Source organism: Anguilla anguilla, chromosome 9, assembly GCF_013347855.1.
Source record: "Anguilla anguilla isolate fAngAng1 chromosome 9, fAngAng1.pri, whole genome shotgun sequence".
Lineage (NCBI taxonomy): Eukaryota > Metazoa > Chordata > Actinopteri > Anguilliformes > Anguillidae > Anguilla > Anguilla anguilla.
The window spans coordinates 27,805,742-27,949,920 of NC_049209.1; the positions used below are offsets into that span (position 1 = coordinate 27,805,742).

Here is a 144,179-nt window from a genome sequence, read left to right on the forward strand (position 1 = left end):
CAGTTATGGAAACTGAAATATGTTTGCATGATTTGAATATCAATTTGATAAGCTGTGTTATCTTTGACATAGATATGGTCGATTAAGGTGGCCTTTTCAGTCGTTGCTTGTTTAACAAGTTGGGTGTATCCATGTTGCTGCATGAAATCTTGAACAGTTTGTGTAATGAAGAGATTTTCATTGAAGTCGCCCATTATTATTTTGGTTCCCAAGAATGTGTCTAGATGATGAATCAAATGCAACAGTTTTGTTCTGAAAGTAACCAAACTGTAAGATGGTGGTCTGTAGAGGATGGCAACGTTTGCTTCCAGTGACTTTATGCTGAATGTTAAACATTCAATGTTTAGACATGGCAAATGGGTGATGTTGCAGTCTGCATCATTTTTAAAATAAAGTCCAACACCACCATGCTGCTGTTTCTTTAGTTCCATGAAGATATGTTCAGTGTCATCATATGCAAGGCACCTTGGTTTGCTGTGAAATGAAAAGGTGTCGAGATGAGTGTCTTGGGTAGAATGTTGTTGTTGTAGCCATGTTTCTGTCACACAAATGACATCAGCTGCAAAATATCTGTGATCACATCGAATGTCTTCGATATGAGCAGAAAGTCCTTGAACATTGTGCAGAAAGATTCTGTAAGTTGTATTGAAGGATTGAAGTGGTGGCTCAATGAATGCAGGCATGTTTTGTATTGAAGTGTGAATTGTGTCATTAGCATATATAGCAGTGGCTTTAAAATCATCGATGATGAGTCCTTCAAGAGATGTTACACGACTCAGTGCTACATATGCTTGTCCAGAACTAAACATTTTGTTGAGAGAGACAACAGCTTTCTCCACTGTTAAACCTTGCACTTTGTGAACAGTGCAAGCCCAAGCTAACTTCAGAGCAAACTGACGTCTCACACCACCACTGTTTGTTATTTTGTCCTCTTCAGGCTCAATTGGTGTGGCTTTTTCCAGTCCAGGTTTGGAAGATGGTTTCTTATTTCGAGCCATTTGTCCGACTTTTTCATCATCGAAGGTGACATATATCCTTGATGGGAAAGTGTCATCATCGTTGTAAGATATGTCAGAAACTGTTCCAAAGACTCCATTTGCAAGTCCATCTGAAACATCAATGTTTTTCAGTAACATGACACGTGCATGTATGCCGAGATGCAGTGTATTTACCAAACAAGTATTGTAAACTTTGAGATGGTGTGTCATTTTTCTTTTCAGGCGACCAGTTTTAGCATCCCTGTCAAAATCTTGAGCTTCAATGGAAGTGGTATGAGGGCACATTTTGTGCAACATCTGAAAATTATGAGTGTCAACTTGTTGGTTTGTTGCATAAATGTGAAGATCTTCACTGAATTCTCCTTCTCCCGTCTCACGACTTTTCAGCATGTTGATATCTTGTTGTTGCAGTGGTTGCTTTTTCTTGTGTGTTCTTAAGCGATTTAGCAACTGTGCAAAGTGTGTGTCTTTCTGTCTGACTATTTCTGTGAGTTCTGTTACAGCAAAATGATTTTGCCATAAGTTAACACCACTTGGTTGTGTATACAAGGGTTTTCCTTTGACTGGTGGCAATTGATATAGGTCTCCTACTGCAATGATGGACACTTTACCAAAAGAGGAATAGTCACCTGTTTGTTTGATCTGTCTTAACCGTCCGTGAATATACGTAAGAAGTTTATGATCAACCATTGAAATTTCATCAATTATCAGTATTTGGATCTTGTTGAGTTTGGCTCTCAAAGTATTAATTTTTTCTTCTGCAAGTGGTTGATATGGTAATGAGACATCTATTCCAATTGAAAAGCAATTGTGTATCGTAGCCGCATCAATGTTGTAAGCAGCAACACCAGTTGGAGCAGTGAGTAAGACATGCGTGTCATCTGGGTTTTCTGATAGCTGTGACAAGATACGAGATGCTTCATAATTGATTGCTTTTATCAGGTGGGACTTGCCTGTGCCAGCTCCTCCAGTGATAAATACATAAAATGGATCTGGGTTTTCGTTGTTGAGTTTTTGTAAACACCAGTGCCGAATCTTGTAAAATAATTGCAGCTGTTTTTCATTTAGTGACCGTAGGAGACACATTGCAGTGTCCTTTTGCAACCCACAGAACCTAGGTTCGATAGTGAAAGTGTTGCTTTTATCTGGTTGCAGATCAGGAAGGATTTCATCAGTTTCCTCTGTGTTTGTTACATGACTGGTTATTGCTTCCAAACACTGTAGACGTTGTAATTCTGATTCTGGGCAAATTAGCGACCATGCATCTTCTGGTGGTCCATCTCTGTTTAGATGTTCTTGAGCGTTGTCAATTTCGTCAGCTTCTTTTTCAAAGAGTTTTTGATTGGTGTCAACCAGGAATTTCACAGCCTTAAGTTCACTGTTGATGATTTGAACAAAGCCTGTGTGATAGAAGTCTTCAAATGTGTTGAAGTTTGGTGGTTTCAACTCAGAATCATTGTAATGCGGAAGGAATAACTGTAGAATACTGTGGTAATATTTCTCAGGATTTTTTGTGCGTGAGAAGCGGGCATAACGCACAACAGCAGCATCTGTGCGTGTCCTCTTCATCACAAATCCTAAGTCCTGATCCAGTTTTATGCTGTTAGGTGATGACTTGTCTGCTTTTGACAGAATTCTGTACTGTGATGCAAAGGTTGCCAAACACATTTCAGGAAATGCTTCTGTTTTTGGTCTTCCTTTGTATTTGTCTGTGATGCTGTTCATCCATATGCTGTTATTTTCAGTGTTGAGTCTTTTCTGAAGAAGATGAAGCGGAAGACTCATTTTGATGGGATGTTGACCAGTTGGAATGAACTGAACCTTTCTTGATCCCTCTTTGAGTCTCATGTTGGTTAGTCGGTATATACTCTCCTGTGCAGATACTTCTCGGTTATGAAGGTAAACACTGCCAAGTTTCCGCAAGGCAAGTTTAGCATCAATGTTATTTGAGGCCTCTTTTTGGGCTTGCTGTAGCAATAATCCCATTTCTCTCTCTTGCTTAGATATGTAAGATATTATATACACAATGCAAGAGTAGGCGTCAACAACATACTGAATGTCCATATTTGCATTCCAGCATCGGAGAAGTTGTGTGTTATACTGATTTACCCAAACATCAGATGGTTTTCTCTGTAAAACAACATTGGTTTTTTTGGTCATGCGTATATATGCAGCTTCAAACAGCTCCTGGCATATACCAATAGATGCAAAGAGGGAATCTGCAGAATCAAAAGATATGTCAGTGTTCATGACAACTTGCCGTACCCTCTCCATAATCTGTCCTGCAAGTTCCATTGAAAGCCTTGGATGATTGGTTTGTTGTTGAGGTTGTGTTTGGTTAGGCTCACTAGGCATTTCTTCTTCAGAAATTTTATTCCTTGTGATGAAAGTGTTTTTTGATGGTGGCCGCGGGAAGTTAAAGCGACAGACAGTTTTGTTTTTTCTGCAGCTCTTTGAATGCCTTTTGCTGTGCTGTTGCACAGTAGAGACAATGTCGTGCATTTCCTTATCGTCAAGAGGTGGCATTTCACATGTCACATATTGATCGATAAATGCTACAACATCAGCATCATCGGCTTTATCAACTTGCGGTGCATTTTCAACCCAGAACAGACAATGTGTATGAGGTGAACCTCGTTGTTGAAATTCCACTCTGTAGAAGTAGTCGACAATTTTTCCAATTGGTTGAGCTGGTGACATGATGACATCTTTAAGGAAACAATGAAAGCGATGATCAAACATTCTGGCAGCTGTCACGGGATTCTTTCTCAAGAGATCACATCTCTCTGACCAGTCCAGATCATCAGCATTTATATGTTTGCCTTCTAGCCGGAGGAAAATTTGTAATGTCTCTTTCCATCGCATGTCAGCTGAAGAAAAGGAACAAAACCATGTTGGGATTCCAAGCTGTCTAACCATAGCAAAAAGATCTTTCTGAACACTTTGCCAGAAAGCCGGTGTGCCTCTGATAGGTTTCATGAATTTGTATCCCTCGTCAAAATGGAGAATTCTTTGAAGTGAATCTTCGTTGATTAGCATGTCTGATGTAATTTTTCTGCCAGAGTCATATCCTTTTCTCAGTGCAATAGATACATTTGAGACCACTTGGTTAATCTCAGATAAATATTGTGCATAAAAAATGTAGTCCAGGTTTTTTGCAAATCTTCCATCTGCATTGAGTATGCGGTTATTGAAATATCTACATATGGTTAACTTTTCTCCTCTGGTATCGTTAAAAGTACCGGTTCCTTTGGGGAAAAGAACAGGGAAGCATTTTGCTTCATTGCCTTCATTGGTTAGTAATCTGACTGGGTTGTTGTCTTGTGCTGGGGCCAGAGACAAAATTCCATCGAAGTGCTGATCCATCACCTCTTGGACAATATCGACAGGTTGTAAACATGTATCGTTGAACATTCCATGTTGCTGTGTATCATGTATTGATTCATCAATGTGTTCATCATCTGGTGTTGTTTCAGTGGATGCTTCATCATTAGTGTTTTCTGTATTAATCTCAACACAGGTTTCATTGTCAAAAGACAGAGGGTTGTTGGGTTGTAGAATTTTGTTGAGTGGATTAATCCATTCGTGGTTGAAGGTAATATCTTTGTACCATGGGTTATGTTGTTTCAAGTACGAGAAAGCTTTATGAATAGCAGCAGTGTTAACATATTGATATTCATAGTGGCCTTTGTATGTTAACTTTCTCTTTAATTTGACACGGATCATCAAATCATCATGCTCTGGTCTTGGAAGTACACTTGCAATCTGAGGGAGATTAGATGGTACACACGTGACAGGTCCATGAACACCATTTTGTCCCCCTTTCGGTAAAGCAAGCATCTTCATAAAAGGAATGTTTACTGCAATCAAATGTTGTTCGAGTGAATTTAAGTTCTTCAGATGTGGTGGAATGGGATCCAAAACCAAATTATTAGCAACACTTTCCGGAGGCATTCTTCCATCAAGAAGTTTTCTGTGACATGTGTAACAAATCCACAGTGTACTATTAGGATCTGTGCAGGTGCTTTCGCATTTGTGAAGGTATGTTTCAGTAATGCATTTACTGGCCAATGAAGCTGTAGCATTCCCTTTTTTTCCATATGTGTCTTTTTTACATTGTATGACTTGATGTTTAAACAACTGTCGATGGCATACACAGCAGACATATTGGGGACCAGTGCTAACCTTGGATTTGAATTGCTGAACAATGTAGTCCATTTGTTGTCTTAGTTTCTTTGATTCAATCCTTCTGGTAATATTGCACTGTTTCAGATTTTCCTTGTGTTGTTCATCGGTAGCATATTTGTCTATGCTGTACTGTTTTGTACTTGCACGGTGTTGGTCATGAGTGGCATATTTGTGTATGCTGCACTTTTTCTTATTTGCACGATGTTGTTCATCAGTGGCATATTTCTGTGCACTGTATTGTTTCACATTTGCCTGGTGTTGGGCATCAGTGGCATATTTCTGTGCACTGTACTGTTTAACATTTGCCTGGTGTTGGGCATCAATGGCATATTTCTGTGCACTGTACTGTTTGACATTTGTTTGGTGTTGGGCATCAGTGGCATATTTGTTTATGCTGCGTTGTTTGATAGTTTTCTTGTATTTTTCATCTTCATTGTATCTTTGAATTCCTCTTTTATTTTTTGCATCTCGGAATTGTTTGTTCACTTCATATTGCTTGATTTTTCTGTCAAGCTCACGCCGACTTGAAGAACTGCTTATCTGATGTGACTGTGGACAGTCATTGGATTTCTTGCAGAGTTTAGTGCATAGGTCAGAATTGTGTTGCTTAACGCATGTAACTACTTCATAATGAGATGCGTTGCAGTGTTTTAGGTATATAGCTGTGTCAATTGTCTTTTCATTTGTTGTGGAATACTTGAACCACTTGTTGTGACTGTATGTGAAAACATCAACTCCGAAGAGATCTGCAGCTGCTTGTATTTCCACCTCAGTTGCCCAAGTGTGAACATATTTCATGCGTGATGCTTTTACATAGTTTTCAACAGAAAAATATCCATGTCGGAGAATAGGAGCGTACTGTAATGCGTTTGTTTGCATATGTTTAACCACAGCTAGTCGGATTTTTCTGTGATGACCTTCAGTTGCACTAATGGAAAATGACAACGCTCTGAAAAAGCAGTTCCCATCACCTACAATAGCCTTTGTCTCACAAGGATCACTCATTGGGACATTCCTTGGCACTGGTTCTTGTGTATGAACGTATTCAGGTGAGTTGTGGATGATGTTCATTTTTGAACAAAGTGATTTTTTTTGCTGCATAGTGAAAGGAGAGAATGTGAGACATGGGATTTCCATTTCGTTGACAAAAACAACTTCATCTGCACTTGGACTAGGCATTGTTGGGTTGCTCTCAGACATGTTGTAATGTAACTGACATTGTACTGACCTGCTCAAATGTAGCATCAGCCTTTGAAATGGCTTTTGACAGCCCTTGCATACATCTAGGGAAGTCATTGTTATGGTATCACTGGTATTATTGGCTTCGTGTAGATTGTGGGATTTAGGACCTATATTTTGAATCTGGAGAAGATCTGTTCTTCTTGTTCCTGTGACTTCTACAGGATTACCCTGCAACTGTCTCTTCCTTGTAACTTTCATCTTTATTGCAGTGGCTTCAATTGGAGTGGTCTCTTTCGCTTTCTGACATGGTAGAGGTTGTTGTTCAACATGGTTTAGGCCTACATTGACCTCAGTTTGGTTATGTTTTTCCAGTTTTTCCAGTTTTTGACGTTTGGGACCTTGCCATAGAGGTTGTTGGTCTGCGTGTTTCACAATTACTTCTTGATGCAAAGATTGGAAGTTGTAATGTAACTGACATTGTTTTGATCTGCGCAAATGTACCAGCAGCGTTTGAAATGGCTTTTGACAGCTGTTGCATACATCTGGCAAAGTTATGGCTACGGTGTCGCTGGTATTATTGCCTTCATGTAAATTGTGGGATTTTGGAGCATAATTTTGAATCTGCACATTACTGGTTGTAGCTGCAAGGTTTGTTCTTTTCTGGTTTTCTGTGGCCTGTGTACATATGGTTTTATTTGTTGTGGGAGATTCTGTTTCTGTGTTGTGTAAATCATTTCCAATGAGCTGAAACATTTGTGCTAAAGACCTAGGAGTCGTATACGTGCCAGTCTTATATGCATCCACCAAAACAATTGTTTTGTTAACATCAACATTAGAAACAGGAATGAGGCTTTCAAAATGATGGCCATTGTATGCCAACACCAATGGAACATCAGTATCTCTTGCATTTGCTGGATCTATTGCATCTGCAGATATTACATATATTGGACTATGAGCTTGAGCAGTTGTTGTTTTCCAAGGTGTGTTGAAAACAAGGATATCTTTCTTAGTAGTATGAGCACAACTAAGGATAGCCATATCACCAAAATAGTCAAGGTCATATTGGTTAGTTGTTTGCAAAGTTTGCCATGCTTCTCTCCACTGCTGTTCTGTATATATGTTTGGATAGTATGGAGATGCCTTAATTTTCTGTTCACCTACAGTATTCCAGACCTTTCTATAGTGCTCAGGCCTTTCTGGCAAATGTTCTGCAAAACATTGTCTTGCATTTATGTTATCAATAATAGATTCATACAAGCAATTACCATTGGCCTTGTTTGGATTGCCACTTCTAAGTTGGATACCATGCTGCTCTGCTATGCTAATTGCTGTCTCAAATATTGAGTGGCCTCCACCTACACCTCCTCTTATGTGGTTCTTGGCCTTTTTTATGGCGAGTACTGCGGCTGGTCTGTACCAAGTACCTTCATCTGTACCAAACTTCTGTTTCTGTACTAGTTGACTAGCCAACTCCTGTTTCAGTACTCTCTCAGTAGGCAACTCCTGCTTCTGTTCTGTCTGTGTAACAGTGGTGTGTATGTTTCCCATCTTTCTCTTCCTTACTACCTTGTCCCTAACATCTTCCTGTTCTACAACTTCTCTGACCCTGTCAACTACTACCAGAGGCCTACGACCCACATGACGTGAACCAGCACCACTTAGCTTTTTGATGTGCGGAGATTTCTTCTCAGCCACAGACTTGGGTGCTGGCTCATGGACAGGCTTGACGTTCTGGCGGTAGCCCAAAGGGTAACATAGGACGTATGTGTCAAAGATGCGTTCCATCCTACCCCCACTGAGAATTCGCTGTAAAGACAAGTTGATGTTAGGAGTTAATTACATTGAATACTTACGGCCTACTTTTTAGAAAATGTCATTGAACAGTTCTACAAAGTGTATACATCAACACAAACGTACTTGCTGTATGTCAACAAACAGTCCTTTGGCAGCATGCTGACGTATACAATGACGCCGGTCCCGAACCTGCATCCTTACATCTACAAACAAGGACAAATAACATGAGTTAAATGAAATATGGGTCTCCAACGTAACAGTAACACATTGGCATGCAAGAATTACCTGGAACAGTAGGCAGCAGGTGTGTCCATTGGTCATGGTCGACATACTTCATTTTAACAGCTGCACAAAAGAACATACAGACGTATGGGTTTAGAAAAAAAAAAAAAGAAAAAAGCAGAGACAGAACATTGTTCAAATATTGGACACCATTAACACTGGACAATTTGGACAATTTTATGTAACACCCAGAGCAGTTATTACCTGGAAAGGGCCGATAGGATGTTGCTGAGCGCTGAGATGGAGCAACACACTGTGGCTGTGATGAACTACCATGCTTCTTCTTGTTTTTGTGGAAGCATCGTTTGAGTGTAGGATGCACTCTAAGTGGCACAGGATTGACAGGGGTGTGCAGGATGCTGTATGAAGTGTTCCAAATGAAGTCCGCAAGGAGAGGCATACCTTTGTCATCACTTAGGTGTACCAAATCCTGACACCAGAGATGCCTTAAACAAAAAGTAATGACAATAATAAAGTCCCAGACAAACATGCATAAGAATGTACTATGTACTCCAAGAACAGTGATGTTGTATCCACAACTTCTTGGAACATACCTTTTGGATGGCTGGAAAACATCATTTGTTGAGAAATACCGCACTCCCATCTTTGCTGCAACTCGGTGATATTCCTGCTTTAGCAGAATCTGGTATTCCAGTGTTGCATGTACATGTCGTATGGGGAAATCCACCACAAACACCTACAAATAACAAATTGCTATTAGCATTAAAACAAAACCTACTTCATTTCTGTGACTATTACTAGTGCCTTTGTGAACACATAACATTTTATTGAAGGACAGTATTGCCTTTGTCTGAGTGTTTATGATTTCACACATACCTTGTTTGGCCAGTGTTGCAATGCAACACTGAGGAGAGTCCCAAAAGCCCTGGCAGCCTCCTCAATAGTGCGACTTGAGGTCATGTTGTTCCCTGGAGCAAGCAGGCACACTGCATCTGGAGTACGTGGAGTATCACCAAGATGGGAGATCTCCAAACGCAACGCTTTTGCATCTCCTCCAGGTGTGGCCATAAAACCAAAGGACAGCCGACCCTCTGGCATGTTCACAACTCCATCAGCAAAAGATCTGAGATGTGAATCGCCAACAACGAACACAAACTGCATAAAGAAAACACAAATCAAACATGTTACTACATAAGGGAAAACAGAAATCAAACATGTTAATAAATACGCCAATGAATGTTGTTACAACACCAAGTGATGTAACAACCTTGCATGTATCCAATTATGTTGTATGACATGCTATACAGTACATAACATAGTATTATATGCTATTAAAATAGTATTAAAATAACTTTTGTATACATCACCTCTTTCGCATTGGCGTGACAATTGTCAGGAAACACAGTCTTGTGTTGATGCCCAGTGATGTCTGACACAGGCCATCGGCGGACTTTATGACGTGAGCCACACCCTGCCATGGCTTAACAGGAAGAACCATATTAAATTGATGCCACATAAAAAAACATAGCATTACTGCTGCTACCTGTTGTTTGCACATCAAAGTCATGTGTTTGCCATGAACATGAAGGCCACTTAGTCCTTCCATTCATCTGATAATGTGCATTACAGCTTTTTTTAAAATACAGAGCAAACAACAACTTTCACCATTTAGCGCACATGACAAATCTGGCCAATCCTTGGCCATTTAGGGGGTACCCTATTTAAAGCTTTGTAACCCCAGATGTGAACTCCACAGACACTTGAAAAATGGCTTAAATAAAGGAAGACGTTTGTACCATGTACAATACTAGCTTATATTACTTTATATTCATAATTCTTAACGAAATAAAGTGCCACAAATGCAACTGTCTAGGCAAAAAAATCTAAAATGAGTTTGCTGTTGTTTAGTCTACAAAGAAATACTGGGAGATTGCATATATGCAGCAGGTTAAAGTATACCAAAAACTTGTTGATCACAAGTTCATAAAATGTTAAGGGATGTGTAGAATTACTACAGGGTTGGGTCCGTTTCCGGTTTTGCCCGTCTGGTCCGATGAACGAGCTTAAACCGGTTTGATTTCATGCAAACTGACTGAACCGGCATTTGTCATTATGAGACGTTCTGGCAAATGAAAAAGTATACTACATGAGCAACCTGTGCCGATGGTCGTTAAATACAACTTGTATTGCATTAGTAATAAGCAATATGACAACGTGATTAATGTAATATTACGTTTGTTTATAAACGGAGCCACTAATATCTGAGTGCAAAAAAAACTCTAACAGGCTGTGTGCAATTTAGTGCCGAGGCCGGCAACAAGGAGATCAAGTTTTATTATACAACGGGTTGGCTGAATACTCGATTCTGATTGGTCCAAGGGTGGGCATTATTTCTCAGTAAAGGGACAGGCTCGAATTTTAATAGAAAATCACTGCGCTACAAAATCCAGCATTCTAAATGTTTTAAACAGCAACAGTATGGCTACTCGTGGCTACAGACGCATTTTCATGCGCATGTTTGTGAACGATTGCGTTTATTAACCGCTGTTTTGAATACAATTCAATAGTTAGCTAGCTAGCTAGCTGGGATAACAAGCATGTTGTGAGACCATTCTGACCTAAAACCAGAAATTTTTTTACTATTGGCTACCTGACGCGAACCTACATAAAGCTAGCTGGCAGTCAAAACCCGTTTCAGAGGGTCTTACAAAAACAGTATGTCTACACTGCGCGACCACACCATTTTAAAAAGCAAGACAGTGCTAGGGAGATTAATTTGATTGACTTATGGTTTCATGCAGTTTTATTAAATAATGTTATGACAAAAATTACCTAAATTGGTGCTAATCGCATGGTATAAAACGAGAAGGAAGTATTTTTTCTTGGTAGAATCATTGTTTTCATAGAATTAACGACCAGAGGTTTTTGGTTAACAACGGTGGAAATAGAAACCAACCAGAGTTTTTGCATAACAACGGTAAAGCCTCTACCACTCATTCATGTGCTCTTATTATGTTCCACTCGGGAGCGGCTGAGTCACGTGCGACACCTAGTGGTAAAATTCGATATTATCGGTCCGATCAGGTATTTGGCTAGCAAAGTGCTTTGAAAATTTTTACATTTTACATTCTTCCAACCCTAATTACTACACATCTAAGATGCACTAAGCAGTGTACCCAACATCTCCAAATCTACCCAAAATGAATTATTAATTAACAACAAATTCCCAGATTTCACTACAAATCAACTTTTCTGAAGGAACTCACTGTGCATCATTTTCAAGTGGTAATTACAAGCTTTCTGTTGGTACAGAGGTCTAAAATAGCCAGGGGTCCAGAAACAAATCCAAAATCAAAATAAATCCAAATCCAAAGAAAACTGTCGGTTACGCTGACCTATAAAACGCTATTCTAAAAGGAAAATTACATCGTTAGAAAGCCTAGTGAAGAAATGAATTGTCAATCATTCAGACTACTAAAAAAGGGGACAATGCCGTAAAGAACGCGTGTGGCATTAAGCGCAGGTATTTTGTAAGGTAAGCAGACATCAGATATGCGCGTATATTTCACAAACGGATTGTCCAAGACAATTATATAGTAGACCACAAAGAATCAAACATATGCGTAAAAGCAATGGCAAGGTTGTATATGCATACGTTATTTACTCGCAGATATCGACTGTAGAATTACATGGTATGATTTCGTAAAACGTTGTCTCGTTGGTTAAATTTGCAAGACTTGTAGCTGAACAGATTTGTCCTGACAAGACAAGACAGGCCAATATACAGATTGTAACAGTTTTATATAGCCTCACATAACACATTCGTTATGTTTTTATGCGAACATTCACTTTGATGTCTTGACATCACATTCCAGAAATAACTGTAAACAACATCTATAGTACGTTTTGGTTATTTATATTGGTTCTAATACTGCGTATTTTTCTGCCTATGAAACAATGAAAACGAGAAATTTACCCCAGGTCTGGTTTGTCAACGCTGGTCTTCAATTAAAACTGTGGTCGTTTGTTAACGTGTCGATTCCAATTGCCTTAATAAACAAATGTTTTAATATAAATTGGACTACCAATGTTTACTATTTACTTTTTAATTCAACGATGAGAGATATACCTCAAACGAAGGCGCCTGCTAAGTAGCTACCCAAAAGTGAAATGGCAGCAACTGGACGCCCAAATATACTCACTCCCATTTCTCCCCTTTTGAGACGCGCTAGCAATAAAAAATGCTAATTAAAATTTAATCAATCTAATTAAAAATGCACTATTGTTAATATAATTGGGCGCTTTTAATGCAAAGTGGTCATCATTGCATGTCAATGCATGAACGCGGCAGATCTCCGCTCCACAGGACAGCTATTTACACGTCTGGCCGCTCCAGAGGACAGGCATTCACACGTCTGGGTACCACCACTCAGTGCGCGCTGCCTAACAATCAACCTATTCTAATAGTCTATGCTGCTGCATACCATCTTTTCTTCAACATCATTCCGATACTTTTATAACTTTTATTAATATAGCAGAAAACATGCACACATCATAAACATTTTGTTGTTGAATTGATTAATTCGACTCTCATCGTCATTTCCATATAATCGCAAAATGACAAGAATAAATACAATGAAAACGCGGACTTGCGTGAAATTTTTAACGGATATAATTGGACTCTCATCGTCATTTTCATATAATCGCAAAATGACAAGAATAAATACAATGAAAACGCGTGAAAAAGCAAAAGGGACGATTGCTAGAATTAACCTGTTATTTTACCCTGACAAAAAGTGTGGAATGCGATCTTTCCCTGTTTGATTTTACTGTATATCCAAAGTGAATTATACAGAACTACCACATACCTCACATAACTGTGTCACATATTTTGAGTCAATTATAAGGGGCTAAGAAACAAAATCCGGATGGAAATATTCTGCAACCGAATTAAAGCGTTTGCATGTTTTGCTACATAATATCCTGGCCGAGCGCGAATGCTTAATATTTTATAAAAATAGACTTGATGCTAAAGCAAGAAAAGAACAGAAGAGCATACATGTTATAATCCCATGTTATAATCCTCAATCTTAATTTCTCATCTGTTCCAAGAAGTCGGCAGGCTATAACCAAAAGTAGCCTACTGTGCGACATAACATAAAAGTTTGAATTGAAGTAATTATTATGAAAATAATAAATCACAGCGGCAGATTTTTACTTGACCAATGAGAAATGTTCAGCGCTGCTAGACCCACAGCCAAAGTTCCTGTGCTTTTGGAGAAGTACTACCCGCTGAGCAGGGACATTTTTGGGGGTAAAATAATTTAGACCCTGGTCCTGCGGTGGAAAAGCACTCTGAGATCCTAAAAAGGTTCCTAGTTTCTGCGGCAGAAACGGCAGCACTTTGAACCGCGTACTGAAAGGTGGATTACACAGTTGGGCGCAGTATATTTATTCGCCTCCGGGCGGCGGTGTAATGATACGTGTGGACGGGGCCTAGCAGCCAAGTGAACGTTGACCGAGTATTTTTTATGATCTGAAAGAGTACATTAGCAAACGGTGCAAAAGTAGCTGCATAAACAGTTGATTACAGTAAGTTTTAGCACATTCGTTGCAAAACACGTAGCCAAGCTAGGAAGCTATTCGCCAAACAATGAAAACGAGAAACTTACCCCAGGTCTGGTTTGTCAAGGCTGGTCTTCAATTAAAACTGTAGTCGTGCGTTAACGTGTCGATTCCAATTGCCTTACTAAACAAATGTTTTAATATAAATTTGACTACCAATTTTTATTATTTGCTTGTTAATTCAACGATGAGAGATATAATGGTTTCACAAGGAAGACTACCTCAAACGAAGGCGCTTGCTAAGTAGCTACCCAAAAGTGAAATGGCGGGCAGGAAGCCTTTGGGGTTTTATCGACGCTGAGAATGCAGGGATTTTTTTCCAGACGCCACTGACCAGCAAACAAGGAAAGGGTAGAATCTGATTGTAGAAAGAATCTTCTCATCTTGATCATCACACTGTTGTTATTATAAGTGGGCGCTTTTAATGCAAAGTGGTCATCATTGCATGTGAATGCATGAACGCGGCAGATCTCCGCTCCACAGGACAGCCATTTACACGTCTGGCCGCTTCGGAGGCCAGGCATTCACACGTCTGGGTACTACCGCCCAGTTGCGCACATTGCCTTTCACTTTACTTTTTTTATAAATAAACTTTATTTCAATTATACAAGTCATTACAAACAATTACATAAACAAGAAAATCTAAATACACTAGGCAAAGCATGTTCTATATTAAAAGTCCAGAGTTTGCCAAAGATTTGCATTGCCGTGCTTGATGTCAATTCTCCTTCGATGTTTCAGTTCTATTAAAATGTTCTTGAAAACAGATTCACTTGACACGTAGATGTGATCAATTGTCATTTTACTTTGTGTTTTCCATATGTGCTGATTCACTAGACATATTATTAACCAGTAAAAATCTTTAAGTTTATCATCAATGTTATATATTATTCCATAAAATACAGTTTCTGGTGTAATTGAAATATTAACACCAATAGATTTAATTTGTTCCCATATTTTTCAGATCTACTGCATTCAATCAACAGATGCTCCAAAGTTTCATCTGTATCACAATCAGGCATTGGGCAGGATTTCGTTGTAACAAAGCAACTCCATTTTACAATAGCTCTCACTTGCAATCTCCTCACTGATATTAGCCATGCTATATCTCTCATACTTTCAGAAATGTTTTTTTATTGAACGTAGCCTACCCAGTGATAAAAAATGCGCGTATATTTCACAAACGTATTGTCCAAAAAAATATATGACCACGCAGTCGCAAAAGGGACATATCTACGCGTAAAACCAATGATAAGATTGTATATTCATTCAATGTTTAGGAGAGATATTGACATGGTATAATTTTTTTTTTTAAAACGTTGTCTCGTATATTTCGTTATTCAGTGAGCAGCGTTGTCACTGCTGTATTGGCATATTTGAGGGCTAATGTCGGGTTTATCTTGTTGCTACGGAATATTGCATTACATTATATTACAGGCATTTGGCAGACGCTCCTATCCAGAGCGACGTACAACAAAGTGTTTAACCATAACCAGGAACAAGTGTGTCGAAACCCCTAGAGGGCAGTAGCCTACCGTTCCAAGTGCAGGGAACAACCGCATAGTTCAACTTGGACCCAGTTGGTTAAACTGATTAACGCTAACACAAACAAGAACAGCAACAACGCAGTCTATGAGAACATTCAAGCAATAGTTAAGACGAGTTAAGACTAAGTCACCTACGGAACAACTACCTAGTTACAACCCTAAGCTTACAGTCAATGTAGAGATTAAATTGAGAATACGATTTCTCTCAGCATAATGACGGATTTAAAGACTAAACGAACTCACCCGATATTGTCTTCAAATGGACCGTATTATTTATTTAGACATTGGCAGACTACAGCATAAATTGCGTCTTTTGTTTATATTCAATATTAGTAAATGCAGCGAGAAACTGCAGCTGTAGGTCTTTATGTTATGGTAGCAACGGAACGAAGCGGACTATATATGTATTAGGCTACCGTCATTATTTCATTGTACCAGCGTGTTTTCGCGCGTTTGCACAGAAACTCAGAACCTATCAATGAAATGGACTTAAAGTTTATTTATTTAAAAAAAAGTAATTTCAATTATACACGTCATTACAAACAATTACATAAACAAGAAAATCTAAATACATTAGGCAAAGCATCTTCTATATTAAAAGTCCAGAGTTTGCCAAAGATACAGACTACAGCACAAATTGCGTCTTTTGTTTGCATTCAATATTAGTAATTGCAGCGAGAAACTGCAGCTGTAGGTCTTTATGTTATTGTAGCAACGGAACGAAGCGAACTATATATGTATTAGGCTACCGTCATTGTTTCATTATACAATGAAAACTCGGACTTGCGTGAAATTTTTAACTAATATTGCAGTGGTACACCCACCGTTTGCTTTCATCTATTTTACATTCCTTCAAACTTACTGTTAGCGGCGCAGCGAAATACTTGAGTGCAATAAAATTCTGGCACTTTGCCAAAGCAAAGGGACGATTGCAAGAATTAACCTGTTATTTTACCCTGACAAAAAGTGCGGAAGGCGATTTTTCCCTGTTTGATTTTACTGTATATCCAAAGTAAATTACGCAGAACTACCACATACCTCACATAACTGTGTCAAACGTTTTGAGTCAGTTATAAGGGGCTAAGAAACAAAATCCGGATGGAAATATTCAGCAACCGAATTAAAGCGTTTGCACATTCATTATGTTTTATGCGAACATTCACTTTGATGTCTTGACATCCGAGGCGGCTGAATGCATTCACATTCCACAAATAACTGTTAGCAACATTTATAGCACTTTTTGGTCATTTGTATTTGTTCTAATACTGTAGCTTATTCTTCTGCCTAGTTGGCTTTGCAGAGGTTAGGTAAGAATAGTGTTCACTGTGTGAACTAAACTGTGTTCTTGGCTAGAAATAGCTGTACAAAATAAGTATTCTATCTTATTGAACCTGTGTTTTGTAGTTGTCCGTGACCATGAAATGCACTTTTTGCAGCATCCGCCAAATAAATGTAATGCAATGTAATATAGCAGAAAACATGCACACATCATAAAGATGTTGTTGCTGAGTTGATTGTTTCGACTATCATCGTTATTTCCATATAATCGCAAAATTACAAGAATAAATACAATGAAAACTCAGACTTGCGTGAAATTTTTAACTAATATTGCAGTGGTACACCCACCGTTTGCTTTCATCTATTTTACATTCCTTCAAACTTACTGCTAGCGGAGCAGCTAAATACTTGAGTGCAATAAAATTCTGGCACTTTGCCAAAGCAAAGGGACGATTGCAAGAATTAACCTTGTTATTTTACCCTGACAAAAAGTGCGGAAGGCGATTTTTCCCTGTTTGATTTTACTGTATATCCAAAGTAAATTACGCAGAACTACCACATACCTCACATAACTGTGTCAAACGTTTCGAGTAAGTTATAAGGGGCTAAGAAACAAAATCCGGATGGAAATATTCAGCAACCGAATTAAAGCGTTTGTTTCGCTACATAATATCCTGGCCGAGCACAAATGCTTAATATTTAATAAAAATAAACTTGATGCTAAAGCAAGAAAAGAACAGAAGAGCATACATGTTATAATCCTCAATCTTAATTTCTCATCTGTTCCAAGAAGTTGGCAGGCTATAACCAAAAGTAGCCTACTGCGCGACATAACATAAAAGTTTGAATTGAAGTAATTATTATGAAAATAATAAATCACAGCGGCAGATTTTTACTTGACCAATGAGAAATGTTCAGCGCTGCTAGACCCACAGCCAAAGTTCCTGTGCTTTTGGAAAGTACTACCCGCCGAACAGGGACATTTTTGGGGGTCAAATAATTTAGAATCTGGTCCTGCGGTGGAAAAGCACTCTGAGATCCTAAAAAGGTTCCTAGTTTCTGCGGCAGAAACGGCAGCACTTTGAACCGCGTACTGAAAGGTGGATTACACAGTTGGGCGCAGTATATTTATTCGCCTCCGGGCGGCGGTGTAATGATACATGTGGACGGGGCCTAGCAGCCAAGTGAACGTTGACCGAGTATTTTTTATGATCTGAAAGAGTACATTAGCAAACGGTGCAAAAGTAGCTGCATAAACAGTTGATTACAGTAAGTTTTAGCACATTCGTTGCAAAACACGTAGCCAAGCTAGGAAGCTATTCGCCAAACAATGAAAACGAGAAACTTACCCCAGGTCTGGTTTGTCAAGGCTGGTCTTCAATTAAAACTGTAGTCGTGCGTTAACGTGTCGATTCCAATTGCCTTACTAAACAAATGTTTTAATATAAATTTGACTACCAATTTTTATTATTTGCTTGTTAATTCAACGATGAGAGATATAATGGTTTCACAAGGAAGACTACCTCAAACGAAGGCGCTTGCTAAGTAGCTACCCAAAAGTGAAATGGCGGGCAGGAAGCCTTTGGGGTTTTATCGACGCTGAGAATGCAGGGATTTTTTTCCAGACGCCACTGACCAGCAAACAAGGAAAGGGTAGAATCTGATTGTAGAAAGAATCTTCTCATCTTGATCATCACACTGTTGTTATTATAAGTGGGCGCTTTTAATGCAAAGTGGTCATCATTGCATGTGAATGCATGAACGCGGCAGATCTCCGCTCCACAGGACAGCCATTTACACGTCTGGCCGCTTCGGAGGCCAGGCATTCACACGTCTGGGTACTACCGCCCAGTTGCGCACATTGCCTTTCACTTTACTTTTTTTTATAAATAAACTTTATTTCAATTATACAAGTCATTACAAACAATTACACAAACAAGAAAATCTAAATACATTAGGCAAAGCATCTTCTATATTAAAAGTCCAGAGTTTGCCAAAGATTTGCATTGCCGTGCTTGATGTCAATTCTCCTTCGACGTTTCAGTTCTGTTAAAATGTTCTTGCATACAGATTCACTTGACACGTAGATGTGATCAATTGTCATTTTACTTTGTGTTTTCCATATGTGCTGATTCACTAGACATATTATTAACCAGTAAAAATCTTTAAGTTTATCATCAATGTTATATATTATTCCATAAAATACAGTTTCTGGTGTAATTGAAATATTAACACCAATAGATTTAATTTGTTCCCATATTTTTCAGATCTACTGCATTCAATCAACAGATGCTCCAAAGTTTCATCTGTATCACAATCAGGCATTGGGCAGGATTTCGTTGTAACAAAGCAACTCCATTTTACAATAGCTCTCACTTGCAATCTCCTCACTGATATTAGCCATGCTATATCTCTCATACTTTCAGAAATGTTTTTTTATTGAACGTAGCCTACCCAGTGATAAAAAATGCGCGTATATTTCACAAACGTATTGTCCAAGACAATATATGACCACGCAGTCGCAAAAGGGACATATCTACGCGTAAAACCAATGATAAGATTGTATATTCATTCAATGTTTAGGAGAGATATTGACATGGTATAATTTTTTTTTAAGAAAACGTTGTCTCGTATATTTCGTTATTCAGTGAGCAGCGTTGTCACTGCTGTATTGGCATATTTGAGGGCTAATATCGGGTTTATCTTGTTGCTACAGAATATTGCATTACATTATATTACAGGCATTTGGCAGACGCTCCTATCCAGAGCGACGTACAACAAAGTGTTTAACCATAACCAGGAACAAGTGTGTCGAAAACCCTAGAGGGCAGTAGCCTACCGTTCCAAGTGCAGGGAACAACCGCATAGTTCAACTTGGACCCAGTTGGTTAAACTGATTAACGCTAACACAAACAAGAACAGCAACAACGCAGTCTATGAGAACATTCAAGCAATAGTTAAGACGAGTTAAGACTAAGTCACCTACGGAACAACTACCTAGTTACAACCCTAAGTTTACAGTCAATGTAGAGATTAAATTGAGAATACGATTTCTCTCAGCATAATGACGGATTTAAAGACTAAACGAACTCACCCGATATTGTCTTCAAATGGACCGTATTATTTATTTAGACATTGGCAGACTACAGGATAAATTGCGTCTTTTGTTTAGATTCAATATTAGTAAATGCAGCGAGAAACTGCAGCTGTAGGTCTTTTTGTTATGGTAGCAACGGAACGAAGCGGACTATATATGTATTAGGCTACCGTCATTATTTCATTGTACCAGCGTGTTTTCGCGCGTTTGCACAGAAACTCAGAACCTATCAATGAAATGGACTTTACTTTTTTTAAATAAATAAACTTTATTTCAATTATACACGTCATTACAAACAATTACATAAACAAGAAAATCTAAATACATTAGGCAAAGCATCTTCTATATTAAAAGTCCAGAGTTTGCCAAAGATACAGACTACAGCACAAATTGCGTCTTTTGTTTACATTCAATATTAGTAATTGCAGCGAGAAACTGCAGCTGTAGGTCTTTATGTTATTGTAGCAACGGAACGAAGCGGACTATATATGTGTTAGGCTACCGTCATTGTTTCATTATACCAGCGTGTTTTCGCGCGTTTGCACAGAAACTCAGAACCTATCAATGAAATGGACTTTACTTTTTTTTTTTTTATAAATAAACTTTATTTCAATTATACAAGTCATTACAAACAATTACATGAACAAGAAAATCTAAATACATTAGGCAGAGCATCTTCTATATTAAAAGTCCAGAGTTTGCCAAAGATACAGACTACAGCATAAATTGCGTCTTTTGTTTACATTCAATATTAGTAATTGCAGCGAGAAACTGCAGCTATAGGTCTTTATGTTATTGTAGCAACGGAACGAAGCGAACTATATATGTATTAGGCTACCGTCATTGTTTCATTATACCAGCGTGTTTTCGCGCGTTTGCACAGAAACTCAGGACCTATCAATGAAATGGTTTAGCTATTTCTCACCATAACGACAGATTTAAAGACTAAACGAACTCACCCGATGAACTCTAGGTGGCACTGTCAGACCGTCCCCTCACTCCTAAAAACTAGACCCTATTGTGTCGGATTACTTGCGTCGCCATGGTTGTCCCTTGCCGTAAAGAAGTTTACTCGATGTCGTAACCGTTTAGATTTGGAGCTCCAGCTTTTCCGCACCCCACCTAATGAAAAAGTTCAAATGGCGTGCAAACCATATGGCGGACATAGGTGCTCCCAATAGGAAAGTTGGAGAGCACATTCAGATGCATCAGTCGATGAAGTTTTGTGTTGATCTGACTTACGGTGTGGGAGTTATGGCCTTTTAAAGTATGTCCCTCGTGTTATAGCGCCACCATCTGGCCAACATAGGTGATTTTTAGTGCCTGAGTAGTGGGGGGCCATAGGAACCCACCTGCCAAAATTGGTTGCTCTAGGATTTATGGTTGCTGAGCCTCAGACATTTTAGCGGAGAAAACTGCCACGCCCCACCTAAAAAGTCTAAATGGCGGGCAAACAATATGGCGGACATAGATGGGGCCAATGGCAAAGTTGTAGAGCACGTTCAGATACATATGTCGATGAAGTTTTGTGTTGATCTACCTTATGGTGTGGGAGTTATGGCCTTGTACGCGTCACCCTTTGTTATAGCGCCACCATCTGGCTGACATACGTGATTTTTAGTGCCTGAGTAGTGGGAGGCCATAGGAACCCACCTGCCAAATGTGGTTCCTCTAGGACGTATGGTTGCTGAGCCTCAGACACTTTTAGCGGAGAAAAATAATAATAAGAATAATTAAAGCCGCAAGCGGCGTTGGAAGGGGTCCAAGCATTGGCACCATCGCGCCCCCTATGGAGCGATTTTAAAATGGCTGTGTCCTCATGGTCATACGCCTTCACCCAACATATGTACTGAATATTGTGATGATCGTATAAGAAATAGATTACTTATGGCTAATTTTGTGCTAAGAGACGCTGGCTGATGACTTAGTTGCGTCGCCATGGATGTGTCCTGACAGCTTCCCGTCAAGGCCTTTACTATGTCGTAACACTTAGATGGCATGTCATAACACTTAGATGGTCCGGTGTGCATGCACAGCTGCAGCGCTTCCCTGCCGCAACTAAAAAAAGCGCCACACTAGTGTTGTCACGATACCAAAATTTTGACTTTGATACCGATACCAGGTTTAGTATCACGATACTCGATACTGATTCAATACTCTATACATAACGATACTGAAATTACCTTAATAGATCAGGAACGTAATGTCCACAAGGGCTGACTTCATTTTCAAATTCATGGTTTATGAACAACCTGGTTCATTAACAACCTTTAAGTTGAAGCCTCTGCAACATATGAATATGCATAGGCCTATAGTGTTACAACACTGAACAATGGAGAAATATGTTAAATATATTTCAGAAATTGAACAGTTGTAAACTGAATAATCTTTAAAACAGGTCTTTCACATATAAATAGATTTAAAAACAGCATATTGTAATAACAATACAGCATCTATCTATAATAAAATATTTCCAAATTGGAACACCTATTGCTACTGAAGTGAACTGAGTGAAAGCTTGCGCTGTATCAGGGAAGTGAATGCACAAGCGCAGGTCACCTCACTTGGCAACCTTAGTTGCTACTGCCATCTAGCGAAGATTCTGACAAACTACACTTTTCATCCTCTAAATCAGTAATGCGGGAGACACATTTCCCTGGCTTTTACATTTGACTCAGAACTACCGAACGTCGGAAAATTCAAATACGAAACCGTTTTTTTTTTTTAAGTACCGAGAAAGTGCTGAAGTTTTGGTATACCGTGCAACACTACATCAGACACATATTCCAATCCATTGCTCAGTTTAGCAGAGAATGCACATTTCAGAGCGCCACAGAGACAGATAGAATAATAACACATAAATACACATTTCAAAAAATAAATACGACATTGAGAAAAAACGGAAGAAAGACTGAATATCAACTCGCGAATTGCGTGCTGCTCGCAAAGAAGCCTACCGTTTTATTTATTTATTTAGACATTGGCAGATGAGAAGAGTTTTAGTAAGGCTGACCTATAAAACGCTATTCCAAAAGCAACATCAGACATGTTATACATCGTTAGAAAGCTTATAATCTCACCTACTGAATAAATGAACTGTCAATCAAGCCAAATTGGACTAAGAAGAACGACAACGCCGTACGCAACAGGTGTGGTATTACGCACAGCTATTTTTGAAAAAATCCGACATTTCACAAACGGATTATCCAAGACAATATATGGCCACTCATTCGCAAAAGGGACATCTCTACGCGTAAAACCAATGGTAAGATTGTATATTTATTCAATGTTTAGTCCCAGATATTTACTGTAGAATGACGTGATCATTTTTTTTTTTTAAAGTTAGTCTCGCTTATTTCGTCATTCAGTTAGAAGCGTTTTCACTGCTGTATTGGCATATTTTAGGGCTAATGTCGGGTTTATCGTGTTGCTACGGAATATTGCATTACATTACAGGCATTTGGCAGCCGCTCTTATCCAGAGCGACGTACAACAAAATGTAAAACCATAACCAGGAACAAGTGTGTCGAAAACCCTAGAGGGCAGCAGCCTACCGTTCTAAGTGCAGGGAACAACCGTATGGTTCAACTTGGACCCTGTAGGTTAAACTGATTAACACTAATACAAACAAGATCAGCAGCAACGCAGTCTATGAAAAAATTCAAGCAATAGTTAAGACGAGTTAAGACTAAGTCATCTACGAAACAACTACCTAGTTACAACCCTAAGCTTACAGTCAATTTCGAGATTAAATTGAGAATACGATTTCTCTCATCATAATGACGGATTTAAAGACTAAACGAACTCACTCGATATTGTCTTCAAATGGACCGTATTATTTATTTAGACATTGGCAGACTACAGCATAAATTGCGTCTTTTGTTTATATTCAATATTAGTAATTGCAGTGAGAAACTGCAGCTGTAGGACGTTATGTTATGGTAGCTACGGAACGAAGCGGACTATGAGGCTACCGTCATTGTTTCATTATACCAGCGTGTTTTCGCGCGTTTGCACAGAAACTCAGAACCTATCAAGAAAATGGTTTAGCTGTTTCTCAGCATAATGACGGATTTAAAGACTAAACGAACTCACCCGATATTGTCTTCAAACGGACCGTATTATTTATCTAGCCATTTGCAGACTACAGCATAAATTGCGTCTTTTGTTTATATTCAATATTAGTAATTGCAGCGAGAAACTGCAGCTCTAGGTCGTTATGTGATGGTAGCAACGGAACGAAGCGGACTATATATGTATTAGGCTACCGTTATTATTTCATTATACCAGCGTGTTTTCGCGCGTTTGCACAGAAACTCTAAAACTACCATTAAAATGGTTTAGCTTTTTCCTCACCAAAATGACAGATTTAAAGACTTAACGAACTCACCCGATACTGTCTTCAAATGGATCCATGCCAAAGAAAAGTAATTATTCGTCCACTCAGAAAGGTTTTACTGAAAAACTTTGGGTAGCCTATCCTAGCATGCACGCTAGGTGGCAGTGTCAGACCGTGTTTTCACTGCTAAAAACTAGACCTACGGTGTCGGATTACTTGCGTCGCCATGGTTGTCGCTTGCCGTAAAGAAGTTTACTCGATGTCGTAATCGTTTGGATTTGGAGCTCCAGCTTTTCCGCACCCCACCTAATGAAAAAGTCCAAATGGTGCGCAAACCATATGGCGGACATAGGTGCTCCCAATAGGAAAGTTGGAGAGCACATTCAGATGCATCAGTCGATGAAGTTTTGTGTTGATCTGACTTACGGTGTGGGAGTTATAGCCTTTTAAAGTATGACCCTCGTGTTATAGCGCCACCATCTGGCCAACATAGGTGGTTTTTAGTGCCCGAGTAGTGGGGGGCCATAGGAACCCACCTGCCAAATTTGGTTGGTCTACAACTTATGGTTGCTGAGCCTCAGACATTTTAGCGGAGAATACTGCCACGCCCCAACTAAAAAGTCTAAATGGCGGGCAAACAATATGGCGGACATAGGTGGGGCCAATGGCAAAGTTGTAGAGCACGTTCAGATGCATCAGTCGATGAAGTTTTGTGTTGATCTAACTTATGGTGTGGGAGTTATGGCCTTGTACGCGTTACCCTTTGTTATAGCGCCACCATCTGGCTGACATACGTGATTTTTAGTGCCTGAGTAGTGGGGGGCCATAGGAATCCACCTGCCGAATTTGGTTGCTCCAAGACTTATGGTTGCTGAGCCTCAGACACTTTTAGCGGAAAAAAATAAGAATAATAATAATAATCCTAACAGATACAATAGGGTTCCACCAGCTTCGCTGCTTGGACCCCTAATAATCCTAACAGATACAATAGGGTTCCACCAGCTTCGCTGCTTGGACCCCTAATAATAATAATCCTAACAGATACAATAGGGTTCCACCAGCTTCGCTGCTTGGACCCCTAAATATGCAGAACTAGCACGACCTCTTTCTGTTGGCGCTTTGCCAACACTTCACCAGGACTGAGAGTATCAAGTAACAAGCCAATCCTCCATTTACAGGTGCGGTCTATGCGGAAGGGCGGGTTTCGTCACTAGACGTTTCAAGTCGCCCATTTAGCACTTGAGAAACTTCCAGTTTCGATCGTGGGCCTATTTGATAACATTTCGTGTCTTACAAAGTTCAAAGAAAGACTGGACTGCAGGTTGAGAACATTGTGATAAAGTTATTGGTGGAATCGACGCTCCGAAAGAAAACAAAGAGAAACCTATCACTACCGACATGTTTGCCTTCGCATTTATGCTTCTCTTTTTACAGACAACAGGTAGGAATACCTTGGTGTAGTTACTCGGAATTGTGTGTCCGAACATAAAAATTGTAGCTCAGCTAAAAGTTGGCACATTAATATTAGTGTATTTTTTGGTTAAACTTAGGAATGTTGCTTGTCAAAAAAGCTTACAGTATCTAAAATGACCTTCGGTTTAACCTTAAATTCTTTGTTTTTTTCTTCAAGACAATTCTGCCATGACGAATGCATTTAACAGCAGCTTGGTTGTTACAAAGTAGCCTATCTGTAGGAGCCCATGTGAAAATATGGGTAAATGTCTCTTTGACGGGGTTGGGAACAGGGGAAATATATTTTATCTATTTTTTAAAACGATAAAATATTATTTAAAAATATGTTAATTGATTTCACATGGATGCTAAACTGTGGGTCCGGTGTAGGCCCCTCAATATTTGAGTGCAGGCCAGAGTTAGTCGTAAGGCAATTTATTGTAGGCCTGCGTACATTTAATTACAGGGTTGATGTCGGTTGGCTGTTTAGTTAGTACTTAAATATGATTTTATCTGTATTTTATCCTGGGTTATAATTTTTTTTATAAGGGCATCAGAAGATTACTCAACTAATGTTTTTTTAGAACAACCCTCACAAAATCAGTTAAGGCCATTATTGCCATGTCTCTGTGTAGTTTACATGAGCTTACATGTGGTAAACAATAAGAAAAAAAACTCATCTGTACATATGAAAAGTATTGCCCTTTGTAAGATATAATTATACATGGAATCTGCTTTGTGTAGTATTTACAAGACTCTTGCACTTTAAGAGTGCACCATTATTGTTGGCCTACCTGAAATTAAACTGTATGAAACTAAAATGAATTTTATGCATTGTTCTTCGAAGAGTCTAGTTTTTACTAGGACAGTCACTACATGAATTCCCTCTTCTCATTGGTCGAAAAGTTTACCAGCAGCCTTCATTTTGTTGGGTTCAAAGTCCACGGGTCTTTTCCCCACATCAGTTTAACTAAGGCCTGGTCAAAATGCGGGTTCAAACTACTGTATGCTCTCTTATATTAGTTTTTTAGAAAGATTTGGCTCAGTTATGTTTTCCCCTTCTCATCAGAATTATACTTGTCCTAGTAACTCTCTACCAGTTTCCCCACCCCCGAAACTGCCACTCACTCAGCAAACAAGGAAGTCATCAGGTGTAGTTCTCAAAGCGTCTCATTTTACACACTGCAAATGTACGCATGTCTGCAGTCAGCATTTCAACATTCTGGTGCTTCCAGCTGAAGGGTATTTTTAATGGTGAAAGTGTGTCTAAATCACAGATCTTTAATCCAGACTTAGATTTCAGTTTACCTCATTTGTGGTCCTCATGGCTTGGGGAGCCAGACTTCTTTATTTAAAATCAGAGAGTGAGATTCTTTTCCACTGATACAATCTCCAACATTTGATCACTTATCTGGTGTGAATTTTGAGATGGAAATTGTTGTTGATGTTGAAATTCCCACAGTTACTCATCCTCAAGCAATTCCTTTGTGTGTCTCGTTCTGAAAATCGAGCGTGAAGTATCGGGAAGTAACTCAATGAATATACCTTATTTAAGTTTCAGTTTGCAGCTTTGCGTTGTGTTCCCAGGGTTAATGCATGGTTTTGCTATATGTGCTGTGCTTATGTAGCAGTTGAGTCATGCATCGCACGCCTGTATACCTCACCACACCCAAAGGGTTTAGGGAAATGACCATGTTTACAGGCTCCTGCCTAGTAGATCAGTGACTCTTTTAATGACATCAGCAGTGCGTAGCCTGACCACCTGTAGCCTCCCATGTGGCTCCGTTTGTGCGCCACCCCCGTGTATCAGGGGGAAAAATATCAATTCAATGATTTTCCTTTTTTCTTGTCCTTATGAATCTTGTGTAGGTCTTTGTGTTTGTGGCAAAGGGCAGAGTCAGTCCCAGAGCAGGGGCATTGTTCAGTGTGTTAACTGATCCTCTGTGCTCTTGCATCAGTGAGTTGGGCACAGGTGTCAGACTCCAGTCCTGGAGGGCCGGCAGGGTCTGTTGGTTTTAGGGGTGTCTCGGCACCAGTGGTTCATTTCATTGATTGGCTGAAGAATCCTCACAGCGTTTCCTCAGGGCCTTCATTGGCAGCTGATTGAATTGAAACCACAGAAACTACAGACCGTGCCACCCCCCTAGGACTTTTATTGGCACCTCTTGTTCTCGGGTATGTTGGCTAACTGCTAAATGCTTACTGCTGCAGTCTTGTTTCTGACTTTGGGGTTAAAGCAAAAAGTGATCAAATTAATAATCAGTAAGCTGAAAAGATATTGACTCCTGGAGTCTCTGATCTATCAGTGAGCTTCCTGAGGCTTGTGGTTCAATATGCACTGTAGGACTAACTTGGAAGTATGTACTGTGTATTTTATACCCTGATGTTCGATTAGATGTGATGTGTATGATACAGATATGCTTTTAAAGGAGACCACATGGTTAACTGCTTGAAACTGTGGTTACTGTGGTTCTTCTCCAATGACATGATTTGATTTAAAAATGAGGAGAGCGATTTTTGTTTTTCAATGTAGATTGATTTTTCAAAAATTTGGGAACAATAATAAAATTTCTTGAAATGAGTTGGAACATCAAGTTTTTGCCGAGTAAAGATCAGATCAGTCCTGATGTCATGAAGGCCAAGGCTCTGCCTCTGGAGCTTCAAAGTTTTTAGGAGGAAAAAAGCTGGAGAAGGTTCTAAAAATATTGGGGATGTTTTGAACCTTCCTAGGAACACTGTTAAGTCCACTGTAACAAAATTTTTTTTAAAGTATGACATGGTCCAGACATTACCAAGACCACCCTTTTTTCCACTAGTGCATAGCCAATCAGGGTTTCAAAAAAAGAAAACATAGCTGAGTAATGTTCTCTAGCAAGAGATGATAATTGCGCCACTAACAGCTGACCAGAATCCTTTCGTGTGGTGATAAATCATTGTACAGTTAGCACAGAAATACCTGAGCATTCCAGGCACTTCTGTTCAAGCAGAGCATGTTTATTCTTCAACAGGGAACATTGTAAATAAATGCAGCCTTTCTGGCTAATAATTTCTAAAGGGAATGTGCTAATGTAGGCTGCAAAAATGAAAGGGAACATTCCTTGACTTTCTGTTTAGAGTGTAGCCTATTTTGTATCCCATGTTAGTCTTTAAGAATGAAAATGTTGCGGTCAAAATGAGGGCTTAATTGTTGGGTTAAAATCTGAAAATGATCTAGACTAATTTAATGTTAGCTTTGCATAACCTGAGACCGAAGCACTGCTTAACACTGATAAGCTACACTTACGATTGCTATGATTCGAATGAAGATTTTGGTGTTGGGCCCTATCTGGGTGGGATTTGTTTTACTGGGGAAGGAAGAGTAATTTAACAGAGCAAGCGAGTCATTTCAGTCTCAAATTGACAGGCGGAATGCGCCCAATTTTACCGACTGCATAGACACAATTCCAGCATATTTTACCTGTAATCATGAAGAGCCTTATGAATATTGACCTCAGGTGATTGGTCCAGTAAACATTGGACTCCCAGTTGAGAATGATTTATGCCAGGAGTGGAGCAGACACTGTGTGGCATCCGTTTCTCTGAAGTGCAATTCAAGATATGTGCGCCAGCAATGTACTGGCTAACACAGGGGTGGGCAATTCTGGTCCTGGAGGTGTGTATGCAGATCTTTGTTTCCACCGACTACCCTGGGTAACTGAGCTGATTGACTGTGTGTACACCAACAATGTAACTCGTAAATTAGATCACATTAAAACGTTTCATATGGGGACACAAGAACAGTCTTCGGTCGACGTTCTTGCGCTTATCAAGAAATGTCGCTAAAGTATTAAATGGCTTAAATGTTCGGGCTGATTAAATAATTAAGGCCAGCCACCAGATGTTGGCATGAAAACCAGAAACGGATACGTTCCTTGTTGCCCATCTGTGCGCTAACCTGAATCGCTCTGTGTGCGCCATGATTGTTCATTTTCACCTCACTGCACATTACGTTTCCAGGTCAGGCAGGATGGTGGCCTTCTGAGACGTCACTTCTAAAGTGTTTTACACTATTCAGCATTGTTCGTTGAAACCGACTGAGGATGTAGAGCATTAGCTGTCCCCAGTTATACCTTACCCCTCCATGATTTAAATTTTGCCATCCCTTGCCCTGTTCCTTTCTCTGTACAGACACGGTGGCCTTCGACGTGACAACGAGTACTCCAGTCGTCAACGTGCCGGAAAACCAAGGTCAGTTTGAGCTGTCTCTGAAGGAACTATTATGGAAACAGAAACTTCAATCTGCTTTTGTCATCTTTATTAATGTCAAATAGGTCAAGTTGTAATTAATTGCAATTCATTTTTGCATTTGTATTTAATTAAAAAAAACATTTTTTCTAGGGGCTGACCTAAAATGTTCGTATACTGCTGACTTTGGAACTCCCAGACTTGAATGGAAATTCAAGAATTTGAAGGCGTCTCAAACTCTTGTTATCTTCAATGGAGCCCCCACTGGTGAGATTAGTCTTTATTTCTCTCACTCATTGCCATTTAAAATTTTCAGTATTCCAGTATTTAAGGTATGGGAAGTCAATCGCATACCTGTCAACTGTGTTTTGTTGTCATATCAATCAGGTATTGACCTCACAGCGGCATAGAATTTAATATTTTAATGACTGAAAGTTAACAAACAATAACAGTTTGAGTAATGAAGGTCTTGCCTCATACGTACAGTATGTTGCACATTCCTTGTTGGTGAAAGGCATGCATTCCTATTCACCTGTATGTTGTTGTTACCAGCCTGTTCATTGCTCTGTGTTGTCAGACTAGTTGTGATGGGTGATGGGGATTATCAATAGGCAATGAGCAAGGCTGCTGGCCCAGGGAGTGTTTGCTAGTGTGTTCCTCAAGAACACAGGCTGTATTGTCCAGAATACACTTTTTATAAGGAGGTGAGTGCTTCAATGAGTGGTGCGATTGGTCCATACTGCATACATGTGCTGGTTACATGGGCTTCGCAAAACAAGTTGACTGAACGGAATCTTTATGGTGTGAGGCAAACTTATTGGATACACCTAAACTTTGGACCTTACTTCTTATAACCATTGCAAAAAAAAGCCTAACAATAACAATTTGCGAGATCAGCATGATACTAAATGTTAACTTGTGTTCATAAACTATCTTGAGGCTGTCATGAAATATTCCATGTCCAAGATAGACATTTCATTTGGACTAGCCATGCTGAGTGAGGGGGAAAAAAACAGTAGTGGTAATGTTCTGGGTAACCTACAAAATTCAAATTGCTATACGGATACTGTGCTCCACAAATGTAATTAATTAGGTATATAATTTTATTCATTTATAAATTTAAAATGTACTAACAAGCACCCCAGGAGCAGTAGATGCTAACCGACCCCATGACCATGGCCAGTTAGCTCCAGTTTATTCTTATCTGACCATAACACATGGTTTCAGTGCCATGTAGCAGATTCCACATGCTTATTTTTGTTGATTGCTCTCAGCTGAGGCTTTTTCTGGAAACCCATCCAAAAAGCCAACTGACATGGAGTTTGACATTGTGTCTCCAAGATCTGAAAGTTTTCCGAGATCTCCAATTGTAGCCTTGAATTTTTCTTGGCTGCCCAAGCCATCTGCCTCACTGTGTATGGGGGCAAGGTGCACTTTTGTCCTCTCCCAAGTGGTTTTGGCATTTCCCCAGTGGTTTTAAACTTCTTATTGAGCTAATAGTGGAAAATTGTTTTTTTTTTTAGTTTGTACTGTAACTGTCCCTTTACTTGTGAAAGTCAACAACTTTTTATACTTCTGAGAGTTCTACGCCTGTCCTCATGGCTTATTTCCAATTTATATCCCAGTACATCAGGAGGTCATGGGAGACCACAAGACTCTTTCCTCATATGGAGATAAGCTTGTACATGTTACTGCGGATTTATGTTTTGTTGGATGTAATAAAAAAATGTATACTCGGCTGTTGTAGTTCAAAATAATATAATTTTTCAATTTTTGAACGTACAATATATGTACAATATATATGTGTGTGTTTATGTATGTGCACTGGCACAAATTATGGAAATGCTGAGCTTAAAGAAATTTTAGTACTCTTAAAACTTTTATCTGTGCCCTTTCTTCTGTTGTTGTTTCTTGTAGCAATGTACACCTGAAAAATGTATTCAGAACAGTTATCATCTTGACCAGGACTGATAATGACATTACGTGACTATCAGTAATTTGAAATAAAACCAAAAACCAAAAACATACTCGCACTGCTCAATTATGTAGGTATGAACTAATATATGCAGGAAGGTGTAATGATTATTACTTGTTTGACACAAATGCTAATTATTTCTTCACTTTTGTTTTATGTTGATGTTATATTTATTACATAATATTTTCCAAAAAATGAAATGGTTGCAAAATATTGTATGAATCGTTAAACTGTTTATAAATAACAGTGTTTCCATAATTTGTGCCAGTACTGTATGCTAAATGAATATATTTATGAACAAATGAAGCTCTATGCAGAGGATAGGCTCCTGTGTAGATGTGAACAGTATTGCAGTGAACCAGAAGGAGATGGCAAAAATATGTTATATGTTGTGTGCACTTTCACCTTAATGAACTCGATACTGTTTTTGTTCCACAGCGGGGTATACTGGCCGCGTTGAGCTGTACACGGGCGGTCTGAGGTTCAACAAAGTGACACGCGCAGACAACGGTGAATATACCTGTGAAGTCTCCTCCAGCCAGGGTTTCGGAGAAGCCGTCGTGAAGCTGGTCGTACAAGGTTAGTACTCTTACAACCTCAGGGATGGGCTGGGATTGTGCAAGGCCTGTGAATAAAGGATTCATTTCATCCAAAAATGGTTGACCAAAAAGTGCATTTGAGAGGACTATACATTTTTCAGAAAGAAGACAAAGCATTTAAAAAAAAGTTTTTTTTAAATTTTTTATAACAAAGTAGGTCAATGGGGAGCTTAATTCTCTTTCGCAGTTATGACCTGGGGAATGGCAGGGGCAGTGGTGGGGAATGTAGGGGGATTGTGCAGCCAGTCAGACGCTGGAGTGATGAGCTTTTTTTCTGGGAGACGATCATATCGAGATTCACTCCTGAGAAGCAGTCGGCTGATCCCGGGCTGATTTAGCTTATGGTATAGGACATTCCAACCCTTAGGTGAGTAGCTCAGCTGGTTTTTATCACACGCACTGGCCCTTGGGGGCTTCAGCTCAAAGCCCATAACAGCGCTACGGTTCACTCCGTGGAATGCACTTATGTTCCATGCACTCTGACGTGTTGTCTCTTGTGTATTGTTTCTGTCTGGATAAGAGCGCCTGCTAAATAACTGTGATGTAATGGCTGGCTGGGTCAGAGGGCCTGTTGTGATCCAATGGCTCTTCTGTGCAGTGCCGCCCTCCAAGCCCCTGTGCAGAATCCCCACGTCTGTCACCACCGGGAGGCAGGTGACGCTCTCCTGCTTCGACAAGGACGGCTCCCCACCCTGCACCTACAAGTGGTTCAAGAACAACACCCCCCTCCCCGAGGACCCCAGCAAGTTCCCCGCCTTCAAAAACTCCTCGTTTACCATCGACTCCAAATCCGGCGATCTGGTCAGTGCCCCCCCCACATCCCGAACAGCTTTTTAAATTAAAATTTTTTTTTTAAAGAGATGCATGTAAATCAACTCGAAAGAGTAAAAAAGGAAATTTTCTTTCTTGTTCCTTTGTCAACAAAACCTGTTCACCAAAGAGCACTATCTGTTTGGTTCTTTGTCATTTTTCTAAGTACCAAAGCAGCACTCATCTCCAGCTTTGTTTCCACTTTGTTACTCACATAAACATGTTTTTGTAAAGACAATGTTTAAATTGGTTCTTAACAAAAGATGAGAATAGCTTTATGTTGTGTCCCCCTAAAATCTGTGTGCTCATGGGACCAGTGTACTTAATTTAGCAAGTGCTTCTTTCCAGACCTAAGCTTGTCATTTATATGTATGAAATTAAGTGGGATTTTTGGGATTTAATAATGGTAATAGTAATCCAATTAGAGCTATGTTTTAAACTATGTTAATCCTAGCTAAATCTCTTCTTTGAATTCAACCCACTGGTATCTTTTTACTTATGTTTTCAGCTATATGTTGGAACTACATGAGTTTTTTTGGAAACTCGTTTTGGATTAGGTCCTCCTGTGTGTGTTTTATATTTTTACCTTCTTTATGCTTGAGTTGGGCAGTCATGATTATGTGCAAGTAGAATGTTTTGTGCCATCTTTTGTCTGGCACAAAAGACACATGTATGCGATTAGTAGTTTCTCTGGTCTGAAGAGGTGGCTTTAAATCTCCTCTCTTCCTCTTCCAGGTATTTCCGAAGATCTCAAAGTTGGATTCAGGATCGTACTTCTGCACAGCCAGTAATGGCGCTGGTGCTCCGCAGAGCTGTGCCGCAGTCCAAATGGCAGTCCGTGAGTTCTCCCAATCAATCTTTCTCATATCACAGTTAGGGTACAGTAGTGCAGACTAGCATATTAACTAGCATATTAGCACAAACTAGCGTATTAGACATGTCCCCTGCCTGAAAGGAATGTGGATAAACTGGCTTGGTTCTTTTCTTACCTGACAACAGGAAATTGAATGCTACATTGCGTGTTCTTTCTTGGGGTGTAAATCATGGTATTGTACACCCCATTTTAAATGGGAACACAACTTGTAAATTGTACCTTGTTTATTAATCTTATGAATGTTCAGAGAAGTGTAGGGTTGAGGATTGAATAAATATGTTTATTTTCTGAACCTAGCTGTTTTAGCAGATCAGTGCCCTTGTACAATGTTCGGCACTCTAAATTTTGAACACAAGTGTTACTGTGTGCTAAAACCCCAATTAGATCAACAATTAAATCTTCAAAATCTTTATATCAACATGGGCCTTCGTCGGTTGGTCACTCATTCAGTGTTAAAGAGAGAGGTGCATTACACCAGCCCTTTAACAGAATATGCAGATTATTCTGAATAAGTAAATTAAATGCAGGAATTTTAAGTTAACCATAAGTAATAAAATACATGCAAGCTATCATCCATGAATTACCTAAACTAATAACAGATTGTGAATGAACTAAAACAAGAATAATAATGGTAACAAAGAACGATACAATGAATAACAGGTTACACACAAAACAATGAGGAAATTAACTGAGCAAGATGTTAAGTTAACTAACAAGAGGCACTCTTAACCAACGTATGCGTTTTTGCGCAAGGTGTAAAAACATCTTGTGTGACTTGTGTAACCAAGACAGCAGGGAAGGCAGGAAAGGGGGAGAAACAAGAAGGGGAGGGTCTCCAAATCTCAGGGCACAAAATTCAAAATGGAAAATCACATCAGCCCAGGTGTTGAATGGGGATTCCGTTATTACGCCAAAAGCCTGAGGCTAGACTGTAATAATTCTGTGTGATCCAACAAAGCTGAGAACCTGGAATAATGGCTAGGAGCAGGTTACTTCAGGAGGCATACCAAAACCACACCCAAACCTAGATAAGAACAAAAAAATCTCAAAAAAACAGCTGGTCCAAAGATAAGGAAAAATTAAATCGCCATGAAAATCACAAAACGTAGGAAAAGCTGAAAATATAAAAAAGAAAAGACTCAAACCAAGGTGTGAGTTATCCTTATATCTTTCTAGTTCAGGGGTCTGTTCAATTGCCCTATTGATTGTAAGAATTCCTTCCTGCTTGGGGACTGGGAATACCATTAAGTGTCCAGGTTTTCATACAAACTTGCGCTTATTGTATGTGGCTTTGGATAAAAGCATCTGCCAAATAAATGTGATGTAATGTTACAAACAAGATGGTTTGCATGGTAGGGCAGGTGTTGGGCAATGAAGGGTTAAAACGCAGCTCTACATATTGTCTTTGATCTCATAGGCGATGATAGCAGGGGTTTGAGGCTCTTGGAGACCCTGAAAGGGAGGAGGAGGATTGCGTTTAGATGTGTTTCTGCCTTTTGGATCTGGTTTACTGGATTCTTTACTTTCCAGGTGCAAATTTATTACCATAGGGAGGGAAGTAAAAGACCAAAGGGAACACTAAGTAAAAAGGAATACAGATATTCCTACATTTGCGGCATAGTATCTCGTACCAAAACATGCATACTATAAATAAAATCATCAGCTGCCTGACGGGGACTATGAGAAGTGTCATAAACTGGATAGAGTATACCAATTTTAAGTGCAGTATGATTTACTGTAGAGAATATTAATATGTATTTTTTTTTCAGAAAGGACCCAGCACTGGGTGAAGTTATAAGTTTCCAGGAGTAAAATACAGACAAAAAAAAAACCTAAAAAAAAAATCTAAGCTACATCAAAATGTCAAATTATTACCGTTATGCGATTGAATTACCATTGTTTGATTAGAAGAATGACTGAATATTTGCTCTTGCCTGAACCTAAAACAAACAGAAAGCCCATGATCATATCTGTCAAATAGATCAAGTTGGACTCAATATGTAAGAAGAGTGTGTGGTGTAGCCTGTTTTTATTTATGAATAAACATCAACTCATAAACGCTTAATAAGCCATGAAGTGCCACCTTATTGAGGGAGGCAGAGCCCTCTTGAGAGAGGCAGAGCCCTACCTGCACTATGTACCTTGTGTATAGGATGGGCTGGTACTGACTGAAGTTCAGATAAAGAAGTAATGGCTGCTGTGCTCTGTGTGCAGAGGACTTGAACACGGGGGGCATTGCCGCTGGCGTCATCATAGCTCTGTTGGCACTGGGATTGCTGGCATTTGGACTGTGGTACGCTCATCGCAAAGGATACCTTCCCAGTGAGTTTAATACTTACCACTGATTTTTAATATTCAAAATTGAAAGCAGTGTGATGGTTAGAATTCAAAAATTAATTGTAAATACAAGAATAACAAGAGTGTTTTTCTAACCCAGTGCTTTTTCATTTACTCTTTACAGAAAAGTCTGAAAGGTGAGTATTTTCTTTATATTTATACCAAATGGATAACTTGCATGTTGCATGTGCTTTAAAAAAATAATAAATTGGAATTATTATCTCAAGAATTATTATAATATGTATTGCTGAATGCCAATATACAAATGAATGAGCTATACTAGTAAATGTTTTTTTTCCATGCACCGAAGGCAAACCTAGACCACTTTCATCTTAACACAGTGAACATGGGCTCATGCCAATATCTAACGTATCATGTAAATGCTAAGGACTGATCAGGTAGCTGGTGAGTCCCATATACCTGTACCTACATGTAACAGTTCTTTGAGCCAGAGGCCTGGTTGCTATAGGAAAATGAGCCTGCCTCAAGGTTCTTTTTTTCTTGCAGAATCTGCCTTAAAAAAAAAAAAAAAAAAAAAAAAAAATATACAAATTAAAATGGCTCTGAAAGAACTTGGTTGTGAAGATCGTTGTGGGCCTGAGTGGTGGAGTGGGAGGGGGAGGTACAGGGGGAGGGATTGCTTGCTTAATTTCCATGTCTCCTTCCACAGCAAACCCCGGGCACTGTACCAGCCACCATCTGACTATGTTGACGAGGAAGACGTAAGTACACCAGTGGAGCTAGGGCAGGGTTGGAGTTTGAATTTGGCAAGATGAATTTACCTCTGGTTGACTAAACTCCACACTGACACAGTAACATTAGTTTACCATTAGTTAATTGGTTGGTTAAGTGGTTGTTAAATTCCTGCCACCGCCTCCCTTTTAGCAGGAGGCTGATATACCTTTCTACTCAAAGGTGCAGAGGATTGTAGTCTTGCAGTTTATTCAGTGTCATTAAGGATGGGTGGAGGCAGATTCTGAGGTGGATGTGTTTGCATTTCAGGGGGAGTTCAGGCAGAAGTCTTCCTTCGTGGTCTGAACAGTACTGGAACAGAACTGGTGGGCAAGCACTGATAAAACGGCCGCATTGGAACTGTAGAGGAAGATCACTACCAACTCACATGTGGGCTTGGTGTTGATGCATTCTGAGGTTTTAATGTATTGGGAACATTTTTATACTGAGTTGCTGGATGAACATATCCATTTTAAATCACTCCTAATTTTCTGGGTAGGACAAAAGCTTTCTCAAATTCTAACATTGCTCGTCTGTGCAGCTGTCCCATTTGCACTAACTCTCCCCCCCCCCCCCCCCCCCCCCCCGTGCTATGCACTGTGACTCTTCGTTTGAGCCGTAGATGGATAGAAACAAAACCAAACAGGGTCATATGCTTATATGAAATACTTCAACCATACTTGCGATGTTGGGAAAATTTGAAAACATTTCTGCGGGTCCCTGAGAATTTAACTAGATGTTTTCCTAGCCAAATTGTGCGATCTCATGAAAGGCTATTTTTTTAAATAGTGAAAATTGGTGAACATGTATGTTTCTTTTAAATTGTCTGTAATCTGCGGGAGTTTGTTTAAAGGGATGATTCATTTCCATTGTATTTGAGCCAGGTAGCTGGGAGAATGTAAACGGTGCTGGGCTTCAGTTTTTGGGGTGGAGTTGGTGACACAGAAAGGGGGTCATTGGGTAACATTGGAGCTGGTGCGACTGGATCAGACTGTGTGTGTAACATAGAGCCCTTGTGCTTCTGCCTGTTTCAAAACAACTGTAAGCACCCTTTTATTCTTTATATAAGCCATAATGCACCTTTTTCCTGTGTGCAGTCCTGGATATTATTCCCTCAATCCACACACTATTTCCTTTCTGAGTTATTTTGCTTTCATATGGCCTAAACAAGGTGGAGCCATAATATTGTGTGGTTGCTTGACTGGTTTGAACCAATCACTGTGTGTTGCTGTGGAGGACCGAGCCTTTTGATTTGTTTAAAAGAGTCAGTGATTGACATCTTACCTCATAGTTCCATAGTTACTAGGCTCATTAAACCTCACTACATCTCTGTAAATCAGGACATACAACAATATGGATTTCCCTAATGCAAATTATGCTTGTTTGATACTGTGTTATTAATTGTCACTGTACAGTAAATCTAAGATGTTTCAACCAAGGTTCATGTTTGTTGTAAACATTTTTTTTTTTAAAGAATTGTCCTTTTTCTTATGCTCTCTTAATTATGTGTTGTAAATACTGTGCTGTGTGCTTATTTGCCCCTACGCATTATTTCGGCTATGAATTATTTTTAGCTTGATTATTGAGGGGCCTTTGTTTGTTTTTTATTGTTCATAATGATAACAGCACCCCCTTTAGTACAATGTAGAATTGCAGCCTCTGGTTTTAATGGTCATTAGTAATGTGTGAGGAGAGAAATTAAATGTTATTGACTATAGATTTAGACATTTTGCTAGAATTTCCCCCTTTGTGTTGTGAAGAATATTAATAAATTTGATTTTATTTAATTCTTGATTTTGGAGATTTTTTTTTATTTTAATTTTTTATTTAACCAGAATAGACTTCATTGATTAATTTTTTTTTTTTTTAAAGAGTGACCTGGCCTTGTCTAGAATCAATTCGATTACACTGAATTGGAGACAGACAACATATATCAAAATACAGCAAACTGAGTTAAAATAACAATCATTATTGCAGTACATGGCACCAAATCTATCCAGAACACAGGCATGGCAATGAGACCATCCCTAGATCATTAATCAAACATTTAAAGACACCAAGAGAGAACAGGTTAGAAAGCTTAAAATGTTTTTGTATCATATTCCAGGTAAGGGGAACAGAATACATGAATGCCCATTTACCCAACTCTGTACGGACGTTGGGGACATACAACAGGAATAAATCCCGAGAACGGAGGCAATGACCTCCAGCAATTTTTCCGAGAGATATAGGAGCATGAATATGATGGCAGTGGTCTGAAAATTGGCTAAAAAGTACCAGCAACTTAGACTACAGGTGGCTAATGCAGGCTAGCCAACCCGTGCATACACAATACAATGGTGTGTGAGTGCCTTACAATTGGTAATAAATTACAGTTCCTGTAGCGATTGTGTTTGTAGTCAAGTCTGAATGAAATGTATAGGGTGTATAGTCTTTCAGTTTGTGTACATCTATGGCTAGTCCAGTAAAATCCTTAATGCAATAAAATCTCAGGAGTCATTAAATATATTTTAAGCTCTGAGAACCCAACAAGTGTTTTTTTTTTTCAAGAATGGTTTCATCTAAGTATTTTTTGAAATTATAGTGATGCATTTTTATTACAATTTTAGCCATCCAAAAACATGGTTGGTCTCAAGTGTATAAAAATTGCTTTAGATTTTAATGTACATGAAATGAAGATTTGTAAGACTGGAGACCAGTTGGAAGGCATTAATATTTCATATTTGCTTAAAAGGGTTACATGAGCCTCTTACAGAGACATCAGTTGAATAAAACTTCAAGGGCCAGCACCAGCTGAACGGACTGTTAATGTAAATTACATTTTTTCCAATGGCAGTATACTCCATTTCTTTAATGGAATGTAAATTTAGTGCAGATGTGATTGCATTTATTCTGGAGATAGATGCCATGATCTTTGGGTGAGCTCATTCCGTTTAGGATACAGTGGATGTGTGATCTTCATTCACTTTATCACAGATGCATACAGGCAGTAAAGGACTGTTTGGGTCACCAAAGGGCCTCTAGCATATTAGTCCAACAGTGCAGGCATATCCCTTCTATTATAAAAAGGATTTGTATACAACAGGAAATTGCTCTGTTGGAATGCAGCAACCAGCGCCGGCTCGACCCAATAAGTGACATAAGCAGCTGCTTAGATCCCCGCGACCACCAGGGGGCCCCCTGATTAAAATCAGATCCTGCTTAGAGCCCCTTAAAGGATAGGGCTGGCACTGAAACAGCCGTGTTGCCCTGTGGCCATCTCTTGCCAAATGGCTGAGGTTAAGGGGGAGTGGTCTGGGATAATATTTTCCCACAAGGCAGTAGAAAAATAAGTTTGTTGTTAAACATTGTGTTAAAGTCTTACCTTGGCTCGAGTACATGCCCCATTTACCAGCACAGTGATTCCGACACAGCCGTGGGCAATTTCATGCCTTGGATGAAAATGTGATTTAGGTCATTGAAGGCCACCGAATGATTTTGCAGCACTTCTAACAGAGTGGAGATGTTTGACAGTATCATGGCCAAGTTATAATAAGGCTGCCCATTCATCTCACAGTTTAACTGGAAAATTAAATGCTTCCCTCAGCCTCAGAGAGTATCTGTGGATTATGTGAAATGGCTGCAGTGCTTTACTTAAAAGTGGGTGGGAGATGTTCAGCACTTTAAGATCTTTGAAAGAGATTAGAGCTCTCCTGTTGCTGCTCTACACAGGAGAAAATCAATTAAATTCAATGCATGGTTCTTCAGTTAAAAAAGGTTTTCTTTGAACTCACCCACCTAACCTAATAAGGAATTAACCTGAAAACAATATGACTGAAGGTGTAGTTCACTTCTTGACTAACAGGTGGCACTGTAACTTTCAGGTAGGTTGCCTGTATGGTCTGAACCTTTGTGCTAGGTAAAGTAAGGGTATGGAGAAAACCAAAATCTATGTATTAACTCTGCCCCATCCAAAAACAGAAATGCAATATGTGTTTGCACATCATATTTTTTCACACAAACATATAGCAGAAATGTTTGAGATGGCAGCTGCTGTCTGTAAAATCCAGCCATGGGTAACAAAAAACTGCCTGAAACTAAATTGTCAAAAGATGGAAGTGTTGCTAGTTTGCTTTAGGTGCAACTTGACTAAGTTGCTATTCCTAGATATTTTTGGTTTTCATCTGAAAACGTTAAAAAAAAAAAAAGATTCTGAGTCTGATTGCTTGTCAAGACATCTTATTTGTTTACTTGATATTTTGTGGCAAAATTGAGGTTAACTGAATTGACTCCCTATGAAATTTAGGGCCGAGTTGAAGGCCTTGCTCACTATCTATCAAGCATTTCACAAATTTGCTCTTGCAGGGTTTGATTTATTACCAGGTATGCCCTGTCTTAATTTAATACTGATTTTTTTGGTATCCATTCTAGTAGTCTACAAGGCAGACAATTAAATGTTTTAGCACTTCATCTCAGGAATTCTCTTCCAAGCTAGATCAAAGGAGTAGCTACCATCGACTTGTTTAAAACTGGTGCCCTGTATTCATAAAGTATAGGATTAGCTACATTGCTGGCAGGATGATAGAAAATGTAATTAATTGCACAAAACTTTACACGTGTAAACTTTACTTTATCGTAGGGACTTTGAAAGAGATTTTGACAGTTTAAACCAGGAAGCCAAAGTGCTCTTCAGAAGTATGAAGGATTCCACTGTAATAGAGGTTGTGTGGGTGTAAACCAACTGTCTAGTATGGTATACATGCACATGAAGCATCAGGATTACTTTTCAATAAAGTCACTGATTTGATCCTGAAGGGAACACATTAGAAAAGTACCAAACATTGTTTATTGGTGGTTATGCTGCCAAATTGGTACCCATTTCAGGAAAGTTGGAAGATGCAATTTGAGACTCAAAATCTTGCCCAAAGTGCGAATAGAAAGTCAATATGTCATGTAGTCCAAGCAATGGTGGTGGACTGCTAAAAAATAGAGGTCAGGAGTTGTCCTGTTTGCTGTCAGCAAAAAAATCTACAAAATAGTGATGGTACTCTGTTTGCAAAGTGCATGTGATTTCAAACAAAAAATACAAATCAGTTTTCCGTTAATATACATTCATTTATTTATGCTGGAAATGTACGTACAAGAATCCGAAGGAATGATGAAATCTTGTACTTGCGCAGCTCGTGAACCAATTTTGTGTAGCAGCAGCAGACGGTTGCCTATAGCTTTAAGCCAAAGGGGCGGTACACAGCAGCCAGCCTGCTGATAGGCCGAAGCTACGTTCAATCATGAGCCATTCATGAATTAGTCATTGCAAAGAGGAAGCAAATCAACTCATGATTATTCAGTTCATGATAAATGTGTTGCTACATTTTTCCAACTCGGTTGGAAGGGGCCCAGGAAAGAGAATTTCAAATCTGGTCAGTAATATTGAGTCAAAGTGATACCAGGAGAACGCCAAAGTAACGTCCGTCGTGTGACCCCCCTGCAATGTTGACTTTAAATGCTGTACACCAGGAAGCGTAGCTCATACAGTGCAGGAGCACAGGAACACGGAAAACTGAGCCGAGACGCACTTTATTCTCCCTTTTTTGGGAGGCGGGGAGGGGGGAGAGTGCGATTGCACTGTACTAGCTGTAGCTAACAAAATAATCGTCAGTTTCCTATGCCTGCTTCTTTCCTCTTGCTGCTTTCAATGGTAGCTATCAGATCCCTGGACTAAATCAATGGAATCCTGAAATTATGGCTGCGAAAGAGGATCTTTATACCAAAGTCACCCCACGGAGGCAGCGACAGAACCGGCCCGGCACCGTCAAACATGGATCTAATTTGGATGTGCTTCTGTCCATGGGTTTTCCAAAAACAAGGGCGTAAGTATCTGTTGGACTATTAATTTACCCTCCCTGTCCCAGATGGTTTAGCTAGTTGCCTAACTGCGCAGCTGTAAGAGTCCGTAGTGTAAAGCAGTTATGATAGTCCTATGATGACGGCACGCAGTACAACAGTACCGTTATTCTCCGTGGTTAGTGTTTCCGCTTCTCGATTGTCCATAAGTTTACGGGTTTCGTGTCTAATAATTATAATAGCCATAATAATAACAATACTAATCTTTTTTATGAAAATGAACGACGACTGAAATTATATTTTCTCTCTCTTTTCCCCCCAGTCATGTTGGGCTCTGTTCTGTAGGCTAAACGTTAGGCTACATGGGAAAAAAACGCGTCTTGATCTCTGAAATGCGATCGTTGCATCCTTTCAACATCATTGCCGGTGACAGCATTAGCCTGCCCCGGACGCTTGCTTCTCTCTACGCGCCCACTCCCTGCCCTGCGCAGATTTAGCCGAATTGCAGAGAGGTCAAATCCTGCCACGTACATAAGCTAACAGTTGAGCAACAGTTGGCACATCGTTAAATTGAAGTTTTACAAGGGTACATTGCTGTCTTGGGAGTTGAGGATGACAGTAAGGGACTGTCATATGCACAACTTGGCTACAGGTATGCATGGCAAATTTCAGAGACCCACAATAATATAGACATACGCTACACGTGGAAGACTGTAAAACTCATTTGTCATAACGTAATAGATTTAACAGATCTGGGACAAAATCTCTTTACCTGCATATGTAAATCCAATCATTAATCATCTTCAAATATATGCGATTAGACACAGGGTCTGAACAGGATCAAAAGGACGCAAAATTCTAATTAGCTAGAGAATTTGATTATTGTAATATTTAAAAGTCACATCAACATTTTCCAATGGATGCATGGTAGTTTAGATAATGAGCTCCTTGCTATCAACCATATTTCTGACTCTGCTAGCTTTTTCTTTATATCATGGGGACGCGAAGAATGTGACTCGGGACAGGACGACACTACAGATCAGCATTTGTTGTTTTGTTGAAGTTTGAATTAAGTAATTACATTGCAGATCTTAATCTCATTCTGTTGTTTTACTCAGGCCAGTTGTTAGTCCTGTATGGGAGCGAATCTGCAGATGGCCTTAGGTATATTTGTTGTTGCTGAGTGACCTCTCCAGTGTGCTTTCTTATCTAGATTTGTTGGATAGTGTTTTAGCAACTTCATGTCACCAGCTACTCCCCTATCCCCAAAATGAATAAATTATTAAAAAAAAAAAATAAAATAAAATAAAATAAAAAATAGGCCCCACACCTATAATATTATTACAATGCAAATTAAATGCAGGACACATATGCTTGAGGTTCAGCAGGTGAACATGGAATTACCAAATGCTAATAGATCAAAATAGGCACACATTTAATGAACATGTACACTTTTTTTTTTCAAATTTTATTTTACCCCAGTTTAGTATCACAAGTACAGTATATGTTTAATTGAACATGTATTGAATACATCTGTTGGCATGTAGCCTAATCAGCAGGTTGTTTATTGCAACCTACTAATGCTACTTATATTGCAAAGCTAGTAATGGTCAGGGATGGTGCAAGAACTGAATGCAATACATTTTGAATGATATCAAATGGCAATTCTTATCCCTATTTTTATTTATTTTTGGGAGGGTTTAAAAGCCTTAAGTACTGCTACAAGATCAAATATTGTCTGAATTTCCATCATCCCAAAAATGGCAATTGTGACATTATTTTCACTTTTTTTTGTTACCTTGCTGATTATTTGTAGCAAGGTCTGACCTGTTTTCTATGTTTGTTCTTAATCATTGTGCTTTATGATGTTTTATGTTCAATGGTTTTTGGACAAAACGTTTCACTCAGCAAAACTTTGTCCAAAAAATCAATTTCATCTAATATCAATTAGTGTAACTAATTGGAAAAAGGCATTTATTATCACATGGCTTTAAGCGACTCATGTGACAGGATTTTTCCTTACAAAGAAGACCTCATTTGACCCCTTTGATACAGCAGAAATATTAGCAAGTCTCACACACACAAAAAAAAAAAACAACCTTTTTGATTGATATGCTTGGGGTCAAATTGCCATACCAAATGCAGCATCTGGAAAATTATGAAATTTTCTCATTGTTCTTCAAATGTATATTCATTGTAAATAATGATCTCAAGAAAAACATGTTTTCGATGTAAAAAAAAAAAGGCAAGTTACTCACGCATGCAAAGCACTGTCTATAAGTAATTAATTAAACTTTCAAAACCTCATGGAAGAAGACATAAAGGGGCTGTATAGGTATGGGGCATGTCCCGCCAAGCCATAACTTAGCGGATCGCATCCCATCCCAATTGTACAGATTTGAATTCAAGGCCATCAGGACATTTAGGTGGCCAAATAAATGGCTGTTAAAGTTGAACTGAAGAGCGAAACTCAGGTGTTGTAACAAAAAAAATGCAAACTGATGTATAAAATTTCAATCACTTCCTATCGCAGGAAAACATTTATGTTTTTTTCATATTTGATACAGTTTATCAACTGTACAATGTATACAGTATGAAATGGAGCTATTTTAGCTAGATATTTTTACATTTTAATTCATTTTTACAGATGCCTTTATCTAGTAAAGGTGGCATGACACAGAGCACACATTAATGACAAATACTAGGTACCTTGGCTGAGTACCATGGCAAAGAAAAGCAAAGCATAGTATAATTTGTTCATTGTTTATTTAAAGATAAATGAAAGGCCAATATCATATGGTGTCAAATTAGTTTACATGGCAGCACAGTGTATTTATTGTTATTACATGACAGTTGTTAAAGAGTAAAATGTTATCAATGATTTGCGTGAATAAGAGAAAATTGGATACAGCATGCTTCAAATTTTTTTGTAACTATATGATTTAAGTCAAGAAACTAAATATGATGTTCCATAAGTTTAGATTAATTACTTTATCCATTGTTGGTTATATTTGGTAGGGGTCCAACCATAGACAGTTACTAGGGTATATGTCTTCTTATCATAATCTTTCTTTTGTCACTTTATTTTTAATGTTTTATTTTCCAATGAGTGTTTTAATTAATTTAAAGTATGGCAATTTAAGGGGCATTGTCCCAAAAAACAAAATTTAGATTAACTGATCTGTAAAAAAGGAAAACAAAACATCACAACTTTTCTTTAAAACACATTTATGCAAAATGATGCAATTGAAATGTAAATATGCTCTGATATTTGTGTTATAATTTAATTTCAGATTCCTTTGATTGTACTTCTTATCAATCAAATATGCTGTCATGACTATGCTACAATGCCTGGATACACATAGGCTATTACCACTACACTGAAGCAAAACGACAAAACAACATCAAGAAAAAATGGTTAGAATTTTATTACTGAAGATATGGTCACATCAAATAAATGAAATATAGTGTGGGGTAACCAGTCATTCTCAAATGGTCACGAGTTACATGTAAATCTGTCCTGACTCAAATAAATTTGACTGTAAACTCAGTAACAATGACTATAATAATTTTTCAGGTTTCTTGAACTTTATTTTTCCTGTGGGAATTTGTAATTGACAAACAAAAAGAAATGACAGTTATTTAATAAATGGCACAAAAAGTGCTAAGTATACAAATAATAAAATTAATTTGTATGTAAAGTACTCCGGTTTCCTCCCACAGTCCAAAGAGATGCAGGTAGGCTAATTGGAGACTCTAAATTGCCCATAGGTATGAGTGTGTGAGTGAATGGTGTGTGTGCCCTGCGATAGATTGGCGGCCTGTCCAGGGTGTATTCCTGCCTTTTGACCAATGCACACTGGGATAGGCTCCAGCACCCCTTACGCCCCTGCTCAGGGAAGCAGGTATAGATAATGGATGGATGGATGTATGTAAAGTATAATGGATTTTATCCACTACAAGGATTGATACAGATGGGTGACAAATTAAAGAAAAAACATAAATGATGGAGAAACATAACGAATGCAGGTGCTTCCATGCTGGGGTACTGCATGATACTATTAAGCAATTAACATCCTATCCTGCTCTGTGGCATGTATAAAAATGCTGAGCAGGCCCAGTTGACCTCCATTTTGGATCAAGATTGCAAAAGGAAAAGATCTAAGTGACTTCCGAAGAGGGTTCATTGTTGGGGCACGGATGGCAGGAGCTTCAGTTACAAAGACTGCTCAACTGGCTAGTGTTTCAGTAGGAACAGTGACTAAAGTGACATCTGCATTTAGATCTATGGGAAAGACATCAGTAAATAGGGTCGGAAATTGTGGTCGAAAGCACAGATTTGATGACTGTGATGCTTGTGCATTAGTTCGATATGTAAGGGAAAACAGAAGAGAAACTCCAGGTGACTAAGAATGTTAATGCAGGACGTGATCACTGTCAGCAAGAAGAGTCCGTCAACAACTGCATAGAGGGGGGGGGTAATATGGTAGGGTTGCAGTGCATAAACCCCTCATTTCAAAGACAAATGCAAATGTGAGAGTTCAGTGGTGCAAAAACCATAGTCATTGGTCTTCAGAGATGTGGGGAAAAAACTGGCCAGATGAGTCATCCTTCACCATATTCTCGAGAAGTGGGTGTATACATGTGTGGCGTACACCAAGAGAATGGTACAGGCCTGAATGCTTGACCCTTACAGTCAGGGAGGTCTGTTGGTTTTGTTTTGCTGTGGGGGACATTTTCCTGGCATGGTTTGGGTCCACTTGTGCCCTTACAGTGAAGGGTCACTGCAAATCAATACAAAGTTATTCTGAGTGATCACCTTTATCCTATGATGAAACATTTCTATTCTGATGGGAGTAGTGTCTTCCAGGATGGCAATGCCCCCATCCACAGGTTTGATGGTTTGATGAGTATGAAAATGATATGAATCATATGCTATGGCCTTCGCAGTCACCAGATGTCAACCAAATTGAACACCTATAGGAGATTTTGGACCGACGTGTTAGCCAGCACTCTCAGCCACCATTACAAAACACCAAATGAGGGAATCTCTTTCGGAAGAGTGGTTCCATCCCTCCAGTAGAGTTCCAGAGACTTGTAGAAACTATGCCAAGGCTCATTGATGCTGTTGAGGTGGCTTGTTGTGGCCCAACACCATACTAAGACAGTTTATGTTGGTTTTTCCTTTAATCTGTCTGTATGTACTTTGTTTCATTTGTATAAAATGAAAAATATTAGCATATTAAAATATTATAATTTTTGGTGTGTAAAAATTATTAATGGCATTTCTTGTGCAGTGTAACCAACATGAATATATGGAGAATACTCTTGTGAACTTCAGCCATTTCATCTACCAATTATAAATGGACATATTAACTTAATTTGCATATTTGTCTTGCGTCTGGAGGCATGTCATAATTTGAATGGCCAGTGGTGATCAGATGATGACTGTAATGTCGTTTCACCTGCTCCTCCTATTTCTGAAAATTTTTTTGTTATTGTGTGGGCCATATCTGCATAGTTGAAAACATCAAACTGATAGGACGTAATTTAGGAAACTTTTTTGAAAACATTGGACATTGGGGTGCAAAAGAGAACAAGACTTACCTGTCTGAACGCAGCGAGCTCAGAGCGACGTGTGATCGTGCGCTCCGTGCTTCTGTAGCTTTGCGTTCTTCAGTAGCACCTTCCGTGATGCATTGTGCTGATTATGATACAGCGGCACATCAGAGTAATGCTGCCATTGCAGTTACAAATGATAGAAATCCACTGAGCACAACGCTTGTATTTATAGCTTTTTTAAAAATAGATTTGTCTTGTGCTGACACCGGTCAGAATTTTGTGGAGGTGGCACAAAATTTGATCGAGGAGGCCACCTCAGGATTCCCTATGCAGGACGAACCCTGATAGTGCACTGTAACACTGCAAATTTTGTACATCAGTTAGCTAGCTGGCTAGTTACTTTGTGGCTTGCTATCGATCCATGTGGGATTATATTATACCATGCTAGTTGTGCCAGCCCTAGCCTTTGCAGGACCCCAACATTATAAATATTATATATTCTAGAATAATTAACGGGCCCTAGGTAGCTGCTTATGTCGCATATAGGTTTGGGCTGGCTCTAAGTGCTAGCTACCTATTGCTAACCTCAACAAGGCCAATACCGGAGCCATTATTTAGCTATATTAACCATTACACAATCGTAGTAGCTGCATGAATGCATGCATATGGTGTGTGCTTTTTTCTGGTAGAGATTTAATTGTCTGGCAGCGGTTCTAGGAATGTTCATTGTTACGTTACAGGAAGGTGCAACAAAAATGACCCTCTGTTTATTTATGCCCTTCTTTATTTAAAATCTGTTAGTCACAAACGAAATCACTTAAATTTGTTTAACAACCATTATTAGAAACAGACAGTTTTCTTTGAATGTACTTGTTGAATGCAGCTCAGGAGCTTCCACCTCTGAATGGAATCCATGTGCATTCTATGGCATGAACTAAATCAGCCATTGTTGCACACCACTCAGATGTAGGTGCTGCCCTAGAGAGAATGTTTCCAAACTCTCAGCATAATATGCAAGTCAAATAAATATGTAAATAAGCATACACTGCATAAAGAACTTACACTGCATGTTCTTTGATTTACATTTTATGGTTTGCATATATAGGCTATTATTTGTTCGCTCTGAGTCATGGAGGCAGATGCTTTGGACTCTGTCCCTTTGACAGTTAAAATTAATTTTTTTTAATACTATAGGCAGTGTGATGAGAACATGATAAAAAGAAAATAAATAAATAAATAAATAAATTATATCAATGAATATATCACAGTCATGCACCAAGTGCCTTCAGTGTTAGTTATGATGATGTTCAGAACATCCAAGGGTGCAGAAGCATGTATGGGCAGTTGGTGGACTTTAGAACCGAAATACGGGTTAAATGGGTTGGAATTTATCTAGATGACAGAGGGGCCTTTTTGACCACGGAAATGAGTTTTGATACACTAATTACCCAGTCGAGCTGTTCAGTTCCTTTTTATATGAGGTTAAAGGGTTACAAACTGGCTAAATAAAGAAATAAATAAACGAGGCAAGATGGATGTTTCTGGAGGGTGAAATGTGAGACAGGAAAATAGGATTTTCATCTCCTGTGCCTTTTAAATTTTCTTATGCTGTCTCTCGAGCTTGAGATACTATACAAGAAATAGGCTGGAAGAATGGCGTGACTTGTTAATGCTTTGTGTGCATTTGTGCACGTGTGTGTATGTGTGTGCCTTTCTGGGTCTCATGTGGATGTCCATTTGGTAGTCAGTTGCAGAGCAGGCCTGTGTACTGACTTAACAGTCTCTCACCACAGCATATCTGTGTGTGGTTTTGTTCCCATCCCAGCAGTCTGTGGCATATCCAGTGTGTGTGGTGTTGAAGGTTCAAGCATGTGTGGACACTCAGTAGCCTGACTGTGTTTCAACTGTTGAGTCATCTAAGGACTCTCATAAAATCCTTCACATGTTTCCATGTAAGCAAATATATATAAAAGTGCTTTTATATTATTCCTTGTAATTTATGTATGTTCATGTAAATTCCATTTTTTATGGGTTGGGGGGGGGGGGTTATCAGATTTTAATTCCTTCATTATTGGCATCTTGCAACTGAAAAGTGACCAAATCAGGCTACCACAAAACAAGCATGAGATTTAGGTTGGGTTTGGGAGATAAGAACGGACAGAGAGGACATTTTAAAAGTAATTTGTCTGCTGCTGGTTTCAATTACTGTCCCTCGCTCTAAATTCTCTATCTTTTTGAAACAGTGCTCCATGATGTTCTCCTTATTAACCCTTTACTCCACCTGAGAGTATGTGAGAGGGACAGACTAACAGAGGCTGCTTCCTCATTGGCTCTTCAGCCCTTGTAGGCTTAAAGTCAAAGGAAATAGACATGCACCAATTCACAAATGCATATTTTGTGGTCTGCATGAGTGATGGTACTGCCCAGCTTTAAAAAAAGTTCACTGCTTGGCATGCGTGTTGACACTTGGTGAAAAATCCGACCTTCTATCAGTGTCTCTCGGCGGGTGGATTTATATCCGTTGAAAGCTGAATTATGCAGGTGTCTTAAACCCATTTCAGATGATTCACAGAGATGATTGATTTAGGCTATATATACATAATAAATATGTCTCATTTCACACCATGCATTTTAATGAGTTTGTGGCCTGCCAGAGCTCTAATTAAACTACCTTGGGTCCTAAGCCAAAGCTCAACTTTAGCCTTACTGTATTGGAAACTATAATACAATAAGTCGCATTCAGCTTAATGATGGCTTATAAGGGCAGCAGTGTGCACTAGTGAACAGGGCTGACAAAGGCTTTGTAGACGAGTACAATGAATTCCGAGCTACGGCGATTGTAGTGAACGAGCGGTACAATGGATAAGGCTGCGTGGACTGGGCCCCAGGCCCCAGACGTTTCTTAAAGAGGTCGTCTTCTGACCGGTTTAGCACGGCCCTCTCCTCCATTCACTGCGGCCTGCCGGGCAGTGTCTCTCAGCTGAGATTAGGAAGGGGAGGGGGGGGGGGGTTCGGAGAAGTCGGAAGTCAAAAAGCCCTTTCACGCCAGACAGGCTGTGATGACTTGGCGGAGACAGATGGAGTTGTGAACGGATGCCCCTCCTCTCCTCTCCCTCTCTGCTTTTGATCCATCTTGACTTACTATAAAAGGAAAATGTTCTTATTACTCTAAAAATGATCTTTAAGCATTGTTGATGTGTCTTTCTCTCCAGAGGGCTGTCTTTAGCTTGCGCAGAGGTCTGAGGAACTGCTGACCTCAAGGCGGAGGAACCCTTTGTGCCGGAAATGAGCCTCAGCCTTTGGCAGCATGTGCTTTTGTGGTTAGGGCACCCTTCCCTGGATCGGGAGGGTTTTAATTCAAGTCCCGTATGGGACAAGCAGAAGCTGTACCCCGGAGCAAGGTGTTTTTTTACTGCACTTTTACAGCTGCCTGCTACTATTTGAAATACAGAACTAATAAAAAGTGAAGTTCTAACACTCACACAATCTGCTGATTACTAAGCCGTTAGGTTAGTGATCTTTTTTTTTGTCAAGACCAACATTTATCAAGTACCCTTATTCCTAGATTGAGCTCCTGCTATTTTTTGACTCCAGAAAAAAACACATACCTGTAAAAATACCTGAAGCACTCACTGGTGTCTACTACTGCAGCATTTGGTATGAGCCTTTTTGTTGAAACCCATGGTGTTAAACAGTAATTCAAGTAAAAGGTGCTTTCAGCTATTTCAACAGGATGTTAATAATACAGATCCCCCCCCTTTCCCCTGACGGCAGATTGTGAGGTTTGTAGGCAGGATCTGAGGGCAGTACAACTATGCTGTGGACATTTTTTTCATACACATAAAATTGACATGGCTGAGTACCTGTGTAGCTTTATCCTGGGAGGAAATGGCCATTGTTTCATTGGACTTTGTAGATATTTTGTTCCTGTTATGTAAGTTCCTTGTGTCAGTTCCTGTCCTTGTGGGTTGGTTTGTTTCGTAGCTTTGTTCTCATTTGTTTTCTTGTTGACTGAGTGCTCTCAACTGTCACTTGCCTACCTGTGCCTGTGTGCTAAAACACTGAATGCAGGAGTGAATGTTGGTGAGGGGGCTGAACGACATTGTCTCTTGAAGTTGGGAGGAAACATGGTGCACGTCACTGATGGCGACCAGACTTCCTTCTCCACTCGGTTAACCTCATCAGTCTCGCTGCGAGGGGGAAAAAAAACTCGCGCACAAAAACTCTTTTAATCTGCCGTATTTCCTCAACGGCTCTGGGGTACACACCCCGGAGCTCGCAGCACAGGATACCTCTCATCGCAGCGGTCGCGTGCGCTTGCGCGCTCATTTCTGTACATTTTTCGAAGGATAAACGCCCCCTTCTCCGGTCTGTAACCCTACCTTTCGGGGTTTTTTTTGACGAAGCGTGAACAATGGCCTCTTTTGGCTGCGGCCTCGTGAGACTGAGGAGTGCCCCGCACCACAGAGACCCGTTGCGTCACTCATCCGCATTCCTCCGGCAGTTCACAGCTGAGTCGATCTGCTCGACTGGTGCAGACTCGGAGTTCGCTCGCAGCTCGGTCGGCTGTGTGGCCCCGCGAGAGTTACCGAGGGCAGGGCCTTGCGCTAGCCTCAGCCTGCGCTCGACTGCGCAGAATCTGGGACCGTGTTTCTGCGCATTGTGTGTGGGCTCACGGCGAGGGATTCCGTGGCCATTTATTTTTTTGCCAGATATGATTGTTTTATATATTCACTGCATCCCCTCACAAACATATAATTATTGTATTACATTAGTTGAAAATGTTGGGGAAAGTCATTCAACTTGGGATACTTCTGCAAAGTGAGGTGAAGAAATCACTCATTATGGGGATGAAAGGGTGTACAGGAAAAAATGCAAGATCAGAGAAGATAAAAATGAGTAATTCTGGCTCAGATTCAATTCATCCTGTTATCATAAAATCTAACCCAACAAATACCTCAGGTGCAACAGAAATGTACTTTTCAGTGAGCAGGTTCCATCAGGTGCAATAAATTACGCTACACACTCAGCAACATAGAGTGATGAACACATTAACAGAAACGATGATTGCATGAAACAGTTATTCAGCAATGAACAATGTGGAATCTTTCTTACATGATTACCAAATGTTCATGGGAATATGACAACTACTAAGAAAGCAAGCAGGAGCCAAGTTTTAAGTCTTAAATGCTTCATGGCACTGTACCAAAAATGAAGATTGATAGAACCACATGGTGTCATAGAGAGGTTATTTGAAACACATTGCCGAAGTGAGTTTCGTTGAGAGTTGGTGGTACGTTCAAATATTTCATTTTTATAAGGAGAGGGGAGAGTATGAAAGAATGTGGTACTATCCATCACTGGTATAGCTTTAAAGCAGCTTTAAGTATGTGTTCATTATTAAACGCCTTCCTTTTTTGCTACGGGAGAGCACAGAGAATGGCGTTTTCACATTTCGTCTGTAGCGCAGCACCCTGTGACAGCTTGTTTCCTGGCCAGTCCCGGGACGCTGATTCAGTGCTTCTGTCACTGTTTCCAGTTAGCTGCCACTACAGGAGTGGAATGATTCGCCAAAAAAGGTCAGGGTGTGTCATTCCTCCCCGTCCCATTTGATTGGATGTGGTGAAGAGGTTTTTTATTTTTTAAATTTTATTTAAAATATTTTTTTTGTTTTAGCAAAGCACCTGTGACAGAGAGGCTCTTTAGTCTGTGAGTTGACCCTATTGGGTGCGGGGGATGGGGGGGGGGGGGGGAGCGGGGATTGGAAGGTTTGTGTACAGGGACGGGGGAGGCAAGGGGGTAAGGGGTCATGCTGACTATGGAAAGACTGAAAGGAAGACGCGTTTAAGGATTCAGTCACTGACTCAAGCGAAGTTCACTCTTTCCAGTCTCGCTCGCCTTGGCTGGCCTATCAGCCTGATGATGCAATCTGGGCCAAATGGTTGCCTAAGATTTCCATAGAAGACCAAGAGAAAAAAGGAAGTGGTTGTCGTGAGCTGTCCTGCATTTGCCTGGAAGTGGAACATTTGAGTCCTGTTAAACATGAATATCTGCTTGTTTGCCATTTTATAACCTGTGTTTAACTGAAACATAATTGCTTCTGTTCTTCCACCATGTAACACTGTATTATAGTCTACAGACTATAGAGGTTAGTTTATGTAAAAATGAATACAATATATCTGCATTTTGTTGTATATACTGCATTATGCTAATCCAGTAAAATATGCAAATGATAAAAAATCATTAGCATATTTAAAAAATGTATATTCCTTCGATTTTGTGATCAGTATCAAAACAATATTGATCTATGCTTTCTTGCAAGGGCTATCAATATATTTTCTGAGCTACATCAGTTTAGGCTGCTCAGAGGAATTTCTTTCCCTTCTGAAAGCCCGGCTTGTGCTTTGCTCTTGCTCAGTGCGGCCTGCTGAGCATCAGGTAATCTGGCTCCTCCAGGAGAGATCAGGAAGCCCAGGCCTGCGACGTCTTGGCTGAGAGAGGCGACAGCTGGCCTGAGAAAAGAGGGCACGGGACAGAGATGCAGCTTCCGGAAAAACAAAACAACAATCGCTGACGATTGCTTCGTCTCCAGTCCCCCGCCTGTCATGGCGTGCGTGTCCCATGACGCCTGCAGAGGTGGCTGGGAGGTGGGTGAAGGGGGCGATACCAGCAGGTGGGATTTTACAGCCGTACCAGGTGCTTGCAGTGTGCTCTCTGTGTACCGTCTATGCCGTGACATTCAGGGCTGCTCGTGTCAGGCTTTTTTTGGGTGGGGGTGGGGGAGGGGAGGGGGGGTTGAAACACTCCCACGGACCTCTGCGAGGGCTCGCTGTCGAACAGTTGTCTTTCGCTGATGATGATGACGTGTTCGTTTACAGATGAAATGGAAATTAGATATGTGATTATCAGTTGAAATGGGTGGGAAAAGCGTGCAAGCTTGGAAAATATAGCGGCGCCACATCTGAGTGTTGGAATAGTATAGCTGGGTTTAATGATTATGAATAACCATGTATATGAACCCAAAAACACACACCAGATTATTTGTGTTTATATGTAGTGTTTATTCATCCATTATAACATAGTTTACAGATCTCGAAAATTAACTTCAAATGCACATTGTAAAAACAGGCAAAACACATTGTCAAATGATATTCATGAAACCCCCCAAAATTTCATAAACAATGTTCTTAGGAGACCTGGTGTTATTAAGGGAAGCTAAGCTCCTCCTGGCTCCCCCTTAGATCACACCCTGCTCTGTGCTTGTTTTCCCTGGGGTGGTAGAAGTGAGGTTTTATTTTAACATTTGCTGTAAATGACCCAAACAAGTTGACTGAACATAAAATGCAAAAAAAAATGTCTAATATTTGCAGCATGCATATAATTTGCTGACATGTAAATGGCGATTAACATTTTTAGATATGCATATACTCACTTTTTAAATATTAAGATTAAAATGTGATTCTCAAAAGATTTAACGTTCAAGCTTTTTACATTTTGAAACCTGTAATTAATTGCTGCCTGGAACCCAGCCTCTCCGTATGGACCGCATACACTGTGTGGCAGTAATGGCAGTCCCGTTTGTCAGCGGACGTGTCCTGGCCTGAGAGACTGCTGCAGCTCTGCCTGCGGGGGGGTTCATGTTATCTCTGCTTTCGGTCATTGTCGCCCATTTCCTTCCTCGAAATAGGAGAGCGCATAAATATAGCCTAGCGCCGAGCGGAGATGAGGGGCCGCTGCTCGCTTGAGCCACTGTGGCCCTCGGGCCCCCCCGGGCGCGTGGCCGGGGGTTACCTGGGGATGCGCTGACTCATTTAGGTCAGCCTATGGTTATGCATTCGGACCACAGCTTAGGACTGAATTCTCCACCTACTTCTTAAGGTCTTTTTTTTTTTTTTTTAAAGAATCATGTAAAGGGCCCAGGCATTTTCCACATGTAATTTAGAAATTATTCATGAATACGAGGTGCATACAAGCACATGCAATTTTAAGAAAGTACTACTTTTTATGTGCTTAATGCATCTTTGTGAATGCATTTTCCGCATACAATTTATAAACTGCATTCATGAGTACGAGGTGCATACAAGTGCATAAAAAGTAGGCTTCTTAAAATATGCAGAGCTATTATTTATTAGCCGTTGGCTTGTGGGAGGTATGCTGGCACTCTGCCGATGCAGACCTGGACATAGTTACAGGTTTTGACGCATCTGAATCGTACATATTTTTCCAAGTGCATGCTGGCGGTGGTGATGGCAGGCTGCATCGGCCTGTCTTGAGGACAAATACCTGGACATGTGGTTTTTGGGCTTCTACCTGTTGTCATGTAAACAGTAGGACATGAAAAGTGCCTTTTATTTGGGTAGTAAAGTGACAGTAAAGGAGGGGATGAGCAGGGGGTGGGCTCTGGGTCGGTAAACGGCCAGGCTCGCCAGACTTGCCGCGCTGCCGGCTTCGTCCCTTGGTGACCGGCGCTGGCGTGCAGCTGCTGCTCCTGCCGTTACCGGAGAAGCTGAGGAGAGTTCCTCTCTGGATGGGCGTTGGCCCGATGCAGACCATCTGCCTAACCCCCCCGTGCTCTCCCGACCCCCCGCCTGGCTTGGGGCGGAGAGCGGGGTCCGGTTTTACTGCCGGTCTGCTCGTGGGGAGCCGCACGCACGCTATGCTAGACGCCTCTGCGTCCAGCACCACGGCACAGCTGTTTGGCAACTGCCCCAGAACCACGCCACACTTGTGCTCTGTTTCAGCTTATGTGGTCCTTTTACACACTCTCACACAAGGATGCACAAACTGATACACACTCTACTCACACACACACACACACTTACATGAACATCCGCAGACACACCTACATATATAAGCGCAAGCATACATTCACACACAGACACATCAGAAAAACACAGCCACTCTCTCACACACACACACACACACACACACTCTCAGTCCCATGGCAGCTGATCCCAATTCTGCTACACACCACAATCCTGAAAACACAACTAGTGAGGTCCCCACTGGGCCAGTTGGTAATGACAGCTGACGTGGGCGAGCACCAAGCGGCTTTTATTTTCCTCTCCACTGTTTATTTGAGAACTGCATCTTTGTGTGTGTGTGTGTGTGTGTGTGTGTGTGTGTGCATGTGTGTCTGCGTGCTTGTGTGTGTGTTTGCTTGTGTGTGTGTGCGCTTGCTTGTGGGTGTATGTGTGTGTGTGCGTGTGTGTGTGTATGTGTGTGTGTGTGTGTGTGTTTGCTTGTGTGTGTGCGCGTGTGTGTGCTTGCTTGTGTGTGTGTGTGTGTGTGCTTGTGTGTGTGTGGGTGTGTGCCTCCTTGATTGTAGATGAGCCATCTGTGTCCACCCAGCCCATGCCAGTGAGAGCAAAATCTCCAAAAGCAGCTACCCTGGCTATAGCTTGTGCTTTCGAACTGGATTCACCGGGACAATGTGCAGGATTTGGCACAGCTTTCCACCAGCATATTGGAGGCCTATTTAAGTGGTCAGAAAGCAGTTGGGATGAGATGGCCTTTTAATTACTGTCCTGATTTGATCTCACTCCGTTGGGCACCAAATGATGACATCACAATAGCAGAAGGCTCAATATGAGCCTGAGTAAGCATTTCATCAACTACATTCAAAAATGACTTACTCAATAAGTCATGTGCATGCTTATGTGTTTGTGTTCTTGTGTGTGTGCATGTATGTATGCTTGTGCTTTTGTGTTCAAACTCGTGAGACACGTTACGGCTGCATTTCTCCAGCCGACGCCTTTTCAGAGGCCAGGTCTGGGAAGAGGTTTGTGTCGTTTCATGTCAGAAATAGAAATTGCGTGCGTGTGGTCAAAGTAGACAAATGAGGTGTAGAAAAGCCATTTGATGATATGCAGTTATGATGGAGGAAGAGCGTGAGTGTGTGCTACATACAGTTGGTTCGGACCTCGCTGGCTTTAGAGTAGGAACTGGAGGGGTTTTATTAATGCAGCAATGAGAAGGTATCCATTACAGACATCCATTTAACTGATGCTCTCATCCATAATAATGCATTTTAAACACCTTGCTCAAGGGTATAACCTTCCGTAACCATTATGCTACTGTGCCACCCCTGATGCTGTCAGGAGGAGTTGGTGAAGCTTTAGAGTGGGGTTTCACTGTTTACACAGATGCAAGCTGGGAACATCTCAGACCAGGTAGCCAGCCTTGTTCCTGTAGATCTCCAGGGTGTGTTGGCTTCTTTTGCACCTTCAAATCAGCAACTAATCAAATGAATCCTGTGGGTCTTCATGGCCAGGTTTGGCCGACACAGCCTGCCATGGACCATCCATTGCTTGCTAAATGCACCTCCCCTCCCTTATGGAAATGGAACATTCAGAAAATATATTGAAGTAAAATATATTGTCAGTGTATTGCAACACTTCACAGTGTATGGGCAAATTATTGCATACTAAAGATATTAAAAAAAGCATTATGCTGAAATATAGGCCTATTTATAATTATATAAATATTTACAGTATTTTACCATATATTTTACTTCTGTTAGTGATGCCTCTGCAAAATGACAATGCAGGATACACTGCCTTAGCTGGAGTCACTTTGACTGAACACCGTGCAAATGTTTCATTCATCGTATTGAAAGTAAGGCGAGTTACGCGAGACGGACATTTTGTTTGAACGTACGGCGTGTGAGCACGCAAGATAAAACATGCTCAGGCTTCCCTTTTTCTCTGCAGTGAACGCTTGGCACATCATCCGGTCCAGTAATGAGACAATGAGGGTGTGACTGACTCCTCGTGTACTCTCTACTCGCATTCAGTCCCCTGTATCACACTCCGAAGCACATCAGAACATGAGAATGTGTATTGATACAAGTTTTTCATCCCAACGAGGCTCAATTAAATACTGGCTAGTGAGTAGACCACTACTGTGTCAAACGTTGACCTTTACTGCAAGACCTGGCAAGCTGTTCCACACATTGACAAAAAAAGAATCCTGATGTCTGCTCTCATCTCTCATTATACAACTCTGGGGCACGCTACAGGTCTGAATACATTTGGATAATTTGGTCAAAATTATAGTTAAGTCATGTCTGATTTTCTCTTTTAAGTGTTTAGTTGTTCTCCATTCAAACTATGTGAGAGTTAAAATAAAGTGTCACAAACTCTCACATTTAAGAGTTAAAATAATTAGCTGTGCTCAGTATTTGCGGTAGAGTTTGTTTTGGTGAAAGGTTGGTGCTCTGGTGAAAAGGTCAGCCTTTTAGATGATGGCGTCAGAAAAGACTCTTCAGTTTAATGTTATTCTCTTTTAGGTTTCTCTGGTATTACACATGCTTTCCCCTCATATCAAGGAAAAATAAATATGAGTGTAGTGTACATAGATACTAAGAAGAGATATAAAATGGTGGCATCATTGTCTGCTGTGACCCTACTGCTAGTGTAAGGGAGACAGACATAAATATGTTTATCTTTAAGATAATTTCATGGTCATTGCTCATACCATGTGTAGGAGTTGTGTGGATTGCCAAAAATCCAACAGTATCACAACTCAGTATGTTGTATCATCCTGGCCTGTACAAGCACCAGTGGATTCAAGGTCATTATTTAGATTTCACCATTCCACCAGTTTTCATCTGCTAAGTTAACTTTCGAACCAAATCTTATCCACTCGCGCTAATCGCCTGACCCTGATTCTGTCGCCCTGAAATCTGGGTAATACTGCTGGGTTGAAGGAATAAACGGTCTGGCCAGGGTGGGGTGTGATCTGTCTCAGGGGGAGACTGGAAACTCATTACATGAAATCACATTCATTTAGCAGAAGCTCTTTTCCAGAGTGACTTATCAAGTAGCCTACATAATGCCCAGAGTAGGGCTATTTTTGTTGCAGTGTGTGGGGAAAGTAGATTAATTCTGTGTTGATGTGGCCAGTGGAATACAGTGCGTGATTAAAGCCTATAGCTAAATCCCTGTGATATATTAAGTGTACTTGTGTATTTATATTTTTATGTATTTGACCCTTTGGAGCCCAGACACCCATTTGGCTGTTTTGAAAAGCATATGTTCTGAGAGGATGAGGGTGAATGATTCAGTCTTTTTTGTCAGGTTTACTGAGCAGTGGTACTGGCTGTGAATGATCACCCTCCTGAAATAAAAAGATGAAACAATATTGCACGTTTCACTGACGGATTGTTGCACTTATTTCGACGCCATTCACAGAACAGAAATATTGATCTGAATCCACCCCCAACTTCCTGTCCAGAGTGCTCTTTAGAACTTCCTCTGCTGTTTCCATGGTTACTGATCTAACAAAGATATATGCATGTGTTATGCTTGTTGAAGATGGTCATTTTGGTTTTGCAGTTCCTCCCTAATAATCTTATAGATCTGTGATGTGACATTTAAGGATGGGGTTTTAAAGGTCATCAGTTCTACACATTAATTAAAAAAAGACTATGTAGGCCTATCTTATAACATGACTAATGGAGCCTGTCAAGACCAAAAATAATGCCCAGTAAAAGATATAGTTGATGTTTGTGGGGAGATGTTGGATTTGTTTTTATGCCTCCGTGACGGCACAGCACAATTATGACGAAGTTTCACACAAATGTCTAATAAGATAACATGATGAAGTGAAGACATTTTATATCCAAACTGGCTACTGGTTGGTGGAGGCATACAACCCTGAGGCGGTATTTATAGTTTTTTTTTTTAATGTGTGAGTTAATCTGCAGATATTGTCCTACTCCACTTATCTAGAGTGCAATTTGTGCAATGAATATGTCTCCGACCTTAAAGCAAAATGAATGGGTGTGGCATCATCTAGAACCATTACCAGAAATATATTTTTTCACACCATGGGTTCAATCCAGGATTTAGCTTTTCCAAGTAGTATGTTTAACATGCATTACGTACATGTAAAACTGAATGGGGGCAATGGGTTTAACACACACTTTACACAAACTATTCTAGACTCTCATTCTTGGCTATAGTAAGGGGTATGTTTAAGATGTATTCCCTGGAAAAATCGTTGTATATTATAGTTTGTGATTTGTGGAGAGAGAGAGTGCATTTTTATTGGGGGTAGTCATCATGAATTATGTTTGCAGAGGAAGATCATGCTCTTCTAAATAATCATGTATTTTTGAAAATGTAATCTTTTTACTTTTTATATAAAGATCATATGTGTTATATGGTAGTTTTCATGTTTTCTTTTTTCATTTTTAATCATATTTCTTCTTTAGGCAGCCTGTCTGAACACAGTCAGTACTGAGAGAATCCCCTGATAGCAATAATGACCTTTCCCTTATTGACTGTAGACTGTGACATGTTAATGCTGCATAACACTACATGAAGCAGAGAACATTGCTTCGGCACTGAACTCTGAACTGTGTGCTCACTCCTACATTGTTAGTTGGATGTTGCTGATGGTGGTACTGTCATTTGGTGTTGACTGTGTTATTCGCATGACAAATTTCACTGGGTGGATTCCCAAGAGCAGCACTGGGTCCCCACTGTGTAAGTCACACGCTCAAACACGCTCTGAACACAAAACACACACATCCACTAACACTACACGCTGTATCTGCATGCAGACACACACATGCATACGCACGTGCACCCATGTTGGCATGCATTCTGTAAACCTTGTGTTCATATGGTGTCCGCTGAGAGGAAGTGGTCTGTTTCAGGAAGTGGTGTGTGACCTTTTATACAGCGCTGGGGTTTGGATGTAAGAGCCCCCATATGTGCTGAGCGAGAGCGAACGAAAAGTGAGGGGGTGGAAAGGGGAGGGAGACACACTCTCAAACGGCTCACAGAGTCTGTTTTTCAGGTTCTTACTGAAAGAACCTCTCAACTGTGTAACTTCTCAACACTTCTCAGGATTCTATTCCTCTAGTACTGGCAGAGGTTTGGTCATTTAAAAGTGTTTTATTGGAGATGTCATCAAAGATTTTTAGCCTCATGTACCATTTGTATTTTAAAAAGTAGCATTAATTGAATGCAAATGTTTTACAAAGCAGTCTGCAAATTTCTATAAAAATGCTATATGCTGTGTAGTAATGAACTATTTTGTTGTTGAATCTATTTATGTTGAATTATTTAAGTTAAAAAATGTTTTGAATTTTCTGCCGCACTTAACAGCCTGGACTTTGCCAGGATTGGAAATACTCGATACCATTTCCATAAAGGATGCTAGCACTATGAATGAAGGCAGTGGGCCACGATGTTTCAATATCGTATGCTCATCTTTAAGATGATCTTTGGGTGTGGTCTCAAACTGGTTTAAAACAAGAGCACACTCAATTTATATTTAATTAAAGAATAACTGATCTTATAACCTGATTAATGGAGAATTCCAACACAAAAAATGAACACGCAATAAGATATAGAGGTCATAAGGCAGTAGATATTGGTATTTAGAGCCAGGGTATTTGTGGATGTCTTGTTTTTTTAGGCGTATGATACCCTGCTAGTTGAAACCACTCCCCCTGAGATATGTGATGACCAATCACGAGTCGACCCATGTGACTCCTGGACTACATCCGGGCCTTATGGTGTTCATTAGTTTCAGAAACTTGATGGGCAGATCTCAGAAGGTTTGAAGACAGTTCCGCCTTATGGCCCGAAAAGGCCATTATGGCAACAGCGATAGGCCCAGCAGGGACGTGCCGGCTTAGACATCGGTCAGACTTTCAGAGGCTGCTCCATGGAAGTGTAATGTATGTTACTCATACCTCTTGCTGTTCAACCACCTCCTTTTGTCTCACTGATATTTGTTGAAATGAGGTGATATGATTGGTTAAATCATTTTGGTTCCGCCCTAGAAGGTGGAGTTTTAAGGGTCTGAACTACACTGCTTTCTCCAGGCTTTCAGCAGAAGGCCGTTGGCCTGGCACGTGGGGTACGTGCTTCGAAACACTGAGGCGGTAACCATTTTGTAACGAGGGCAACAATATTCACAACAAATGATGGTCTACCCAGCTTTCAGTGTAGTAATCCTGGCTGCTGAAATATATTTTGACTGAGGAGAGAAGCATGTTTTCGTTGTATTGGAAGCAATACAGCCTTCACCAGAGAGGAGTTGTGCACAGCTGTGGGATAAATGCTGTTGTTCTTTCTGTTGAAGGAATAGATGGACACACACAGTACTGGCAGCTGTTGTCAGTACCGTACATCTATTAGAAATGTGAACAAATGTTCCTTTACAATAGTTCTTTATGTGAGAGTCTTCAGCTGGGACAATACTGAGAGACACCAATGTGCAAGCACTCATGTAATCTCACCAGACTTCTCACCATTACCCCCTTTTCCTGAATTGAGCAGGTTGTGTGTGTGTGTGTGTGTGTGTGTTTGCTTGTTTGTGTGTTTGTGCTTGTGTGTTTGCATGCTGTTTCCATGCTATAGAACAGCTATATTCCATGCTATATCCAGACTTTTCAAATATGGCCAAATATAATAATGGGTGGCCAAAAATGTTCTCACTTAAATATAATTAGATTGGTGCTTCAATGGTGCCATATTGAAGCACCAGTCTAATTACTGTAAAGTTTAATGGATAAACTGGCTGGCCACTGGATGCCTTGGCCAAAGTGTGCTTACGGGTCAGCTACAGAATGGTGCTCATTTGAGTCTTTCAAAATTAAAGGGGAATTTCACTTTATAACACTTCTGGGGTCATTTTCACACCTACCCAGGCTTTTGTGTGCACCCCAGACAGGTTTTATGTTACTCTAACATTCATTAGAAGGACAATATCAGTCATGAGAAGCAGGGATGTGTGTTTACAATGAGTCTAACGTGGAGTTTGATGTTAAATGGGCTTCTATTGGATGGGGAGGGGGGGGGGGGGGGGGTTTGCTTACACGGGTATATCTAAATATCTAAATATCTAAATATTGAAGCAAGCAACATAAAAACTGTCTGGGGTGCACACAAAAGCTCGGGTAGGTGTGAAAATAACCCCAGAAGTTTTATAAAGTGAAATTCCCCTTTAAGGGCAATGAAGATTACTCGTTGATTTTGAGTTGCCATTGCTTGCCCAGCTTTTAAGTCCCATTCAGAAAGGTACCCTTGATTGTATAAAAGTAACCATTACATTCTAATGTAAGACATTATGTTACATTACAGTTTTGGACAACCAGGGTGGAAATGTGTACAGGTAACTGGAGCGGTATCCATTTTTGGACAGACGGGCTGAGATTGAACCAGTAGGTTCATTTGTACAGATTGGGATAAGAACCGTTTTGAGCAGCTTCTGCTGACTGGTTATGTGCAACGGCTATATTGCAGTTTCTCAGTTTAAGGAATTGGGGCCCATTTCTGCTGCAAGGATAGTATGAGCGAGGGGGAGGCAAATTGGTGGAAACTTCTCTCGCATGTAGCATTTATTCTTTGGAACTTTGTCTTTTTCCATCTGTAGAAAGCTCAATTGAGCTTGCCTCTTACTTTGGTACCTAGACAGGACAGGACAGGACTTAGGCTCTTTTTCAGTGAAAATAATTGCCCATGATTCCACAATGATACCGCAATGTCAAGTGTAATGACTAATAGGCACAGATAAGCCTATATTATAATAGCATGCGGTAGCAGAGGCGTATCCATGATCTTTGAATGCATGATGAAAGAACATTTGAACCTTTAGAGCTATTTTCCCTTAGAATTTTAATTGCCTAAGCTTCCTTGTTTCTACCACATATAGCTAGTTAGTTTTCAGTGAATCATCAAGGCACACTCACTTAACAGCAGGATGGTTTGAGGTTAAAATTGATTCCAAAAACCTGCATGCTGTTTGTGAGTTGTAGGCATGGTGGCTAAATCAACCGTTCAGACATTTACATTTTGCACAAGGCGAGATATTAAAGAGCTGACCTATGCATAAGTAAGGGCCCTGGGTTTCTTGTTGAAATATGCTACATTTTTCTTATTTCTTCATAAAGAATGATTGCATATTAGAGGCAATAATTTGGCCTAATGAATGGAGGAGACCAGCCACTGAAGGTGCACGATGAAACGATGTGCACCTACAAGTACACTGGACCATGTGACCACAGAACTGCCCAGTTTCCCTCTTTTATCATCCATGATTTGTGACAACACCGTGCATGCTCAGGATTTTTTAAATAATGAACTGACTGTTTCAAAGATGGGCATGTGAAGTTTATCATTAGGATTTTGAAAGATGCCATTCATAGTGACAATGGGGCTGTGTAGTGTAAATTGTCATTTACAATGAACAAGCTTAAAAATGCTGTTAGTTGCCAGCACGATTAATTAGTAGGTAAATTTAGACGACTTTCTTCAAGAGCAACATGGACATTGTGTCTCCTTTATTGCTAGTTCTGGCCAATCACATCATCCCTCCCCCTTACAGAACAATTGGGACTGATGATTAATTTAGGCTAGTAAGAACAAGCAGAAAATCATTCATTTTAAACTCAGCATTTATTCTCTGTAGTAACCTGCAAAAGCTATGGAAGTCTTATTTTAAGGCGAAATAATACTTGTGCAAGTTAGCTATAATTAAATGTGAAGAATACATTTTCAGTACATTTCAAATTCAAATAATATAGAGTGCATGTATTCCAAAGTCTATTTAACCATGTTTATGTCTTGGTAACTTTTGTTTGAGAAACCGTATGCATATTGGCATATTTATATAGCAGTAGTTCCCTTCAGTTTTCTGATATGATATATTATTGCATATGATACTGTAATTTTTTATTAAAAAAAAGGTTGCAACACAACTGTAAATAAATACATTTTGACATGCAACATCTTTTTCAAAATATCCTACTTTAATCTTCAGATCTTTCTTATAACACTAACTGATATTGTTTAATGTGTCTTCCTGGAACTCTGGATTCTTGCGCTGTTGCATTACTTGACACACCGAGATGACTTTTCTCCTTAAATGGGCAGTATTCAGTAATGGAAAATTATTATGTATTATATTAACTGTTACTATTCTTAACACCCAGTACTTGAAGGTCGAAAAAAACTGTTCATTGGCTGGTTCTTTCTAAGCAGTTAGTTAAGGAGTTTGCATGTGCAAGTGAGTGATTGTCCCTCACCCCACCTCTCTCACCGGCCGTACGAGCTTAAAGACAGACAGACAGACATGGGATGGCTGCTGTACCACAGAACAGGAAAACAGTTATTTTCAAATCAAACGTTCGATGAGGGAAGGCACAAACACGGCAGTCTACCAGTGGAACTGAGCACTGAAAACAGGGAATGTTTATAAAAACTGAATTAAACCTAGAAAAAATAGGCATCTTTAAACTGTGTATGTGCTTTGCTGCAAATGTGTGCATTATTTGCATTTATGTGTGTAATCTTGAGATATTTATTTGCAAGTTGTCCCTTCATTTTTGAATAGAGTATATGTTAATTATTTAATATACATATTTTTCTATGTAACATTTTTGTATATATATATATATATATATATATATACATATATATACACAGTGAGCACCATAATTCATTGGACAGTGACACATTTTTTGTTATTTATGGTTCTGTACTCTAGCAGTTTGAGTTTGAAAGGATACAATGACAATGATAGCTATTTTTTCAAAAGGACAAGCGATTTTTATTAAGTAGTTGGTTGATGGCGATAACTGCTACTTATGTTAATAAGGGCACACAAAACATGGAAAAGTTGATTCAATCACAAAAAAGCAAACACAGTTTATGTCGGAGGTGGGCAAAATTTCAATCCTCAATTCATTTTAATAGCGAGTACCCCAGGTTGTACCCAGGGTGGGCGTGTTTATTACGTGCCACGTCACGCCGTGTGTCTCTATGCTGCTTGATTGACAGACCTCGTCACCTCATTATAATATCGAATGTGCCACATTCTCAAATATAATATTGGAGCAAGAAAATAGGAAATAGAAGAAGGAAAATACTAAATAGAAATACAATGAATAAATGTATTTGACGTAATGAATAAATCAACACGAAGGATGTAAATGGGAAAATTTTAAAAGTGGTGAAATTAAATAAATATAAAAAATAAAATAATAAATCTGTGATTTGTGAGCAAAATGCTAAATAAAATAAATTAAGTACAGAAAAAAAATATATAAATAATTTAAACTATATTTATTATGTGAATGTAGATTGTACTATTTGAAAAGGTGGCACACAGGGCCCCCCATAACTTGAGGTATTTGAATTAAAAAATTAAAGATGTACATGAAATGAAATATATGCATGAGAATGAGTACATAAAACATAAAAAAATATTGAAAAAGCTAGACTTTACAGCTACAGGTGTTATGTGAGTCTTTGAATTAAAATTTCCTTTGAATTCTCTTGGCTTGCGCCCTCTCACACACTGCCGGGCTTCCAAATTTGGTCAGATCACAGACCAGTTGGTGGGGGATGGATGCTGTCAAAGATCGGTAGCCAATCGAGAGTCTCCATAATGCTTGTGAACCAATCTCCCTTTGTTCTGTGAGGTGATACGTAATTTGTTCAATTGGGGAGCAGCTTTGTTTTTAGTTAGTCTTTTTATTTGCCGCGAGATATGTTTTGACTGTGTGAGAGTACGACGCTGACCCTGAGAGTGTGTGTCTCGTGCCAAAAGCATAGGAGTTGGCAGCCCTGCACACTGTGTCTGGACTTCGGCAGCTTTGAGAACTATTTTTGAACTGCTACAGCTTTTGATGGCGTGTCAGTGGAGGTCATGCTCTGCGTTTTAATTTGAAGCAGTGGCAGAAGGTTACCTGCAGAACCAAATTTACAGTAACAGCACAGCCGCTGATTTATATTCTGTTATTCATGGATTCTTCAACAGATATTTCAGTTGCCATCTTAAACAGTTCATCCTCTTAAATATACAGGCCTTTAGGCCCGCAGCGAATCAGAATGTTCTCCATTTGTGTGTGTGTGTGTGTATGTGTGTTTGTGTGTTTGTGTGTGTGTTTGTGTGTGTGTGTGTGTGTTTGTGTTTGTGTGTGTTTTTGTGTGTGTGTGTTTGTGTGTGTGTGTGTGTTTGTGTTTGTGTGTGTTTTTGTGTGTGTGTGTTTGTGTTTGTGTGTGTGCGTGTGTGTGTTTGTGTTTGTGTGTGTGTGTGTGTGTGTGTGAGAGAGAGATATTTGTGTGTCTGTGCATGTGTGTGTGCGCATGTACGGTGGGGTGTTCTTGGAACTCAGGTGCCTGGCCTCAGTGATGCAGGGTTACTTTCAGCTTGAGGTAAAAGCCTTTAGTCAGAAACTCGCCGCCTGTTTTTAGCATGCAGTACGCAGCCTTAGAGAGAATAGGGCTTACTGTACTTTGAATCTGCAAAGTACAATCTGCCTCGAAGTTGAAAGCGCTTGCTTTTTTTTCTCAGGCGCTCTGAGTAAGCGAAGCATATGATGCGGTCAGCCTTCCTAGGGGGCTAGCCGCTTTTGTGAGAACCGGGTAACTCCTGACGGGCCGACAGGGGTTTTTCTGGTCAGTGGCTTGCGCTTCACGCTCTACGATCTAGGGCCTCTGCTCTGCCAGTGCTGGCAGGTTTGTAAACAGGAAATGTCAGGATGCTTGCGCCGGGGCTGTGGGATTTCCCCAAAGAGCTGCAGGGGGAGGGGCAGGGGTCAGAGTTTAAAGCTTGTGTCTGTGTGGTCAATGGCCTGAGGAGGGAGAGGGGGCGGGGGTGAGGTGCGGGGTTGGGGGGGGGGGGGGGGGGGGGGAGGGAGCTGCCGGTCTCCTTGCATCTGGGCTTGAACAGGGGTTGTCGATGAAGGAGTGCGGCTCTCTCTGTACACTGAAGACAAACCTAAACACAGAGGTATTTTTATATTGCTTACATGGTGAATAAAATAAATGTGCAAAATGCTGAAAATGGAAATACATTTCGGCAAAATGCCTTCCTCACAAAGCAACGCGCACACAAAGCCATTTTAGCTCTGATGCGATACTGGCTGTAGATGGGTCAGCTAGCCACATAATATAAAACTTTGTAATTCGATTCAACAATTATAACTGACACTGAAGAGAGGCCAATTTATAGGCTGCCTTTACTGTCTTTTCTCTGTAGCTTTCTGCTTTTTGCCTTTTTTAAAACCTTGTTTCTGCTTAATAGGGACATTTTTTGGTATCAGAGTTTGAGATTCCCTTTTAAACTTCAGAAAAATTAGTCAAATATCAAAAGTATGATTTTGGGTTCACCCTACAGGACATAAGGTGGATGTTATGAAGTGTCATTTGTTCTGCCCAACCCGGTATGGGTTGAAGTTCGCTATGGTTACTGCTGCCATACCCGAGGTGAAAGGGCCCTGTCCTTGTTGTGCTGTACACCCCCCGCACGGTGTCATGGCTTGGACATTAAGATGAAAAACTGCTGTAGTGCTAATGCACGGTAGTGGGTAGTTTTCTCGTGTGTGATTTATGGTGACATGCTTGGACAAACACCCCAGAGGGCAGCTGTCCCCTCTGATCGGAAAGTGGAAACAAAGCTGCAAGCTTGAGTCGCTTCACAGCTGTAGCATCTCCTCTGATGGCTAAAGCCTCAGTCATTTATCATTTATTTATACCATCTTAAGCCATTTTTAACTGTATCAGTATAATAACGCTATAACGAACTGTCCAAGCTAATGTGCGTTCGGTCACATGCGTACTCCATGGCCCTGAGAATATCTGTGTGCTAAGAGGAAGCAGTGTGCTTATTTGGGCTCGGTCTGACCTTGTCATTCCATACTCCGGCTTTCAGTGAGCGATAAAGTTTGCTTATTCATCGCTCTTATGTCACCTGATGTCCTCTCTGTAAACCTCACTGTAGCAGGTGAGGCTTGACTCACTGGAGAACTATTCTTGGTTCCGCACCACACTCACCCACAGAATGAGGAATATGGTCGACTGCCCGGCCTTGGTGTGCGCGTGTGCGAGACTGGAAAGGTGGGGAAAATAACATAGGCATGACACAGCTGTGATGTCACCTGACTGGTAGGAAACAGAGAAGGGTGTATGTTTGTCAGTTCCTGAAGGCCTCTTCATGGTACATTAAGATATAGGCAACAAAGTACAAAAAAACAACCTGTGAATTATATTATGTTGGAATTGTATTTAAAATTGTTGTATTACAACACTGTGGGGGTGCCGCTGTAGTTTTAGAGAGCTTTTCAGGGTACTTGCATGGCTACCACTGTTTTTAGTGGTACAAGTTTGTTGGTAATAGATTGTGACAGTCAAGCCAATATTCTTATCTACGTTACTTAATATTTCAAGAGAGCAGGTGGTAGAAAAGTCAGCCGAATTATCCAGGGGAACAATTGCAGTCGAGTGTCTATTTTTAGCCTTGCGCAACGGCAACTTTAATTGAAAAATTAAAATGTGAGATTGTAATAGCTCACGAGAAATTAAAAAAGCAAAAAAAATGTCCCTTTGCTGATGTTTCTAAGCCATGCGATTCAAAATTAGAAATCACACAGGAATCTATTAAACCCATTTCGGGAGGGGTGCATTTTCACATCAGTTCGGGAAATGACAGTAATATACCACTTGAGGAACCAGTGAATGGGATGGTTTTTTGATGTTTCATTTTCAGTGATGTGCACCTTAATGATGCGCATAGAGTATAAAAATTAAAGTGTGCTGGTGCTAACGGTAATACAGGTGGCTAAAAAAGCACTAGAAATATTGACACCTGTTTGAATAACCTCTTGAATAATGAGGCAGAGGTCAATGAGACATGGGTTGGTAGAGGATAGGATCCTGGGCCTGTGAGTTAAAAAAAAAAAAAAAAAAAGTGGGTGGTGAGATTTGGGCATTCAGCTACATAAAGGTTTTTACAAATGTCATGAATGAGTAAATTGTCCCATAATTCTGTCTTACACCCTTGCATACACAGACACACACAAACCCACACACATTCATACACACACACACACACACACACACACACACACACACACGTGTTTTAAACATTTAATATTTAATTGCTACTTACTGAAACACGACTTGCATTTGACGTGTATTGCCTGCCATGCCTGTTTGGCTTTAAACCTTGCAGTCACGTTCAAGACTGCAAGACTGATTTCAAGGTTATGGGTTTCATTCTGTAGTACGTTTGTGTTTTAAACCCAAGAAGGACCTGCCTTGAATACGCGTGTATTGCCTTTCCTGTTCTTGGCTTTAATGTAGAACAACCTTGTCTTAATTTAGGCTGTCTCTATCTGTGTGTGTATGAGTGTCTGTTTGTTTGCGTTCATGCAGTGTTTGTGTGCAATGAATGCATGTGTTTAACACACCTTCCACTCAACTGCATTAATGCCACCCTCGTTCATGTTCTATGAGTAATACTGCACAAGACAAGTGTTCCTTTCTCAAAACATCCGGCTACAGCAAGGAACATATTACACCAAAGGTGTGATGGTTATAGCAACAACGTCAGAATTTTTCTATTTCAGTTGTTCACACTGTTCATTGTGATATTTCAGTGCATATTTTTTCAGATGCGAGAAACGCATTGAGACTCCATATGGGCATGGGGTTTGGAGATGTCACATGTCAGTTAGTTTTTAATAGTGGGCCATTACCCTGGTCACGTCTGGCCTCTCCAGACCTAAAATTGACCACACCCGTCTTCAGCTGTGAAACCATTGTGATACCTAACCTGTAACAGGTATATCATTAAAATGATTCAGTTGAGGATTTAAACTGTTGAGGTTTTGTTACTGTGATGCCATGCTGCATAATTTGACCATGCCACTGTGTGTGTGTGTGTGTGTGTTTAAATTAAATTACATTATCATCCCCACGTGAGGATATTCCTTCTGCAGCTTGTACAGGTCGAAAGTACAGATAAGACACGGTCATTTATACCTGGAAGGTAGGCCTATCTGTGGCCCATATATGCCCTTAGCAGACACTGCCATCCAGAACAACTTATATTTTGCATACTATTCATGTATATACAGTTGGATATGTTGCTGAAGCATTGCAGGTTTTTGCACGAGGGTATAATGGCAGCGTCTCCTCTGAAAGTGTGGAGAAAATGCTTCCAAGCATTAGCTGAAGAAATTCATTCATAAAAATTTTCAGCTGATGATGTGCAGTTGCATTTATTTAGCATTTGCCTGAATTAGTCCGTGAGTAAATTTTTCTGTGTGTGTGTGTGTGTGTGTGCGCTTACATGGGTGTTTGTGATATGTGTGCTTTGCATGTCTGTGTGTGTGTGTTTGTGTGGGCGGTAGAGAAACTGCAAGACCTGTAATGAACATCCTCTGTCTCGATGAGAAAGCTCACTAGGAGTGTCTGGTTGGAAAATTCTCACTTTTTTTTTTTTGGTGTGTGGGTGGTAGCATTAAAGTAAAGCTGAGATACTGCAGTTTTTGAGCTTGTGTGTTTACAGCTTGTAACTGGAAAATAATTGAGTATGGCCTGCAAGTCAAGATGATGCAACATTCTTACTCATTCGCACAAACCTTTCCTCTTTTATGATTCAGAAATCTGGTTCCAACAAAACTTATGATGATAGACCTGTCTGGTAATAACGTGTATTTTGAAAAATACAATTGCATCACAGAAAATGAGTTAAAAATGATAAAACAAAAGATAAAAGAGGAATTTCTGATCTGGTTACTGTATGCTTGTATCTTGTAAATGTACATTTACTTATTTGCTGACTGTTTTCAGATAAACATTTCATCTAAAAAAAACACATTTCCTGTGGAAAGTACTCACAGTTAAAAATTAATAGCATTTCACAAATTTACTCAAAAGAGCTTTTATCAGGTGCTGGCAAATCTTGCCGTGCAAACAGTCAAATTTTGAAAATGTTTGTTTAGTAAATGTTCCATTTTATTGATGCTGAGGTTGCATTGATAATGCAGAGACTGAATGTAGTCTGAATGAGTTTCACGTAAGGAACCAATGAGAGGGGAGAGACAGAGTCTCTCAGAACTGTGATATCCGTGATATCTGTCCATGTAGCAGAAGGCTTGTTTCTCTCTTCTTAAGGCCCAACCGTATGAAGAATTTTCATATTTACAGTCCTGGTGTTTTCCCTAGAAAACTAGTCACCAACAGAGCACAGCTGTCTGAGATCTAAAAAAAAATTGGTCTCATTTTGACAACACAGGATGCTTTGCAATCTTCACAAGATTGTTTTCATTCCATCACCAATTATCTGTAGAGAATTAAAAATATGATATGATATGATATGTAATATGATATTTAATTCTTGTTCTTCAAATCCTTTATTTGGTTGGTCTGTCTCGGGCACACACAGACGCACGCATGTATGCACACTGACACCGTTGTCCTGTTTTCACACCTTAAGTGTGAAAATGAGGTCAGAAGCACCCTGCTAGATGTCCGGTTGTCTTTTTGTACCCATCCCATGGGTGGTGTGTGTAGGGGGGTTCCACCATTCATTATGACTTTAATAGACCAGGTGTAAAAATAGGTCGCGAACGGTGAGCTAGAGAGTGCTTCATATTGCTGCTACTTTCATATAATAGTGGAAACCTTTGTGGTTACATAATGAGACATCTCTGCATTTAATGCTGACTCTGCTGTGGCTGAACAGTGTGACCCAGAGCCATGGGCAGAGGCGTTGTCATGGGTACGGTATGACTAGACGCGTAAGAAACAAAAAACCCGTAACAGTGAATAATGTAACTTTAAAGCACACACAAAAAAAGCTATCTGGTCGCTGGAGTAGAACTAAACTGACTGAAAGTTGCAGCACAGTGAGTAAATACAATTACACAGTAACACACGTCATTGATACACATACAAAAATTATACAATAAAACACATCAGTGATACACCTGCAAAAAATTACACAATAATACACATAATTGGTACACATACACAAATTATACAATAACACATCAGTGATACAGAGTAATAACAAAGAATGTCGATAGTTAAAAACAATTACACACATACAACATGGGTAGTTTTCCAAACAGCCGCATTACCAGTGCTGGTTGGCTCGAACTGTACACTGGACCACAGTTAAACTTTCATGCCAAGGATACGCATCCTACCTACAGCTGTTAACTCATAGTTTTAAACAGTTGAGTTCTTTGAACAATTAAGAGCAGTCCTGCAGCACAGTCCTGAAACGGCTCTTGTGCGCCACATCTGAAGTACAGCGGCTATGCTAAGAGATGACTGGAGCACTATTGCAGTTCTGTCAGCTGTGTTGCATTCTGGGATTTCCTTCAGCATATTTCGGTACCCTAGCCCCTTCTGTATGGCTGATATGTTATTCTATGTGTGTGATTTTACACACCTACACAGGGACGGATAGAACCACATACGTGTTTGAGCCTAAATACTCAAATGTGACTCACAAGGGCAGTAGCGTTGTTGATTTCCTTTTCCGCCTGGTAGATAATAGTTTGATTAGATTCTCTGACTCGCCCGAGATTTCACTCACCTGGTGTCCTGGGCTTAAATAAACTTTATATAATCCCCGATTAGGTAGAAGAATGAAAACCAGCGGTACTTCTGGCCTCGAGTGCCAGATTTGAGTATCCTTGTGTTGGAGTGTTCACAGATACGAGCACTTTGTCAGCACTTAACTGAACACACGTGTGTGTGTGTGCATGCTTCCTTGGCCTCCATTGCACTGTACAATGCCATGGATTGTATTGTAGCGTTTTCACATCATACATGAGTACAGTTAATGGGTTTAGTAAATTCACATGTCAGGCGTTCTGTGAGTGCCCATTTGCTGTTCATGATGTTCTAGATGTTTTAGCGATCATCAACCATAGTGAATATCAATGCTGTTAAAATGGAGTAGGGATAATTTGTCAAGGATATAAATATCCATTGAAAGTAAAATAACATGCTTAAATCAATGGGATATATAACCTAGGTGCATCTGTGCTGGATGATCTTAGTGCTTTTAGCTGGTTGGGCTGTAAGAGGTTTGCAAATGGAATGTGAGCTATTCTAAACATAAGTTGCTAGCCCACTAGATAAAATTCAGAACATCTTGATCTTATTGCTGTGTTGCTTGATACAACATGGCTCACAAACTGTAACACAAATTAATTATTCAAGACAAGAGAAAGAAGAAATGCAAGCAAGGCCCTGCAGTTGTACCAGCAATGGGCCAGGAAGGCAGTTTTTATATTGAGTAGAGCCTGACCGGCCTGGCCGATATATCGGCCATTATTTGACTTTTTTGACGACATCAGGATCGGCAGTTATGCCACCGATGTGTCCCGATATTTTAATAAGTATAATAAACAAAAAAACAATGATTATTTATCTGTACTTGTCTGTTCGAACTTGTCTGTTTGGTTCACTTTAGCAAGCTACCTGGCTAGCAAGCCTTTATGAAGTGGCAGTGAGCACATAAGCAGCGTATGATCTACATTTCCAGAGGACATCGCTGTATTCTCAAATAAATAACCAGCCAAAAAAAAATGGTGATTGAATGCATCACACATTTGTTTTTTTAAATCTGAGATAATGATATTAGCTACTATATGATGCTGTGTCAATAGCCAACGCGTTATTGAAAGCGAGTGTGTCATCTAGTTACGCGTCATCGTAGCAAGCTAACCAGACAGTAAAAACGCCGATAAAACACTTTTAACGTGGATCATTTTAAGCCATGTTATCTAGCTTTGTCGTGATAACATGAGAGAAGGATTGCTGTTGGAGAAGTGAATCAACCAACAGTTAGCGCGGGTGACCTGCACGAAAGCGCATTGTAGTTTTTTTTCACGTATTTCATCCAGTCAATTTAATTTCATCTAACGTTACACTTGATTCACTCTTTGGCTCCGCTAGATAATGTCTTACTCTTTGAGATCATGTAGGCTAGTAGAAATAAAATAAGAAAATATAATTCATTTAACTTACTGAGAATATATAATAAGAAATAATGAGGCTGTGTCAATAGCTAATGCGTTATTGCGAGCGAGTGTGTCATCTAGTCACGCGTCAGAGCGCATTGCAGTTATTTTCACCACCAAATTCTTACGGACAGGGAAGCTCGCTAGATAGTCTTACTCTTTGAGATCACGTAGTAGGAATAAAATAAGAAAATATAATTAATGTACTGAGAATAGATATTAAGAAATAATAACAAATTAATAACAAAAACAACAACAATAATAATATTCATAAAAATACATGTTTGAAACTGGAAAACTGACTTTTTTTAAATTAATTTTTTATAGATGGCTGGAAAAGAAAGGAGTAAAAGCAAGGTGTGGAGTTATTTTGATTTCACACACTTAAAAGATGGTGTTAATATATATATTTAATTTAATATCATCTTTTACTTTTTTATCTAAAAAGTTCTTTGTGTGTTTATTTCTATTTTTATTTGTTTGCTTATAAGTTAAATGTTCTTAAATATAGAAACTTTAATAAAACATACGTTTTTCAAATTGATTTGAAAATGTTGCACTTTTTGACAAAATATCGGTCAAAACATCGGTAATCGGTGGGCTAGGACAAAATCGGGATCGGCATCGGACCCAAAAATCTGGCATCGGTCGGGCTCTAATATTGAGGTTCAGCGGTGGTCTCTGTCCATATATAGACATATGTTTTCTACTTGCACCCGGCAGAATGGAGGAGCATGGTGGTGGCCATTTTTGTTTGCTTCATGTTTATGTGTTTGCACTGAAACCTCTCTGTTTACAGCCAAACGTTTCCCACTTCTGCAGGCTGTCTTCTCATGGCTTCTGGTGTGTGTGTGTGTGTGTGTGTGTGTCTGTGTGTTTGTGTTTGTGTGTGGGTGTGCTTGCACATGTGTAAATGTTTGTGTGTATGTGTGTGTGTGAGTATTTTTGTTTGTGTGGGCATCCTTTTATGTATGCATACATGCATTTGTGCTTGTCTGTATGTAAGTGTGTGTGTGTGAGTTTGTGACAGTGTGTGTGTGTGGGAGTTGTGACTGTGTATGTCTGCATGAGTTTGTTAGTGTGTGTGTGTCGGTGAGTGTGTGTGTGTGTGTGTGTGTTTGTGTGTGTGTGTGTGTGTGATAGTTTGTGACTGTGTGTGTGTGTGTCTGTGTCTGTGCATGAGTTTGTGACTGTGTGTGTGTGTGTGTGTGTGTGCAAGCGTTTGTGACTGTGGGTGAGTGTGTGTGTGTGTGTGTGTGTCTGTCTGAGTGAGATGTGGGAGGACAGACCGCACTTTCGCACTCTCCCCAGCTGATAGGCTCAAAGTATGGTTTTCTGTAACACAGATAGCACTGCTGAAGGGGAACTCCTGTTGCAACATGTGCAGGGTTCTCACTAACACACACACACACACACACACACACACACACACACTCTTAGCAGGACATACATGTGCAACGTGAAAAAGCATTATTGCTTTTGTGCTGTGAAATATTTCTATTTTTGACTAGATATATCAACATATGGACATTTCAGGTTCTTGGGAAAGTCAGGTTCTATGTTTATTTAAGCTGCCAAGTTTGCCACCTTACACAGATATGCTTTATGTTTTTTTTTTGCTTTTAATGCATTATAAGGCTGAAAAAAACAATGAAATAACAGACTGGTACTTTGGCCACACAGTAGCATACTCCTGGATGTAAAATTGCCTTCTCAGTCAAATGTAGCTTTTCAGTGCTTGTCTGACCTGCTGTGCTTGTCTGACCATCTGACGATGGCCGTTCTTAGAACCAAGCCTTCCAAACCAAACCAGGAGAGTTTTCCCCCGCTTTTGATCCGTGCGGACAAGCTGTGTGTGTAGCCTGACAATGCGGGATCCTCAAAATCCTGCTTCAGATGTCCTCTCTTTGAGGTTGTATGCTTTCTCAAATAATCAAAGATCATCATTCTGAAACAAAGTAACCCTCGCTTCTGGGTAAAGCACATAATAGTATTCAGCCACAGCCAGTATTTAACCACAGCTACTGCATGTGAAAAGTCAGAGTCTTTGTGTGTGTGTGTGTGTGTGTGTGTGGATTACGTACGATCGTCAGAGAACCTCAAAACCTACTTTTTTTGCAGCTATCTTGCTAGCTGCAAAATATATATAAATAAAAGATCACATGAGGAATGACCTACTTCTTTGTGACTCAGAACACTTCACACAGAATTATCAGGCCTATGCTAATAAGGCTATGGGGGGTTCAGGAAGAGATTTCTCCATTCCCAGGTGGACGAGGGGAGATGTAGCTCACGGTTAGAGGACACAGGAAGTGCTCTTCTTTCTTTCCCACTCTCCCTCCATCCATCCACGCATCTGTCTGCCGTATTGACTACGGTCTCATCGATCGAAGGGAGATTATGGCTGAACAAGCCTGTGCTGCCTTAGTACCTCAGTATTCAGGCTGTGTTATGTTTGTACAGCGCATGGAGATTTAACACTGCGCTGCTGCTGCAAACTGTTGATTTATAAGCATTTATTTTTTGCGTACAAGGTAATGAATAGCTGCTTAATTGTGAATCTAATGGTATCGTTGTGTTGATTGTAATTATGTAGCTAGTTTTTATTCTGCATGAGGCCTTCTGTATGAGAAAAGTGCTAAACTTAGCCTAATTCACATCAGGCTGAATCTATTTGTGTAGTACACAGAATATTTGCCACATTACGCCTTCTTTTTCATCTTCTTCTTCTTCTTTTTTTCTTCCTCTCATTAATATTTTTATTTGTGGGATTCTTGCCCCAGGGCCTTTGTTCTTCTGCGGAAGGTCGCTGCCACGTACGCTGACCCGCACAGCTGAGCTTCCCCTCCTCGGCTGTGTGGGAAGGCCCAGAGAGCGCGTGTCACAATGGCCTTGCTGTGGGAGCCGCTGGCTGTTGGCTCAGAATGATGAACTGACTGCACGTGGCCCCGGCAGGTTAACCCTTCGCCCGCCTCCCCTCCGGGGTTCGGCGAGGTGACGCGGGGGACAGCGCTGCTCCGGGACGGGGCGCACTGAGCGTGCTCCAGGGCCCGTCGATACCAGGGCTGCCGTAGCTGGACTGGTGAATGGATTGGGTTTGGAAGGCTGGGAAATGGGCTGTATTCTTACTGTGGAAGGGGATTGGAAAAACAAGAAAACAGTGGAGGAAGTTGCTCTGAAGGCACTCGTGCGCACACACACACACACACGCACACACACACACTTACATGCAGGGCACATGTGCAGATGCACATGCACACACATGTATTTGCTCAAGAGCATGCAAGCACACTCATACTCTCACACACAAGTAGAGGCCACATACTTACATACCAAAGGGCACTCACACAATCCAACACATGCGCTCAAACACATGCGCACACACACAAACATTCGCAGGCATGCTCACTCACACACACGCACACACTCACACTCGAGCACATGAGCACATGAACCCAATTATTTCCCCTCTGGAGGAACTTCCTGTCTGAAGGTCTGCATATCAGTCCACGCTGGGGACACACCAGGCCAGACGCGTATGAAAGGCCCCTCTCACTGGAATCCGGCTCTGAGCGGGGTGAAATCCTGTAGGACGCGTGTGACTAATGAGCGGAGAGGGCCGTATGGAGCCCGGCGTGTTCGGTTCACATTCCTCGCGGTCTCAGGTGCTCCGTGGCCCTTCGTCAGTATCTAAACAAGCGTCGAGTCGTATGTCAGAGCTGTCCTGGAGGAGCACGGTGACCTCAGGCGGCTGACAGCTTGCCCTCATTGTGTACTCACCGCCTTTATTCCAGAACCATTGTATTCTGTGACTCTTCGATTAGTATCCTGCAGACATTTTTGTAAATCCGGTTTTTAAAAAAAAAAATTTTTTTTTATAATGGTTGTGCTAAATCTTTAAGATGGTAGCAGGCTTTATCGAACTACTCGCACTGATGTTGTACTACATAGGGTTTTTTTTTCTGTATCATCACATTGTTAAATAAATGAGTTTAAAAATAAAGACACACTGACCCATCAAAGAGTTCACCTGCTCTGTGCTCCAGCTCTGGGGTCCTGTCCTAAGAGGGGAGAACATTTCATGGCTGTCGTGTGTACATGCAGTTTTTGCGTGCTTGTCAAGAGCAGGTCACAAACTGGGCCTGGTCAGGGATGCCGTTCCCTGTTACTCTTCATAAGCTGTCGAGGAGCGACCCCAAGTCTTTCTCACAATTGTGTGAGGAGCACAAAAGTATTTCAGTAATTCGTGTAAATGCACATTCAGTTTGAACGGCTGGCTGATTTGTACTTGAGAAAGTTAGAAATGGAATTTTCTCATCGTATTCAGAGGCCTCATTAAGCGTAATCTTTTTCAGTCTGTGGCTAAGTACACTAAGAATGAGTATGTGCGTGCGTGTATCTGTATGGATGCGTGTCTATATACGTGCATGTGTTTGTGTGTGTGTGTGCTTGTGTGTGTGGATGTGTGTCTGTGTGCATGCATTTCTGTGTGTGTGTGTGTGTGTGTGTGTGTGTGTGTGGGCGGTGATCTGTACTCTGAAAAGGAAGTGTGTCTCAGGGTCCTGTTCGCTCAGAGCAGTAGAACCAGAGAGAAATGTATTTAAAGATTAGAACTGCGCCTGAGAGATTAAAGATGTTTTTGTGTTTTTTTTCAGTCACCCAGTCAAGCAGAGCTCACAACCAGAAAAGAGCAAGCATTAGTCACTTTGAAGCCTGGCAGGGGAAACTCTCGCATGCTTGTGGTCCTGTGCCTGGATGCATGGGTGATCGCCCAGTGATCACATCCAGTGGGGACACCAAGCTCCTGTCCTGTATCTGTCCTACCTCTGAGTTCCCATCCTGTGCAGACGGTCTGAATGTCACCCTCAGACTGCGGTCTCTGTGCCTCACCGATTGAAGCTGGGCTTTTGAGTGTCTTACGGCAGTGCAGGAAAGTGGTTAGGAAACTGTGTTTTGTAACTCTGAGGTTGCAGGTTTGATTCCCAGGTGCGGGCACTGCAGTTTTGCCTTTGAGCAATCTCTTTAACCCGAATTGCTTCAGCAAATGTCCGGCTGTTTAAATGAGTTGTATGCAAAGAATGTTAGCTGTGTCTTTCTGGATGAGAGTGCCTGTTGAAGGCCTTCAATGTGAATGTAAAATGTTAATTTTTCAAAGGGCAGTGGGGAGGGTAGCTATTTTTCGGTTGAAGGTGGCCCCGAAAGTAAAGCAGACCGGCGTCTGCGCTGCAGGGGGCTCTCCGCCGCGTGTGGGCGGGTCAGATAGAGGACCTACCTGCTCCGGGGAGACCAGCGTGCCTGCGGCCCCAGGCTGCTCTAATATGGGTTAGCTAGTAGCTCTGCCTGGCAGCAGGGCCTCTCACTCACACTGCTTAATGGGGTCATGCACACTCGCACACACACTCACGCACTGCACGAGCGCCGTCAAACGCAGCGCTCTGTAGGTCATCTCCTCCATTTTGGTTCTAGTCTCGGCTCGCATGCTTTCTTTTCGCTGGAATTTTGGGGACCGTAACGCAAATGACGAAACCAGATGGGCCGAACAGCCTGCTCTTGTCATCAAGCGTTCTTGAATCTTTAAGCTCTCAATGTCCAGTGTGTCTGCATGCATTGGCAGATTTTACGCAATTTCATTCTTCCGGAATCCTAATACTCTATTTAAGGAATATTAAGCAACTGCTGGTATTGCACACGTTATCTGTTTACAGCACTGTTTTCCCACAGAAACACTGCTCATCTGCTCATTGGTTTTCATGCGTCTTTATGCTGGTTGAGCGCAGAACCACACCGCTGCTAATATAACCTGCTGTGTGTTCATGTGAGTCCATGCAAAGCAGCTGAGGGTAATATATTAACACTTTCTGTAAATGAAAGCCCGTGAAACCAGAGCTGCAATTGTGTTTAAATCTGAAACACATGTGAGATTGCAGGTGGGGGGGGGGGGGGGGGGAGGGGTTTGTGGGGGGGGGGGGGGAGAGAAGGAGAGTGATTAAAAAAAGATAAAAGAAATAGAGAAAAATAAATTAAGCAAGAGAACTTAAAAATGGCATGACAGGGGGAGAAAGAAAGATAGATAGAGAGAGAGAGAGAGAGAGGGAGAATGACCATGGTGCACTGTGTCGCAGCTGTCCAGATCATCGTTAGCCAGAGAACCTTTGATGTTTTACTTTCCGTGCTCCACGGCCTCCTGTGGCAGCCAGGCTCTGTTGAAATGGCTGGAGCCGCTGCGTTTCTGTTCTGAAGCATGCGGGAGGTGCTTCCGAGCAGAGGCCACCAGGGTCCGTGTGGTATCGGGGAAGGGGTCACATTTCATTGCATTCTCTCAAGACACTCCGCCCAGCAATGTCTGTGTGCACTGTCCCCGGGCATTATGGGAAATGGACCGAGGGGGTGAAAGTGTGACAGGCCTTGAGGCTGCGCGCGGTCACTCAGACACGGGTGCGAGTTAACCATCACCATGAACGCAGGGCTCTAAAAAAAGATTTACTTCTGCATTGGCTTGAGAGTAACTACCGCAAATGTCACAAATTTCGCTAGTCAAACATAAACTGGAACTGTACCATTGTACCTAATATAACCTGTGTGGCCCCAGCCGATGTTCACCTGCCAAAATTCTGTTTCCGTGTATCACATGGTTCTTCAACTATTAAATCGTGTGTACTGGCCAGATAGGGTCTGTGTACTATAAGCAATGTAGAAATAAAAATGGGACTACTATCTTTTGTTTTGATGTAATATTGTGAACAATGTTTCTTTCTATTTAGATAGAGGCCAGGAATAATCCCCTTAGGGGGTTTGTGCCTCTCCCAGCACTATATACTGCTTACTATATCTTTTCTTTGTTTTAGTTTTTTTGTTCTTTTTTATTGTTCAAATAAATAGTAAGAAACTAAAGAATAGGCCTGCATGTACACAGTATGTATTTGTATTCTTGGTTAGAAGCGGAAGGTATGCTAACTCTTTGCATATGCAGACATGGGCATAGTCGCAATTTTAAGGTATCTGAATGATCAGTCCTTTCTGTTCTTCTCACTGCTGAAAGGGCAGAAGATATGTTCTTAGTGAGCTGCATTTGGCCCCTGGGCCCCCAGTTGAATAGCTCTGGCTTAGCATGTGCGATTTCAGGCTGGCTCTAGTGATGGTTCTCAGAGCCTCCTGATAGTTTTGCGACTGCAGTAGGGCAGAATTGTCGTGATGGTGACAATTGGTGACAAATGGTGACAATTCTGCCCAATTTCACGGACCTGGTGGACTGTGCAGAACCAGAACAGGTTGTGTGCCATCTGCAGAGGCAGTCTGTGAGATTACTGTTATCTCTAATATAATATGACTATGCAGTCTCTGTTCTTCCAAGCCTGTGGAAATTGCCTGTGAGTGTGGACGTTAGACAGACAGTGTATCTCAGACAGGCTGGACCCTCCTGTTGTAATGATGTCAGGTCTCCCTGAGCTTACAGGTAACACACTGTGGTCAGAGACAATTGAATGTGTGATTCAGTAACTCTGCCTGAGGTGGCTACGATCAGCTACTTACACAGACTCTAGCACAGGTTGGTGCCTGAGCATAATTCTGGCCCTGCTGCATTAGCAGTCGTGTGCTAGCCAGATTTTCAAGCCTGTGCTTCATGAAATATGTCATTATTCTTTACTGGGGTTCCTGTTTTTGTTTTCTGTTCTGTTGATTTCAGTAGTAAAGTTCGTTTTTCTTATGTAATCGTATCTAATAAAGCCCGCCCTTGTCCCCATTTCTCTCTAATGCAGATTGAAAGCATTGGTGTCCACCGGAGGGAGAAGTGTGCAGGCTGCCTGTGACTGGTGAGTTTTTTAATACAAATACACACACACACACACACACACGCAAACACACGCATGCACACACACTGACGCAAACACTCGCATGCACACACACTCACGCAAACACACGCACGCACACACACACACACGAATGTACTGCAACTCTGTTCATTATAGTTGTAGGCATATCTTTTACCAAGCCTGTGTGCATCTGCCCAAGAAGATAACTACTGCTCATAACAGAAGCTCAACAGGCACGTAAGCCAAGCCAACTGTTATTGGGTGTCTGCTGCCCCCTTCTGGACATTGAATATGTACAATGTAAGACATTCGAGGGAAAGACTGCAGTGTCACTGTGCGTGTATGCAGGGACGTCACCATCACATTGGGCCCCACCACCCCAGAAAATACTATTTTATATTTCTTTGATGGTCCCTGTCCACTTATGGCGCCTCTGTGTGCGTGCTTGTCTGTCATCTGAGATTTTATTATGGCATACATACCGCCCAGATACACATACGCAGACATAAGCACGCACAAATGTGTGTATAAACACACACACACACGCACACACACGCACACACACACAATGGTTCATATTAGTAAGTGTGCCACTTGTTTGCCAGTGTAGTTACCTACTGATGCCACCTTCTGGCAAGAGTGAGTAAGTGCAGCAGCCATGTGGGAAATCAGTCCTTCAGCAGGTGTGTCCATAACATTTTGATTAGTCCTTCCAGTACCTGGAGGAGCAGAGGTGTGCTGCGGTGTCTCTGTGAATTGTTTCCCCTCCCTGAGTGTCCCGGCTTACCTTTGTCTCCCCGTCCCAAGGCTGTTCTCCCATGTGGACGACCCCTTCCTGGACGACCCCCTGCCCAGGGAGTACGTGCTGTACCTGCGGCCCAGCGGACCCCTGCTGCACCAGCTGTCCCACTTCTGGCAGCAGTCCCGCCTCACCTGCGGCAAGAACAAGGCCCACAACATCTTCCCCCACATCACTCTCTGCCAGTTCTTCATGGTGAGCCCAGTGTGCTGTATCTCCGTGTAAAATTGTACTGTAGGGATCAGAATCAGAATGTGCTGTATCTCCGCATGTGAAACTGTAGTGTAGCTCTCTACCAGTATCTCTGGTTGTGCTGTAGGCTTGTAAGACTGTAATATATCTCCGGTTGTGCTGTAGGCTGCAAGACTGTGCTGTATCTCAGTGTGTGAGCTTGTAGTGTAGGCATGTGTTAGTGTAAGACTGTACTGTGTCACCGGTTGTGCTGTAGGCTTGTAAGACTGTGCTGTATCTCAGTGTGTGAGCCTGTAGTGCAGGCATATGTTAGTGTAAGACTGTGTTAGTATATTTCAGTATGGGAGCCTGTAGTGTAGGCATATGTTAGTGTAAGACTGTGCTGTATCTCAGTGTGTGAGCCTGTAGTGTAGGCATATGTTAGTGTAAGACTGTGCTGTGTCTCAGTGTGTGAGCCTGTAGTGTAGGCATATGTTAGTGTAAGACTGTGCTGTATCTCGGTGTGTGAGTCTGTAGTATAGGCATATGTTAGTGTAAGACTGTGCTGTATCTCGGTGTGTGAGCCTGTAGTGTAGGCATATGTTAGTGTAAGACTGTGCTGTGTCTCAGTGTGTGAGCCTGTAGTGTAGGCAAACGTTAGTGTAAGACTGTGCTGTATCTCGGTGTGTGAGCCTGTAGTGTAGGCATATGTTAGTGTAAGACTGTGCTGTGTCTCAGTGTGTGAGCCTGTAGTGTAGGCATATGTTAGTGTAAGACTGTGCTGTGTCTCCGTGTGTGAGCCTGTAGTGTAGGCATATGTTAGTGTAAGACTGTGCTGTATCTCGGTGTGTGAGCCTGTAGTGTAGGCATATGTTAGTGTAAGACTGTGCTGTGTCTCAGTGTGTGAGCCTGTAGTGTAGGCATATGTTAGTGTAAGACTGTGCTGTATCTCGGTGTGTGAGCCTGTAGTGTAAGCATATGTTAGTGTAAGACTGTGCTGTGTCTCAGTGTGTGAGCCTGTAGTGTAGGCATATGTTAGTGTAAGACTGTGCTGTATCTCGGTGTGTGAGTCTGTAGTATAGGCATATGTTAGTGTAAGACTGTGCTGTATCTCGGTGTGTGAGCCTGTAGTGTAGGCATATGTTAGTGTAAGACTGTGCTGTGTCTCAGTGTGTGAGCCTGTAGTGTAGGCATATGTTAGTGTAAGACTGTGCTGTGTCTCAGTGTGTGAGCCTGTAGTGTAGGCATATGTTAGTGTAAGACTGTGCTGTATCTCAGTGTGTGAGCCTGTAGTGTAGGCATATGTTAGTGTAAGACTGTGCTGTGTCTCAGTGTGTGAGCCTGTAGTGTAGGCATATGTTAGTGTAAGACTGTGCTGTATCTCGGTGTGTGAGCCTGTAGTATAGGCAAACGTTAGTGTAAGACTGTGCTGTATCTCTGGCTGTGCTGCCCCTCACACCGCACGCCCGTGCCGTCTCTCCCCCAGTGTGCGGACGGTAAAGTCGAGGCTCTGTGTGAGGCACTGCAGGCCACGGTGGGGCAGTGGAGAGGCCGATTCCCCAGCCCCCTGCCCCTGGAGCTCTACACCTCCTCTAACTTCATTGGCCTGTTCGTGGAGGAGCAGGTGGCCGAGGTGCTCAAGACCTTCGCTGCGGACTTCTCCACGGAGGCCGCTGCTAAAGCAGGTGGGGAAACAGGGGTGCAGCGGGGGATGCTGGGAACTCTGCACACGGTGACACTCCCAGGCAGAACTGAGCTACTGTCAGCGCTCACCTTCTCTACCTATACAATGATATAACAGCTCTTAGAGAGTAAAATTTTCAAAAAGTTTATGTGAGTCGATTGGGGACCATATGTACTCTGTCATAGTACAATGTTCTCTGTCAGAGTTGATATAACATTGAACATTTTACTCTCTAGTAATCATGAGAAAATGACTTTAGAGTGACTTTTAGAGTTTTTCTGTCCTTTTTGAGGAAACTCTCTTACTCTAGTAAGTTACTACTTAAATCCCTGTGTATGGCCCACACAGTAACGCGTGTTGTAAAAAGCTTGCATGCATTGCTATGTACTGTTACATGGCAAAAAAGCAACTGAATATTTTCTGTGACTACTGGTCTATTAGATATGACTCAGCACTTTACTGCAGTATAACAGCAGTCACGTTCAATTAAAAGTCCCGTGTATTTTGAGAAACATACTGCAAAAATATGCTGTGTCCTAGAAATTCTGCTTTTTTTTCCAGTGTCCAAGAACACTACTGTATGTAGTTTCCCCATAAACATCAAATGCAAATTCAACTGAATTACTGTATATTTTACTAGCTCATGAAGTGACACTAAAACTTTGAGTTTGTTTAAAAGCAGCGGTATTAGAAATAATAATAATAATAATAATAAGACAAGGTCTTATTATTGGCTGGACCGAACACACTTCAACCGGCCGACCAATGGTGTAACTTCATAACTCGGCCGACCAATGGTGTAACTTCATCACTCACTCAGTCACTCAGTCACAGACATTCGCGTTTTTAGGGCTGGCCTCGCTGTTGCGGTCCAGCCAATAATTGTGGAGCCCCTTTCAGGCCACAGGTTCTGTCATGTACTATGACACAATAAACAAAAGAAAGGGAAAAGTACGATAAAAAGTGAATGGAAGCATTATTTAAAAATTGTAATAAAGTGAAATTCCTCAAGTAAAAACCATAAGAAACCATCGTCCTCTCTCTTCCCTTTTTCAGATGTCCATGTGGAGCCACATAAGAAACAGCTCCATGTGACCTTGGCCTACCACTTCCAACCCGATCACCTGCCGACCTTAGAGAAACTGGCCAAGAGCGTCGACGTTTCGATGGGCTGTGATTGGCTAGCTGTGCTGTTCTCCCGTGACATCCGATTTGCCAATCATGAGGTATCCCAACATTATGTCTTCTGATTTGATCTGATCTGATCTGTGCCAGCACTGCATAACAAAATCTTTCTTTGGAATGAACTTTCGTATGTGAAATGGACTTTCATATGTAACATATTCATCCCTGGTATAATTTTCCTGCAGCTTATTGACAATTTTATGTATTTCCACCATTGAGAAGAATATGAATGTTTTACCTTGTGAAATTTTCGTAACATTCATTTTGCTAAAAATGAGTTTAGTGACAGTGAAATAAAGTATTTGAAATGTTTGAGAATTTTTAGTGAAATGTTACTAACCAAAATGTCCAATATGAAAGATGGCATTTTCTTTGAATACTGGTGAAAGAGAATGTTTGTTTTCACATTGATTGTAATCTTCAGGAATACTACTTGGGTAAATATAAAGCAGAGTAATTAGCTCAGTTGTTGCCCCAGTTGTTGTGGTGTTGATTGTCTAATTCGGGACTGAATTAGACCAGGGACACCAAAGTGGAATCTTTGGCCAATTTAAATTTAAACAGGAAGAAAAGAAACCCAGCTGCACAATGGCCTTGGCAGCCATATTTGAGCAACTCTGACCCACTGACCTGACAGGTTGATAACATAAATTCCCAGAGTATCGATGCTGTGCAAAAAGGAGACTGCTCTTCAGTTGATGTGAAGGAAAAAGAGAAGCAGTGTTTTTTATGGTTTGCACATTAATGGGCTGTGGCGCTGTGGCTGACTCTTCGGCTCTGTCTGTCAGACGCTGCGGGTGATGTACCCCTACGCACCCCAGAACGAGGACGAGCTGGAGCTGGTCCCGGGGGACTTCATCTTCATGTCTCCGGTGGAGCAGAACAGCACCAGCGAGGGCTGGGTTTACGGGACCTCCCTCAGCACCGGGCTGTCCGGCCTGCTGCCTGAGAACTACATCAGCCGAGCCGACGAGTGCGACACCTGGGTCTTCCACGGGTGAGCTGGGCCACGCCGGCCTCCCTGGGCCGCTGCCCCGCCCCGCATGGAGCGGCGTGTGTGCGTGTGTGAGTGCGTGCGTGCGTGCGAGTGTGTTACACGCGTTGTGTTACACAGTTCAACAGGGTGCTCTGTCTGAGTGACTCTCCTCCATGTTTGGGACCAGTCTCCTGTGTGTGCGTGTGCCTGTGTGTATTTGTGTACTTGGTGAACACATTGTTTTGAGGGTGCTCTGTCTGAGTGATCTCCTCCGTGTTTGGGACCAGTCTCCTGTGTGTGCGTGTGCCTGTGTGTATTTGTGTACTTGGTGAACACATTGTTTTGAGGGTGCTCTGTCTGAGTGATCTCCTCCGTGTTTGGGACCAGTCTCGTGTGTGTGCGTGTGCCTGTGTGTATTTGTGTACTTGGTGAACACATTGTTTTGAGGGTGCTCTGTCTGAGTGATCTCCTCCATGTTTGGGGCCAGTCTCCTGTGTGTGCGTGTGCCTGTGTGTATTTGGTGAACACATTGTTTTGAGGGTGCTCTGTCTGAGTGATCTCCTCCGTGTTTGAGACCAGTCTCCTGTGTGTATTTGTGTACTTGGTGAACACATTGTTTTGAGGGTGCTCTGTCTGAGTGATCTCCTCCGTGTTTTGGAACAGGTCCCATTCCTTCCTCAGCTGTGCCTCCCCCTCGGGCTCCGGGGGCGCCGTGGGCGGGGTGTGTGACGGGCTGCTGGACGACCGTTTCCTAGACGACCGGAGCCCTGGGGACCCCTCCTCCATTAATGTCATGTGCCAGCCCATGCAGGTTTGTAGGTCACACAGGGTTCCCTTACTGAAATTGTATGTACGGCAATATATTGGAAATATGTGAACTTATTTTGAAAATTTAATGATACATATATTTCAGACCAGTATATTTTGAAGAAAATTATTTGTGTATTTGCCTATATTTTGTGAAGTGTTGTAATATAGTGGTAATATATTTTATTCCAGTATGTTTTGATTACAGTACATTAGTGTAAGAGAAGAGGACAAGACAGCATGGTATCTTTACACATACATTTGTGCTCATAAAGGATCTTTACTTGTGGGCTATGATCTAATTTTGTCTAGTGACCTGCTTTGCCTGATACAGCTCTGCCCACCAGAAGTGTACGTGGTTTAAATGGGCAAGGGGTTCTTGGTGGAAGGAGGCACATTCGAAGAGCCTCTATACTTGCTGAACCTTTCACAATATTGCATCAGTAGTTTTCACTGAAAAAAACTGTGTAGTCCATGTAGTCACTAATGTGAAGCACTGAGATAAAATAATGGCTAAGCAGGAATGAGGAAATGCTGGTTGGCTGTCCTTTTATGACTAACGTAACAGCTAATAATACTATTAATATTGTAAAGTAGTTATAGATCATGCATTTCTATCTATCTTGATTTTAATCTCTCAGGTACTACGGGTCAACAGCCAATCACGGCTGCCTAAGCGGACCTTGTTTGTCTGTCGCCATGGTGAGAGGATGGATGTGGTGTTTGGGAAACACTGGCTGTCCCAGTGCTTTGATGCCAAAGGTGAGGGGGAGGGGCTAGGAGGAACTACACTCAGAAATCTAGATTGAAAAGGTTTGGCCCAAACCTCCATGTTCCAGGGAATGCTTCTCTCAGCTTATTTAATCAGTGTAATGTTACGTTGCATTAACAACCAATGTCTTTGTTTATTTATCTTGGCCCTGACGTTACCTGACATTTGTGGTACAGGTACATATTGGGGTGATAAAGGAGATTAGAGGAGGAATTAGCAGGGAATTTGGCGCAAGCAGGAAGCAGAGTGTCTATATGCATTTGTGTAATATTTCCAGATGCCGGTTCTTACCAGACACCTTCTTGCTTCAGTGAATCTCCCTGTCCTGGTGCTAATCCCCATTCTCACACACGCTCTGTGTTGGGCGCTGCAGGTCGATACATGCGCACCAACCTCAACATGCCGCCCAGCCTGCCCGCGCGGAGCGGGGGTTACCGGGACTACGACAAGGACGGGCCCATCACCGTGTTCGGAGCCACGCAGGCCCGGCTCGTGGGTGAGCACAGTGCAGTCGTGGTCACCTTCAGCCAGGTCACAGTCAGTGTCACAGTCACAATTACAGTCGTTACAACAACTGCGGAGTTACAGTTACACTTACCATAAGTCACAGCCAGTCACAGTCACAGTGGAAGTCGCAGTCAACATCCAACAGTTACAGTCACAATTGCACTCGTAGTTACAATTACTCCTGTGCACTCTCTGGTGAAGAAGATAGTCAGGACTTGGTTAAAAAAAAAATAAATAAATAAAGTTCCGTTTTCTTGGTTCCTCTCCCTATGTGTGTGTGTATGTATGTATGTATGTGCGTGCATGTGTATGTGTGTGCGTGCGTGTGTATGTGTGTGTGCGTGTGCGTGTGTGTGTGTGTGTGTGTGTGTGTGTGTGTGTGTGTGTGTGTGTGTGTGTGTGTGTGTGTGTGCACATCACAGGAGAAGCCCTGCTGGAGAGCAACACAGTGATTGACTTTGTGTACAGCTCGCCCTCCCTCCGCTGTGTTCAGACGGCTCACAACATCCTGAGAGGTACAGCCTCCACCAGGGCAGCAAAGCACTCAGCTCCCAGCACTGTGCTCGCTCCTCTCCTTATTTCCTGTTTTCTCTCGCTCACTCCTGTCTCACTCTCTCACACACACCGGCCTGTTAATCCTGTCACATGCTTACACGCACACACACACAAGTGCGCACACACACACACATGCGTGCACACATTCACACAGACACACAGTATATACTGTAAATACAGCCATACGTTTAAGTATGCGTGTACATCTCTAATCCTTGCACTCTCTTATCCTCTCACCCTCTCCCTCTCTCTCTCTCCTCTTCCCCTCTCTCTCCCTCCCTTTTCTCTCTCTCTCTCCCTCTCTCTCCCCCCCCTCCTCTCTCCCTCTCTCTCAGGACTCCAGCAGGACGGGAAGATTAAAATTAAGGTGGAGCCGGGCTTATTTGAATGGACCAAGTGGGTTTCGGGCACGTCTTTGCCTGCCTGGATCCCCCCCGCTGACCTGGCAGCAGCCAACCTCAGCGTGGACACAACGTACAGGTACTGAGCACAGCCATGATGTCCTGCGCTGTCCTGACACACGCACACACACACACACACACTCACACACACTCACACACACGTACACACACATATCTACGCCCACACACATACACTTTCACACATACACACACACACATACTCACACACACGAACACACACACATACACACACATATCTACGCCCACACACATACACTTCCACACATACTCTCACACACACACACACACACACACACACAAACACACATACATGCGCATACAAACACGCACACACACTTCCACACATGCACACACACACACATACGCACTGACAAACACACACAAACACGCACACCTACTGTATACACACATACACACACACACAGACACACAGAAGCACACACAAACACGCACACACACTTCCACACATACACACACACGCACACACACACATGCACACACAAACACACACACACACTTCCACACACACACACACATGCACACACACACAGAGACTTACACACACACACACATACTGTACACACACACACAGACACACACACATACTGTACACACACACATGCACACACGCACAGACACACACACACACACAGACTTACACAAACACACAGACACACACACACACACACTGTACACACACACACGTGTGCTGTTAACAGCCTCCACATCATTACCCAGGGATGCACTGCTGGTTCACAGCGGATCAAAGAGACAGAAATAGTTATCAGTAGAGATAGGAACTGCTTATTATGTATGGGCTTCTGTCCATTTTTTTGAGCAGAAATACATTTTTCTTCACTCTCCAAGGGAAATTTCAGCATAATTTACATAATTGTCAAGCAAGTTGAGGGAGTTTCTCTATCTGCTCATGTGCTCATGTTACCATTGACCTCTTCCGTAAACTGCGTGTTTTGATTTTGTTGATGTGGAAGATACCTGGATGTGATCTTAAACTGGGAGTTGATAGGTGAAGAAATTGCTAGAAAATGTAAAGGATAGAAAATGGCAATTTTCTCGGCTAATGTACACTGGCATTGAAATTGTTGTGCTTTCAAAGCACAAAACTCATGCTTAATCATTATATGTATAGTAAGAGATATTTTCTTTATATTTTACAGACAACACTAACCTAGATGTTGTAGCCTCTATCGTCTAATAAGTCTCTGACTGAGCAACACTAGTTCAAGCTCCAGCCACAGCAGACACTGCAGGTGCTGTGGGAGCAGCAGTTCTGTCAGATCCACCAACGTCAACTCTTTCATCTTCTAACTGTCAGAAAAAAACATACAGTATTGTGCTACTGATCCCTAGTTAGCAGAAAATCTTCAGACAATAATTGGTCAAAATTGGTTAGTAAAGTATATCTATGCTGTGCATTTTCTGTGGATTTCCTAATAAGGTAGTATTTAGGTTTAGACACAGTATATATGTAGGCATTGCAAACAGATGTTTATGTGTTGCTTTTTTTTTTTTTTCACTCTTTTCCAGACCTCACATCCCCATTAGCAAGTTGGCAGTGTCAGAGTCCTATGACACTTACATTAGCAGGAGCTTTCAGGTGACCAGGGAGATTCTGACCGACTGTAAAAACATGGGTAAGCTGGACCTCTGGGGTTTACAGTGAGAAAGCTTCTGCTTTTATTTAAATTATTTTATAATAATAATAATGTCATACACAATGTTTGAAGAGCTCTTCAAATGTAAAATTAAAAGTGAAAATACAGCAAATTTCAAATTTCAAAAATGTGTTTGAAGCAGAGATTTCAAAGAAGCGACTTAGTATTTCAAAGAAGATAACTAGTATTTTCCATATTACTGGAATTTTGTACAGTAACCTACATATAAAGGATACCTTACGGTGTTTGAAGCTAAGTTTAATGACAGTCTAGAATGTGAATGACACATTTTGCTCCTTTATATACACTTCATATACACTATATATATATATATATATATATATATGCTTTATAATGTGCAGAATATGCGTTTAATTTTTCACACAATAGTAAACGGAACTTGACGACAGCAACGCTAAGTATTTGTTGACAGTTAGCGGCTGTTCGAGATAGCGGTTTATCAGTAGCCCGCAGTGTGTTTGTTTCCCTGGCCGCTGAAGGCCTGTGCTCACTGTGCCCCTGCGTGTATGCGTGTTTGTTTCCCTGGCCGCTGAACGCCTGTGCTCACTGTGCCCCTGCGTGTATGCGCGTTCGTTTCCCTGGCCGCTGAACGCCTGTGCTCACTGTGCCCCTGCGTGTACGCGTGTTTGTTTCCCTGGCCACTGAACGCCTGTGCTCACTGTGCCCCTGCGTGTATGCGCGTTCGTTTCCCTGGCCGCTGGATGCCTGTGCTCACTGTGCCCCTGCGTGTACGCGTGTTTGTTTCCCTGGCCGCTGAACGCCTGTGCTCACTGTGCCCCTGCGTGTATGCGCGTTCGTTTCCCTGGCCGCTGAACGCCTGTGCTCACTGTGCCCCTGCGTGTACGCGTGTTTGTTTCCCTGGCCGCTGGACGCCTGTGCTCACTGTGCCCCTGCGTGTACGCGTGTTTGTTTCCCTGGCCGCTGGACGCCTGTGCTCACTGTGCCCCTGCGTGTACGCGTGTTTGTTTCCCTGGCCGCTGAACGCCTGTGCTCACTGTGCCCCTGCGTGTGTGCGCGTTCGTTTCCTCTGCAGGGAACAACGTCCTCGTCGTGGCGCACGCCTCCTCGCTGGAGGCCTGCACACGCCAGATGCAGGGCCTCTCGCCCCAGAACTCCAAGGACTTTGTCCAAGTGGTTAGAAAGGTGAGTTAGCCGTCCACCTCTTTCCTCTCCTTCATTTTCTTTCTCTTTCTTTCTTTCATTCTTTTTTAAATTCTACATCTTTACAATGTATTTCAGTGTATTCCATTTCCCTAATGGAATAAAAAAATTAATTAATTCAATAAAAAAATAATAATACAGAGAAGACATAGAAGAGGAAGAAGAGTATGATAATGATGATGATGATTATTAGACTTCATATTCTTCCTTTTATTGTTATTGTTGACAACAATAATAATAACGAAACAACAATTATCATTATTATCATTATTGTTATGACTACTCTGGTATCTCTTGTGATCTTAATTTCACTGTTACTTCCCCTCCCCTCCCCTCCAGATCCCCTACCTTGGTTTCTGTGCGTGCGAGGAGCAGGGCGAGACGGGGGTGTGGCAGCTGGTGGACCCGCCCATCCTCCCCCTGACGCACGGCCCCAACCACAGCTTCAACTGGAGAGAGACCCTGCTGCAGGACTGAGCCAATTAGCAACCTCCCCTCTTCCTCTCTGAAACCCTGTCCGCTTAAGCAGCCCAACAGCCACCCACACCTCCAAATACCGACCTACTTACCCCCTAAACCAAACCCCCAACTCCACCCTCTCCATCTTCCATCACATTCAAATTGCATGTATATCACCCTCAAATCTAGCTTTTAGGCCTAAAAGTATATGTGGTATATATACACATATATATCTATACTTGTACAAACTTGCGCTAATCTAGCTGTGCGTATAAAAACAGTGAAAGCGAGGCCTGCTGGTGCAGCAGGACCGTCTCTCTGCTGACAGAATGCACATCCCTGGGTGCTCAAAGAGGGCAGGAGGCTGAACCCTACTCTGTCGGCAGCCTGGTTTCCATGGCTGTCACCTAGCAATGAATGACCACATTCCGCCTCGCTGGAGAATTGCTGGATGACGTTGAACAAGTTGCCAATACGAAATGAGTGTGATTTTGGGAACAGCCCAGGGTTAGGTGGGGTGCGGTTGGTCTCTGTCTGGGGGAGCCAGCGCCTGGCGAAGCACAGCTCTCTCTCTCTCTCTCGGTTTATCCAGCTTGTTTTCTCATGCGACGCTCCGGTTCCTCTGCGGCTTCTGCGCTCATCTCAGCCGGAAGTGTAGGCTTGGCTTCCGCCGCCGCCGCCACCGCCGCCGCTCGCTGATAAAAAAGACAGGTGCCGAAGCTCGGCTCTCTCACTGTGGCGAAATGCGAAATCGCCCTCCCCACAGACCCATCCCCTCCCCACAGACTCATCCCCTCCCCACAGACTCATCCCCTGCCCACAGACTCATCCCCTCCCCACAGACTCATCCCCTGCCCACAGACTCATCCCCTGCCCACAGACTCATCCCCTGCCCACAGACTCATCCCCTCCCCACAGACTCATCCCCTGCCCACAGACTCATCCCCTCCCCACAGACTCATCCCCTGCCGTGATTAGCGTAAAGGTGTGAAAAGCACAAAGCCAACTCCTGACAATCCAACAAACCCAGCTAACACAAAATGTTCTCACAATGTTACTTGAATATTTTGTCAATGTAATAACATTGCCACTACATGGCAGCAACATTGTGAGAACGTTTTGTGTTAGTTGGGAAAGGTAAAGACCTGTTCAGATCAAGGTCCTTGGCTGGCCAGTCTGATTTTAGAACATTCTCAGAAGAGATTCCATTCAGTGTGAATGACCAAGTTTTAGGATGTTTACTGATGTCCAGTGTCAAAGGTGTGACGGATCCCCTTAGCCAGCTTGTAACTTGTAACGGAAACAGTCATTTAATTTGTTAAGCATCATTTTGATGTGGACTGTGTAGCATTTACTTGGAAACATTCAAAGATTTTTTTGGAAAAAAAATGCCGTTCCATCTTGCCTGATGTCTCAGATTTGATCTGAACTGGTCTTCAAGACAATAGTTTGGTTGAACATTACAAAACACTAGCTCTGTAGTTAAGTGTGTGTTTGGCTGAGAAAGACAGACACATACACGTACTCATACTAGTGCGTGCGTGCATCCGTGGTTTAGTGCAAGTCCCTGGTAACCTAAATTTATTATGTGTTTAGGAAACTTCATGAGACACCATGCACTGTAATGATACAATGTCCACCTTGACATATCTACATATCATACACAAAGTAGAACGTGTTCCGTGCACTGACACACACGGTCATCATTGAAGTCATGTTCTTGCCAGATTGTATAAAACAGAATCAGAGAGGTGTGAAAGGGCTCATGCGTGTTTTTAAGAAAGGATGCGAATAGTCACTGTTAAGCTGGGATGGCGGGGTTTGCTCAGGATGAATGAATTCTACAGCTATGTCCATTAGCCATTCTCTGTCTCAACCACGCTATATAACTAAATTGAAGTGACGGGTTAGGTTATTGAGAGTCTTATGATTGTTTCAGTCTTCCTATATAGTGTATTTTTCTTCTTTTGTGTCCTGGGTTAGGACATCTCATATAGTGTCTCTGTCTCTGACTTTGACTCTTCCTCATTTGTCTCAGGTACCACAAATATCCATACCTTTTCAACAGTTTCACTGAGCCATTCTTTTGACTCAATTTCTTATTAAAATCCAGCATATTGGGCCTACATCCTTGGCAGTTTTTTTTTTTTTGTGGTTTTGCGAGATTAATTCTGGGCCTGTATGAAAGAGTCTCAGGGTAGGAAAGTTGATTGGGAATCAGTTTTCTGTTTGTCCTGACCTTATCCATTCTGAGCTGAAAACAGAACTTGTGCTGGATCGGCTCTCCCACTCTGAGATACTTAAAAATAAATACGTGCCCGGATCTCAAAGTAGCATGTAGCGTCGCTGGTCTTTTCACTGGCCTGTTAAACAGGTCACCAGTTAATGGTGCATTTTTCCATTAGTTGTGACCTTGTTCTTTAATAAGGAGGCTAATTTTCTGCAATCAGTCAAATAACATTAAGAGCAGCCCCCTTGAGAAAACTGCTGCAGTGCCTAATAAAAGTATAATTATTGGGAAATAATAGAGATACTGAAAAAGATAACTAGAGCCCTGTATGACCATAAAAATATGCAGGGCAGTTTTGTTGTCATGGCACGTGACCAATTGTGGAAAGTTTTCCTAATTAATTTGAGCACAGATTCCAGAACTGTGGAGAAATTGCAGTTTATTGTATTTAGGTTTTTTTTTGTCAGATATATGGATTTTTAAAAATCAGTCAGTGAGCAATTAGCAAACATTTTCCTCTGCCACGTTTACTTTTTCAGTCTTAGAAGAAGGGGAGCAGGTTGTCACTGTCCTTTGGGTAAGGCTTTAAGATCAGATTCTTTAGCACACTTCGTCCTAGGTGCTGGTAGTCAAAACCCCCTGGAATATTTTATCCGTTGATTTATAATAAGTTATGAATTACTTTTTTATGTTTTCAACCTTGGCTGTAGTTTATTCTCTCACTGTTGATTCTAGGGATAATATATACATATACGTACTTGTCTCACTTGCTATTGCCAAACTTCCTCTGCTTGCCATACTCAACATAATCTATATGCAAAACTGAGCACCTCATAGCATCGGAACGGTCGAATCGACCGTCTCACAGGGACACTGATCACACAGGCCTGTTAGATGCGAATGGACTCCTTGTCTACAGAAACGGTGTGGGACTCAATTTGGGAGTTTATGGATCAACGTAGACATTGGATTGTAAAAATAATGGTCGATGTGCGCGTCGTGTTGAAACAGATATGTGTGAACGCATCAGGAGACACAATTGCTGTCAGAAGACAAATTATCCTGGATGGGGCAGAGCTAAATTAGTGCGGCCAATTATTTTCCTATTGTAGAGAGAAACTATATTTTGTTTTGTGTCTGTTTGTGTCCAGTTATATGCTTTTATTGCACCTCACACTGGATAGTTTCAAGAGGAGATTCATTCACACTTTATGGTGCAATTTATACAAATGTTATATAATCTGTGTAACATAAATCATATGAAATGGTATCAATGAAGTTATTATGTAGGTCATTATAACTGATTTATATTACATGGGTGCTCAAGAGTCTGATTGGAAGTATAATCTATTATCACTTTGTGAGATTCTTTTACAAAGAGTAATCTTGAGGATTTCATTTGTTTTCTGTGTATTAATCTTCACTTGGCAGTTTATGGATATGTTAAAGCACATTTGTTTAGCCTTTCTATAAATCTAAAGAATACAATAAGCATAATGCGGTACTAGGCTCTTCTCTCTCAAAGCTGCAGCAGATTCAAAGATGTGACCAGTTGAACTCCTTGTCCTACTCTGTCTGATTTCATTCCTGTCTTCGGTTTTGATCGTATTATTGTCCTGAATTAAAATGTATGTAAGAAATGGTTTTAGTACTTTGGAAATTATTGTTTGGCCCATGTGTTATGGGTAGTCTTTCTTGTTTTCTTGTAATTAAAAAAAGAACAAACAAAAAAAGAAAAACAATTTCCTTGTGCTTTATGAAGTGAGATGAACTTCTCCAGTGGGCTCGCCAGTGCTTTGCATGCATTTTAATGGAAATGCACCATGAGAAATGGGGAAAAAGTACAAAAATGCGCTGATTCAAGGCAAACCCTTTACTTGAACAAGAACAAATAAAACAAAATAAGAAGTAAAGTTAAAATGCTTTATGTATTTAAATTATTGTTTTAATTTTTTATGCATTTACAAAACAGTGTTTCTAAAGAATGTGTATTCTATTTTGTTGCAAATGATTGCCTCAGTAATTATTATGATTGTTATAATTATTATAACAACTTACTGCTTTAGAAATATATAAATTATGTTTGCAAATAAATGTTTTATTGCCATTTGGTGTGTCAGCATTTTTATTTAAATTGTTTTGATAAATAATGGACAAGACACCTCATTTACTGTCATGAATGACATTTCAACTGAGAACACACAACTGAGCTAAGTACCCCAGGTATTTATATATACTTTGTTTCTTGTATTTATTGCATGTTTAAAATACACAGTTACATAAAGGCTAAGTTGAGATCACTGAGATAAATGTTTCCAGAATCATACTGAGGAGATATTTTAATGATGCTTTTAAAAATATATATATATGTTTGACACAATAGACACAGATTTTCATTGATGTGCCACTAACATTGAGTTTTAGGTTAGTGCAGTTGCATTTCAGTATTTTTATGGTTTCCTTTTAAAAGAACTTCAAAGCAAAAATGTGTATCTTTTTTTGTTTACACACCTCAGACACAGCTTGATGTGCACTTCATCCAGACTTATGGTAAGACCCCTCCGGAGTGCCATTTGGCCAAGTACACAGACCCGCAATGCACCAAGTTGGTGACATTTATGGTGGGCACCAGTCAAGAGGTTTCCAGCTTGTGTGTCTACTGGAGGGGAAAACATCACCGAAGAAATATCAATGTAAGCAAAGATGGAAAAAACTTAATATTTTATTCATATGGTAGCATCACGATGGTATGCTTAATGTGAATATAACATTAGCAAGCCTGGTTAATTTGTCCGTTGTTAGCAAGCCCACATCAAGCTTTGCACAGATATTACTAGCTATTAATAGCAGTGTGACTACAATAAATTATTTGAAATGGGGACCAAGGAACAAAAAGTGTGTCCCAATTGTTTTAAAAATCCCAGTACACTTAGGCACTTAATACATCCATGCACACTATATGCAAATGTATGTTCCACATCACAATATACCACCATAGCATATAAGTACCCAAGTGCACTTAGCCAAATGTGGAGAAATGGGACAGCCCATTTGTTTCCGATTTGCCCAGAGGTTGTATTGCACAGCAATACTACCGGTTACCACTAAGTGGTGCTGTGCAGCTTGTTCAGTCATTCATGAAAATGCAGCAGGTATTTGACAGTACATACATCTGGAAGACATTTTTTGTGATTTTAGGTGGGTCTTATGTACTATTTTCACATATTTAAGTAAGTTTAATTATTTTTAAAATGTATTTCTTCCTTTTGTTTTTTTATACATTTCGAATGCAAAGAAGCAAACATCTGCGGGGAACAAAATTAAGCAGTTCATGTTCCCCAAATTTTTATTGCACAATTACTTTTTAATTTGCTGAATTTAACAGAATGAGAAAATAAAACGTGGTACATGCAAATTTTCTGGTACTTTGTTAGTCAGTGCTTACTAACACCTCCTTTAGCTTTCAGACATTCTTGGAGCCAGCTAACTGTCTTTCTATTCTTGCTTTAGAACAGACTCTTCCACTCTTCCTCACAGACCCCTTCTAGTTAAGAAATAATCTTAGGTATTGTTGCATGCACTGCATGTAAGAGATGTTTTATATTTTACAACAAGATTGCCAGAAAGGGTTCCTTTCGACAAATTTTCCATGCTGATGATTTTTGTGTAAGTAATGCAGTGCTACTCAAGTGCCACCGAACCTTTCTGCTGGTCATTTGTAAAAACCTGTATATCCCTGCCAATGACCAGCAGAAAGGTCTGAGAATCTCAGTTCTTTCATAATTATTTCTCATACTAGGAAATCTTGCTTAAACTTCAACATGTTTCCTTAACTTACATTTCTTAATGATGATTAGGACAGAGGAAATTCCCAGCTGGAAGCATTTAGACATCTTATAGTTTACCCTGCTTTTAGGAGACAATGATCTATTTTCAAGTCCTTAGTCGGCTGCTTGGTTGTTGAGAGCAAGTAAAAAAACCACAGGAGGTCAGAAGGGTCAGAGATATTTGAACTTGTCTTTGCTTGCTTAATTTAACAAGTCAATCAAGTTTTGAGACATTAAAAAAAGCATTAATGGATCATCTGGAAGGGTGCCTAAACTTTTTCACATGCCACATTTACTATTTTACTATTTTCAAACTTAATAAATAAATTATAATTGTGCATTAAAATTTGCAGACATGTGTCATGTTTAAGTTTGTGCCCTGTAGAGGTTGTGTAAACTTCTTTTTACTTAGAGATTTAACAAAACATGCAATTTGACCTGGGGCTCAAGCTTCTGCATACCACTGTACAGAACATAATAGCTCTCATTTATTGTGGGGAGCTCACTGTTGACATTGCAATGTGACGATGAGCTACATCGTCCTTCTTTGACCACATATGACCTGAATGGTGTGCTTCAGAATTCCATGCGTGTTATTGAGCTCCTCTGCATTCGAAAGAAAAGGACTTGTGTTCATCATTGGATACTTGTTTACTATCTTGCGTGTAGATGTATATTGTAAATGCATTACATGTAAGTGTGCAAAACATGATACACCCGGTACCACTCAAGCCAACAAACAAGACTGGCATAACTGACCTGATCTGCACCTATCACAAGCAAACAAACAACTCTTAACTAGGGTCAAGCTCCAGAGTTTGGTATTTCACATAAGGCCCACCAAAGCTGTCGAATGTTATTTAAAATGCCACAGACTGTATTACTCTATTCAGTAAGTGGGAATAATAATTCAGCTAGGCTTTTGGAAACTTCCTTTCTATCATGGCATCACGCATGCCTTTGTATTAGCAGTCTTCCTGGCTTTGACATTGTGAAGGCTGTTAACTGTCTCTGGGAAAGATCTCAGTGCTGGAATATCTGGCCACGCTCTTGCAGGTGGAGGTATGAACCATGCTTCATTCCAAATTCGTTGTTTGTGTTTCTATGGAACAGGTCTCTACAGGTGTGACTGAACACAGTCTCATCCAGTGCTTCTCACACCACCCCAGCATGGCAGCTCCTAATAAATTGTGACTATGAATTTCATTCTTGTGAAATTTCATGCCATCGTTGTTTGTGCATGCTCTTTACTGTCTTTACTACAACAACCAGGAGACACACAGGCAGTGAAACAGTCTGAATGAGTAATGCTCTTGTTCATAGTAATAATCTTCCCCATGGAAATGAGATCAAATGAGTATGCTTCTGTTCGTAGTAGCAGTGACCTCCTGTGGCAAATAATTCTAACTGGCCATCTCTCCTTTTTCAGTATTCAATGTTCAATCTAAAATTCAAATTCAATCTAAAAATAAAAGTCAAATACCTTTCTTTGAGGTTCTGTTTATTTATAGAAGTTTGCCCAGGAAAACATCCCAGTTTGCACTTCCGCAGCATTACAAATGCAAGTCTATTCACTTCAGCCTCTTTAGTCCAGTTGGTAAACTGAGAGAAGAAGCCTCTTCCGTGGCTGGGGTGTACCAGCAGGGAGTATAAATCCAGGCAGAGATGCACATGATGGTACAGCCTAGGCAGAGCATTACAGTATTGCATTCTACAGGAGGGTTTCCTTATTGAAGCCTTTTCGATGACAGTGCCCCACCTGGATTTGAACCTGCAACCTCTCAGCTGCAAGACCAGTCCTCTAACCAGTATGCTACACTGCTCCCTGCCTGCTTTAGCAGACAGGACACACCTAGAGGGCAATCATAAGCAGAACTGCTGGCACCAAGTAAAGTGCATACTGCCGTATACAAAGGCTATTTCACTTCTGTGTTTTTGCACTTTTTGAAAGAAGGGAAAAACCCAGTCATTTTCTTCTATATTCTATCTCTCTGTGAATCTCTCAGTGTTTAACATATAGACATGCATACATGAATAAAACATAAATGTCATAATCATATTATCTAAAGTATAAATTAGTATTAAATTAGTCTCTCTCTCTCTCTCTCTCTCTGTGTGTGTATATGTGTGTCGCGTATGCAGAATCCCTGGTTAAATTTACCAGGAGTAAACTGTGCGTATAAATACACGCGGAGTTGAGGAGGCTCCAGTTTCAGGCCGCCGCAGCAGCGCACGGTTTAGAGCGGGGCACTGGGTTTACAGGGAGCCAGCCAGGGAAATGTAATACCTGCTCTGCTTGTCCTGATTTAGCCCGAGAGGCCCTTTCATCACCACCCCCCTCCCAGCAAAGCCCATTGACTGCAGGCATAATTGAATCTAGTGGAGAGACGTCTTATCCTTGAAAGGGCCGCTCTCCTGTAAAACCTTCAAATCTACCTAAAACAGGAGGACAGGATGACCTGCGTGCAGGCAAATGGTGCTCTCGCTACAAATGAAATCTCCTCTCGGACTCAGCCAACAGATTGCAGGATAGGGTAGGGGTGGGCTTTGTTATATCTTATCCAGTGGAGGGTTTGTGGTAATCTATCAGGTCATTACACACAATTTGATCTTTCTTTGCCTAAGTGCAATATCTTTTATCATTGCTGATTGTAATTCCATAATAATTGTCTCATATTACCCCAAGATTATAAATTGTATGTTTTTTTTTTTTTTTTAAACTTCTCCATAGCCCGTTTCTATTTTATTACCATTTATAGAATTAGAATTGCAATAAAATGCCTTGCAATGTTGTTGCCAAAACAGAGAGAGAGCAGAGACAGGCTGTAATCAATATAATGAATAATTATAATCTAATATTGAATCATTTTGTTCTGTATATCTATTAATGGCTCGGAACATTTAGAGCAGCTCCATTAAACCCAGTGCGAGGCCAATTAGATCCCATCTCCATCATCCCACCGGCTGAATAGATTTTCTGACCTCCTCTGTTTCTTGGAAGGAGGTACTGTTAGTACAGTTTCTGCTCTGAATTATAAATAAAATAAAACTAGTATGAACATTATGCATAATGCTTTCATATGGCTGCAAAAAAGCTGCTTCCTTGATCACTCCCTGAAGTAATATTTACAGTGGCATACAACATCTCAGTTCCATTTTTTAGGCAGAATTGCTTTTTAACCATCTCTAAGTTTGAATTGAGGAGGCTAAATATAGTAACAAGCTAATTTATACGTCAAGTTCATATACCATAATTCCACAGAATTATTCACAAAGAAGTAATAAAAAATAATAAAAAATAAAAAAAAACTCCTCCACAATAAAAAATAATTAATTAAGGATTTAAAAAAATCTTGGTTCCTATCACATTTGTAAAGCACAATACAATATATGGTTATATGTTTTGTAAATATTTGAATATGGGTTCTATGTTGGAAATTTTAGCACATTCCTGTAACTTGCAGCATTGAGTTAGGTGACCATGGGCCCCAAGGCCTGGAAAACGCTGCTATAATATGACAAAAAAAGAACTGACTGTCATTAGGTATCATAAATGGAAAAGAGCACCAAGTTGACATAAATGAAGTGCTTTGAAGAAGTGACCTGAAGTCACTGCTGTGCCATGCAGATGGTCAGGTCACTACACCATCCAAGCGCCTCCTGTAATTTTAAATGCTGAAATAAGTGGATCTCAGAGAAATGACAACTGAACTTTCAAATTCTGAGGTATCACAAAATGTATCGAATGATAAAGAAATAAACCAATGACAATACATATTTCTTTGAGCTTTTTATTCAGACAATGTGATGAGAATGTACAAAATTGCCCTTTTAAAAGAGCCATCCTATTAATTTTTTTTCCAGGAAAGAGACATTGAGATATGAAGACTCGTTCCCAGTCAAGAAGACTGCAATAGATAAAGTACATTTGACATGCACTAAATTAAAATAAAACAATGGGCCTCATTCACCAACCGACCAAAGAATTTTCTTCTTAAAACCCACTTATGCAGTTTTCACGAACATTCTGACATTCACCAATGTTTTCTTATTTGGGATTTGTTCTTAGGTAAAAACAGAATTTATGCACACTCAAGAGCACATTTACACACATTTGAGGGCTGACATGTTTGTGCAAAATGATTGGATATTGCGTTTTCTTCAATTCTACAGTTGTATAATATTATAGGATTTAAATTACAATAATATTTCATTTATAATATTTTTGTAATAATTATTTTCATTATTTTACAAAGCATTATGGTATTTTAAGATAAATAAACACTACCCTAACACTTCATGGTGGACAATTGGCAAACACATAAACAATGTACCAGATTAATGGTAAATATATCTGTATAATTTTCATTTCTCGATCATAATGTGTGTAAATGATTGTTAACAGTTAGCCTACATGTACCAAGTGCCTTCTGTCAATGGCATGCCGCTAATAACAACAAATAACAGAGTTTATGCCTCGCTTCCATTGTCGTGCGTTCGGCAGGTCCTCGTCAACTCGTAATGTCGGAAATTTATCATGAGACCAACAGTGGGTGATCTCATTGGTCCACCTCCTTTACATCCCCAGCGGACACACGTATTGTTCATGTGATAAATTCACCAGTTTCCATGACCGCCCGAACACAAACACCTCGTATACGACTTGGTCACGTGATAAATTTCCGAATTTACAAGTAGAGGATGACCATCTGAATGCTCGATCTGTGTGTGCACACGGCCCTGCAGTCTCATGCCCTTTTATGGGAATTGGCGGGGCGTTTACCTATGCTAATTATGAACAACTGGCACATGCTTTCAATTTACGAGGACAATTGGATTTATCATTATAAGAACACAGGTATGAACGATTCTATCTTTGAGAACACGTCATGAATCTGACGTAGACTTTTCTTAGGACCTTTCTCAAGAACAAATTTAAGAAAAAACTTGGAAGATATTGGGGAATGAGGCCCAATGACCTACAGTACAAACTTAGATATCATTCATGACTGGAACACTTAATATATCTCCACCGTGGCCAGCTCAGATGCAGTGTGTTGTTTCCATGGTTCCAAAGATTTGTTTGCACGTATTTCCCATACTGGATACAATGTGAGGGAGAGGAAACTCTTCCACACAGTCAAGAATACTTGAGATTACATTGAGAATTTACACAGCCATTGTATGATCACCAGAATACAAATAGAAGACGTAGTTTTTTATTTTTATTTTTTTTGTTAAATTTAGAGGTCACTAGATGTGGCACAACATGTTACTTCAGTGAGTTAGACTATCGTCTGGATAAAAAATTAACATTTTAATGGAATGCTTGTATTACTCCAGCCTTATTTAAAACAATGTCTTATTTTATATAACTACAAATCCTTCAGGTAATAACAATCAGAAATGTCTTAAGCAGGATTTCATCGGAACAGGTTTTTTTCCAACGTTTTCATTCTGAGAGATGCAGACAAATAAGATGCAGCATAATAATAATCTTCTGTAAGCAAAATATTCTGTCTTCTTACATTGTAAAAATGAAAACATTTCAAAGTTAAATATCATAAAAAACGTGTCCTATGTTTAATGACTATGGAGAAACTGAAATCTATTGACCAGGAAAGAAGTTAGTTCGAAGGACATGAACCCAGACTGTCTGTTCAAAGCACACTACTGAAGGAACATTGAGCATTCTGCCAATGAGGTTCTGACTGCCCTGCACAATATAAACTGCTTCTATCATGGTTCATTAATAAAGGCATCTGTCAGTGTCTCAAGCAATGCATTAAAATGAGTGTGTTATTGCACACGAGAAATTACTGTTTTTATTTCATTAAGCAGTTTCCTCTGAAACTTTCTCTCAACTCGCTCATTTTAGATCACCCAACACACTGTTATAGAGGTAGAGGAGGAGCACTTCCTGGGTTTTACCAATGGAAAGTGCAACCTGTTTCTCTTTATTGTTTACTTTCTGGCATCAGTGATAATAAAAAAAGAGAATCACTGCATTGTAAGTGGCTTGAAAACATAATATCTTATGCTACTTCTTGGGTTCCTACCATGTTTGGTTGACTGATCAATCTGTAATTCAGATATCTGAATCTCTGAAGTTCTCCTGTGCCATACCTTTAGAGTACAAAAGTAATCAAATGTGCTTTTGTTCCAGGGCCTTGGTGAAGACTTTGTATCTCAGGGAGTACGTTACAGACCAGAGCCATTTTGGCAAATACAGTACACACACCAAGAAGCAAGATTTTGTCTCACTCTAACTAGTGTTGAGCAAAATACACATAAAACAGTTTTAAATGAACTCTGAAAGAATACATTTGACCCTTCTTGGACTCACATAAACCATGTTCACATTATATTAACACAGGATATTTCACTGTGTGTTGTTCTTGTGTTGTGGGTTATGGCACATCCGGTAGCCATACAAGTGAAGTATGATTTTTTCACATTCCTATAATTTTTTACATACAGTCAATAATATGTTAGCTTTTTAGTGTTGTCTTGGTAACCCTTTTGAGCGTTTAATCAATTTATTAATTAAATGCCTGGAAGTAATTTTAGAGACCCTTGAAGGAGCCTGCTCTACACAGGTCTGTTCTCATTGTGTAACCCGGCCTCAGGCCCCGTTTTAGGACTTCGAGCACGCACGCACGCACGCACGCACGCACGCACACACGCACGCACGCACGCAGACGGCCTTAAACATGCGTGACGCGCGGCAGCCATTGGTCGAGGCCGGCTTGGCCGTCGCCCATGAAACGAGGACGTGATCCGTCCACCGCGCAGATTAAGGAGGGCGTTAGCGAGCCCCGTCCCTGGCCTGGCCCCGGCGCGCACGGCGAATCAGCCGCGGCTCATTATATTTATTCATCGTTTTGAACGGCGTCCCAATCAGCTTAGCCGCTTCGTTTGCCGATCTGTTCCCGGAGCCCTTATCTGCGGCAGGGCCGGTGGCTCCGCAGGGCTCAGCGGGGCACCCGCTGCGGTAGGACCGTCCAACCGGGGGCCCCAGGGGCCAAATATGGACCATCAGAGATGGGCTCTTGGCTTTTCATTGGGAACAATCAAAAAGTTATTATTTGGATTCGTCAAAAATTGTGACTATGTCCAGGTCTGCGTCTGCTCAGTGTTGGCACACCTCCCACCAGTGACAGAATGATGAATTACAGCTATCCATGTTTAACCAAGGATTCGGCTTTGTTTACTCACATTTACAGTGCATTTTATCCATACGTTGTTTCATAATTAGTGCACGGATGCTGTTTTTCTTTTCTGCCAATTTTTTTTGAAGGGACCTAGCCCTCAGGAAACAGCTGAAGAACCTTGTGCTACAGAGCTCTGCCTTGATGAAGACGATGAGCTATCTCCCAGTCGCCGGCTCGAAAAAACTGCTGATATTCTCTGCTCCTCTTGCGTGTCACCCAGTGGCAGATGCAATTTATGTCATTATTTTATCTTGTTTTTTGTGTCCTGCTCCCCATATTCTCCCAGGGTGCATCTTGTTTTACTGTGTTAGCACACACTCAGCGCCTTCTGTGTTCTAGCCAGGGCGATAAATAGTAAAGACGTTTTATCAGGCCGACATCTATTTACAAGTGGGGTCCGACAGCAAAGCTTCGATTGGTTTGTGTTCGTAAAGCAAGCTGTGAAACCCATCACCCAGCCAGAACTGCATGTGCTAGAAACTTCTGAGCAAAGTAAAGTATGTCCCTTGTCACCTCCTGGTTGTGCTTCACATCTTCTAAATACCTTCCAAACAAATGCATTCCCACAGACTGGGCATATTATTTTTGTATTATGGGCATATTTGATATATAGTAAAGAGGATTCTGCATTCTGCAGTAGGCTGGGTTATCACAAGTAATTGATTTACTTTTGTTTACTGTAAGCCACATGAGGGAAATATAGTATTCTTTACCTTGGCTTCGCAAAACCTGCTTCTGTGAACTTTTCACTTCCTCTATTGAATTCAGCAGATTAAGCCGTCCCAAAAAATAGATGATTTGGAACTTTGCTCCAGGTGCAATTTTTGATGTGGACGTCTGGCCGGAATTATCTAATGAGCTCTGTAACACTGAGGGATTTATAAACTTGACAACTACACATCTGCTCCACATATTGTGCATCTGTCCAAAAACAGTAAATAGCTGTAGGATGACCATTTTTCATTTATAGTCCTGTTTTGCTGAAACATTCAGTTATGGGGGGAGGGGTCCTTTCATGTGAGTTCATTTTTTGAGTGTGATGTGTCAATGGGGAATGCTGGCAGAAGAGGACTCATCTGTGTGAAATTCCCAGACTGAGCACTTCATGACCCTGCCAAAGTAATCAGTGCAACCACGGAAAGTGCAGTGGTGCTCAGTATGAGCACAAGTCCAGTGCGCAGGCGACATCATCCCCTACTCTCTGTCCTCAAATTCCGAAAAAAAAACACGATTTTGTGCAGTTAGCTGTTTTCGGATATGCGGTTGTCACACACTTAACAGAAATGCTTGCCATAACCGCACACAGTTGCAAAAGTATCGATCACATTTATCGTATTCAAACGATTACAACCCTGTTGGCCTGGGCTTTCTCTCAGTCTAGAGTGACCCTTTTTCATTCCAACATTGGCAGGCGTGCAGCTTGCACAGGGGTTGAATGAGATTGGGGCTGGGTAATGTTTGACAGGCTCTTTCATTCTCCAAGCCTCATCATTCCCTCCAGTAGGTCACTACATGGCTTGTAAGCACAGAGTAACATATTCATTGTTCATCTTATAGTTTCTTATATGAGTCCCAGAGGGTTTGAAAGTTAAAAAAAAAAAAAAAAGGATAAAGAAGGATTCTTACCAGAAAACTTCACAGGGACTAACCCAAAAAGGAGAGGTCTCAAGGATGGAGAGATTTTGTATTCTATCAAAATAAAATTTTCTCTGTCAGAGTTGATTGACCACTGAGTATTTGTACTAGGTTGGAACAGCTCAATTTTAGCATTGTTGGCTTTCTAAATGTTATAGCTCTTGAAGGAGCTTCTGAAAAAACCAGAATGACTTGTAGCGATTGGATCTGCAAATCAACTAAATATAAAAACTGCTTCCAACAATTATATTTCCTGAAGATTATTTTGGGGCAATTTTTTGGCGGTATAAATGTGAAACATTTCAAGGTCAAATGCAATCAGTGTCTGCAAACCTTTTAAGACCAACTCATTGCAACATTTATGCCATGTTAGTTATACTTGCTAGTTGTACATGACCAGCTATACCTTCAAGAAACATAAAGTTGCTTGCATTAACATGTATTTACCAATAGTCTAATTGTGATTACAATTGGGCAGATTTTGATTGGTGTAACCCCTTAACTATAACTTTTTAAAATTACATGCGGTAGCTACAAAGGGGAATAACCCAATCTAACAACTTAAAAAATAAAACAGGAGGGAAGGAGGTCATAGCCTATATCAAGGCAGTGGGAGGGGACTTCAGAGTAGACTGTTAGATCATTTTGCTCTATTAATTTTTTTGTCTTTAGAGTCACTTGAGAAGCACAGTCCTTTGGTGGTTCCATTACATTACATTACAGGTATTTAGTTGATGCTAAATTATCTTTTTTTCATAGCATTTACATTGCATCCATTTATACAGCTTATACAGCATATATTGCATATACTGAAGCAATGCAGGTTAAGTACCTCGCTCAAAGGTGTAACGACAAGTGTCCAACCTGGGAATCCAACCTACGACCTTCAGGTTACAAGACCAGCTCCTTACTGCACAGGCGCCCTAGGTTCTGACCCTTTTTTTCCAGGTTAGTAGTAGACTAAGGTACCTTGTTGAAATGGGATGCACTTATTCAGGGACCTTGTTGAAATGGGAGTACTTATTCAGACTATTATGCAATAATTATTTGCAAGGAATGATGAATCAGAATATCTTTAATGAAGTCAATATACAGTATAGCACTTAATTAAAGTAGTCATTATTTAGATCTTTTGCAGCTTCACCTTCGCTTGTGTTGCCTAATTTGTGGGCGTGAACGCATAACAAAGACGTCACCGGCTCTCATCAGCTCCTACCAGGGGACCACAGAGGAGAGGCAGAGGAGAAATGATGGCGCAAATTGTCTCCTTTGTCGGGCCCTGTCCCGTCTCAGAGTGCAGTGATTAAGCTGCACCGCCGTAATCACTCGCATTAGCTCGCCCATTCATAATTTATCTGGAAACTGAGTAAATTAGCATCACGCAAACTGATTAGCATTTCTCAGCCGTCCCAAAAGGCATCCTGCGATCAGCCCGCATCGATTTGGGCCGCCACGTCCGTCTGGAGCGGCGCGGGGCGAAACGCCGTAGCATACAGATGAAATGGAAAAGGTCCTGGCACAAAGATGAGAGGAGCGCCGGGCTGCTGTATCGATTTGTGCGCAACTATTAACCTTTACCGTTCTCTTAAATTTCAGCCCGGCCCGCGGCCTTGTTTCGAATGCCTGGTGCTAAAATGTGCGCGTAGTGCGTATGGGTGCGGGGTGGAGGTGGGTGCGTGCGTGTGCATATGTGCGCGGCTCGCTGAATCTCTCGGGAAAGAACCGCCATTTATGGGTGCTTCGACACAAGGTCTTTCCAGAGGGAGGCGATAGAGATTCATTTCTATGGCACGAGACCCTCATGAAGAATATTTAACCCCTCAGGTGTCTCTCCCTCATGTGACAATGTGAAATATGATACACAGTATTTGAAATTGAAAAATGAATTTTACTTTACTGGATGCCATAGTTTTGGGTCTCAGTTCCATTATTACACACCATGCAGAATCCACCTAATGCTTTTAGATATGAACATTTGAAAGACTTCATTAAGCATCAAGTTGCACAGTTGAAAAAGCATCCACCTGAAAATTAATGAGGTGAAACATTTTTTGAAGACTGAAAAACTTCAAAAACAATCCAGTGAGTTTCTTAAGCTCTCACTTAAGCCCAGTCCTTATAAATATTTTATACATTCTAGTTTTTATTTTTCAAAAGTTTATGAAATTGCAAAAGTACAGAAGAAAAGCAAACTTTTCTTAATTTAATAATTAATTTATAATATTTTCTATTTTCTACTATATAACTGTTGATGAGTAGCTCAATTCTGAACACAAGATGACGGCGGTTATCATAAATGATATACATTAAAATTAAATATATACTGTGTAACTGACATTAGCCAAGTGCAATCATTTATATCACTTAAGAAATGCTTTACGTTCATTGCTGGACAATCAACATGTTAATTGCTAATATTATAGCACATTTTAACACATTTGTGAGCTGTAATTACCGTATTGCTATAATTGTTTTATATGAATCAGAGCCTGTTGCCAAGTATGTTCCAGAGTCACCTTTTTATTAAATGTTAACTTAGATAGGGTTCTAGTCTATGTCTATTATTACACACCCCTTGGATAGTAATAGTTACATTTTTCTGAAAAAAAGTTAAAATTCCTAAATTGAAAAGTTAAGAGTCACAAACTAGCTGGTACTCTGGCTAACTTCCTTGCTTGGGTTGGTGTAGCTAGCTAAACTACCTCACATCCCCCATCTTCTCCATAATAAAATGAATAAAAAATTAAATTTTCAAAAATTAGGTTGCCCACAGAATACCTAAGTTGATTCATTCTAATTTTCCAGTGATGCTCTTTGTGCTTCAGCCTGGTATCCATGCAGATTTGGGGAGAACTGAGCTGAGGCAGATAGGAGCAGCACAGCTCCTGAAGGTGACTTGGTGCAGAGAATGCTCAGGTATTGTAGTGAAGAGGTTGTGTGGCTTTGTAGGGAAGGTGTTGCTATTTAAGCCTACAGTTCTCATTTAAAGCTAGCCTGACTCACTCACATACAGGCAAAAAGCTGTTCACCAGCAGGGGGCACTGTTTACTACATAAAACTGTTTTTTTAGGGAAAAAATTTTGAATTCAAGGGAGGAAAAAAACTTTGGGTAACATGGGTACTGTAAGGTAAGAAAAGGATAAACCTTAAGAAATCTGCAGTGCTAGTTCATAATGAACCATTCAATGAAAACCTGGATGTTTTTGAAAAGACAATAAACTACAAATGTGTTTGTACCACATCAAACGGAGCAGTTTGGAGTATTGGAGAATGATGTGGACTGACACAGAGAAATGTGGGAAAAGAAAGAGAGTGATGTGAAGAGGAAGACTGAAAGAAACACTGAATGCCAGTGAAAAAATTAAAGGAAGAGGGGGTAGCAGGGATGGATATGTTTTTCACAAAGAGATCTGCTTTTGAAAAATTAATGATAGGAACAGAAGACTTGCTCCAAGGCACATCACAAAATAAAACAAATAAGATATTCCCTGTGAAGTATGTTATATTCAGGGACTGGTTTACAAAAACAGATATTTGTGCAATGAAATCCAAGCATGCTGGGAGTCACCATTGTCAAAGACATTTTATTTGCAGGTTCGCTGCAGTACTTTGTGATAGATTATGAGGAAAGTGAAGCCAAGTTTATGATCTCTGTGAAAATAACAAAATGTGATATTAATGTATGCAGGTTCCGAATCAGTGTGTATCCTCACACACTGGCCTGGCTACTGCCTCATGGGGTTTGTACTGTTTTATAAACTGCGCACCTGACCCTCCAGCAGTGGGTCCAATGCACTGACTTTTCTCTCCTGTTGAGCTGCTCTCCGCAAAAAGCTGGTATTAGTTATATTTCCAGATGTACAGGTGTGAGCAGTGCTGCATATTCAGGGAAGACACCCCGGGGCCATTTTGTTTAGACTGCCTCTTGCTGATGTAAGAGGTCAGAGGTAATTCATGCAGGGGTCAAGGGTCATTCTTCTATGACTTTGATCAATAGCTGTGCTTGGAAATTCTTTACCTCCCTTAGTTGTTTGGTTGACTGAAGCTGGGATTTCTTTTTTTCTGTGAATTCCACCCCCTCCACAGGTGCAATGACCAGTGAAGGGCAAGAACTTCTAACCAAAGAAGGGGAGATGGAACTTAAAATGCTTTATTCTGTTGGCCATCCCCCAGAGAGCTCAGGTCCACAGTAAAATGTTTGGTGTTAAATCAGCTCCATTAAATCAGTGTGCATTTGATCCTTCTTAGATTCATAAAAGCTGTTATTGGAAAATAACATTTTAGCGAGTAGAACCACAATACTGTGCTATCTGTGAAGCAGGTAGTAGCTGAGACCCTGGGTATTATGCTAGTATACCAGGGGTGTGAATCCCAGAACTGACACTGCTGTACTGCACTGAATAAACCTCTGCACCTCTGTGATTCCGCTAACCTCGCTGTATAAATGGATTGCACAATGTGAGAAGCACAAAATAATGTGAGCTTGTAAAGCTTTTCAATTTAAATGCTTAACCTCAAATGAGGATCACTGAGACCAGTTATCAGATTTATCAGATTTAGGAATCTGTATATAAAGAAGAAATAACAGACATTCACATGACAAAATAAGCTCTTATAATAAACGCTGATGATGTTCTTATGTTAAGTTAGATTGCACGGTAAGGTCTAAAGCCAGAGGGGTCTATTAGATCTGCAGCAAAGTGTAAAATGAATAACAAACATAAAGGATATTTTATATTTTGTATTTTGCTATAACTTTTGTTAAAAACTATTTATAACTCCTGTTTAATATTAGAGCTGAAATATGGTCATGTGCCTATGGGGCAAAAAAAAGAGTCTGAAGATATGTTTAGGCTACCATATCAGAGCTGCCAACTGGCACAATTTGGCAAAAGCACCTGTGGTTCTGGACCCCCGCTGTAGCCCAATTAGTTAAGGTGTAAAATCTATTGGATTAAGAGCAGTGTTTTCTTTCCACACCATATGTGTTCTCATCCTCACTCTTATACAGCCAATAAGAGAAAAAGAAAAAAGGGAATAGGAAGAAAAAATAGGAAGGCTACAACTTTAGAGAGATGTAACCAATCACAACTATAGTCGGGCTTGAAGCCAAGCTTCATATACACAGATTCTTTAAATGCACACTTTAATAAACACGTACTTACTGACACTGGCACTGATATTATGTTGGTTGCTTTAAGCTGAGATGAGAGGAGATGACTGCATGGCTGAATGTCTGGTGACTTACAGAACGCCGGGCTTTCTCTACACTGAATAGGTCATTTCATGTTAAAACACTGACATCAGAAGCCATATTAAAAGCAATAAAATAATCCAATTGCATTATATAATGTGATGGATCTTGAGATGAAAGCGGATGCTTTTCCCTCATCTGACTTATGATTTTGGAATGCCTGATGACAGCTGTTGCCTGCCCCATCGCAGTGACGCCCATGCGGCTCCTCCTGAGTACGTGAGGCCGGCTGCCTCCTCCTTTCACTCCGCAGCCCAGCAGCTGAGCGCCCGCTCCACAGGACCACACAGCTGGCACAGGACAACCGCAGGTATCCCACTGACCAGTGGGGGCACTGCAGCGCAATGTGGTGGGTGACAGCCTGCTGACTGAAGCCCTCCCTATAACTGTGGTGATGCTATACGTTCCTGACTGCAGTTGGCACTGGCATTGTTCGGATCTAATCCAGACCCAAGGGTGCCTCACTTTCCCATAACACAAGTGTAGTTCAGTCAGGACAACTCATATATTTAGATTAAATGAATAGATAAAATTTGGATATTTAAATGGATATGTTAGTGATTTATTTGGCTTGGCACTGAATGGTTCTGCTTGGTACTGTAGTGCATGCACCAGCGTGCACTACCCTATGTAACAGGGAGCACTATTCATCTCCCCTATAAACAGGAGGACTGCCAGAATCCCGCCCCCACCCCCGAGTACCTAGAAGCAGATCCAAACAACAGGTGGTAGCTGGGGTGGTGGAGGGTGAGAGAATTTCTGAGCAGTAGCAAGCAAATCATGCAAAGCAGCGCAGGCAATAAGAGATGTGACTGTTGGTTTAAAATGGTGCTCCATTGGTTGTTTGCGCATGTGACTGGCTGGGTATGAGAAGATGTGTTGTGTGCATGTAATTGGTTTATGTATGAAAATGCGTAAGAAGCGGACCATTGGTCGGCACAGCAAGAGCTCCCAGACCGAACGCACTCCATGTGCGACACTCATTTGTGCCCTACTCTTCTTTGCCTTTGTTACATCACATTGTTCCATGTTTTTCTTTTTCTCGCTTTTCATAATGGAAATGCATTTTACTCAAATTTGTTCCTATTGGGGACTGACTTCTCATTTTCTTTCAAACTTCAAGCGCTTGTTGCTGGTACTACAGTTGTACATGTTACTTCAATCGTTTGCCACTGCTGCACATTTGATTTACTAATAAATTGATTAAATGAATGCTCTTTCTGTGATTTCTGCTGTTTTTTTTCAGTTTGCTGTGACTGTTTTGTGACTTTGGCCAATATTTTCCATGGCAAACACCCAGCCTTATTTATGACAAATGTCAAAATACTGCCGTCATGTACGCAGCATATTTTTGAAAAAAATAATTGGTTCAATTTCTATGCACATTACAGTTTGTCATAAGGCACTGGTAATAAGACATAATGACTAATTATGGCAGGTGTTCTGTCATACTTAACAGTTTTTTGTAGGCTTTATGGGATCTAATTCAAGGAAAATGCTACCCATTGGAGCCACTGGGGAAGTGAGCTTTTACAGACAGCATGTATCTAGGACAAAGATGATAGCTATCAGGGAGATGGTGGCATATGAATTAGCTGGGATAGTAAAACTGAGGGTGAGACCTTTTGTGTTAGACACAGATGATAGTGACGGGTAGCAGCATGATCATTTGTGAAAGCTTTCTGGTTCTTTTTTTAGAACGGTTTAAACCGCTCTAATGCAAAAACTGAAATTAGCCATCAGTTGAGTTTTACACATTTTGTGATTCATCCTGCCCCCATTCTCCACAGATCTAAATCTGTGCTCATGTTTTTTTGCTAGTATCAAGCTGCTTTTGGGCTGCATATGCCCTGGGAAAGAAAGGTAGTAAAGAAAATAATAAAAGCCATTGTTTTGTTTCTGCTGTATGCTATATCTTGAATTTCTTTGTAGTATGACCATGAAACATCACCCTAGTCTTTATTATGGAAAATGTACATCTTTATTTGTGTTGATTTGTAAAACAGTGCAACACAGGCTATTGCTATTGATAACATGACAGAAAATTTACCTCTTGAAATACCGATTAATAAGGAGAACATTTTATTTGAGGTTATTTTGCTAAAGATAATATGCATAGGTTTTGATTATGGATGCAGATTTGTTTTGGTGCTTTGCTTTAATACAGCAGGTGGTGGAATGAGGCGATGGTGCCTCAGTACAAGTGCCAGCTTAAAAAAAAATGCTGCCACCTCTGCAGTTGCACACATTTTTAAGTATTACTAATACGTCCTTTCAATATTGAACAAAATTCAAATTATAATCTACGTAACCTGCCCCCGTTCAATGTTCCATTTTATGGCTTTGTATAGCAAAAATGTTCAGTGTCAAATCAATAGAGTTCACTTAAAAAACACTGTACATTCAATCCCCATAGGAGTCACATAAACTTGATTAGTTAAATGAACGCTGAACATTTTACTAGATTGCAGCACAGAAACATGCACTGAAGAAATGACGCAGGTGCCTGCCCACAGCTTGTCCACTGAAGGCCAGTTTGGCTGTCTTTTTAATTAGCGGGGGTCAAGTTAATTAAAAATGAATTTGGCCTTATACTTCAGGTTGGCGTAACAAGGCTGAGACACTTTGTCAGGCATGACTTCTTAATTGCTGAGCTTTGTCCTGGCTGAAAGTCAGTGTGCAAACAATGCTTGAGGGAGCTTGTATCAGTCCATAGAGTTTCTGAGGGAGGTGAAGGGGCGGGGAAGTGAGAAGCCCTGGCCTCACTCTTGCGAGGGCCCCTAGTACCCAGGCTGATATCGGGTGTCTCTGAAGCTGCTTTGCTTTTGGGCTTTCCTCTTCTTATTTTGTTGTAGCTAACTTCCCCTTCCCATTTTATCAATCCCCCTCGCCCCCCCCCACCCCCTTCCCCCCCCACACACACACATATGCACACTATGTTCTCTATGTTCTCTCCTTCTCTTTCTTTTCCAGGATTGCTGCCCTCCCTCCCTTATTCAATTTGAGTGCTCTTTTGTTCCCTCAGTTTCCCATGACCTCTGACCTCTGGGACCGGCTGGGTGGCTGTCTGGAGCTAAGACACTCAGTTTTATAAAATTTTTATATGAAATATAAGGTGCCCACACATGTGCACATCTGCATGTGCCTTCACACATAAAGAAACGTCTTTTAAATAATAACAGAATGGGTTAATAGATGTATGTCTGGTAATCAGTAACCAGCAAGGAAGTTGAACCATTAGCCTATGTCCCACTGTTTCTTTTCTCACTTTAGACGTGCAAACCTTCACTGTATCCAAAGTATTAAATCTATTCAAAGCCTTTTATTTTTAACTCTTGTGTCCTATTTACTTATTAGCAACTGTGAATTTGTTAGCCTGGGTCAAATATGTGCCATTAAAATCCGATTTTTGGGATTTTAAAGCAATAAAGAAATAAAATTTATGCAAAAATACTCAATGTACATAATCTCAGTTTCAAACAATATGAGCAATATACAGTGAGCTCCAAAACATTTGAGACAAAGATATATTTCTTTATTGATTTGACCCTATACTCCGCAATTTTAGATTTGTTATCAAACAATTCACACGTGGTTAAAGTGCAGATGCTCAGCCATTATGCGCCTATGAAATAAGAAAAAAAACAGTCAGAGACAGACCAAATCTTAGACTTACCAAAATCAACTGTCTGGAACATCATTAAGAAGAAAGAGGGCACTGGTGAGGTCAATAATCACAAAGGGCCTGGTAGGCCAAGGAAGATCTCTACAGCGGATGACCAAAGAATTCTCACCATAATGAAGAAAAACTGCAAAACACCTGACAAATCAGAAACACCCGAGAGGCAGGCTTGGATGTGCCAGGGACTACTCTGCAAAAGACTTAATAAACATCACTAAAGAGGCTACACTGCAAGATGCACACCACTAGTTAGTAACACAAACAGGATGGCCAAATTACGGTTTGCTAAAAAGTATCAAAACAGCCAGCAGAGTTCTGGAAAATGGTGTGGACAGATGAGAGCAAGATTCACTTGTATCAGAGTGATGGCGAGAGCAAAGTGTAGCCTATAGGCCAAAAGGAAAAAGATCCAAAGCACCCCCCCCCCCATCTGTCAAAATGCTGGTGGGGCTGTTATGGTTTGGGCATGTATGCCTGCTACAGGTACTGGCACACCTGTCTTCACAAATGAATGATTTAACTGCTGATAGCAGCAGTGAAACAAATGATCTGCTCAGGTTCAACCAAATGCCTCCAAACACATTGGATGGTGCTTAATCCTGCAGCAAAATTATGAAATAAACATTTGAGTAAAATTTTTGGTATGGCCTGATATGGGCTCATGTTTGACAGAATGATGTTACTGTCATTTTACAATTTCAGTTCTCGGATTATAGACATGCATTCTTCAAAGGCATTTCATTTGCTAAAATTTAGAAATTTATAGAACTCTGGGATCAATTAATGGGGTGAACTTGAACTTGGTTAATGAAATTGGGATGGCAGGTATGACATCCCGCCAAGTTACGGTTTGGTAGGTTTGCATTTACTTGAATTTTATTTTCTTATTGAATCTGTAAAAGTAATCAAGAAAGTGACCTGACTGTTTTACACTGGTGCATTCCCATTTCATTTGTCACAATGAATATTCACATCATGCGCACAGTGAGAATTCATGTAGGTATGCCTTTGTTTAAAGCCATTAGTAGACGGAATAAGGTCATGTTCCCTCTCTCCGTCATAGGGTTGTATCTGAACCCAAATACTGTACTCAGAAATGCACAGACAGTATTTTTCCCCAAAGGTTGAGCAAATATATTTGGAAGATAATTTAATAGAAAACTGTCTATTAAACAACCATATTTTGTTGTTAGAACATGCATTATAAAACATTGCTTGCAGGATATTTAAAAAAAAGAAAAAAGAATTGTGGTCTCCATGTTGGAATCTAGCTTTTTACAGCTATATAGCCTAAACTTTGTCATTAATATTACATTTAAATGCATTCTCTATAATTCCGCATGCAAACCCCACATAATATTGTTTCATGGGCTACATGACTACAAAGCGGACCACAAAACCTCGGACTGAATTTGTAACTGTACTGAGACTAACAAAAACATGGTGTAGCTACATAGCAACGTCTGTTTTATTCAATGAACTGTATAGTGGTTTTATTCACAGAGCTGGCTTTCTACTGAGCTTCGCACCTTCAGTAAACCAGCTCCATGGTTTGCTAGCATGCTAGCTTCAGCTGAGTTAATTTAAAATGGAAAATGAAACTAATTACTCAAGTGTGGCTAGTTGGCAGCACTGGCAGGTATAAATGAAATAATGTTAGCTGCGAACTAGCTGCCTACTTAACTAGCAGCTACCTAGCTATTGTTCAGATATTTAATTACAACAGCGTACTAGTAATCGTCTGTGCTATTAACTATAATTAAAACTAAAATACTGAACAACAGCAGCCAGTGACATTAACTCCAGTTAAAAGTGAGCTATAGTGAACCAGCTAGCTGCTAGCAGTTTCCACCTGCCACCGGTAACGTTGACGTTAGCCAACTAGTCTAGAAGAAAAATGCTTCACTTCAGGGCGAAAACAGTGTTGGGGAAAACGAGTTTAAAGTTAGCTGGTTTGATAACGGTACTGAGCGAGTGTGGTCGTAGGGATGAAGACGGCACCCAAACGAAACACCCAAATCTGTATTGCAATCCTGTAGATAGGCCATAAATGCTACCGGGTTTCGCTACCAAAGCCTGTTCAGGCCGCTGCGTGACTACAAGGTAATGAAACGAATGAAAACCTCGGACTACCTTTGCAGACTTCGCCAATCCACGCACTGGCTTGTTCCGCAGGCCTGCAAACGGGTGCCATTGGAGTTATGGTAATTTTAAGTAAGTCTTTATAGCTTCATTTCCTATATATATATATATATCTTGAATAATAATGGTTTAAAAAAAAATCATGAAGGGGAGCCGTATGAATTGCATGACGGCCGATTTTAGTCTTAATGCCCACGGTGAAATTGACCTCTATGGCATTCCTAACTACTTTTTAAAAAGCCGACTGTAGCTAAATTACAAACACCACATTTTAAAAGTAATGTTAGGCCTATAAATCATCAACTGACATACAAAAAAGTTGTAGGCTTATTGTGTATACAGTTATAACCCATTAAAAACATGTACCATAATCCATTTAAAAACATGACATATACTTTGTAATTTATCGTAAAGGAAAAAATATTACTGAATCCACACCTGTGTGTTTCTCTATTGTCTATCTTAGCTCACACAAATTAAACAAGCTCTATTCCAAAGCATCATTTAAATGAATGTTTAAAGCAGCTGATGAAAGCTTACACTCCAGAAAGAATATGTTTATACTTTGTTGTCCAGTAAATTTTACAAGATGTACAAGTTCTTGGAAATTTGCAACTTAAAATAAATACAGATTCTACAATAGATGTGGTACTGTAGATAGATAGATAAATAGATAGATAGAATACTTTTATAGATAGAAATTTTCCTAGCTGCATATTCACATTTAGGCTACTGGATGCAGACAATTGTTCAAACATAGTGTAGTCATTTGTGCAACACAGCTGAATTGCAGATTATATTTAGTATAGCCTAAATGATTTCCATTTCACACGTTCATGTGACATGTAAACTTTGAATGACCACATTCTCTTCAGATGGTAAGGTGAAAAAACAGAGTGCCAAGTTACATAAACTAATTTAGGAAACATTGGGGGAGTATTTCTTTGGAATAGAGCTGATTTTATTGTGTCAGCTAAGACAGTCAATGTAATTTGTATAACATGGCCTCATTGTCATATCTATATTTTTTGGGTAGGCCTAGATGTTGCAAGTTTAAATTAATGACACACAGACAGTGCTTTGTATGTGGGAGCAACTTGCCATTTTTGTATGCTGAAAATGTGTTTTTGTTGAGATTGTACTGTAAGATGAAGGAATAGCCCGCTACCTCAAGTGCAAGGTCATCTGTACCCATCATTCTGGGTACAGATATACTGTAGATCATTTTGTTGATCGAACAGACACAGATAGAGTTGTCTGCACACCTGTTCCCTACATAAGTTATGAAAAATGATACTTTCATGATTGTATGCTTCTTGATGTTTTTCTTTGAAATAACATTCATCCAAATGCAACAAAGCTGATATCCATAACCCTAATTAGGCAGGTATAACGCTCAAAAATGTCCTCCATCTGTCACACTAGCCTTTTCCTATGACACCATAACACAGTCTGCTTTTCATGTGTGTGGGGTTCTCTTTATCATGCTATTGGAGTTCTACATAATTTACCCATGTTACTGTGTGCCCTGATTTTGAATCATGCTGTACAGCTTTTGAACCCAAAGTACAGATAAAACCCTAAAGTGCAGATGAAACTCAAAATAGGGCAAATTAACTAAAAAAAGAACAACATGAAAGATGTTTATGTTATTTTTCTATTGGACTGATCAGGGATAGCCTAATAGCCTATATCATGCAGTCATTGCAGACAAAAATTGGTTGTGAGATTTCAAACCCCTATCAATATAATTGAATTTTGGTATCCCTAACATAAAAATCTGAGGCAGGTAACGCTTCTTTCAGTTGGAATCGAGGTTCGCAAGGAGCGAACAGGAATTTATGAGGAGTTAAACTGAATGTATTTAGTTTGATTTGAACTGATCTGGAGCAGGAATCTGGGGACTTCACCCTTGTGTGAACTGGCTGGCTGCTGTCTGGAATGATATGGAGGCTAGCTCATCGCACCAGACCATACTGTCAGCTCCCCTTTAAGGTCGAGAAAGGAAATGCTTTGAGAAAGTGCTGTCTTATTTGTGTTTGTCACAAGACTACTCAATTTTTCTGTCTGTCTGTCCAGATGGGTACAAGTTCCTCCACGTTATCACAGAAGGTTGAAATAGAGAGGTGGGGGTCTTGCTTAATTTAGGAAAATGAGGAGAATTGCAGGTTTCTATTCTGTAATGGGATCACAGATGAGTCATGAGCAGCAACCAGACTGTCTGGCAAACCAATCAGGAGGCAGGTGTGAGTACAGTATTTGGTGTAGGGGGTGCAGAGGCTGCCGGTTGGTATTGTATTTAATTGGTCCTCCTAATTGCTCACCAGCCAAATGGCTAACTGAGAGACTGGTCAACCAAAGCAAGTTTAAGTATCTGAGCTTGCATGACACCTCTTTTCTGTGGGATAAGAAGTGATTTTGCGTTGGGCGTCTCATAACTCAAATTTCCACCCCACCCCCCCACACACACACACACACACAAATGGTAGGTTTCTTTCGTCCTTTCCTACATAAGTACTCTCGCCTGCAGCCTGCGGTACCCTTTGTCTGTCTGCGGAGGAATTTACATCTAGCTCTTTTTTTTTCCTCTTTCACATCTCTCTTTTTATTTTCTGCCTGAATGAACGTGTGAAAGTAGAGGGAGGGAAAAAAGGACCTGTCACCGGGGCTCCATTTTTTCTATTTTGTTTAAGATTTGAAAGCGCTGTGGGATCTCTCTTCCCCCCCCCCCCCTCCCCCCCCCACACACACACTCTCCCCGTCTTTCTATACTGGTAGAGGGATGATATGTATTCTCATTTTCCTTGCATTCTTATCCCCCCCAGACGTTCCCCCCCCTTCCTCCCTCCCTCTGTGCACACTTGAATAGAGTACAGAACATTTGCATGAGTTTTGAACCAAAGACTTTCCCAATGTGCTGTGCTGTCCCTCCCTCTAGGTTTGTGAAAAGAGGTGTAGAGGTGGTGGACGGATCGGGGTTGGAGTGAGGACATGCGGTAGGAGGGAGGCCAGAGGTGGGAGGGTGAGGTGGGGGTGGTAGATCATGGCCCCCAAAAGATTTCCAATTTTTTGGCAGCTATCCAAATGACGGGAGTCGGAGGTGGGGTGGGTGGCATTTTTCACCTTTCAACTCCTTGAGTCGAGTACACATTCAGCGTGTCCATTTTGAAATGTGTAAGGGAAGCGTTGTGCAGAAGATTCCTCCACAGACAGCATCCTTGGGGGCTTGGGGGTGGGGTCACAGGAGAAGTCCAATTACAGTAGCTTTGCAGGCTGAGACGGGTGTCAGAAGAGGTGCAGGCAGTTATAGGCAGAAATAAATAACTTGTTTTTTGCAGAGGAATAAACCGGAAGGCTGTACATGTGTGTACGAGGGACTGAGGGAGAGAGAGAGAGAAGAGAGAGAGAGAGAGAGAGAGAAATGAAGCCGTCCGGTGGCATCCAGACGCCTCACACCCTCGGCTGCTCTCTCTCCCTCATTTCCAAGGGCTTTGTTCCATCTGTCACCGCTGCTATTGTGGCCGGGGGGCTCGCGGCTGCGTTAAGCGGGGGTAATGTAATTAGATTGAGACGTTTAGCAAATCGAATGCAGATGGCTTTCAACAGGGGGAGAGAGACAGGGGAGAGGAAGTGGGGTGCATATGAGCGGACAGGCGGCGAGGGGATGGGGGGGCGGCAGGGGGGGTGAGTGGGAGAATTGCGAGACACCTTTGTGCTGCCGAGTGCCGGAACATGCATATTGAACAACCCCCCCCTCCCCTCCCCACACCCCCACACCCCCACACCCCCACCTCCCTCACAGCCTCACCCCCCGCCTTATTTACACGCTGGACCCATTCTGAAGCTCTGAATATGCACCTGGTCCTTTGTGCCAAGCTAAATTGTAATCGTGGAGCAGGCAGAAAAAAAAAAAACCCTCATGCACCTGGCTCTTTTCTGTCCTGTGTGTATAGCTGGAGCAGGGTTTTTAATTGAGCTTCATCTAAAGAATTGTAAAAAAAAGTAACACATGTTAATATATGTTCAATTATGGAAATCTAAAGTGTAAATAGCTTCTACATTTTATATGTGTTTTAATTGAGGTAGCTATAATAATATACAATTTGTAATTTGGCAAGTATATGACTTGTGACCACTGTTTTTATGCATGTACTAGCTTTCATTATCCATTAACTTCATTAAACTAAAAGTTTAAAATTGCACATATGGGATTTCACAAATTATAGAATGTAATGTAAACAATGAAATGCTCCCTCCGCCTAATTAGGAAATTTTATGTTGGCTGATGCTGTTTTTCTGTATCACAAAAGGTAGCCTAATTGAAAAGAGTACCATTTTCAAATGGGCATATTAAAAAATTGATTGGAGCCATATTTTTGTATGCATTTTCATTTTAAATATTTTCCTGCAATGTACGAAATGCACAATATGCCTTCATATTTTAAAGGAAGACATTTCATGTCACAGAAAATTAAATAGTTTGTTGCTATCTAACAAACATGACTTTGCAGCTCAATTTCTTGTGCCTGAAACTACACACATTGCCATATCAGCACATGCTGAAAACATTATGATTTCCTAGATATTGCAATAATGCTACCATATTCAGTGGGGCTACTTAATTAAAACTTAATTTATAACCCAAAGTTTTAAAAGCCTGTTTAAAAAATTCCTCAAATTGGCATGAATTTCCATGGTAATTTTGCAATCCTGTCTTCTGGCTATGCTGCGCTTAAGTCTGCTATCCAGTGTGAGTGACAGTTTGATTACTGAGTGGCTTTTTTGGGCAAATGATGCTGAAGGACTGGGAGGAGCCAGGTGAGAGACGGCTGAGGCAGTGGCCCGGAGGAAACACCAGCAGAGTCAGGAATGCAGTTCTCAGGCAATTTGAATAGAGCTCAGGACAAAACAGCAGCCACATAGGGCTTCAATGTTCTGCTCAGGATGCTAAAATTTACCTAAGTTACAGGGAGTTTTAAACTGGTAACATGTAAATTCTATTACTCTGATTGATCGGGATGGCATTGGTTGATATTGAAATGATGTCAGCTCGAGAGATGTCAGGTTGCTAGGCTGTTATGCCTGGCCCTTCATTCACATTTTTACAAATTATATGTTTTTATGTTGTAGTAGATCGGGCTTCTTCGCCTTTCAGCTGCTTCTGTTATCATTTGTACCCCCTTCTCTGTCCCATTCAACGCCTGTAGGAGGACACAGAAACAATCTGGTCACAAATGCCCCTTTAGTGAGCACTGGAAAGGAGTGAGAGGGGAGACTCAGGAGAAGGAGGAACTTGAAAAACAATGCTGTTACTTAAATGAGAAAGCAATCAGGTGTAGTATAGGAGAAACGTGACTGATCAATGATTAACCAGGTGAATATGTACTGGCATGCGCAGGTATGTATTTGCGTGTGTGAGGAAGATGGTTGGTAACTTCAGTCTCTCATTTGACTGCGCCTGTGTGTGCGTGTGTGGAACATGTTGTTCACCGACACCGTCTCACACTGCAGACCAACACCTCTCCTGCCAAGTGCCAGTCTGGAGAGTTAAACGCCGTAAATTGTGCACAAATTCAAGCATGCAACATTTCATGCCCCTCACCAAATTTATTGTGTGAGCAGTTGTGAAGGTTAATGTGTGCCATTCACACAGGCATGCATACAGTAAGATGTTTAATGCAAGAACCTTCAAGTGGTCAATACCCGTATGGAAAAATTATATATTGGAATATATGGAATACATGTATTTTAATATACGTGCTTATATATTTTAATGACTGCTTATAAGCAGAGTGATAATTGAAATAGAACTGTAAAGAAACATTTGACGTCATAGCCATGGTATACGGTTTATACCACAGCTATTAACTATTAATCAGATTGTGAGATTTTCCCTATCCATTTTATAAAACACAGTAATATATATGTTCCAGTCCTTCTCCTCTTTCAAAACTGGTCTCAAAACCCACCTTTTCCATTATGCTTACAGTCTGACTGAGCCCCTCGAATCCCTGTAGGCCTTATGTTTTGTCTTTTATATCCTGTTTTTTTTTTCCCTTTTAGTCTCTGTGGTACTTCTTTTGTTTCATGATTTGTATCTCAATTTTGTCTGTACGGGAGGCATCTTTGAGATTCTCCATGAAAAATGCTCTACAAATCAAATTATTATTATTATTATTATTATTTCTAATAATAATACTAACATGTATTATTAAATATATTACATGTCATTATTATAATAAACACATATAATAATAAAATAATAAGAATGTTATTATTATTAGAATTATTATACAATATACTTAAATAGATTCCCATCATATATTTAATATATTACTGTACTGTATGTGTAGATATTAGAAGACACAATTAGTCTGAGTGAGAACATAGAGGCAGGTGGAGCCTTTCCAGTCAAAGGGAAAATCACCTCCCTACAGCCGCATTAGAATTATAGACTGTCAGAACAGTCAATTCAGATGCAAGATGGCAGGGTCCAGCTATCGTCTTGCACGTGAGAATTTTGGCTGGCCAAACCTGAAAAGGATTGCATGTGTTTACGCCAGCGTCCCTTTGTGTTGCTGCAACAATGCAAACGTGTCACTTTGTCCCCTCCCGGACCTCACCTGCCGCGTGTTCTTGGGTCAGTCTTTCTTTTTCCTTAGCATGGGCTATAGGCTCAAAAATGATATGTCTTTCTATTGTAGTAGGTCAGGCTGCAGGCCACAAGTAAAAGGTTACATATTTGTTCTGTTCCATAATCCCCTCTCACTCTTTTTCTCTTGTCCTTTCTCTTTCTTTCGGTTTCTTGTCTTTTCCACGCTATCTTTTGATCAGTTCCGATCTCCCTCACTTTACCTCTTTCATTCTCAGTCTCTCATCACACGTTCCTCTCTATCTCTCTCTCTTCATTCAGCTTCATTGGCATGGCAACATTACACTGTTGTTGGGGAAGGTACTTTGATAGCATAGCTTTGCAAGCTACTAATTACTTCACACTGGAAGAAGTTGAACTACAGCAAAGCTACCCTAGGGAGAAATCTAGTTTGGTTAACTAAAGCTACTTAAAAAAAGTAGTTCAAACTACTTCGTAAAAAATGATCAAATTGACATTGTACATGTGATACGAAATTATAACAAAATATAATACAAAAAAGTCACATGCCAGCAAAAAATGCCACTCAATTGAGTTTATTGCAAAAAGTGCCGACTTGTTCACAGGTCATACATAAACCAAAAAAATTAAATACCCCACTATTCATGGGAAAGTACAAGGAATGTCAGCTTTGGTTTTGTATACAATGTCCATCAGTCAGACACCTGCCTTCCAGAAACTAGAGTCCAGGTGGGGGTATTGCACCAAGCTGGATTACTCAATTAGCCAGGTAATTTATAATACAGAATAGCATGACATTTATAATGGTCCATAGAATTGCCCTCTATATCACCAGATCAAGTTTAAATAAAATTGTATGCTGTTACAGTATTAATCTTAGGCGGCAAAAGAACAGCAAGCCAACCTCAGCCTAGCCAGATCTTCATTTGGATGATTCTGGCTAAGCTATTCATTGTATTGGATTGATTGCAGACACCTTTGTCGGCAAACACAGGTAATTGTAATCAAATAGTAGGTGATTATCATGAAAGACCGGTCCCATGCATTCGCCATATTGTATGGGCGGCAAAACACATCATGAGAATAGTGACTAGGTCAGCTAACTCTAGCTAATGTTTGCTTTATGTCAGCAAACCTGACATTAGCTGGTTAGCGACATGTTCGTTTTTGATAGAACATAATTGTCGTCAGACGAATTAACGCTACATACTTTATTTAATTAGACTAATGTTAACGTTCAATGAATTAAATCACTAGCCTGTATGTAACATTACAATGTGGTTAACGTATCTAAACTTTGCTAAATTAGCTAGCAAAGTCAATGTTAATACACTCACCTTTATATGTGTTCTTAGATTTGTGTGTGACGTCTTTGCAGTAGAGAGTGTATTTACTCTCGGCTTGCATAGCTCACAAGTAAAAACGTAGGTTTTGTCGGTGGAGCTAGTCAGTGTCATGTATTTGCTTAAAGTGACAATCTCGAAGATTTCAGTTTCGTTCTCTATGGCGGTGCCAATGGCGAGAAGCGGTAATTGCAGGTGTGTTTTTGGACCTCACTTCCCATAGATCCAACCGGATCCAACTAGTGTCGCCTGTGTGAGGTCAGTCAGTTTGCATGCCAACTATAACACTTACTATTTACTGAATAAAAAACGGTTGTTATAAAAGTAACGTTATGTACATACTCATTCGTTGTCTAACATTAGGCTAACTCAAGATGTCTTTACACTGCCGAGGGTTAAAATGCCGTAGCAAATCTGGGGTAGAATTGCTGCTGATAAATTTCTGCAAACGTTCTTTATCCACCTTTTGCCCGGTATAAACATCTTTACACTGCAGAGAAGAATTTGCGGGATTCGCTGTGGCTCCTGCAATTATGTATCTCGTGCACAATAAGCAGTCTTTTTCGTGAATGATTGTTGTGTGGTATTTTTGAAACAACTGCCTTGCAAAATGTTACCCCTGGTGTTTCTGGTTTTGCTAGCTAAACTGTTCGAGAATAAAGCTGAGCTGGGTGTTAAATTAGCAATCAGACCAAGAAGAATAAAACAAAAACAAAGGAGATTTCATCAAAAAAGGGCATAAAAGCTGAAGGAACATACGAGGAAGCGTAATAAAATAATAACAATGCTAATCCATACTGCCGTACTCTTTAGTTTTCTCCTGCGTGACGTCTTCAGAAATCAGGCCCGGCTCTGCTCCACATACCCTGGCTTTATTCTGATCATTATAATATATTGATGAACTCGATGGCAATGTAAATAGCGGTAACGTTAAGGCCAGTTCAGATCAATGATTCGCAACGAGGCGAAACGGTTTTAGAATGTTGCAGAGAAAATTGCAGCGGTGTGAACTGGCTAGTAGCAGAGCCGTTGCCTGCCCTGAGGTTTTAAAAGACCGTCCTTGTCAAATCGCCAAGTGCAGTTTTAGAACGTTTACAATCAGATGTCTTGGAATTTTGCAAGTTGCACCCAGTCTCGTTGCGAATCATGAACTGGCCTTAAGTTAGCTACACTGCAACGTTGCAACAAGGTAGCATTGCATTCGAGAGACGGTTTGCGAGGTCGGTACCGGTCGGTAGCATTAGCTTGTGTTAATTACATTAGCTAGCTAGCTAACGCAACGTTACCTGGTGTGACTCAGAGATGGATACTGTGCGCAACGTTGTCTAAACTAATGTTGTCTTTCTTGACATGGTCCGGTAGCTAGCGTTAGCTGTGCAAATAGCTATGTAATTTAGTAAAGTTACATTGTCATTAAATGTAATACGAAATCTACATCAACAAATAATATGATCTCTCATGTTACACAAAAACTTTTTAGGGTTCCATAACTCCCCCAACCCCCCCTTTCTCTGTTATTATAATGCATGCAGACACCGGAAAAAACAGTACGCCGCTCACACACAAGTGAGTTAAAGAGCGAGCCTGTTGCGTTAGTTCCGCCTACCCTCTCTGGCGGACCAACCACTGATGGGTGATGAAAAACGCGTCACTAACTGTGCGCCGCTTGTGATTTTTTCCCGGGAATGTCGCCACAGACACCAAGTTTTTAAAAATGAATTATGATAATAATAATAGTATAATAATAATATAAAAATAGGCTCAATCACCATTGTGTTACCTAATGCAGCGATAGATAGTGACTTAAAAGAAAATCTCCGAGATTATTAGTTTTATTAGTTTAAGTATGGCCATGGTGATTCTTCCTCAGGCTGGGATTTGGGAGGTTTATCCATGATGACGCTATCGCTGTGTGAGCACTGAGCAACGCCTGCCCTTTTGCACATGCACTGGTCAAAGGGGGTTAAATTACAGTAGAGAAACAATGGTAAAATAAAAATAAAAAAATCATTCCTTTCATTTTAATGGCCCAAAATTGTTTGTAGTTTCAGTAGTTAACTACACAAAAAATGGCAAAAACGTTATTTAATTTAACTACTTGAATCACTATGCAAATATGAATATAGTTGAACTACCAGCAAGCTACTGCAAAATGTAGTTAAACTACTAGTTTAATTACATGTCGTTCACTACTCCCCAACACTGATTACACTGACTACACAATGCAAAGAATATGCTGCCTTAATAAACAAATATCAAATAACAATTGACAAACAGAACTGCAAACAAAAGAAACTAAGCTGTACACCTACGCAGCATGTACTGTGCACAGAAATAGATGTGGACCATAAATGGTCTTTAATTAGCTTTTTCGTTAGCCACCGTCTTTCAGTTTGTAGCAAATGGCAACATGATGTGCTGCCAAAACCACACATTTCCTCTTGTCTCCCAAGAGGACTGCAGCCTCTGTACCTGCGAGTGAGTTGTAAATTCAAGATTTAGCTCATTTGGTGAAAAACTGCGGTTCTCTCTCTCTCGCTCTCTCTTTTTCTCTCTCCTCCACTCAAATTCAAAGTGCTTTTTTGGCAGGAACTATCTATAAATATTGCCAAATCGTATAGCAACACATTTGAATACAAACACAGATAAACAATCAGTAAATACTATATATTACATCAACAGCAACACCACCACCACCAACAACAACAACAATAATAATAATAATCGACATTAAAAATTCACCACACTTCATCTTCTACTCCCCAAAGATGATACTCCCTGTGGCTGCTGTCTCAAACCTCAGATCTCATTTGCCTACTGTATTCAGCTCCTCTGACCTTGAGTGACCCTGAGGAAGTGGCCTTCTCTCTCCTCCAGAAAAGACAGCCCTGCTCATCATCCCGTGAGTCACTCGGTGTGTGTTTGACATGCTACGTGTGTTTCAGACGCCAGCGTGTCAGTCGCTTTCGGAAAGCCTTACGGCTCCACATGTCCCCCACACTGCAACACCCCCCCCCCTCCCCCCATGCTCTGCTGCCCCCGACAGCTTTTGTTCTTGAGATATTGTCATAAATGGAGAGATCTGGACAGCTCTGACAGCGTGTGAAGACTGTACATCTGTGCACAGTCCACAATGCATCATTCCTGTCCCTTCGTCCCCTTGTCCTGACTCAGGGCATTACCCCACTCCTGCTGTGTGTATCTGTGTGTGTGAGCGAGCGTGTGTATTTTTGTGTGTTTTGGGTGTGTGTGTGTAATTTGCCTGTGTCCTAGGATGGACTCTGGACTAGATCTGAGCAAAGTCACTTCAGGCCGTGTTACTAGGTGTCATCTTGAGGAATAAGCTGAAAAAAGCCGCTTTGCTGCTCACAAAAACCCCCGCCGAATTTTAATAACATGCAAAGCAGAGAGAGCCTGTTTTTCCCCCTCTCTTTTTTTTTGAAGTATCTGGCAGAAATGAGATGAAATAATCCAATAATTACTTTCCCGTGTTTATCGCGGCGGACCAGAAAGCCGTCTGAGAATGCGCTGAAGGAACACGCTGTCTGTACACGGGATTACGGTGTCTATTTTGAGCGGCGTTTGGGGACATATGACAAGGACAGCTGTGGCAGCTGGACTGTCAGGACCAGGCCAGGTGAGAGACGGCCTCTCTTCCAGAACCTCGCTCCTCGCGTCCCCGTTCGAGTCCCGCCGCAGTGCTGCACAAACCGCGGTGAAAGTGGGTCAGTGCTACGAAACTGCAGGTACCACAGACAGCGGTCTGCTGAACCGAAATACATTCCTGGGTTTTCAGGACAGATTTTATTAAGTGATCAGAGCTAACAAATGAGAGGTCCATAGTTGATTTCAGATTAAATTTTAAATTTTAATTTTAGTTTAATTCTCTTTTTTTTTAAGGTCTGCGGTTCATTTCGTTTTTGCAACATCATCGTGAGCAAACACTAAATGAACTTTTCCCTGATGGTGGGTGGTGTATATTCCATCTTAGAAGTCTCAAAAATCTTTATCTGAGGTGCACGGAAATATAGAAGAGGTCTGAACAGTAGAAGGGTGGCACAGAGAGCCCCAGACAGGGAACATATCCTGTGTCTGACACCCGTCATAGGTCTGATATGTGTGCGTGTATGTGCGAATGTGTGTGTGTGTACCCAAGACTTCATGCAAGTGTGTGTGTGTGTATGCGTGTGTGTGATCATATGTGTACGTGTGTGTATGTGTGTGTACCCAAGAGTTTATGCAAGAGTTGTGTGTGTGTGTGTGTGTGCCCAGGATTACATGAGAGTGTGTGTTTATGCGTGAGTGAATGTGTGCACTGTATATGGGAGTACATGTGTCCGTGAGAGTGAGCGAGACGGATGTAAATGCATGTGTGCGTGCGTGCGAGCAAGCAGGAGCATGCGTATGAGGAGCGTAACCCCGGGGAAGGGAAGTAGAGGATGCTGGGAGGGCGGGAGGCACGGTGCTGCGTCGGAGTCAGACGGTACGTGAGCAGCGTGCGAGGTGAAGCTCCCAGTCCTGCCTGGGATCAGCCAGACGCCCAGGTCCCGCAGACAGGGCACCGGAGAGGCGCTCTCCTCCGTCCGTCTGTCTGTGCCGCTCCCTAATTTAGCACACTGCGCCACTCACACGCGGGGCAGGACAGCGGCGGGCTGGGGGCTCGGCGCTCGTCTGTCATTCGATACACGTGCAGCCTTTCCCCGCGGTGCGCTCCGCGTTTCACCCTGTCCTGTCTCACACGCAACTCGGGAGTCAGGGGTCGACGAGTGCAGGAAATGCGCGGCAGCCTTTTCACGGAAACCTGTTGAGTTCTAAATTATCGTGGGTTCTATTATTTAGCCGCGGCGAACTTAACGATTTCACCCCGGGCGGTGCCGAGCCGCGGCGTCGGAGCGCCCTGCGTGTCCGGGCACGGAGGCGTTTCGCGTTTCCTCAGCGTGTATTTTCAGCGCCAGCATTCCAAACAGCTGGGCCGTTCATCGCACATTGCGGTTTTCGGATGCCCGCTCTTAACCCGTTTGTCGCTAATTTCAGCCGATGTCACGAGTTTCTGGTCTTGGGAATTAAGTGGCTCGATCTAGATTTACTAAAATTATCCCGGAGTGTGTGAGTGTGTGAGTGTGTGTGTGTGTGTGTGTGTGTGTGTGTGTGTGAAATTTTGAAGCGTAGAATGAACTCAGATGTTGGACAGGTAAAACGTGAAAGCCGGCCATTTGCTGTTTCCGAGAAGGCGGCCCAGGTTGTGCCTGAGAGATGAAGACAGGGTCTTGAGTGTCCCTTTTACTGCACTGGTGTGTGTTTGGCTCAGGGGAAAGACCCTTACTCCCTACTGGCCCACGAGCGCCACTTCCAGTAGCAGCAGGCAGGAGATCTCCTATCCAAGGATATTCGCCGAGCCCAGGACTGCTACGCTTCAGCCCGTCAGTGGAAGCAGGTTAAATTGTATGGTGGTATGGCTGCCGGCTGTGCACGCTCATCGGGTGGGCTGACGTCCCTCCTTTCCTGTGAAGAGAGCTGGCCGGTTTCCATGGCGAGTGTGAAGTGTTTGCGCAAGGCATTTTCTGGACCACATGTGGCCATTTGACTGGTCCGGCCTGCTGCCTCTCTGGCACGAGTGATGACCAGGAAACACAGCCTGCTGACAGACCCTCTGACCTTCTGTTTTTTATGAGAAAAATTGGCAGCGGTTTTAAGTGGTTCGCCATTCAAGCATTTAAACCGGGCCGTGCCGATTTATTAAACATTTTAGAGCATTTAAATGTTTAATAATTAGAATTTTTTTTTTGCTTTATTTTAATGAGGACAAAAGTTACCACACTCTGTAATAACATTTGTGAACACATTTAATGGTGCAAACCACATGTTGACCTGCAAAGGCATAGCCTTCTCTATGCAATTTTTATTTGACTTATTATTTTTTACAGTGACTGACTTTACATGCTCATAAAATCTCCTAGTGTCTTACTTCATTACAATACAATTTTAATTGCTAGTAAACACCAAGGTTAATATGTAATCTAGGATGACACATAAACTACCTACCAAGGTGCAACATAGCAACAGTGGTTGTGTGGTGAGCACCTCTGTTAATCAGCCATTGGACGATGCTGATCTGTGCTTTCTACTGAATTCCAGATTGTATTGGAAACCACTAATATAGTTGTACAATATACTTTTCTAGTTTAGCTTTCAATATTTTATACAAGGCAATGTAGGCAATATATTGTTTATGCATTCTCCATAAAGTTTGTGCCTCAGCAGTTATTGTTTTAAAAGTGCTTGTGTTTAAACATAAAAATGGCCTGCCTGCTTTTAATGGTAAAAATGACAAATGTACCAAAGCACTATTTAGGTATTTACGGCCTTTGCATACAGCATATGAAATGTTAAAATGGTCAAAAAGTCTTAAGAGACATTCATGTATACTGTATATTTCTGTCTCTCAGTGCCAGTTAGACAAAGGCCATATTTTGATTATTATGTACAGTGTATCTGATCACTCTGTCAGTTTGCTGCCATTGCCTTACAACATATAGAGATCCTTTTAATTTATTGCTATTCCACAGTGCCTAGCTATAACAGATATCTGTATGCTTATGGAGTATTTCCAACAATGAATAAAAATCATCAATAAAAATCTATATTTCATGTTTATCTTCCTTTGGTTGTTTGGTTGTTAATAATCCTTTCAGATTAATATTTTCTAATATGTCACCAAGTTTCAACATGAGCCATGACATGGCTTTGCATCGGGACAAATCTAATGGTATCCACTGGACTGTCGATTTTAGCTCATTTTGAATCTAATAATTCTTTAAAAATCCACTTCCCCAGTGAATGCTTATCTGCCAGTACTTCTTTAGATTTCACTGCTCTGCCTGCGGTTCGGTATCACTAGGGGTGAGAGAACAGTGCAGCTTCAGTTCCTTCAGCTCAGGCCTCTGGGAAGGTGTGTGAATCACCACACAACTGTTCACTGCAGCTTTGTCAAAAATATTTAGCATTTGGAAAATATCTATAAAAAGAATGATATACCTACCCAGTGACCATTATTCCGTATTTATTACATTATCGTTATGGGATTACGTGGTGAAATGAGGTGAACTGAAGTCTATGGAAGGTGATTTTGACCTAGAGTGGCGTGTAGTTTCTTGACCATAAATTTAAATAAAAGCTCCTAACTGCAACATAAAAATTTTTTTTTTTACAAAAACAAACAAACAAAAAAACCCCTAATTGGACACTCTGTGCAAGTAGAAAATCAAGATGTTTTTATTTTTGGGTAGAAAAGCCCTTTGATGTTCCTTTCACTGTTGCTCTCCCCTGGTCTTGTGCTCTCATGGCGTCACCTCACCTGCTCTCTTCTTCCTTTCAGCTGGTTCAGATCAGTCTGGCTTCATTTACAGAAATGGAATACACTCAAATGTATGGTGAATGTGTTGACTTTTGGGAAAATACAATGATAATATTTGATAATAATAATTGTAATATTTGAAAATGGCAATAAATTGTGTATTTCCCTTGTTTAAATGTAGCAATACCTTTAATGTATTTTTTAATTAAATATATTTCAGTGCACTGTAATTGTGTAAAGGCTAGCCATGGTCCAGTCAATAAGCTGGCTTCAAGTGGCTTTTTAATTAATTAGGTTAATAGTGTAAATAAAAATAGTTGCCGTGTGCCACAAATTAATAGAAATAAAAACTGAAATAAAAACAGTTGTAGATTTAAAAAATGAAATAATTTTAATAATGAAATAATTTTTTAAGTTTATATCAGAACCCACACAACCTCCAATGACATAGATTCTCTTGAATAGAACAGCCAAGAGAATCCAAATTCAGATACATTTAATGGCTCAATCAAGGCAAATTAATGAATGAATTATGCCCAGCTGGACTGAAAACAGGCAGAGTGGGCCCCCAGGACCGAGGCTGAGAAACACTGATTCGTGGCTGTGCTGTTGTGAGGAGCACACGTTGTCTGGACTTTGGTCAAAGCTGCATTCCTTGATCCTACTCCTGTGAAAGACAGCGGAGGGTAAGAGAGGGGAGGGGAGAGAGAGAGAGAGAGAGCGGGAGAGAGCGCAGAGCTGGAGTCCCACACAAGGGGAACCACTGGAAAGGAAGTAACATTCATTTCAAAATGTGTCTTTAAACTCAGAGCATGCTCACTAGAGCTCCCTCTGTTCTCCTAAATCTAGCCTCTAAATTTGAACCGGGGAGAGACAGTCTACTGAGCACACTCTGTGCTTTACACAGACTCTCGCTCTCTCTCTCTCTCTTGCTCTCTCGCTCACTCGCTCCCTTTCTCTCTGCATGCTTCTTTCTTTTCGTTTGTTGTTGCTAGTTGCGATTTAAGCAGCGGAGGGAGGTTATGGGTGGGGGGGAGGTAGGAGGTGACACAAAACTGGACTAAATGACACAAAAAGAAAAGAAAAAAAAGAAGAAAAAAATCAAATTAAGAAGAAAGGAGGACTGTGCCCAGAGAGCACTTTTTCTTCCTTGTGCATGTGAGAAGAAAACCTGCAAGGCAAACTTCACCAGCCAGAAAGAGAGAGAGAATGAGAAAGCGAGAGGGGACAAGAGGAGAGAGGAAGAAGGACGGAAGACTAACCTGTGAACTACCTTCCAGGTCAGTACTGTGCTGGAGGTTCTGAGGGTGTGGACTGGGGGTGTTTGTTTTTCAGTTGTTTTTGTCATTTTGTTAGTCTACTGCTAAAAAGAAAAGTAATAAAAGGGTATACAAAAATGGAGACTGGAGGGGCAGAGTTGTGTGGTGAAGTGTACTGGCCAGGTGTGCTGAAAAGTGTACCAAGGCTAAAATCTGGGAGAGGACTTAATGTGTGCACAAACACTGACCAGTGCGAGAATCACGCAGGTTTTTTTTTTTTTTTTTTCTGAGTTGTGCGTCTCAGCTGCCTTTGCTTTCAGGACACATCTGTCTCTTTTGTTCAGACATTCACGTGTCCAGAAATAGCCAAACGCAGGAAAGCACGAAACGCTCACCGCAGTTGATTATTGACAGTGCGCAAGTCAGACAGGCGTGGCAAAACAAATACTAAACAGAAATTATGAAACAAGGATTGGCCCAATAATAATAATAATAATAATAATAAAGGTGCTGGCACGGTCATGAGTTTGAGTCTTTAACATCAGTGACAGTTAGTTAATGTTATGGTGTGCACTTCTGCAGCTCTCTTTGTGGCTGTACGTCACCGGATATTGCAGTGGGTCTGAGCATGCCATCTTTAACCAGTTCGTACTGGACGTGCTGAAGTTCTAAACTGTATAATTAAGGGAGTGCCTGAATCTCCTGTGCCTGTCCTCATGGGATGTGCAAAGCAACATAAACTGAAGCCCAACAAAGTTTGATTTTGCTCCCAATAAAAATATTTGGTTCGGATGCAAGAGCAGGTTAATTTGGCAGGTGTTGAATCCCAACAGTTCAGTAATGTGTTATAAATATCACTTTGGTAATAATTACTTTGCTGAAATCAGCTCCATTCATCGGGAACATATTGCTGTATCCCACAAATTCAAAAAGTAAGCTTCTCGTGCATAGTCATTGCATTTCATCATCTGAAGCTCGGACTTTCTCCTCCACACAGCAAATTGGCACTTATGTAAAATTATAAAAGTGATATACCCAGAGCAGCGTTTTCCCTTTTAGAACAAGTGCTACTGGTGTTTGTGCATTAGTGGTATCTACATAATAGCATTTTTATGTTGGCAGGTAATTGACCGACTACCTTGTAAAAGCATTGAATGCCATAGCAAGTTGATGAAGATCATTTCTTAATAAGGGCTCGTAGAACAACTTTCTTTGATTGAGAATGCAATTTCTTTTTCTGGGAACACTTCAGGGATTGATGTGCAGTATACTGAAACCACCATCAGAAAATTATCCTCTGGTTCCAATTATTAACATATGTCAGTTTTGACAAAATGGTATTTTCTGTTTGCCTTTCATATGTGTATGGCAGAAGCCAGGCTGCTACTAGCTCTGGGTATATATGCACAGAATCTAGCCTTCCTTATGCATCCTGATTTTGGCACAGATGTGAAGTAGAGATTGTAATATCAATTTTGAACCATGAAAATCAAAGAACAGAAAATGTTTGGCTGTGAAACATAATTTTTTTTTTGCTTTTATTTATGCTTGAACAACCAAAACAAATAATCAGAACACTTGAGCAGACTGTTAGAGATTGGACTTTCACAAGGAAAGTGACTTATCACGATCTAGACAGTATCACTGTTTTGCAACACCCTGTGCATTTCGTAGTTATCTCAAATGTTGTCTGCTGTTCCACTTTGTCCAGACCAGCAACAGGTGTGGCAACTCTGTTGATATTCTTTTCATTTTTTCGTTGTGTAGGGGGTGCCGCTAAGACGCACATGCATCTTTCCCAACCAGTTCTTACAGTTCAGTGTTGTTTTCTTACTTTCTTTTCCTCAGGTAGATCCTAGTCTGGAGCCCACTGGCTTCTCCTATTAATTAGGTCTACATACCTGCAAACAGAATAATTGCATTATGTATTTGCTTTTTTGTGATGCTGTATTTTTCCAGCCCAGGTATCTGCTAATGAGAAGTACGTGGCCCCATGGTCTACTAAACGCAAATAAATCATTTAAATGAGAATAAGAACTAAAAAGTTGTCCACATGCAAATATGAATAAATTGCAATGATTTAAGAAATAGACTATGATTTTTAAAAACACATTCAGCATTTTGCTTTTAAATGAGTTACTGCCATGAATGCCATTTAATGCATGAATGGTTATACTGTATTTGCAAAAGGTGACTTATCAGAGAATGGATGGACAGGGCACTTCCATTGAAATGCATAGCTGAGTCTTACAAACTGAAGCGTATACAATTAAAGCACAGCAAAATTACTATTGTTAAATGAACTCTTAGGGTTAATAACTTTTATCTAAAGTTCTTACCGGACTTTGAAATGAAATACTGTTAGAGTTCATTTAACACTAGATTTTTTTATTTCTGCATAGGGCACTGCTGTTCCTTTTAGGGATGTATCAGTATAAAATTTGATGTACCATGGGTTACATTAGATAAAAATAAGAAACATAAATAATAAGGGAGCCTTATTGATGCATCCATCTATCTTTCTGTCTGTCTGTCTCTGTCTGTCTGTGCTAGTTTGTGGTTTCTAATTCAGATTCACAGTTTTCTGGTTTTCTCTTCAGTTCTTAATTATTTCATTTGAGGCCATTACTTGGAATGTTAATTATGTGTTGATACAGGTGTCAATCCTGTTCTGGTTGAGATTAATTCATTGGTCGGGTCATCTTTCAGACCTCTGAGACTGGGTGTATACATCATTGGTGCACTATATTTGCAAATTCTCCCTCTGGCCCAGAGAGACTGACTTGAAAGACCTCAATTAAGATTTTTTCATTTTTTATTTTGTCTAAGCTCAAACAGATCTCTTTCATCAAGTTCAGGGGAAGATTCACCTCATTTCGTGACAACAATTTGTCATCAAGGAAAGGAGGTTCACCTCTTAGGGAAACAATTTGCCTACGGGGCCTCGTCAAAGGGCGTCGTTTGTTTAGATTTGGCAGTGATTCTTCTGTGACCTGACAAGACACAGAGTGGACTGGGTTCATCGGAACCACAAGCCTCTTCCCACACTGTGGTTTTGGCATGAGTGTGGACCGCAAACGCCTGTGGGTGTTTGTTTATAGCAAGGTACAGAGGGTTGGAAACTAGGGTGAGCAACAGGATGTCCTGCAGGGAAATGGCAGAAATAGCCCACACTATTGGTCTTGGAATGAACATCCAGTTCGGAGTGCTAACGGACACAACAGCTCCCCGTCCACCAAAATGTAAGGATTGAAATGGATCTGGGAATCAACAATCCATTTTTAGTATTAACCCACAAATATCTCTGTTCATCCAAATAGAAGTTTTGGTTTTTTTTTTTTCCAAAGCTGGTTCCTCTGGTTCCTCAGGGACAGAGGTATTTGGAAGGGAGAGCTGAGCGACAGGCCACATTTTAGCCACCACGTTCATAACATTCTTTCCCCGTTGACCTTCATGGAAAAATGACAGCTGCTTTGTTTGAGGGTCATCTGCTGGAGCCAGTGTCTGGCTCTGTTGTTGTTCGTTGGGTAAACACTGACACCATGGTGAGGATGTCCATCAGATAAACACAAAAAAGAAGAGGGTAGTTACTGTTCCTCACCTGAAATCTTGAACCAAAATTCCTCTACCTCGCCTTAATTCGTGCCAGATCTACCAAGTTGCAGCATCAGTGCTGTGGTCTGTTGGCAGTTCATATCCCAGACTGAAGCAACTGTTAAAATTTTTGACAGCCTAACACCCAATAGGATAAGACACTATCCAAGAGACCCACTCCTTTCATTATCTACCTCCTCCTCCACTCTGAAAGGGAAATGAAGAAAACGTAATGAAGGATTAACCTCCTTTTGTTTGACTTAGCTGAAGCCATGCTTGCTGGTGAGGTGCTGTAACTTCGTTGAGACTTGCCAAAAAGATGCTCTTTTGTGTTCACAGACGAGGGCTTTGTGGGGTTGAAAGGTCAGCGAGTGACATTGGTCCTTTTGTGTTTATGAAAACCACGCTGGAGCCATCTGATCATGGCTGGGTCACAGAATGCCTCAGGGCTACCTTTGATGCAAGAGGGGTTACATAATTATCCAAAACTCAGCAGGGTGCTGGACTCATCCAGAAGCTCTCTTGTGAAGCTCTCTTGCCCTGTCTGTCTCTCTGTCTCACCCTCACACTTGCTCTATTGCTCTTTCTTTCTCCCAAATGTCCTCTATCCTTTTCTCTGTCTCTATTGCATTCTCGCTCCTTCTCTTGTCTCTCTATCGCTCCCTCCCTCTCTCTACTATATTTTTCAGTTTTCATGAATCCAAATAAGGTATCCGTCTTTTACATTTAAAACGGGAAACTGCTTGACCTTGCAAAATGTTAAGATTTGAGAGAAAAAATGTGTCTAACCAGCTACTAGCTCTGGTGCGATGTCAGAAAAACAGTAGTCGACTTGCCAAACTATTTAAATCCATGGATTGGAATTACGTCAATGCTTTTTAACATTGACGTAATTGAAAGATTTACATTTTGACTTTGATTTCATGATCTAGAATGAAGAGTTTTCACTGACAACACATGCTAAACTGAATTGTATCACATTTGAACTGAACTGAATGAGAGCAAAATTGAACTGAATTTGTGCTGAATCATATCATATTGAGCTGAATTGGATCAAGTTCTATCGCATAACTGCATTTGTAACTCTCTGCTGTATAGTATTGTAAAACCATGTATCAAGATAGATACAGAATCTTCTGAGAGGGAAAGATTCACACCCCTAGTGCATACCAATCTGATAGCTCCGCTGTCTTGCTGAAGCCCCCTCACTCCCCCCCACCCCCCTATCCCAGCTGCCTGCTGAGAGAATTAGCAACAGCCCCCCTCCTCTGCAGAGCCTCACCGTGACCCCAGCATTCATAACCATCCCTCAGCTTAGCGCTGCTGTGGAGAATCCAGACACGCTACCCCAGGCACCGCCATGCTACCATTGTCAGCTCTGGTGATCAACAGTCTGAGTGCATTCAGGCGCCATTTTCCTTCAGCAGAAATGCATTACCTTAAAAAAAAAAAGTGCAAACTATTGCTCGGTAGAGCTTCTCTCAGTGACGGCATCTTGTGTGTGCTCCATTCTCTGGTTTAAACGTGAGTTGGAGATTTGATAGAAATGTTGTAAGGAGTACCCATAGTGGGGCAGGTGTCTTATTGTGTAGCCAACTGGTCACCCTGTCTATTTGTTTGTTTTGTTTACTTCCTAGCAAGGCTGGGTTTCAGAAGGGCATGTCAGCATTCATGAGGTGAACTTGACTAGAACTTGATTAGGATGGTAAAGGCTCATGTTGGCACCAACCCAGTGTGTTTGTACTAGGGATGGTGATTTTTAGTTATTTCACGGATTGAGTGATTGAATAATGCACTTGATTCCAAATCAATTCCTTGCATGGGGAAGAATCTATTTTTACAATGCATCTTGGCCAGGTAGCACTGCTTGTTTTATAGAAAATGCATTAACGCATAACAATATACATGAGTACCCAAGTTTTTCCATCCTGATAATGTCTAAATGCTTAGACTATTATGTTAACAAAAACAGGCATTGATATGATATGACACAATTTTATTCTCAACTCCCTACTCAATCCTGATTCACTGGGATATGTGCTTTATTTTTCTATATACACTTAGCTATGAAGTACATTGGTCTGACTCGATAATGTGAAAATTTAAGCGCGAGCAAGCCAGTAGTTGCAATATAATACTTACAACAATGTCTGCTTGATATCTCTGAATGACTGTATAGAGAGTAGCTTGTTATTGCTTGACTATGTTTATAGTTAAGCCTTTGTTTGGAATGGAATTCGGTTGTTGGCTATTTAACTATCTGTGATAACAAACATTCTGTGAGACCATTTTGAATCAGAATTTTAATATTAGATAACCCGGTCGAGGTACTATAAAGACATGTTCATTGCTAAATGGTATAGGATATGGGACATTTGCTGGAATACTTAATCAACGTTTCCATTGCATTGAAATGACATATTTTAAAATGTTTTCATTATATTTGACGGAGGTAGTAAATTTGCTTTGAGCAATTTCCCCCAGCTCAGGGCATTCAAAGTGCATAATGTTCAGCCCCTCAGACAGTCACATTATCCCGCTTATACAACGG

At 40.9% G+C, this 144,179-nt stretch overlaps 3 protein-coding genes across 3 annotated transcripts in view; 2 read left to right on the forward strand and 1 right to left on the reverse strand.

Annotated features, from left to right (window-relative positions):
• LOC118236301 overlaps positions 1–12,397 on the reverse strand; it is a 13,511-nt gene extending 1,114 nt beyond the window's left edge. The window contains exons 1-8 of the mRNA XM_035434552.1: positions 12,382–12,397; positions 9,773–9,885; positions 9,282–9,560; positions 8,999–9,141; positions 8,649–8,890; positions 8,448–8,507; positions 8,286–8,365; positions 1–8,174 (exon numbers count right to left, since the gene is read on the reverse strand). The exon at positions 1–8,174 is cut by the window's left edge and continues 1,114 nt beyond it. Of these exons, the coding sequence (XP_035290443.1) occupies positions 1–8,174; positions 8,286–8,365; positions 8,448–8,507; positions 8,649–8,890; positions 8,999–9,141; positions 9,282–9,560; positions 9,773–9,883 (9,089 nt within the window). The 5' untranslated portion in view covers positions 9,884–9,885; positions 12,382–12,397. The remainder of the gene's footprint in view (positions 8,175–8,285; positions 8,366–8,447; positions 8,508–8,648; positions 8,891–8,998; positions 9,142–9,281; positions 9,561–9,772; positions 9,886–12,381) is intronic.
• Positions 12,398–25,457: 13,060 nt separating this feature from the next.
• f11r.1 (F11 receptor, tandem duplicate 1) lies at positions 25,458–39,081 on the forward strand. The gene is made up of 10 exons (XM_035435123.1): positions 25,458–25,732; positions 29,911–29,970; positions 30,121–30,234; positions 32,381–32,521; positions 33,140–33,342; positions 34,087–34,189; positions 36,440–36,547; positions 36,687–36,699; positions 37,233–37,284; positions 37,565–39,081. Exons 1-10 carry the CDS (start codon positions 25,690–25,692, stop codon positions 37,598–37,600), a joined length of 873 nt encoding a protein of 290 aa, XP_035291014.1. The 5' UTR covers positions 25,458–25,689; the 3' UTR covers positions 37,601–39,081.
• A 3,503-nt stretch (positions 39,082–42,584) lies between these two features.
• LOC118235873 (ubiquitin-associated and SH3 domain-containing protein B-like) lies at positions 42,585–99,818 on the forward strand. Its single transcript, XM_035433739.1, has 14 exons — positions 42,585–43,143; positions 84,233–84,286; positions 85,094–85,280; positions 86,743–86,941; positions 87,997–88,166; positions 88,914–89,122; positions 89,765–89,912; positions 90,550–90,670; positions 91,054–91,176; positions 91,610–91,702; positions 92,078–92,222; positions 93,713–93,819; positions 94,895–95,004; positions 95,362–99,818. Exons 1-14 carry the CDS (start codon positions 43,016–43,018, stop codon positions 95,497–95,499), a joined length of 1,932 nt encoding a protein of 643 aa, XP_035289630.1. The 5' UTR covers positions 42,585–43,015; the 3' UTR covers positions 95,500–99,818.
• The last annotated feature ends 44,361 nt before the right edge of the window (positions 99,819–144,179 follow it).

Excerpts from the sequence above, each read along its gene's own strand:
- f11r.1 (XM_035435123.1), top strand. The coding sequence starts at position 25,690 with ATGTTTGCCTTCGCATTTATGCTTCTCTTTTTACAGACAACAG. Across the intron at positions 32,522-33,139 it reads CGTGAAGCTGGTCGTACAAG|TGCCGCCCTCCAAGCCCCTG; the intron begins GTTAGTACTCTT and ends TCTTCTGTGCAG. Across the intron at positions 33,343-34,086 it reads ACTCCAAATCCGGCGATCTG|GTATTTCCGAAGATCTCAAA; the intron begins GTCAGTGCCCCC and ends TTCCTCTTCCAG.
- LOC118235873 (XM_035433739.1), top strand. The coding sequence starts at position 43,016 with ATGGCTGCGAAAGAGGATCTTTATACCAAAGTCACCCCACGGAGGCAG. Across the intron at positions 85,281-86,742 it reads CTCTCTGCCAGTTCTTCATG|TGTGCGGACGGTAAAGTCGA; the intron begins GTGAGCCCAGTG and ends TCTCTCCCCCAG. Across the intron at positions 90,671-91,053 it reads CCAGTGCTTTGATGCCAAAG|GTCGATACATGCGCACCAAC; the intron begins GTGAGGGGGAGG and ends TGGGCGCTGCAG.